This window comes from Chenopodium album, chromosome 5 (assembly GCF_948465745.1).
Source record: "Chenopodium album chromosome 5, dcCheAlbu1.1, whole genome shotgun sequence".
In the NCBI taxonomy this organism is placed as follows: Eukaryota; Viridiplantae; Streptophyta; class Magnoliopsida; order Caryophyllales; family Amaranthaceae; genus Chenopodium; species Chenopodium album.
This window is the reverse complement of record NC_137838.1, coordinates 8,415,203-8,558,173: the sequence shown is the minus strand read 5'-3', so window position 1 is coordinate 8,558,173 and position 142,971 is coordinate 8,415,203. Positions and strand designations below refer to the sequence as shown.

General features: G+C 33.0%; 16 protein-coding genes, 2 non-coding genes and 1 pseudogene across 20 annotated transcripts; 10 read left to right on the top strand and 9 right to left on the bottom strand.

Annotated features, from left to right (window-relative positions):
• Positions 1-1,446: 1,446 nt before the first annotated feature.
• Positions 1,447-1,854, top strand: LOC145632532 (uncharacterized). The gene has a single exon (XM_081684901.1). The coding sequence runs from the start codon at positions 1,447-1,449 to the stop codon at positions 1,852-1,854; it is 408 nt and encodes a 135-aa protein (XP_081541027.1).
• Positions 1,855-2,288: 434 nt separating this feature from the next.
• LOC145631789 (disease resistance protein RGA2-like) lies at positions 2,289-7,296 on the top strand. Its single transcript, XM_081683963.1, has 3 exons — positions 2,289-2,445; positions 3,049-6,499; positions 6,985-7,296. The coding sequence occupies exon 2, from the start codon at positions 3,056-3,058 to the stop codon at positions 6,494-6,496; it is 3,441 nt and encodes a 1,146-aa protein (XP_081540089.1). The 5' UTR covers positions 2,289-2,445; positions 3,049-3,055; the 3' UTR covers positions 6,497-6,499; positions 6,985-7,296.
• Positions 7,297-11,244: 3,948 nt separating this feature from the next.
• LOC145630321 (vesicle-associated protein 1-3-like) lies at positions 11,245-15,740 on the bottom strand. Its single transcript, XM_081682573.1, has 11 exons — positions 15,653-15,740; positions 15,474-15,564; positions 15,275-15,345; positions 15,108-15,189; positions 14,724-14,836; positions 14,433-14,603; positions 14,296-14,334; positions 13,790-13,831; positions 13,491-13,532; positions 12,107-12,184; positions 11,245-11,442 (listed from the first exon to the last, which is right to left on the bottom strand). The coding sequence occupies exons 2-11, from the start codon at positions 15,520-15,522 to the stop codon at positions 11,332-11,334; spliced, it is 798 nt and encodes a 265-aa protein (XP_081538699.1). The 5' UTR covers positions 15,523-15,564; positions 15,653-15,740; the 3' UTR covers positions 11,245-11,331.
• A 3,217-nt stretch (positions 15,741-18,957) lies between these two features.
• Positions 18,958-22,491, top strand: LOC145631788 (BAG family molecular chaperone regulator 7-like). The gene is made up of 3 exons (XM_081683962.1): positions 18,958-19,732; positions 21,308-21,589; positions 22,003-22,491. Exons 1-3 carry the CDS (start codon positions 19,061-19,063, stop codon positions 22,222-22,224), a joined length of 1,176 nt encoding a protein of 391 aa, XP_081540088.1. The 5' UTR covers positions 18,958-19,060; the 3' UTR covers positions 22,225-22,491.
• A 184-nt stretch (positions 22,492-22,675) lies between these two features.
• On the bottom strand, positions 22,676-22,767 carry LOC145633603 (small nucleolar RNA snoR114). Its single transcript, XR_014112912.1, has one exon. It is a non-coding gene; the product is annotated as a small nucleolar RNA snoR114 (small nucleolar RNA).
• Positions 22,768-22,779: 12 nt separating this feature from the next.
• On the bottom strand, positions 22,780-22,850 carry TRNAG-GCC (transfer RNA glycine (anticodon GCC)). Its single transcript has one exon. It is a non-coding gene; the product is annotated as a tRNA-Gly (tRNA).
• An 11,777-nt stretch (positions 22,851-34,627) lies between these two features.
• Positions 34,628-40,057, top strand: LOC145631787 (trehalose-phosphate phosphatase A-like). Its single transcript, XM_081683961.1, has 12 exons — positions 34,628-34,920; positions 36,814-36,887; positions 36,989-37,505; positions 37,604-37,744; positions 37,849-37,920; positions 38,006-38,134; positions 38,234-38,290; positions 38,417-38,518; positions 38,611-38,758; positions 38,877-38,947; positions 39,034-39,126; positions 39,283-40,057. Exons 3-12 carry the CDS (start codon positions 37,218-37,220, stop codon positions 39,331-39,333), a joined length of 1,152 nt encoding a protein of 383 aa, XP_081540087.1. The 5' UTR covers positions 34,628-34,920; positions 36,814-36,887; positions 36,989-37,217; the 3' UTR covers positions 39,334-40,057.
• Positions 40,058-47,341: 7,284 nt separating this feature from the next.
• LOC145631785 (acid beta-fructofuranosidase-like) lies at positions 47,342-54,672 on the top strand. Its single transcript, XM_081683960.1, has 7 exons — positions 47,342-47,888; positions 48,046-48,054; positions 51,584-52,437; positions 53,293-53,454; positions 53,592-53,818; positions 54,001-54,088; positions 54,262-54,672. Exons 1-7 carry the CDS (start codon positions 47,495-47,497, stop codon positions 54,451-54,453), a joined length of 1,926 nt encoding a protein of 641 aa, XP_081540086.1. The 5' UTR covers positions 47,342-47,494; the 3' UTR covers positions 54,454-54,672.
• A 13,223-nt stretch (positions 54,673-67,895) lies between these two features.
• On the top strand, positions 67,896-72,318 carry LOC145630320 (monocopper oxidase-like protein SKS1). Its single transcript, XM_081682571.1, has 9 exons — positions 67,896-68,078; positions 68,656-68,765; positions 69,255-69,525; positions 69,612-69,750; positions 70,053-70,419; positions 70,534-70,902; positions 70,970-71,048; positions 71,672-71,871; positions 71,965-72,318. The coding sequence occupies exons 1-9, from the start codon at positions 67,932-67,934 to the stop codon at positions 72,053-72,055; spliced, it is 1,773 nt and encodes a 590-aa protein (XP_081538697.1). The 5' UTR covers positions 67,896-67,931; the 3' UTR covers positions 72,056-72,318.
• A 5,788-nt stretch (positions 72,319-78,106) lies between these two features.
• On the bottom strand, positions 78,107-82,565 carry LOC145630319 (NAC domain-containing protein 7-like). 2 transcript variants are annotated; one of them, XM_081682570.1, is made up of 5 exons: positions 81,860-82,565; positions 81,697-81,784; positions 80,199-80,391; positions 79,837-80,108; positions 78,107-79,128 (listed from the first exon to the last, which is right to left on the bottom strand). In XM_081682570.1, the coding sequence occupies exons 3-5, from the start codon at positions 80,356-80,358 to the stop codon at positions 78,430-78,432; spliced, it is 1,131 nt and encodes a 376-aa protein (XP_081538696.1). In that variant the 5' UTR covers positions 80,359-80,391; positions 81,697-81,784; positions 81,860-82,565; the 3' UTR covers positions 78,107-78,429. The 2 variants fall into 2 exon arrangements, with proteins under 2 accessions (XP_081538696.1, XP_081538695.1); XM_081682569.1 differs by having other exon boundaries at positions 81,697-82,565.
• A 12,866-nt stretch (positions 82,566-95,431) lies between these two features.
• On the bottom strand, positions 95,432-97,679 carry LOC145630317 (pectinesterase 2-like). The gene is made up of 2 exons (XM_081682568.1): positions 97,028-97,679; positions 95,432-96,123 (listed from the first exon to the last, which is right to left on the bottom strand). The coding sequence occupies exons 1-2, from the start codon at positions 97,677-97,679 to the stop codon at positions 95,432-95,434; spliced, it is 1,344 nt and encodes a 447-aa protein (XP_081538694.1).
• Positions 97,680-102,040: 4,361 nt separating this feature from the next.
• LOC145631783 (pectinesterase inhibitor 7 pseudogene) lies at positions 102,041-102,894 on the top strand (annotated as a pseudogene).
• A 60-nt stretch (positions 102,895-102,954) lies between these two features.
• Positions 102,955-106,191, bottom strand: LOC145631784 (uncharacterized). Its single transcript, XM_081683959.1, has 6 exons — positions 106,044-106,191; positions 105,888-105,943; positions 104,872-104,995; positions 104,655-104,761; positions 103,385-103,460; positions 102,955-103,286 (listed from the first exon to the last, which is right to left on the bottom strand). The coding sequence occupies exons 1-6, from the start codon at positions 106,123-106,125 to the stop codon at positions 103,207-103,209; spliced, it is 525 nt and encodes a 174-aa protein (XP_081540085.1). The 5' UTR covers positions 106,126-106,191; the 3' UTR covers positions 102,955-103,206.
• Positions 106,192-107,158: 967 nt separating this feature from the next.
• On the bottom strand, positions 107,159-109,174 carry LOC145630316 (endoglucanase 8-like). Its single transcript, XM_081682567.1, has 6 exons — positions 108,796-109,174; positions 108,491-108,583; positions 108,222-108,380; positions 107,941-108,052; positions 107,686-107,849; positions 107,159-107,559 (listed from the first exon to the last, which is right to left on the bottom strand). Exons 1-6 carry the CDS (start codon positions 109,144-109,146, stop codon positions 107,239-107,241), a joined length of 1,200 nt encoding a protein of 399 aa, XP_081538693.1. The 5' UTR covers positions 109,147-109,174; the 3' UTR covers positions 107,159-107,238.
• Positions 109,175-112,009: 2,835 nt separating this feature from the next.
• Positions 112,010-116,705, top strand: LOC145630315 (uncharacterized). Its single transcript, XM_081682566.1, has 7 exons — positions 112,010-112,181; positions 112,283-112,378; positions 113,642-113,729; positions 115,331-115,415; positions 115,533-115,596; positions 115,705-115,794; positions 116,232-116,705. Exons 1-7 carry the CDS (start codon positions 112,071-112,073, stop codon positions 116,280-116,282), a joined length of 585 nt encoding a protein of 194 aa, XP_081538692.1. The 5' UTR covers positions 112,010-112,070; the 3' UTR covers positions 116,283-116,705.
• A 4,147-nt stretch (positions 116,706-120,852) lies between these two features.
• Positions 120,853-124,092, top strand: LOC145631781 (putative pectinesterase/pectinesterase inhibitor 59). The gene is made up of 2 exons (XM_081683957.1): positions 120,853-122,053; positions 123,100-124,092. The coding sequence occupies exons 1-2, from the start codon at positions 121,147-121,149 to the stop codon at positions 123,789-123,791; spliced, it is 1,599 nt and encodes a 532-aa protein (XP_081540083.1). The 5' UTR covers positions 120,853-121,146; the 3' UTR covers positions 123,792-124,092.
• Positions 124,093-124,279: 187 nt separating this feature from the next.
• On the bottom strand, positions 124,280-128,560 carry LOC145631782 (transcription initiation factor TFIID subunit 11-like). Its single transcript, XM_081683958.1, has 5 exons — positions 128,262-128,560; positions 126,548-126,884; positions 125,387-125,474; positions 125,121-125,220; positions 124,280-124,591 (listed from the first exon to the last, which is right to left on the bottom strand). Exons 2-5 carry the CDS (start codon positions 126,874-126,876, stop codon positions 124,464-124,466), a joined length of 645 nt encoding a protein of 214 aa, XP_081540084.1. The 5' UTR covers positions 126,877-126,884; positions 128,262-128,560; the 3' UTR covers positions 124,280-124,463.
• A 7,244-nt stretch (positions 128,561-135,804) lies between these two features.
• LOC145632531 (uncharacterized) lies at positions 135,805-136,671 on the top strand. The gene has a single exon (XM_081684900.1). The coding sequence runs from the start codon at positions 135,805-135,807 to the stop codon at positions 136,669-136,671; it is 867 nt and encodes a 288-aa protein (XP_081541026.1).
• An 881-nt stretch (positions 136,672-137,552) lies between these two features.
• On the bottom strand, positions 137,553-142,583 carry LOC145630314 (actin-related protein 2/3 complex subunit 2B-like). 2 transcript variants are annotated; one of them, XM_081682565.1, is made up of 10 exons: positions 142,373-142,583; positions 141,185-141,251; positions 140,668-140,875; positions 140,064-140,230; positions 139,852-139,929; positions 139,633-139,765; positions 139,172-139,263; positions 139,040-139,096; positions 138,848-138,899; positions 137,571-138,597 (listed from the first exon to the last, which is right to left on the bottom strand). In XM_081682565.1, exons 1-10 carry the CDS (start codon positions 142,474-142,476, stop codon positions 138,365-138,367), a joined length of 1,191 nt encoding a protein of 396 aa, XP_081538691.1. In that variant the 5' UTR covers positions 142,477-142,583; the 3' UTR covers positions 137,571-138,364. The 2 variants fall into 2 exon arrangements, with proteins under 2 accessions (XP_081538690.1, XP_081538691.1); XM_081682564.1 differs by having other exon boundaries at positions 137,553-138,597; positions 139,040-139,263.
• Between the last annotated feature and the right edge of the window lie 388 nt (positions 142,584-142,971).

The following is a 142,971-nucleotide window of genomic DNA, read 5'->3' as shown; positions in this document are numbered from 1 at the left end:
CCTTACATCTTCATATTATGTATGGAGGTTCTCTCGAGAAGACTTGATCACCTACAAGTTTCTGGCAGCCTTAAAGGAATTAAAGTTTCACGCTCAAGGCCAACTATATCTCATCTCATCTCTTTTTTTGCTGACGATGTTTTGTTTTTCCTCAAAGCCGATATTGAAAACTTTGGTGTGATGAAGAGTACTATTGACCAATTCTGCAATCTTTCTGGTGAAATGGTAAACTTCAATAAGTCGTATGTAATCTTCTTTAAAAACATGCCTTTAAGGTTCAAGAAAACTCTGAAAAGAATCCTAGGGGGTGAAGGACAATGAGAAGATGGGCACATACTTGGGATGTCCAATAGACGTCGATGGAAGGTCCATCGGGGTGTTTCAAGAAATTGTGGGTAAAATTGCTTCTAAGCTATCGTCATGGAAGTTCCTCAAATTATCTCAAGCTGGAAGATTGATTCTCATAAATGGCATTCTCATCGCAATGGCCAGCCACATTCTTAGCAACTATCTACTACCCTAGAAAATCATCAAAAAGCTATCATCCCTGATCTTGAAATTCTGGTGGTCCTCATCCATGGAGTAAAGGCCTATCTACTGGAGGAAAACATCTCTCCTTGAAAATCACAAGCATGATGGAGGTATTGGTCTATGGAACCTTAAGAGTCTCAACCAGGCTCTTGTTTTCAAGCAAGCATGGAGGATGCACTCAAACCAGCAACTAAACGTTAGCAAGATCTTCAGAGCAAAGTACAAGGATGACTGGTTTGACAAAGGACGAAGAGGTGAGATGAACACCTCAATGTCTTGGGGTGCTAGAAGCATATTCAAGAGTATTTATCATTTGCGGGAGGGTCTTAAAAGAACCATTGCTTATGGTAAAAGCATAAAGGTGGAGCATAACTGGTGGGTGACTGACAAGGTTATCAAATGCAAGAACAACCAGCTTCCTTCCACAGAGCAAAAACCAATTTTTGTCAGTGATCTAATTGATGAGCATGGCAAATGGAAGGCGGGTTTAGTATGCAAATGGTTTAGCCCAGTTATAGCAAAGCATATCCTTGCTATTCACCCCGGTAACCAACTTCAATCTGATGGTTGGGATTAGGGTCCTTCGAGTACATGACATTACTCTCTAATATCAGGATATTGGCAAGCACAAGGTAGCACAAGATATTTATCTGGAAATTGATGCACAATGCTCTGCCCACGCTGAGTAACCTAAAGAAGAGAGGCGTTGACATTGACACAAAATGCAAATTATGCAACGCGGAAGAAGAGACCACTAGTCACTAGTTCAGAGATTGTGAAGTGACTACAAGAATTTGGAAATGCAGCAATCTGGGCATCAACTCGGATATAGGAAGAAATCTTGACATAAGTACATGGGTGTCTAACCTCCTATTTTACTTTCTTTCCACTGATGACGCTCAAAATGATACTACCATGGAATTTGTGAGCACTCTCTGGAGTATCTGGTTGTTAAGAAATAACATCAGCTTCAATAATTCCCTAGTCTCCCCTCGCAGTATTATCAAATTGGCGCATCACTGGAAGCAGAGATGGGACTTAGGGAATAACACCAAAACATGTGAACAATGGGGTCGAATGGAAGACATCGTGGAAGCTGATGACATGCACCAACGTTCTTGTTCGAACCAAGCCAATGACGAGCCAGCTAACCAAAGGTATATTATTATCATTGATGGTGCGTGGAAGAAAGTGGACAGCAAGCATAGCAGCGCATGGAGAGCAGCTGTTGGGTGGGTAATTAAAGACAGAGGTATTGTAATTTGGGCAAAAGTCCAGTTTTTGCTACCTCACCCTGTCAAGCTGAGGCTAAAGCGACATTAATGGCTTTACAAAGCTCGAGTTTAGAAAGGGACAATGTTGTGATGCTTACTGATTCTATGGAGTTGGCCCAAGCAGTCTCGGATAGCACCAGAGCAAGAAGGGAGATCAAGCAAATTTTGGAGGAATTAAAGGAATGTGCTCTTTCTCTCCAAAGTTTTGTAATTAGGAAAGTAAATAGAAGTAGAGTCTTTGAAGCCCATAAACTTGCAGTAGCAGCAAGAAAGGGCATATAAGTCTTTTCTTGTTTTCTTGTTCGTTAAAAAAAAAAAAAAAAAAAAAAAAAAAAAAAAAAAAAAAAAAGAAAATTATACACAACTAATTTTACATACGAAGTAGCAATTTTTTCACCTCTCATTAATACGGAGTAATTTATTACTCTGTTACTGTTCAGTATGAAAATCCACCGTTCTCATGAAATGAAGCCGAAATGCAATTGAAATTCAAAAGCTACACCTCCCTCTTTGGCTCTTTCGGCCTTTCCCATGTTTTCCTCTTATAATTCATTAACTCTTTCTCTCTCCTCCATTGAAGCGTACTCCGAGTTTTCCATTGAAGCATTCTCTGAGTTTTCTCTCCTCCATTGAAGCCGAGGTAAGATGTATATTCTTCACTATCATCATCGAATATCAATTTCAGAATATAGGGTTTAATTAATTGCACACTATATTTGATTTAATTGTTCTTAGGTGGATTATTGAACTGTATCCCTTTTCAATCTCCATTCACACTTTCTTGAATTACCATTCTAACGATTTATCACCGCTAATTTCTTCAGTGTAACTTTAATTTGTTATTTCGATTTATTTTTGAAAAATTCTTGCATTTTTGTGTGGTGTTGTTGTGATGGTAAGCTCAGTTGCTTGTTTCAATTTGTGATGGAGTATAGTTTTTAGTTGACTAGTGAAACAACCAGGAAACAATAAACCAATTTCTGGAACCATTGAAATTGATAAATTAGATGCAAATAAAGCTGAATAGATTGGTCACAAATATAAGAAAATTGATTGATCAATAAAGCTGAATAGATGATTGGATATTGAAATGATGAAAGTAAAGCACAACTTAATTTCCTTTTGCTACAAGATTTCAACGATATGATTCAATGTTTATTTGTATTTATTTTTTCTTTTGAGAGGGATTTAGCAGATCATCTTACAACCATTACCTTATTCTGTCGGTTCTTTTGTTTTTCAGAAAAAAAATGGATATGATTGGAACAGTGTTATCAGCTGCTCAAACACTGCTTGCGTCGCTGCAGTGTTCAGAGCTCCAAGAGATCCTTTCAATCTTTGGCTACAAATCCCAGCTTGATGATCTCCGACGCACCGTCTCTGCTGTCAATGCTGTGCTTCTTGATGCAGAGGCCAAGCAGGAGCTCTCCCATGAAGCACAGTATAAGCTCCAGGAGCTCAAGGACGCCGTCTTTGAAGCAGATGATCTGCTGGACGAGTTTGTTTCTCTTGCTCAGCAGAAGCAACTTTTGGAGGCTGGTGGTAGTCTCGCTAAAAAGGTGTGTCACTTCTTTTCTGATAACCCGCTAGGTGTTGCTTACAGAATGTCTAGAGGGGTTAAGAAAATCAGGAAGAAATTGGATGCTATTGCTTATAACACTCAGTTTAGCTTGAAGCATGATCCCGAGCCTATCCGGAGGAGAAGGCCTGAGACCTGTTCTTATGTGGATTCTGGTGATATCATTGGAAGAAATGATGACTTGGAGAAGATTGTTGGTATGATGCTCGATTCCAATGTGCAACGCGATGTATCTTTTCTCACGATTGTGGGAATTGGAGGGTTGGGCAAAACAACCCTTGCTCAGCTTGTGCATAACGATCCAAGGATTACAAGTGCATTTCCATTGAGGTTGTGGACTTGTGTCTCTGATCAAGATCAGAAGCAACTTGATGTAAAAGATATTCTTTATAAGATTTTGGCTTCAGCAGCTCACAAGCCTCAGAAGGACTCCACCATGGATCAGGTACAAAAGCAGCTACGCAATCAACTAGCAGGCAAAAAATACTTGCTTGTTTTAGACGATGTATGGTCTGAGAAGTGTGATCAGTGGCGTGACCTGGAAAGATTCTTAATCGGAGGTCAAAAAGGATGCTGGATTTTAGTGACAACACGTTCACTAGCGACCGCAAAAATTATAGGAGACGGTCTTACATACAAGCTCCAAGGCTTGTCAGATGTGAATTCTTGGTGTTTGTTTGAAAGAGTGGCTTTTGGATTGCAATCGTCTAACCCTCCTGACGACTTGGTTAAGATAGGGGAAGAGATTGTAAAAGGATGTGCTCGAGTCCCTCTTGCTATAAGAGTGATAGGAAGTCTCTTATATGGTCAAGACAAGAGTAAGTGGCTATCAGTTGTGCAAATTCCATTAGCCAACCTCAGAGAGAGCCACAATGACATCATGCCTATATTGAAGCTAAGTTATCACAATCTCGAGTCTCCACTGAAGAGTTGTTTCAGCTATTGTGCGTTGTTTCCCAAGGATTATCGGATAGAAAAGGAGATGCTAATAAGCCTTTGGATGGCACAAGGCTATATCGTCCCTTTAGATGAAGGACAAAGTATAGAAGATGCTGCTGAGGAATATTTGTCAATTTTGTTGCGAAGATGCTTTTTTCAAGACATAGTAAGACATGTGATTTATGGTGATATTGTGAGTTTTAAGATACACGATCTCATGCACGATGTTGCTCAAACAGTTACCAAACAGGAAATTTATGCAACAGATAACTTAGAGGGCAACTTGGATGATAAAGTTTGCCATCTGTCTGTCAAAAACAAAGTTGCAAGATGTTCATTATACAAGTCCCATATTCGAACATTTCTTTTATTTGGTCGCAGGGAAGTTGTTAGATTGGATCAGTTCTTCGTAGAGGCACAAATAGCTAATTGCATTCGCCTCAGGGTATTGGATTTGTCTTGTGTAAGAATCAAAACATTGCCAGAATCAATAGGTGAACTGTTGCATTTGAGGTATTTAGATCTCTCGTTGAACCGTCTAGAAGTGCTTCCGAAGTCGATTACAAAACTATGTAATTTACAAACGTTAAAGTTAAGTGATTGCATTGAATTGAAAGAGTTGCCAAAAGATTTGAGCAAGCTGGTGAAGCTGAGGACTTTGTTTACAGATTTTTGCCTGAATATGACATGTTTTCCCAAGGGGATGGGTAAGTTGAATTGTCTTCACACACTAAGTGATTTTATTGTGGGTGGTGTAGGGAGTTATTCAACTACAAGGCAATGGTTAGATGGACTGGAAGATCTAAAGGCTATGAACAACCTCAAAGGCCGTCTTGATATTTGCTTTAAGTGGCCTAAAAATGTCGTTAAGGTAGACGACATCAGTACTGAAGGACATTATCTAAGAAGTAAGGAACATCTCAAGGGCCTTATGTTTCATTTCTGTCACCAGGAGATAGATGAAGGTTTGGGTACCGAGGAAGCAAGAAGATTTATGGAAGAGCTGCAACCACATTTGAATCTCAAGGTGTTAAGCGTACGGGGGTACCGTGGTGTGAGAATGCCTGGTTGGACAACCCTTCTCCCAAATCTTGTATCTATTTGTCTTGAGGATTGCACGGAGTTGGAGTACCTGCCATGTTTGGGAACTTTGCAGCATCTCAAATTCCTGAGTATTGTAAGTTTGCCTAAGTTGGAGTACATAGAAATTAGTCAATTAGCTTTTAGTTCCACGTCTGAATCAGAATGTGCTCAAGGAGTAACAATCTTTCCCTCCTTGGAAAACCTTGATTTGTGGTATTTGCCGAAGTTTAAAGGATGGAGAGATAACATAAATTTGCAATTATGTCTCTCTCACTTGTATATAAAATATTGCCCAGAATTGACATGTATTCCGCTATGTCTCAAAGTGGATGATCTATTGTTAAGAAGCTTCAATAAAAGACTGAAAATATTACAAACAAGGGGTGGAAAAATAGGAGAGGTTCCTCCCTCATCATCAGTATTCTCTGGTGATAAGTTGTCGCGGTCGTTGTTTGATACTGAAAATTCGAGTAAAAGTAGTAGTATTCCAACTCCTATGTTAAGGTATGTGAAAATAGACAATGCGGTGTGGTTAAATTCTCTGCCTATGGTGACTTTGCAGAGCCTTGAAAGATTAAATCTTGAGAAAGATGGGGGGGACATGGAGAGCTTAAAAGAAGTAGAGGAGGTGTTTCACAACTGCTCCTCTTCTCTGCAAATCTTGAAATTTAAGAAATCTGTCAAACTGAGGAGTGTTTGTGGAGGATTAGAGCATCTCACTGCCTTAAAGAAGTTAGTGATACGGAACTGTCCAAATGTGAGGCTATCAGAAGAGACAGAGGATGGCAGGCCATGGCGATCCCTTCATCACTCCCTCTGCGACCTGAGATTTTATGATCTCCCACAGCTAGTGAATCTGCCTGATTGGATGCAATCCTTGGCTTCCCTCAAATACCTTTATATTCGTGATTGCAAAAGACTAGAATCATTACCGAATTGGATGCCCAAACTCACCTCACTAAAACAACTTGAGCTCTTGAATTGTTCAGAAAGCCTGAAGAGTAGATGTCAAAAGGATCCTCCCGGGGAGGATTGGCCCTACATTAAACACATCCCCATCATTAATTTTCGAAAGAATTTTTTTTCATGACTTGTAAGTGCTGCTTCTCTATAATCATTGTTATTTTATAAACAGGTAGCTAACAAGTAAATACTACTGTTCCCTGCAATACACTTGATATATATCATACTTCTTCCATTCTATAATTATATTTTCTAGCATTATCCTTTTATTTAACTCATAGCATTGCTGCTCTTTCTAGATGGGTCTTGTGCTGATTTGTTAAAAGTTTTTTCAGTTTGGAGTTATATGATCATTAATCAATTGGAAATTGCTCCGGTTTTAAGTTTGCTTTAGGTTTTTCGCTAACAGTAATTCTACTTTAAATGGTGCTACTTTTGTTGCACATTTCCAGAAAATCAAGGATGAAAATTGAAATTCCATTACTTTTATAAACATGGTTTGCAAATGAGGTTCTGCTCTTGAAATGCCATATACTGATACATTTTCAATTTTCAGTTTCAGTATGCTGTAGTTGACTGTATGTAGGATGTTCACTAGTATTGTACACTGTGCAGGTACTAGAGGGATTTAGAAATAAGCTGGCAACTGTTGAAGTGTTGCTGATAAACAAGAGCTGCTACAATGGCATCAAGGCTAGTTTGATAAAGAATATCAGAATATACACATTGTATTCTCTTTGTAAGTTTAAGATATACTTCATGTTCTGTAAAAGAATTTCTTACAACTTGTTAGTTTCCTAATATACGCCGTAATTAGAACTCTTGTTGTAATATATATTGATTAATGGAAATTACTCAAATCACGAGGTTTTCATTAATAAACTCTTTGAAAATCTCCACCAAGAGAAGCATACAAGCTATGTTCAAACTAAACATTACTAATACTACTTACGAAGTATATTCTATTGCTTTTTTGACCTTGTGCTTTGTAGCACAATTTGCGGCTTGTTTCACATACCCTTGTTACAGTCGAGAAGGCATTGTCTTGTTGATGGTTGAAACTTAAAACCTCATAGAATGTTTAACCATTTAAAGTCAAAATATTAAGTAACTCATTCGGATCCCAATGTGCTTTTGTTAAATGTGAAATCATCAAAAGGATTAACAGCAAATATGCAAATGTATGCAATGGAAAGAGGACTCATGAAACCGGATATCCCAAATTTTACAAGGTGCAAAATGCAAATGATGTACAGTAAAATAAATCTGATCCATATATCCGTACCAACATGTCTATAATTTTAAACAACTAATCTACTGTAGTTGACATCCAACATTAAATAATCGGTAATATCGGTCGAAATCATTAACTTTTCTTGCTTTTCTTAAATCTATATCATTTAAAAAATAATAATAATAATAATAATAATAATAATAATAATAATAATAATAATAATAATAGCTGTCAAATTTTCTAATTTCAAAACTCATCCAAGGGCACAAAGGGGTTGCTCACTCCAATGTACCAAACTTTTTCAAGGCATACTTTTTAACCTTGTCCCTAATTAAACCGGGTTAGAACACAAACACTAAAATAACTTCCAATTTATTTGTCCATATTTTTATGTTGTCAACGTAATCTATTGGGAAGCACATTATATTGAATACTAATATTCATGTTCTTGTTTTAAAATTTACAAGCACAACACAAGTTACACAACGACAACATCCGCACAAAAAGTGCTCTTCTTGTAGTCTTGTTCTTCATTGAAGCCTACAATTTTAGAAGACATAGATTATAAATACATTAATTTAAACGTAATTATTATATAATTATATGTTTGTTGATCTTAGCTAAGCCTACATATATATATATAGATGTACTTTTAATCTCCTTTTAACAATAAAAATATTTTTTTTTTTTAAAAAGTATGATTATATATATAGCTAAATCGTAAGTCCAATTTCTATATTCGTGTTTTCATTTCTTGGTATAATTATATGTATTACTTTTGTTACTCGTTCGAGTTAGCTTAATCTCATCTATCCTTAATCTCGGAGATTATCATGGCGATTAAACTCCTCATTAGCACTTTGATTTTCTTTCTTTTGGTTAATGCATGTAAAGCTCGTCATTTTTGGCTTAATACTGAAGTTTCATCAATTCGCCAATCATTTAAGGTTAGTGTTTTTCACTTTTATCCTTCTCCATTTGAGTAGTTACTAATTTACTTGAGTCAATAATTTTGAAAATAGTTGAACTAATATTTAAAAACTACACGAATAGTTTAAATAAAAAAAATTTGGATTTGATATAAGTTTAGTTGGTATGTTCTCTAAGAAATGGCATCCATATATATGTTTAAAAACATATTTGTAGGTTTTTTTTTTTTTTTTTTTTTTTTTTTTTTTTTTTTTTGTTTAATGTTAATCAGATAAAAATCGAATTCTCAACGCTCACATAAAGATTATGGGTGAACCTACATTGTTGAAATTTAATAAAATTGTCAAACTTAAATGTTAATTTGCATACAATTCTAATGTGTTAGAGAGTACGTACTTTTTGTAAATAAATGTATATGTAACTAAGTAAAATATGTTCATTTAAAAAAATTGCAGGTAATAGAGAGATTTACAGAGAAGTTGGCTACTATTAACAAAGAAGAGGAAATGCTAACTCATGAAGTTGCAAATTTTCATCGAAAACATAGAGGGTTATTAATGATGCATAGAAGAGAAGCAAATTCAGTTGTTATGAAGAAATCAGTTGTGTCTTGGCACGTTTCTAACAAACACCATGCTCGTTATCCTGGGATTTACTCAGATTACCCTAAGCCCAGATCTAGACCGCCTTCTCATAATTAAGATCGTCAATTTCTTCTTCCTAATCTCCCCTTAATTTTGTTTCACATATTCCTGACATGATTATTTTGTAGTTTTGATGTATAAATATGAAGTATAATCAGACTTTGTGTCAAATATAGTTCAAAAGATGTTTTGTATAATGTCACATTGGTGATGTGATGATTAATACTCCTTACAATGTATAAAGTAGTACGTGTTTTTTCTATGTGTTTACATGAGTTTACTTACCTAATGAGAATTCCCAATTTCCAATTATGAAGTAAATATTAGGTTGTGTAAGCATTGTTTTTATTGTATACCCGTTTATACATCTTGTAATGCATGTATGCATCCCTTAGTCTTTTTACATGTTACATATCGCTTCTAAGTATGTGGTGCGTGTAGGACACTCATCACCTTGTGTGTGTCGACAGGTGCAACATTGTACCCGCATTCCAACTCCTTTTATCTGGATTATGAATCAACTAGTTATTGGCTCGGGTTAATGTAAAAACATTTTTGAAAATAATAGAGGATTATTTATTTATTTTTTTTTTTTTTTTAAAAAAAAAAAAAGGAAATAATAGAGGTTTGGACTAGGCAACACTCTAATGGGCTATTTCCTCAAAAAAAAAAAAAAAACTCTAATGGGCTAAGCTTTCTTGCCTTAAACGGCCCACGACTAAATTATGGCCCAAAAAACATCTTGCATGATGATAATGATATTGACAGTTACCAAGTTTGGCGCCACGATTTCTAAATTCTCAACCGTCACTTTAACCGCCCATTGATTCAACTACAACTACCTTTAGAAAACATAAAAACAGAGTTACAGACCAAGTGAGGGATAAAGCAATAAAATAGAGATGGAGAAGAAATACTCGGTGTGGCATAAGAAACTTGATAACTTGGAATCCCAAATCACTCCTTTAGTCTCCGAATTTCGCGAAAGCGACATAACGACTCCCTACGATTTTGTTCCTGGTGAGATTGATTATAATTTATTATTCATCCACAATTATATAACTGCTGAAATTGCCTCGAATCAAAGCTCGGGTATAGGACAGGAAGATGTACATCACTTGCACCAGATTGCTCGTCGGGTTCAGACAATGCAGTCTGTCATTCGCAAATTGACCAATCCCCGTCCAACCTCTTCATTCACGGTCTCTGCTGAGCCCCCTGTATGTTCCAACTCTGATTCCTGTATTGATGAAGAAGATTATCATGAACAAGTGCAAAAACTTGATCATGACTTGGAAGGGTACAAGGTATATCAGAATTCTGAGTTTGTTGCAGACGATGATCAAGACAGATTAATGGAATTTGAAGGGCTTTACGAGAAAGGCGAGGGGGAACAAGATGGTCAGGAATTGGTTAAAATTGATGAGTATACTGAAAACAGGGTAGTAAATACAGAGAAGAGCATTTCTGATGAACAGGATGAAGTTGGAAAGTTCGAAACGACCAGGGATGAGGTGGAAATAATCAGGGTAATTGATCGGAAGGATGACAAGAGAGAAAAGGCAGAAAAGGATTATGACGGCGACGAAGAAGATTATGTTGCCAGTAATACTCACTGCTGTTTCAGGTTTCTTTTCTGGGGTGGTTTGATAGGAATAGGGATCATTTCTCTGATGGCAGGTTTTCCTGAATTTCCAGATTATCATTCACCTGCTGTATTTTTTACTCCTACTTAAAATAAATTATTTATTTAGGGATTGGAAGTATTTTTATAGAGAAAATCTAGTTTTTATGTAATGTTGATGTTATTATTCAAGTTGTTGGTTCTTTGCTGATGTTCTGTCTTTGTAATGTTCAAGTTGTTGGTGCTTAATTATGTTTAGAGAATCACAACTATTTAGTAACAAAATTTTAAAACATGGGCATATTTTTTACAGTTGAGATAAAGCAATAGCAGAAAGTAAAGTAACAAATTAACAACCAGAGATTATCTTTTAGAGAACCTTGATCTTTGATCAATCATTAATCAGAAGTCAAAAAGGTTAACAGTAAAAATGCTAATTAGCTACATCAAGATATATAAGTGACTAGTTATCGCTTACTCGCTTGTATACACAGTGGTGATGGCAAGATTTCCGATGGGACTGCAGAAGGCTACTTAATCACATACCCGACAAGAAAGCCAAGGAAACAGGCTAACAGCACGAGTGGAATTACATTACGACCATTGCTAGTGCTTCTGAAGATTCGCTTCCTAATCATTTCCTGTCCAAAAAACAAAATATGTTGGCTAAAGATATAAATGCTGCAGTATGTTTTCTGTGCAAGAAAATTTTCAGTCTAAAGTTCTCAAGAGGCTATTGACTTTATTTTTCAACATAGGTTAAGTTTAAGAAGAATTAGTTGATACTTATTATGGAATTTAGCATAGGCACTACTACAGAAGAAAGGGACGGAATATGCAAATCTCAGCGCAAACAAGCAACAACAAATGCTTGCTTTTAAACGAGGAAGCCCAAGTTCATCATAGAGATTAACATTTTAGTTTATCTCCTCTCACAACTTTATGCATGTATTTCTGTGCCACTTTAGTATTTTACTTTTATCATTTAAAAAAGAAAAGAAAATGATTAGGTTGTGAGGGAAGATATATTCACAAATTTAACTCAGAGATAAACTTAAATTTACCCCTTTTAAACAGTTAGAAATGACAGAAACTCAGAATGCATTAGAACTTGGTTTATATGGTGAGTAATAGATTTCGCATCTTTAAGAGAAATTGTAAGCCCCAGCTACTAAATTAAATCATACACCAACAAGGCAACAAAGGGGAAACAATTTGCTGATGACACAGATCGAAACAAAAAAGAAAAAAAGAAAAAAAAAAAAAAAAAAAAAAAAAAAAAAAAGGAGTGATTTCAAGACAAACCACTTCATACTGCAGCTTCTGATTTTCTTGTATCAAGAAAGTCCTTTCGCCGATAAGCTGACAAACCCTATCCCAGTCCTGAAACATTTTACCATCAAATAATTTTACATCAACTGTAGACATTATTTAGGTCATTAATTATCATGCATGATATAAGAAGCTTGTGTGAATCATATGCATGACACGGAGTACAGTATTACGTCTATTAGTATACATCAAGGAAAGTTTTTCATATATATTTGTTTACAGCAAGTTCTGAGTTTCTGATAGCTTAACCAAACTTATTTGGTTGCCTTCTATAGCATATTAGCATACCGTAAATTTTTGCCAATTATAAAACAGGGAATGAAAGTCATCAAATTCCTCATAATTGGAAGAACTCAGGAACATGAATGAAAGAGATTGCTAGAAGAGCTCTTACAAAGGAATTATACTTTCTTCCTGTAATTGTGTCACGACTCACAATATTAAGAAGGTATATGCATTTACAAGATGATATCAAGTGCAGCTGGGAATAGACGATTATAGATTAACTTACCAGACATGAGCTATTTTTTTATTAAGTTAAACTTTAACTTCACTTTAACTTAACCTAAAATGTTAGTACAGACCTCATCCTCAGCACTCACTCTAACTGGCCCATGATTATCAACAACACTAGTTTCATCCTTGTGCAATAACACCTCGGAATACACCTAAATACTGCATGTCAATCACATGACTAACACTCTCTCTAACTAACCTGATTGTGGATAGTCCATTACGGCATTAACTGCAGCGAAGGAAATACTTTTGAAATATCTTATAGATTATGAACAAAAGACCCTATACCACTAGCATTAACACGAATCTAAAAGTGTATCTGCAAATATATTAAGAATTTTTTTTAATGCATATATAATGGTTTAAAGTTCAAGTCTTAGCAATCCTTATTGAGTTAGAACTTACATTCAGATATTATCACTTACAATGGATTGATTATATGAAACTTATAAAAATCTAGTCACCCATCAAGATTTAAGGCTTTTAGCGTTTCCATTTGGCTTTGTGGATCCATTAATTTTAAAATCAACCAACTTGAGAGATTACTTGTCCATTAACACTTCTTTTCCATTAAACATCCAGTAATATGCTAAGATTGGTAATCTCCCAAATAATAAAGTAAACTATATGATGCTAAGGTCTCATATATCAACTCTAAATACCATACGCAGCTTACACCCAAAAAAAGTGATGGAACTCTACAGGAATCATGATAAGAAATAAGTTAATGAAGACTTTTATGATCATTTACAATTTAGGTAAGCCATAAAAGAAGTGATAGTAAGAGAAAAGGCTACATCTACATGCAGTGTTTAGATCAAGAATATTCAAATTATTGTACCTGAGAAAGCTGCTCTTCAGGTTCAAATGTAGAATTTGAATCCTGAATTCAAAAACCAGAGAGTTAATTCTGCAATGACATCCATGATGCAATAAAATATTTTAAACACTTGGCTGAAACTATATTCAACCATATGACCCAAGCATTCAAAATGTAAAGACAATAAAGTGGGGAAGCATCAAAAACAACGAACTATAACTCTATAAGTCTGAAATGCATGACCGATTTTGGAGTCATAGTACACCACCAATGGAGTTTTACATCATAACCATTAACCAACAGACAGAGATAGTAATCACCTTGAATTTTTTATCTTCGTCCTCTGTGTCAGTGTTTGATTCCTAGTTAGATACAACAATAAAATTAATCATGCATTGCTTCATTGATTTAAATGACTTGTCAAGGAGAAATGAATCCAGCAAGGACAATAGAGCTAATGAAAATTGAGAAGGGGACCTAAATTATGACTTTTATCACTAGTGCTAACATCAGATTGCGTAAATAACATATGAATTTAGGCGTTTAGCCTTGGTTTCCACCAGCATGCTTTCACAGTTACACCTGTTCTATTGTTCTACACTCAATTTCACAAGATGGAAGTGGAATTAATGGAAATGGCCTCCTAAGTCCTAACGAATCCACAAGGAATGACAAGTGATTAATGACTGATAATTCAAGATAATAAAATACTAAGAAAATCACAAGATGATAATGTGTGACTTTTTAAAGCTTCAAACACGGAATTTCTTACAGCTTCAATCAAGCAACTTTGATGTAACATTAAGAAAGTGACAAGATTTTAAACCTTGGGGGATTGGTCTTGGAGCTCACATCCACTTGTTGCCTGAAACACACAATTAAATTACAGCCTGAGGAATGAGGATCCAAATATTCACAAGTAGCATTTTGAAATGTATCCTAACAGCAGAAAGTAGCACTTACAGCATCAAATAATTCCATAATATGATTTTTGTGATCCGGGTTCTCAAGCTCGTTTGCTTCAGGCGAAAAGTCTTCTTCTGAAACTTCGGGAATAGGGGATGGTGGATTTGCAGTCACAAATACTACCCTCAACTTTAACTCCTCAACATCATTGTCTTTATCTTTTCTGAACTACAATGACAAACAAGACACAATACACAGTAGTGAAAACTCACAACACCCATTCCTTCATTTTTTTCCCCAATAATCCTCAATGAAAAACTCATCAACCTAAGAAAAATTTGATCATACCATATCAGAGGTTATAGCTTCTGCACTCAACCCAACTGGTGCTATCATACTTTGCACTAGAAACTTGTCTTTTGGCAAACCAACAGGAAACTCCTTTTGAGCTTGCATACTAACTAAAAAACACCCAATGTCAACATCAAATAAGTAACCAAAAAACAGACACATTGTTGAATTGCACTTGAACACTTGAGAAATTGTAATGTTTTGCACAATTCATTATACACCCGAGTGTACCTAGAGTCGAGCAAAAGCGTGCTCATAGCCTTGGGTGTACCTAAGAGCTATGTACACTTGGGTGTATAATATACATAACACTCAAATTAATCAACATATTCAACCAACAACCCAAAATTTGCATAAATTAACCCATAACAGAAAATTTACCTTTAACAACACAGGTTGAGCCAGGAGATATCAAACCCACATTGGGGCGAACACAATATTTTTTGGGATGTGTTGTTTTAACCTTGAAATTTCACAAAACCCCAATAAATTTAACAACACAAACACAGAATTTAACAAAAAGTTCTTAAATTTAACGAAAAGGGTACCTTAAAGACAACATCATGATCGATTTTGTTGGTTAATTCAACCCAAACTATACTCAACTTATTCAATTGAACTGGAAAAACCCCAATAAAATTTGCAATGCAGAACAACACAAGAACAATGTAAGTTAATAAGATTGACTACAAAAGGATAAAAAAAGAGAAAGAAAGGTTTAAGAAGAGAGAAAATGGAGGAACTTACATGGGAATTTGAGCTCAGAAGGTTGAACGTTAATGAATTTTTTGAGCATGTTGCAAAATTAACTGGGTTTTCTTTGTATTTTATGACCAACCTATGACATAAGACTATAAGAGAGATTATTACAGCAAGAAAAGAAGAAGGGTAATTCTAAATTTCTAATTGCAGAAAAAAGATGGGACCTCGATGATTTCTTTCAATCGCAACAAAGTTGTTTTGCATCCTCTATTAGATTCACTTTCTTGATTTTGGGGGGTAAAACTTTACGTAATACTGTGGTATTTTTTGTTTTTTTTTTTTTTTGTCTAATTAGCTTCTTTTTTTTTTTTTTTTTTTTTTTTGTCTAATTAGTTTAACAGGTTACAACTTTACAATTCATGTAAGACAATTCTTTTCAAAAAAAAAAAGACAATTGGTATATTTTTTGACAAAATTTGTCAATTATAGCACAACCGTATTTTATAAACTACAGTCATTTAATAAAAAAAAAAATGCAAATTGCCAGCCAAAATTACTAGTAATAAATTGCAGATTGCAATCCGGTAAAAAATTTTCATTTATTTGCGTGTTGAAAAATGTTCGGTTTTAGGGGTCATTTTAGTTTTTAAGGACCCAAATTGTACTCAAAATTTGCAAAATAATAACGTAAGTGCCTCGTTTTGCGTATAAAAAATGTATCGACTTGTGTGCAACTAAATTTTACCATGAAAACGAAACTCTTAAATTAATTTTTTTGCCAATTTTAAGCTCATAAGGGCTAAAATGGCCGATAAAACCTTAACCGAATATTTTCGACACTTAAATCGATGAAATAATTGAATTGTGTGGCAATTTACAATTTATTAGTACTTTTGAGCTGCAACTTGTAATTTTTTTAAAAATGGCAGCAATTTGCAAAATACTAACTTTAAATGATTGTCATTGGAAATTTTTCTTTTTTGAGATTGGATGCATATTTAATCTAATAGGGTATATTTTAGCAAAATTGGAACATAGCTTAAATAAGAGCCTAGACAAGCAATTAGAGGTCGAGGTTGCAACCCTAAACGTGTGCGCTTAGCTTGCTAACTAGTTGAGGATTAATTTGCGTTATTGAAAGTTGGTCTCAATTTTCCTCACCTATGTCTCCAAACCTTATCATTACATAATACAAAATTTAATCTTCGTCATCTATTGTTTACTTATTAATAAGTAAATGAAAATTTTTTATTATATTTGAGGTCAGACAGAAGTTACATTATACAAAAATTGAATCAATTGAGGTTAAGTTAAATTAGAATAGAAATTGGTAAAATCAGTTATAATAATGTGATGGCCTGAATTTTAGATTTGTTAACTTTATAGGAGTATTAATTTAAAATAGTCTTAATGAAATGAAGTATTATAAGTTCAACCAAAATAACTCAAGACATAATGAATAATTTTACATTGAACATAAACAATGACACACTCGCAAAATAAGCTAAAAAATCTCTAGATAAATTCAAACATTTTTAATCAAGCCAAAGCTTAAGTAGGTGCATATAAATAATAAAGCATAATTTATTTTTGGACATTAACCATGAAATGGAGTAGAATTTGTTATATACACCAAGATATATCAAGGCATAGAGTTGTTTGGAGATATATCTAACATGAAGAGTGAAGTAGCTTAGTGTCAATCAAGGTTATGAGTCTTAAGATAGGCAACTCGTATAAATCTAACAGCAAGAGTGGAATTGCAGTATATGTTACAAGTATATTCTAAGGGGTTAATAGCGGGTCGATATAATTAAAATAAATATTGGACAAAGTCATAAATAATACCTCTCTTTCATATCTTTTGCGACTTTTGTCAATTAGCCCTATATCGACTCTATCCAATTAAACCTTATTTGTTGAAAACCTCGTTCATTAAGGGTCCTTTAAATTTGGCCGTGATCTTATTATCATTGCGCTACCCTCCTCAATAACCAGATCTAATAATCTATATAAATTGTAAACCGGGGTAGTCGAGTGAGGATAGATAACAATCAAAACATGAAGACTTTAAGAGTGGAGTGGATTAGTGGAGTGGCGTAGCGAAGTGTCAATTAAATAAACTAAACCAATCAAAGATAACTTCACAAATTAAATCCACAAATAATGAAGTTAGAAATTAAGGATGAGTCAAAGGAATATGAAGACGTAAACCAAGCAAAACATCAGACATCCCCACCTAATGATGAGAGAGAAACATTAACACAACTATACTTATAAAAGAGGTATGAATTGGATATTAAATTCAAATAAAATTAGATTAAAGGGCCCCACTCAGACAACTATTATTTGTCGGATATACCCACGTGGCCCACACTTGGTTCCCATCAACTCCATCACAACCGTCCAAAATTATACATGTGAAAATGTAGCTTTTAAATTTCTTAAAGGGCAAAACAGGAAAGTAGGCAGAAAGAAATTAAGAAAAGGAATCTCCTTTACTAGTGCAAAAAGAAGCCAAATTTTCTAATAGTATACGGTGCAATGATAAAGATTGTACGGAACATGATGTCGTGAGTTTAAGAGAGAAAATTCGCTTATTCTTGACACTAGGGGTTGTTCTCATACGTTGAAGTTTAGTTCAGTTCAATTCAGTTCAGCTCAGTTTAGCTCAACTCAGCTCCTAATTTCCTTCTCTTATAAAATATTCATTTCAGCTAAGTTTAGTCAATGAGAACAGGCCCTAAGGGTCTATTCTTATACGATTATTTTCACTTTAATTTAGTTCAGTTCAATTCGATTAATGGGAAACATACCTTAATTCGTGTTACTATGAAAATTATAATATGATATACTCAAGTATTATTTTACATGTTGCATTAAAAAGACTTTATTTGAAAGAAACAAGATGTTACATGATCGGACACGATACAATATAACAAAAACATATAAATTATGTGAAATGTGACTTAAACATGCAAATATATCACGACAATAAGATGTTGTGGATTGTGGTACATGAGCTTGAGTCTCACATGGGCCGAAATATCTTTAATTTCGTATCTTGTGGCCTGAGCCTAGCTAACCCCAATTCATGGAGGCTCACTCCATCACGACTCATGTCCATTTTTTTCCTTGATAACATTTCTAATCGATTGGGAGGCTTTGCTCGAAAATATCTCTTAATCACGTACATTCAGCTTAGCTAAAGACCGATGGCTAACATCGAAGTACAAAACACTACCATTATTAGGCATTAACCATGTTATCTCACATACAATTGTTACAATCAATCAAATACAACATAAGGTGTACAAGTATACTCTTTGTGCGAGAAGTAATTTACGACGAAGAGAGTACAAATATTTTTTTTTTTTTTTTTTTTTTTTTTTTTTTTTTTTTTTTTTATCTTTAAAAACCCGCAATCAATTGGCCGTGACATCCTCGTTAACAAGTATGAAATTCCCAAATTACCCTTCACTCTTTCTCATTCCTATTCAATTCCCCTCATAATTAATCGCTACATTTCCCTTTCAATCATCATCATCATCAATTCTTCATTTATCTTCATCTTTCGTTTTCTCTCTCCTACTTCTTCATCCTCTGAACAAAAATTCTGGAAAAAACAAAAAATGAGCTACAAAAAATTCGAAATCATCCAACAATCATCCCCATTTTTCATCACTGAAACCACCATTTTCCCCCCAAAATCTCTCTCCTTAAACCCCTTTTTCCCTCCTCCAATTCCCTTCGAAGAAGATGAAGAACTCATTTTCCCAACCCCATTTGACTCAATCTCCGATCTAATCCAGATCGAATCAACCCCATTTTGCTCATCCTTCAAACGAGTCATTCGCCGAGTTGACTCGTCCGAGTCGTACCTGAAGAAGATCTCCGACCGAGTCAGCTCGCTCGAGTCGAAGTTCGACCGACTTCTGCTGTTGAAGGAGAAGGAGGAGAAGGAGAAGAAGAAGAAGCAGGAGTTGAAACAGTTGGATAGGAAGTACTCGTTTACGGCTGAGATTAAAGGGGATGTTGAGAAGAAGTACAAGTGGACGGCGGAGATTGAAGGGGATGATGTCAAGAAAGGGAAGAGAGGAGAGAGAAAGTATCAATGGATGACTGAGATTAAAGGGAAGGAAGATGATAAGAGGGTTTACACGTGGAAGGCTACTATTGGTGGTGATAAGAAGAAGAAAGAGATTGAGAAGAAGAAGAAGAATGGTGGTGAGAAGGGATCCTCTGCTACGCGCATTGTTGAGATCGAAGAATCACCTGATCAAAGAGCTGTAGTTTTGCGTCAGGTATAATTTAATGTTCTTTTGTGTATACATTTTGTGTTTGTTTGGTTTAATTGAAGTTATGATGTAGTAAAATGAGTAAATTATTTGATTTTATTAATTGGTATTTTGAAATGCTGTATAATATATGATTTTGAAGTATTTTGATGGATTGTTGTTGATGATTTGATGAATAATAGTGTTGGGTAAACCTAAGGTGAATTACTAGGCCATGTAATGTAGATATACCTGTTTTTGTTGTGTTGATATGGTGATCACTGAGATTGAAAGTGATGAACTTCGAATCGTAGATAAGATATTGTGGTATGTGAACTGGTTTTTGAGGTGTTAGAAGATCTTAAGAGGTGGTATATGTGACTGCAATGCTGTAAAAATGATTGATCTAATAGGGATGTTGATCTCACAAGAATATGATAGTGTTAGAGGATTGTGTAGGGTTTTGATTGATTCGTTGTGTATGTCGGCTTTTTGAGTAGTTAATACTTATTTTTGGCGAATTAGAGTTTGGACTAGGAAAAGAGACCTACCTCTAATCAATTATGCAGGACATTGGTGATATAATGTGAACTACTATAGTAAACTATGTTATTCAGACTCTTCGTTTTACCTCACGTATCCGTGTCGAACCCTCGACATTCGGACATATGTGGGACACTTAGACACTTATTCAAGATCATGGAAATTTTTCACAAAATAGCCGGGTCGGACACGTATTCGTGCCAGACATAGTACCCGAGTCCAAGTAACATAGATGGTTGGAAATGAGTATAGATGAGAATGTGCTCCTTGTTTAGTTGGTTTCAAGGGAGAAACAAAAGTCATTGTATGGAAATGGAAGAACTTATAAGCAGTGATTTCCATTCCTCCAATTCTCCAATATATTTTATACCTCTGTGTAGCAATGCATTTTCTTGTGATTAGGGCTAATTTATCCCAGTGATTCAAAATGAGATTGCAACTATAGGTCCTCTGGTCAATTTGAGATTTTGGTTTAACTCTTCCTTTCCAATTTTCTAGAAATTGTGTAAGTTTTGCTTAAGTAGCTTCATATAGCATCGAAAGGAAGGTGTCTCTACTGTTTGTATATGCGATACCGGCTAACAAAAAGTTTTCTGATGTTGGTTTAACAAACTATTCAATATAAGTTAATGTCTTCGCAAATTCAATAATAGCTCTTTTTGAGCTTGAGTTGTAATCACCTTGGAGCATTTGGTACATGCATATTACTGCTATGGAGTGTATGGATATCAGTCATTATCACATGGGTCAGTGAATCCACCTCGGAAAAGTAATCTGAATATAAAGGACTGGTAAAGTGGTAAACAATCATATATGCTCTGTAGGTGTCCAGCTCCTGGTGTTCTCATGGTGACAGATCCTACGTTGTTGTAGAATTCTCAAATGAAGTACTAATTTAAAATCCTTTAGTGTTACTATTTACTCATTGCTATTCTCATGTTCTGTTTTGCTGTTTTTATTATTATTTGTTCTTAAATTTTGGACCTCTTTCCTTTAACATGGTGCTAGTTCTTTTGATTGGAATTTGGAAATCGTATACTTTTGTTGTATTGGTGCCAGGCTTTTGCCAAAAGAGCTGCCAATAACAAGGGAAAAAAGAAAGAACTATCACCCATGGATGCTGCAACTTTGATCCAGTATAGCTTCAGGGCTTATCTTATTCGTAGATCTCAGGCCCTTCGTGCCCTTCGTGAGCTGGCAATTGCAAAAACCAAGTTGAAGGAACTCAGGGCTATGTTCCACAACTTCTCCTATCGTAGCCGTGTTTCCCGTGATGCTGAGGAGCGTCAGAAGTTCTCGGAGAAAATTATTGTTCTGCTCCTCACTGTGGACGCTATCGAGGTGAGAACTTGTTTCGCTCGTAGTCGTAGTACCTTGGATGGTTAAATCTTTTACCTTCATGTAAATCTGCCTCCACCTAATATATCTAACCAGACCAATCCAAAAATTTAGGTTTGAAGGTGATTAGGTGATTATATATCCAGAAACTGATTTTCATTTGATATAGATTCTTGTGCCTATGAAAAAAATGGATATCTTTGAACCAACTTGATACTATTCTGGAAATTTAGGTTTCAAAAATGATTCTGTACCCCAAAAAACCAATATGAGACCCTTAACTGAAAGTCAGAAACCATCCTGAGTTCTGATTTAATTGACATGTCTATCGCCACTCTATCCTTTTATCTTATCTACTACGTACATTCAATGTAGGGGATAAATAAGAAATAACCTGTCTTTTTTGCAATGCTCAGGGAGTTGATGTGATGGTGAGAGCTGCAAAGAGGTCAATGGTTGATGAGCTGGAGGCAATGCTTGATGTGGTGGAACCCCAGTCTGATGGGAAATCACTTTCCATGAGGCGAAGGACCTTCGACATGCCTAGTGGTACCATCCAAAAGGAAATTGCAGAAGGTGTTGCCCAGGTCGTCCAAATGCTTGATGAAGAAAACGGAGCCTTTGAGGCATGCGTATAAAGAAGTTGACTGCACGCATAAAAGCATGTTATTCAGCTGTTTGTTGTTGTATGACTTGTATCTTGGTTAATGTAGGAGGTTAGAGTTTGCAGTCTGGAAACATTTTATATTAAGCGGCTGGGTTCTTAGGTGTAGCGTAGTATGTATTCTCAAGAGGATTTCCCTACCCATTAGTCATGTACTATTGAGCATATGAGCTTACTGTTTTGGGATGGTGTTGAACAAGTTTATGTGATCTGGGTTTTATGCAAGTATTGATTTAGTGAACCCCGTCACTGCCGCCTTTACAAATATTTCATACAGTACTATGTATCCTTTTTTGCTTTTGTTCCGGAACTTTGAGTATGAGGTTTAGTACTTTAGTTGAGCAAAAAAGGAAGCTCAGCTGTTCCGGAACTTTGAGTGCCTTCATTTCGTGAACGAAGAACAGGCACAATATGAGCAAAAAAGGTAGCTCAGATGCACACTAAGCTTCATCTGGAATATCAGAAGATGGTGGCAGACCCTAAGTTGCCACATTGTGCACAGAATTCATCACAGCTTTACACATTTATTTGCACCAGCCGGGAATCGAACCCGGGTCTGTACCGTGGCAGGGTACTATTCTACCACTAGACCACTGGTGCTTGTTGTATGCAATTGTTTCCATTAAATTCACATCTTATACAATGACTGAGCACCACCTTTTCTTCTTCATTTGGAGTTTGTACTGACTATTCACTGCGAGTAATATTTTATGATAAAACAAACAAGCTAATTAGTAGGAGGATGGTATACTTAGGGCCTGTTCACATTTATTGAAATGAGCTGAATTGAACTGAATTGAGTTGAAATGAATATTTTATCAGAGAGAAAAATTAAGAGTTGAACTGAACTGATTAGAGCTGAACTGAATTGAACTGATTAGAACTGAACTGAACTGATTAGAGCTGAACTGAACTGAAATTAAGTAAATGTGAACATGCCCTTAGTATAAGAGTAACTTTATACGGAGTAACTTGTAATATAGGGATGAAGAAAAATAAACGAAATTGGTACTGCTAAGAGCTTGTTTGGTTCATCTTATTTTTGCTGATTTGATATGATTTGGTCTAGTCCAGTCTGAACTGAATGTCTGATTTTACTAAACTTTGACCTTAAATATACGATACTCTATACTAAAAAATATATCAAGTGGGGTATAGATTCGTAATAATGAGTATTTTATTAATATATGATTTTCATAATTTTTTTCATTACGAAATTAAAGATATTTAGCGATAAAAGACTGCATATAAAACAATGATATGATTTTATTTTATTTTTTCTAATCAGAATTTATTATTTCTTAAATAAGTAAAAAATAAGGCGAACTAAACCATGGATAAGTCGTGGTAGTAGAATTAAAGATGGGCATGAGCCGTGCCGGCACGATTTCGGCACGGCCCGGCACGGATCGATCGCCGGCACGGCACGGCGGCCCACCTGTGGGCCGTGGGCCGTGCCGTGAACGAAAATCTGGGAATCGGCACGAGGCACGGTGGTCGGCCCGTGGGTCGGCACGACACGTGGCACGGTCTGGCACGACAGTGGTAATTTAATTTTTATTATACGTATTGTTGTTTTTTGCTAAATTAATAAAATTATTTATATAAACTTAAACATAATTAGATAAATAATTTTTATAACCTTAATTAAAATATAGTTTGTTCAAAACAAAATATATTAACATTAACATAAACATAAATTAATAACATTATTTATATAAAATTAAGTTGTACTAAAAAATATTTATATATCGATTGTTTTTTACGTTCATTTTAAAAAAAAAAAAAAAAAAAAAAAAGTGGCACGTTTGGCCCGCGGCCCGGCACGGCACGGCCCGCCAGGCACGTGGACCGTGCCGTGCTGTGGACTGGGGTGTGCCAAATTTAGGCACGGCCCGCAGCGAAGCCGGCACGGCCTGCGGCGGCACGGCACAGCCCGTTGCCATGTTTAAGTAGAATAATATTGTGTATGATTAAAAGCTCTTGTTATGCAACAAAACCTTACACGGTGTTATCCCTTTATAACCCCTCGTGAAAAAGAAGAAGCGAAAGTCATGAAAATTACTCCAATTAATAGCAAGACCTTGAGAAAAACGGGATCTTTCTCCTTTGAAGAAGCTTCCAAAAGTCGTTTTCTTCTGACTAAGCATTATGTTGTTCAAATGTTCAATTCATCCATCCACTGATCCACTTTGTAAAACAAAACTATTTCTTGGTTACAAACGAAGGCATGAATATTGAATATGAATGCATGACGCTCATGCATGTCATCTTCATATGTCATACTATACTTCCGGACGCTGCATTTAATTTATGGATCTCCTAAAGTCATCACCCAATATTTAATCGAGGAAACCTTAGTTTATCTTTATAATAAATAAAAGTCATTTATCTAGTGGTATTTCTGTAAATAACTCAACAAAATATCTTAGTCGGGTTATCATTTTCGTAAATAAATCAACATATATGGTACCCGATTTTAATAAAAGTTGTTGATTTAATTATAAAAATATTACTAGATAAACATTTTTTTTTTTGTTAACCGTGAAGATAAACTTGTTTATTCTCTATTAATCAAATAGTCAAATAGACCATTCATATAATCATATTATTCATGAGTTTATGATCCATTTTTTCAACTTTTCCACTCTTCATTGTCATGTGATCGTGTGATCAACTCTATTTCATTAATTTAATTTTAAATTAGATTATTCATTAATTGTTACCACCTATAATAAATGGTTTATTTGTAGTCAAAATTCTAGATGCTAGTATGTCACGCCTCACGCTAACAATTTCACTAGGTAGTTTATAATCAATTCATGAAAAAATTAGTTGCACAACTAAACTCTTACAATTGATTTTACTACAAATAGTAAGTGTTTGCCAAACAACACTTAAAACTAGTTATTAAACAAACAATTTGTAATGACCAACACCAACTATTTTGATTGTAAAAAAAATAAAATAAAATAAAACACGTATTTACAACTGGGAATTTAGTTCCAACTAAATCATGACTTTAGCTAGCACATACAAGTATTACTATACAAGTTTTGAGTTAATTAGAGTGTTCAAATTAATATTTGGTATAATAATATTTGAACTCAAAACTAATAGTCCGTATATAGTACGGAGTAATAAACAAATATGATAAATCATGCAATTATAGTCGTCAATTTGTCATTGATGACACAAATGGTTAAAACAAATAAACTTTGACAAAACTATATAACTATAATTACATTGATTTGATTTCTCCTACTTCCCAACTACAAAAATGAAAAAAGGGAAATTTCTTTGGAAGTAACATTGATCAATATAGGTAGCGTGTTTCATGCCCGAATAGAATTATTCAAATAAGGAAAGCAATAAAGTCAAAATCATGAATGTCATTTATAAATAAAATTACCATTAATTATTTCGTTTAAAAGGAAAATAAAAAAAATAAAAAATAAAAAAAAAAAAAGAATTTAGGTGGGGTGGTGAAGTTACCAATATGGCAGATTGGCAATACATCCTTAAAAAAAAAATAATAAATAAATAAAAATAAAAATAATTAGGGTTGAACATATCTAATTTCCTGACTATGTTCATTCTTTACTGCTTCCATATAATATACTAGTATATATGTTCATTCTATACTGTTGACCAGTTGTTAAGTCTTCAATTGTTGGCTTTCATGGAACTTTCCTGTGCTAGTTTTCTTTTCTTTTTGTTTTTTATTATTAAGTCAAGAAATTTTTCATTATTGGAAAAGGCAAAAATGACTAATTGTAGCAATTTCACTATAAGTTTATAAAATTTATATTATTTTGATATGAACTTCTTGTTATTACAATTTATATATCTGTTATCTTTTAATAAGTACATGTTTTAAAATATACTTGCTTGCTGTATTTTTATACATGTTGAAATAAATAAGTAAATAACATATTATCTTAGTAAAATAACACAAGGTTTAAGCAAAATAACATAAAGTTTAGATAGAGTAACTCAATCATAATTACTAAGGAGTATCATGATTTAGGAGTATATAATACTAACTCCAAAATTAGATGGTTCGATTAATCTGTATCGAAATTTCGTTATCGGACAAATTTTTTTGTTATCGGTCATAAACTTTGATATTAGGTTTGAGCCTCAAGTGTCTAAACAACACATATTACTCTGTACTTAGACCTGGAAAACGAGTCGTTTGGGTCAGGCACGGGTTGGATTAGGTAAATTTCGGGTAAATCAATATTCGGGTCGGGTTTAGGTCATTTCGGGTTTAAGTCAGTTTCGGGTCAACGGTAATTCGGGGGTCAGGTAGGTTGGGTATTGGATCAACACTTCGGGTCGATTGAGTTTGGTTTGGTTTGGTTCGGTTCGATTTATTTTGGGTCGGATCAGTCTTCAGGTCCAATTATCAGGTCAAGTTCAGATCAGGTCAATCGTCATTTATGTCGATGTAGAAATTTGACCAATAATATATTATAATAATTACCCATAAGTATGTTTAACAATTGAATATTAATAATATATTCATTAGACAATTCCAACAATACTATATATACAAGATTGAATTGTATCATATATATAATTACTATCATTGATTAATTGGTAAAAAATTCAAATTAGATAAAGTGAATAGTGAAAAAAAATCAATGTAAGAAACTATGAGTAATAGTAATAATAACAATGATAAGTGTTACTAATCAAATGACAAATAGAATTCTTTATGAATTACGAGTACTACTTATTTTTTTTTTTTTGACAAAGAGAACTAACAAAAACTTAAAAAGAACTAAAAAGTAACTCCCTACGCTTAGCAGCTGCAGCAAGAGAATGCGCCTCCGCAACTAAATCTCGAGAAACCTTAGAAATCCGGCAGCTGTTCAAAGAGGACACAATACCCTGAATTTCCCGAAGGATCCAAACCACAGCAATATCCGTAGTTCCCAAATTTGCAAGTAAAGAAATAATCCTCATGCAGTCAGTATGAATACAAATACTCGTGAAACCACGCTGGCGAGCATCCTTAAGACCATACAGACAGGCCAACAATTCAGAATGGAGCGCCGAACTAGCCAAACAAGCACGAGCACCACCCCCCAAAACCTGAAAAGAAGAAAGCTCATGAAAGGACCAACCTGTACCAGTAGCAAGAGAGCCACAATCCCAAGCACCGTCAAAGCCCATCACAATCTCACAAGGAGACTGGCAGTCACCCCTAAGGATTCGGGTTAACGGGAGACTAGAAAACCCAGGAGGGAAAATAGGACAAGAGCCTGTAATATCACGAGCTTTCTGACTACGAGAACACCACTCAGAAGCTAAAGTTAAAACAGATTGCGGAGATGAAACCGCCGATCTAAATCTGATATTATTCCTCGTTAGCCACAGAGCCCAACACGTACCCAAGAAAAGATCTAAGCTGTCCCACAGCTTGCCTCTAATCAAAGAAGAAATATTATCCGAAAACCAGTCCTGAAAGGAAAGCCGGGAGTCCGGCCTAGGACCCGTATCCCATGGAAAGGAATCCCAAATGAATCGAGAAAAGGAACAATCTCGAAACAAGTGGTTCACCGACTCAACAGAAGAACGACAAAAGGAGCAAGTAGAATCAATCGGCATACCCTTACGAACAAGCAAAGAAGCCGTTGGAAGGGCGTCATGAAGAATTTTCCAGATTAAAATCTTCCATCTAGGTAGAATAGGTAAACCCCACAAACGAGTCCACCAAACACGAGGAAGAGAAGAAGAAAACGAGGGAGCATGATGAGAAATTAACCAAGTATATGCTGATTTAGTAGAAAAGGAACCATCCCGGGTGAATTTCCAGTAGATATAGTCGTCAATTAACTGTAACGGACGTTCCAACCCAAGAATCGCCGAAGCAATTGGATCTGGAAAAAGCTGGCGAATAAGGGACACATTCCAGGCAGTAGAATCAGGCATCAGCAAATTAGAAACTGAAGAAGGCCTATCCTCCATTGGAACAGAATCCTTAAAATCAACCGTTACATTTGGAACCCAACAATCATTAATAATATTAACTCTAGCACCAAAACCAACCTTCCAGGCAATACCAGCGGAAAGAACCGCATTCCCTTCCAGCAACCCCCGGCTACCCCAAGAAGGCCTAGCACAATTAATAGAAGGATTACTAGAAAGAAGGGAAGGATACTTTTCTCTAAGAACACGAGAAGCCAGAAGCTGGGGATTAAGCCTCAGTCTCCAAGCTTGTTTGGCTAGAAGAGCCAAGTTAAAAGAGTGAATATGACGGATACCTAAGCCTCCCATACCTTTAGGAAGATGTAAAACAGATGACGGAGCTAAAGCCAAACCTCTGGAATCCTTCCCAGAACTCCACCAAAACCGGGAGAGTAAAGAATCAATCCGGTCACAAATAGTGGAAGGAACTTTAAAAACCGAAAGGACGTGATTGAAAGTGGCCACCAAAATAGAGTTAATAACTACCAATTTTGCCGCAGGAGAAAGATGGAGAGAAGCAAACGAAGACAGGCGACAAACCACTTTATCCACCATGAACTGAAAACTTTTGCATTTACTACGACCCAAATCAACTGGAAGACCTAGATAATCACCAATAGATGATCGAGAATTCATTCGGAGGCAAGAGGACAAATAATCTCGATAGTCATCAGGAGTATTAGAACTAAATCTAACAAACGACTTTTGCAGATTAATCATCTGACCTGAAGCTGCACAAAACTCATTTGTAACAGACAAAATGTGATCACATGCCGATGGAGAAACACGAAAAAACAATAATGCATCATCCGCAAAGAAAAGATGAGAAACCGAAGGAGCCCTACGAGAAACACGAAGTCCTTGAAAAAGCCCTTTTTTCTCATCACGGCGAAGCATTAAAGAGAATACTTCCATGCAGAGGACAAAAAGATACGGAGATAAGGGATCACCTTGACGAAGGCCACACTTAGGAAGAAAAGGCTGAGTAGGAACCCCATTTACCAAAATTTGATATGAAACCGTAGAAACACATTGTTGCAGAATATGAATCCAATACGGGGGGAATCCAAAATGACAAAGTGTATCCCATAAAAAGTCCCAATTTACCCTATCATAACGAGTACTACTTACATTTCAACAATACTATACACACAACACTATGCTATTTGCTGAGCTTGGTAACGCAAGCTTGTGACCCAAGTGGGAGCATTAAAGTGGTGGAACATCTTGAAGTTTAAGAGCATCTGTGTTCGGGCAAGGGCACAACCGAAACACTATGCTATTTAATTTAGGTTATTTTTCATAAGTGTTTATTTGGATAAGCCCTAAATCAATTAAGTCATTTTGAGTATTTGTTAATTTTGGGTTGGGTCATTTCAAGGTTTCGGGGCGTTTGGTTCAAAATCAAGTCGGGTCACTTCGGATTTCGGATTAATTTCGGATCGGGTCACTTCGGGTTGAGTTAATTTGGATTGGGTTAATTCGGACATCGGATCAAGTTTGGGTCAACTCTACTTCAGGTTGGATACGGGACTATGGGTCAACTTTGCATTCAGGTCACAAATCGGGTTATTCGGGTTGGGTTAAGAGACTTAGGACTGCCAGGTCTCCTATACTAACTATGAATTTATGATCCTTCACTTTTAAAAAAAAAAATAAAGTGAAAATAAATTAAAGAAATAGTTGTAAAATTGACCGATTAAAGAAAACTTTTAAAGAGTATAAAAAGGAGTAATAAAAAGGCTAATATACATTGTCTTGTCAACCTCCAGTTTTGACCATGTAAAAACAAACGGTCGTGTAGCCAGCTCAGACTCTGGGTCCCACTTTTTCCCGGAAAACCTTTTTATCTTTTGTGGGTCCCACATTTTCCCACGTTTGATTAAGGGGTGTGATTCGGACACGTGGCTAAATCGAAGACGTTGAATAGATTCTACTCAACTGTCACCGACGTTGATCACCATTCAACAGCTGTCAAAGAAAGGGACGTGTATGGCCCCACCATTCCAACGTGGACACGTCAGTTTGACATGGTCACACGTGTCATTACGCGCCTCAGCCACGGTGACACGTGTCTGTCGTTTTCTCCGTTTTTGGTGGGACCATAGTCTGTTTCAACGGTTTCTCTTTCCGTTTTGTTGGTAGTTAGTGTATTTTCTTTATTTTTAGAGGTGGTTAATGGTTGCTACGTGTTCCGTACGAAACATTAATACAATATACAAGTGGTGAAATACTATTTTTATTTTTTTTTTTTTTTTTTTTGACGGGGTGAAATACTATTGTTATGTACTACTCCATAGTAAGTTTAAAATTAATTAACAATTTAATACTCCGTACTACTCACTTCCATTTCTTTCAAAAATAAATAAAAATTCTACTCCTTCCATTCCCTTATTTAGTGATCTATATTTTATTTTTGGGTAGCCAAAATTTATAGTTTGTTTCTATTTAAAATTTTAAATAGGGTTTTTTTTGACAAAATTAGAAAGATTGTTATATACACTTGAGTGCACCGTACACCCTTAAGTATGATATTCCCATTTATATGTTTGTTTTTTGTTTTTTTATTTAATCAAAAACTTATACTAAAGGCGAAACTGGGAATGACACTTGTCATTTCCTGGTTAAAAACTTTCCCGCCTTTTTTTTTTCCTCTCCTTTTTAATTTTTTTGCCATATTTTAATGACATCTATATATTTTATAACCTATAATAATAGTCATTTCTATTTTGACAACATATTTAATCCAATATTACTCAATTAAAAAAATAAGGTATTGGAATATATTGTTTTCCAAGATTATTATAATATTATCAATCAATCAATCATCATCAATAACTTATACTAAAGGCGAAACTAGGAATGACACTTGTCATTTCCTGGTTAAAAATTTTCCTGCCTTTTTTTCCCTTTCCTTTTTAACTTTTTTGCCATATTTTAATGACATTTATATATTTTATAACCTATAATAATAGTCATTTCTATTTTGACAACATATTTAATCCAATATTACTCAATTAAAATTTTTACATATATTCTATATATACTAGGAAACTTTTAATTACAAAAATACTAACATAGCTTTAAAAAAAATAAGTTATTGGAATATATTGTTTTCCAAGATTATTATAATATTATCAATATCAATTTTAAAGAATAATCATTTTGGTAGCATACTTTTTACGGAGTATTAATCTTAAAACTATACATAACATTTATAAGAACAATATAATTTTGTTATAGTATACGTACTTCGTACATAACATATATTGAAAAATTAAATCTAATTGTTCTAATTATCCGCAAACTAAAATATATTTAAAAAGTTGATTACGGAATACAAATTATCCTAAAGTAAAATGAACTCAAATAAATTTTCATATTATGCCGATCAAAGTGTGTCAAAAATTTAAGGACAAATGTATATGAGTTCGTATATGGGTACTAACCTAACTACCTAAGCTAATAAATTAATTTTCTTATACAAACGTTAAATCTTCTAAGTTCTATTACTATATTTTTTTTATACAATCCAATTCAATAATCTTTACATTTAAATTAAGTTATTTTGTTACAAATAATTTTTTTGGATAAATTATTGTTGAATTAACACCATATTTATTTAGTGTAAAATTTAATTATGACCGTGCATGGCACGGGAATTAACCTAGTTATCAAATAAAGAGCAAAAACTAATCTTGGGTTAGCTAGTGTACGGTGCAGCCGATTGTGTATAACAAATTCTTTTATTTTTGTGAGTTGTCATCATTTTTCTTTTATTTTTATGTATTTTTATATTATTTTCCAACACTTTATCTCTTCTTCTTTTCAATAATTACCAACTACATTTTTGGAATCAACAACTCTCTTAATTCATGTGAAAAAAAATCCAAATAGATCACTAAGGGTCTGTTCTCATTGACTGAACTCAGTTGAACTGAACTGAATATTTTATAAGAGAAGGAAATTAGGAGCTGAACTGAATATTTTATAAGAGAAGACAATTAAAAGCTGAACTGAACTGAACTTAACTGAATTTCAACGTAAGAGAAGAGACCCTAACTAAGGGGTAAATAGAGCACGTATAATCAATAACAGAATTATATGTAAGTAGTTAGTCTAAAAACATTGTTACTCTGTAGATCAATACATCATAGCACTTGTCAATTAATTACAAATTGATTTAAAAATATTTTTCTAGTTACATTAAGGGCCGGTTCACTTCAGCTTATTTTCAATTCAATTCAATTAAATTCCTAATTTCTTCCTCTTATAAAATATTTAATTTAGCTCAGTTCAATAAATTAAACCTAAAAGTTAACAAATTATATTATAAAAATTTAGGCTTGTTTCGTATAATTTTATTTTATGTGAACTTATTTTATCACAATTATAGTCCATGTTTAGACTTTATACTCTGTAACCAAATTCCTTAAGTTTTAAGTTTGGAGTCGAGGGAGTTAAGAAAAAGAAAATAGAAATTGTGACATGCGAATACTTTTTTTGCATGAATAATGTCATGCAAATTGCCTCATATTATGCTTGTTTTGGTCGAATATTCCAAACTTGTATTAATACATTTGTTACATCTTGAAGGTCTTGTTTGATTTTTCATACGCAATGTTAGTTGTCAATATATATGTCATATCCAAAGTGAAACGCGACTATAAACACTAATATGAACATGTAATAGCTAGACTTATTAAGCTAGTCAATTAGTCATATACTCTTGTCTAAAAGCATAACTTTATGGTAATGGAAAGCGAGACAATTAGGTAATATAAAAATAATTACTTTATATTAGAAAACTGAGGAACTATATGTGTATAAGTTTGATCTAAACTTCCAATTTTGGAGTAGCATGCATGTAAATATGTTTGTGATAATGAACATAAACCCTCAAATTCTTTACCTTCTCCTTTACTTTCAAGTGTCTTACCCGTAAATATTAGACCCAAAAAAAAAAAAAAAAAAAAATCCAGCCGGGGTCTTCTAATTACCATTAAAATATACAATAAAAAATGAAGAGTGACCCTTGAAGCAAAAACAGAAAATATGACAAGAGATAAATGGTGACAAGGCGACACCAACATAAGATCCTACTGCGCTTCAGAAGTATCCCACGAAGAACAATATTTTTATGATATTTAATGTTAATTCCACCCCCTTATTGGAGCCAATTTACATTTATTTGATGCATGTGTACGTTATTCCCTAAAACAATGCCACCACAAGTTCACAAGGTTGTCTCCAATTACACACTCTTCAACCATACGACAAAAGTTGGAGAAGATGAACACAATAACTTCAATTAATATGAGTATGATCAAGCTTGGTGAGGTTCAATTCGTTCGACCCCTAGCTTCGTTGTGGGAATTTGTAAGTGGTTAACTGCTCGTCTGCTCTAACCTTCTATTTCACACGTTATAACTTAAGGTCTGTTTTGATTTACTGAATTGATGAACCGAGCTAAACTGAACTGAATAGAGCTGAAATGGATTTTATGAGAGAAGGAAATTAGGAGCTGAAGTGAACTGAACTGAAATTAAGCTGAAGAGAACATGCCCTTAGAGTGTGTTTTTGCAACATGAATCTAATTAAGTAGCTCTGATTTCGCCTCATATTTACACTTGATTGATTACATCCAATTAGCACTGATATAACTAGCCTAAATAGGTTTTTTCTTAAAGTGAACAAAACACACCCTTTGTTATGATTTGTAAAAGTATACGTTCAATTCTATTTTTAACAATAATTGAACCATCTAAAATATGAAAAAAATACGTACTATAGTGATTAGCATTAAATTAGACCTATAAAAAAGAGTATACGTACTACGTACAACGTACAACGTACTTGAATTTGTATTGTGCATCTCAACCAAAGCTTAGCCAACTAGCCAAGCATCATGAAATCAACGTCAAGAATTCAAGATCATGACATGCAATCTAAGCTCACCTAATAACTTCCATGGCTCCTAACACACTACCATTAACATAATCGCGATAAAATAGATCTTTCTAACAAACAAACCATAGCCATCAACTAGTCCAAAATGATACACAACACTGCGTATAAAACTAAACCTATACACAAAAGAGTGCGCATGTACAATGTACTTATGATCAAGTAGCGTATTATTTATACAACCTCAAATAAATAAAAACGTGTATATAAAAATACACTTTATATCACATCACATTCGATAATAATACAAACAAACATACGTAAATAATCTCTGTATTTCAGTTGGTGACAATGGTAGGTGGTTACTAATATTAAGGAAATTTATTCATTCATTTATTTATTTATTTGTATATATTTTCCCACGAAAACTATATTATAAAAATTACTCCGTAATTAATTATTAATTAAATTAGAAAATTTCCAAGTAATTGACTTGGTGACCACGACTTCACAACCTTCCAAAAACTCTTATATAAACCCATTCCCAAATTAGGATTTTCCTTCTTTTTTTCTTCTCTATTTCTCTCTCCTATTTTTCTCTCTCCTCTGTACGTCTCCTCTGTATTTTCTCTGCTCCTGCTTTCTTCTCGTTCTCTGTGTTTGTCTCTCTAGGGTTCTTTCTCTATTTCTTTTCCTGCAATTTTTCAAACCCCTTTGACTATAAATTTCTTCCATTTATTGTCTACATTGCTCTCATTTCTCTTCCTACCAAGAATTTTCCAAGGTTTGTCCTTTTATTTATCTGTATTTTGATTTTTCTTGCATTGTTTTATCTGATGAAATTTTTAATGGGTTCTTTGATTTTTGATATGGGTATTTATAATTTCTCCAAATTTTTGATTTTTGTTCAAGAACTTTTGATGGGTATTTTGTTTTTTGTTCTGGGTTGTTGTTGTTTCTCTGTTTTATTGCTTGATTGTGTGAAAAATGGGTTTTTTTTCAGCTTGAATTTCATATTATGGGTGTGAAATTATGTACATTTTTTGAGGTATTTTTTTATTCTTTATTTTTTAACGTTTGCTGAGTTTTAATTTCATAGTTTTTTCAGAAGAGAATGAAATTTAGAAAGGCAAATAGAAAGAAAATGACAACAGATGCACAAATGGGGTTCACCTATGTAAAGATTGGTTCTTTTTTTGTCGAAATATTGAGACTAAAAAACAAGGCAAAACGGCCGTATTAGAACAAGGCCCACTTAATGTCTATTTCTTGGTTTCATTTGATTCCAACTTTTTATGTTTGTTTTTGTTCTTGATTTTTTCCCATTTTAATTTCTCTCATTTTAGACCACTTGTTTAGAATTGCTAAGGAAAAACCCTATGATAGTGACATGGATGAACTATTTCTTCATTCTAAAGACAATTGGTATCTAGTTGTTTTTATAATTTTGGTGCACGCGGGGTCACGAAATTGTCCATGATGTAGCTCAGGTTTTTAGGGTACCTTAGGTGGGTTTGTGGGATTGATGTATGTTAAGGGTTTTTGTATTTATATAATTGGTTTTAGTTTGTAGGACCCCTTTCCCCTGCCCTTAAATGGTAGCTAAAATTGTTCCCAAAGGTCACTGATCTTTCACATGAACGAAAGAATGACCTACACTAATACACTATTATGACACCCTTTCCTTTTCTCCTCCTAAAATTCTTAAGGGGGTGTATATGTGATTATGTGGTGTGAATGAATCTTCCCAAATTTTGCATCTTTGATGTACAGTCATGATTCAATTTGGTAGGTCATATTAATGTATACCTAATGTGGGTGTGTTGATAATTGAAGTCTGCCCCGTTAAACATCGATTTTTTTGGGCCATGTTTGTTTGGAAGCATTAGGCTTGTATAGTTAGTTGTTACTTGTTTCGTTGTTTGAGTTCGAGGAATGATAAATCAATCTCCGAGATTAGACAAACGCTCCTTTTAACTGTGTTTAGCATAGTTTATTCCTGTTTACTGTTAATATTTGATTGAAATCAAGTTGGCATGGTTTGGTTATAAAAGTGATAGACAATAATTAGTATTATTGGGTGACAGATAGATTTAACAAATCCTTGTTAATTGATGAGTATTATTGATTAGTTATCATTAAGGGAAATGTGTGTATTTTTGGGGATATTCATCATGATTTTAACTGTATGTGGGAATGCTAGTTGGACCACGCTAAGGTTGAAGATCGTTATACTTTTAACTGTATGTTTGAATTGACTGCAGTCAAAGCAGCCATTAAATATAAACTATAAAGGTTTTTGGAATTCAGGGCATATTTTCCATTGCAAAGTCCTTAATGGTGTGGTCTTTGATTCTATTTCAATGACTATACTATGTAAGAATTTTGCTTTTCATTGTCTCTTTATTTCATTTAGCTTGTATTAAGTGGTATTTGCTGAGACGACTAGTCTTTTCCTTTGAATCCTGATTCTCGATGCCTCGTGTTCTCACATGTTCTTGTCTCATAGATTGCCTGATTCTGGCCTTTGATGTTGCTATATATATTCATTTGTTGTGAATATTGATAAGTCGTCAATCATGATTGGATGCTTGAGTACAAAGCAGCTCGGTGTTTTGTTCTTGAGCTAATTAGTACTCCATAGTTTTGCTTATTGTTCTGATCTTCTTTGGTGTAGATATTTTGAAAAGCTATATTACAAACAAGGTCACATTTCATTGAGCTTACAAGGATTTTTTTTGAAATGAGAAGGTATGTGACCAAGGACTGACTGCTTACTCTATTTCATCGAGCTTTGTTTGATTTGTCAATTTATTTTTCTTAATTTGCTAACTTGATTACAAAATAACCAGTTCCCAGGATTTCTATGCTTGATGGACTGCTTCCCCCCAAACATTGACAAGAAAACTTTGAAGAAGTGGTTTTTCATTGACAAAACAGTTGGATAAAGTGCTTATTTGTTATCGTACAATTCGATCTTGATTCATAGCCATTTCTGTTCTTGAGATTTGAAGCCTAGCTCATTGAAGTATTGTTTATAGTTTCCCTAACACCGTGACTTCTGCTACGAAACTGGATCCTATGGACCTCAAAACTCCTGTTCTTGCTGACCCTGCACCTATCAAAAAATCTCGATTAAGTTTGCATTCTAGTCTTATGCCTTACTCACCTCATCCGCAACGAGCTCTCTTTGCTAATGGAATGCTCTTGTCAATCCCAAGGAAGAAAACCGGTGTTTTAGATGATGTCCGAGCTGCAGCTTGGCTGGATGCTATGAAATCCTCATCTCCTCCACCTAAGAAATTTCCTTATGATGCTAACCCTGAACAAGATTCATCAGATGATGATGTTGCTTATCGTGCATGGACAGTAAGTAGATCTCTCTCTTGTTTGATCTCTTGGGTTTCGGTATAAAACAAGTCCAAGATTACTTTATATTACATATTGATTTTTCTTTCATTTCGCAGCTTAATTATCCATCAGCAATCACAACATTTGAGCAAATCACACATTTTGCCAAGGGCAAGAGGCTTGCACTGTTTTTGGACTACGATGGAACCCTTTCACCCATTGTAGATAATCCTGCTATGGCCTTCATGTCTGATGATGTAAGTATTAATTGCTTTAACTATCCGTATTTTAACAATTTAGATTTTTGTCTTTTATTTTCTTTTGTTAGCCCTTCAATTGACTGGCTATGATATTTCCATAGATGCGTTCTGCTGTAAAAGATGTTGCTAAACTATTTCCTACAGCAATTATCAGTGGAAGAAGTCGTGATAAGGTATATTTTTTTCACTTGTCCATGTATCTTGCTCAGTTAACTTGGCTGTGAAAATGTTATCAACCTTCTATTGTTGTTCATGCAGGTTTATGACTTTGTTGGATTGACTGAACTATTTTATGCCGGTAGTCACGGGATGGACATTATGAGCCCTGTGAAAGGCTCTGCTGCCTTTAATGGGCACCCTAATTGTGTCAAATTAACTGACAAGCAGGTATTGTATACAACCTTGTCAGATTACTCGGGGGGTGAAAGATCATTGGGTGAAAATATAGCTGACTACTCGTTTTTACTTCGTTTCTTGTTTCTTTAGGGAAAGGAAGCTGTCCTTTTTCAGCCTGCTAGTGAATTTTTGCCTATGATTGAGGAGGTAATGCTACCTTTATTCTTAGTTAATATATAATATTGCTATCTTTAAATCATGTTAAAGTTAAAAGTCATAATTTAACATTTTTAATAATCATGGTTTTTTCTATATGTTCTTTTTCCTGAGCAGGTTTATACATCCCTTATTGAGACTACTAAGGAAATTAAGGGTGCAATGGTTGAGGATAACAAGTTTTGTGTTTCTGTTCACTATCGCAATGTAGAAGAAAAGGTAAAACAGTTTTCTTTTAGTGAAATGCACTTGCGTTCCTTGGCTTATTGTTTGTTTACTAGTGCTGATTGTGTTACACTTAAACGTTACAGAATTGGAAGACTATTGCTCTTCGTGTCCAAGCTATACTAAAAGATTACCCACGTCTTAAACTGAACCATGGGCGGAAGGTTTTAGAGATCCGTCCTGTGATTGATTGGAACAAGGGAAAGGCTGTTGAATTTTTGCTAGAGTCCCTCGGTGAGGATCTTTTGCTCGGAATTATTTTCTGATTTTATAATACAAAGAAAACAGGATCCTATACTTGTATAGGACATTCTCTTCAGTTTTATAACCTGATGTTGAAAACATGTTGCAGGGCTAAGTGACTCTGATGACGTGCTTCCAATATATGTCGGTGATGACAGGACTGATGAGGATGCTTTTAAGGTAAATATGCGCTTAAATATAATGATGTATAAGCTGTTTTATTAAGTGAACATCCTACTGAATCCATAAAACATTTTCGAGTGCAGTTCCTAAGAGAAGAAAATAGAGGATATGGTATTTTGGTGTCTTCTGTTCCCAAAGAAAGTAATGCATTTTACTCCCTGAAGAACCCATCAGAGGTATTTTACCTAATTTTATACGAACTCCTTTAAAATTGAAGCTATGATAAATTACTCGTAGGGATCGGACTTTAGTCTTAACACCTGATATCAGACTGAAGTAATCTCAGGGATGAGTTCAGAACAGTAATCTTATACTCTTGATATTTTGTGCAGGTTATGGAATTTCTCAAGGCACTTGTGATTTGGAAGTCGAGTTCACTCTAGATTAACCACAAACTAGAAAAAGTATATTCTAAGTTCTAACATTACATAAATGTGATCGGCCAAAAAAAAGAAAAAAGAACAAAATTTTTTACCATTACATTAATATATACAGTATGGGAAGGATCAAAGAAGAACTGCAACCAGTTTTGGTGCAAGGTTTGGCGCGTGCAGCGGAAGAAGCTTCATCATCTTTTCAGTAACAATTTTGTTTGTAAAAAACGTCTGCGATTTTGTAAATCCCTCTTCCTTTGTATATTGCCAGCCCTTGTATTAGAAGCAGTTGATTAAGGTGCTTAATTTTCCATTTAGAGTTTAGTACCTTTGCTTCCATGTGTAAGATAGTTCTTTAATATGCCTAAAATAGTAAAATCCCATATATAGGCTATTATTAGGAGGGTAATTAGGTTGCAAATTCTTTTATTTGTGAAATGTGTATTGTTCACTCTCGGAGAAAAAAAAAATATATATATATATATATCTAGGAGATTTGAGAGAAAGGACAGTAATTTTTTTGGAAGGGGAAAGAAAAATATTTGTTGTGTCGTCTCTTGTTTTTTTCGGGAGACTCATTTTGTTGGCAAGTTTTATTTTACGGATCTAAATGTTCATTGTGTGTATGGAACAATACACACAAGGGTAATTTTGTGTGTGTATGGAACAATCGTTTTGTGTAATTCTATGTGATTGTTAATAATAATATACTCGTATTACTTATTGTTGTATATGTTGAAATTGTATCCTGAAATTGCTTAAAAGAGAGCATGCACGTCAGCATGTGGATGTATGTATGTGTTTGGCCTCGATTGTTACTAGTTCTTGTTGCTTATCTTTAAGATTTCAATACATTTATAACTCAAATCATATCTATGTTTATTTTTAAAAATTCGTCGATACTTATTTGAGCTTGAAATGACTAAATAGAAATAACATTTGGAATCCAGTAGCTTTACTTTCTCTTTGCACTTTCCATGCTAGAATAATAAAATGCCCTCATCACTTAAATTGATCATTATTCGTACTTTACATAAGTATGATCTTATTCTTTGGTAACCTAATGCGTTGAATGATTAGTCAAAAACAATCATTAAGGCCCAGCCCATGCGGAAAAGTCCTTAAGGCCCAGCCAAAATCAGTCATGCACCATTTTTTTGGGGGGGCATTCAGGCAATTACCATTAAAAACTATGAAATATGAAATTAATTTCTAAAATTGCAAATAAAAGCATTAAAAAAAAAAATTAAAAATCCCCACCTTATAAAAAGTGTGATTTGTGAATATAGTGCATGAACATTTATATCTCTAAAAATATTCTTTTATGTATTTGATCCCATAGATTTCAAAAGCCATCTTTTACTCTCTCTATTTCCTTTTGTTTTTCCTATTTGGAATTTGATCATTGTTTCATACAAAGTATTAAAGAGATTCTAAATTAATTTTAATATATGTGGAGTACAAGGATTATATAATTGTATGATGTCTTAGCTTGTTTAATTTATTTAATTAATCTGAATAAGTACTCAAAATTTGTTAGACATTTATATTTCTATAACTCAATATTTTTAGCATTCTTTCGCTTAATCAAAGTAACTCTACTGAAATTTCGATCGTTGCACAACTATACAAGTAACACAACATCCAACACATTTATCGTCTATAGACAAATAGTTATAATAAAATATCATGTAAATAAGCGTAAGGCATAAAAGGTCACCAGTATCAATTCTTCTTAAAGAGCTAGACATACCGAGTGCATCACGTGCGTTAAAATCCCTAGTAAAAATAAAAATTGGACTTGTGTAATACTTTCATGTGACATAATTCTCATGATAAGCTTGATTAGTAAATTGGTATATGAAATTAGAACACGTATGGCTTGAAGTTAACATTTCACATGATTTTGAAAAGAAAGTATAGTTGGTCACTTGATCTTCATGATTTCATGTCATGGCTTTCTATCTTCAACATTATGCCTTTTCACTCCATCCATAAATGATTTATAGTATTTGTCTTTCAATCATCTACGACCATTTAAAATGCGACAGTTAATTCACTCCAGGATGATAATGTATTAATTTTAATTAATTCAATTTTGAAAAAACTCATGTCTTTGTGGTATAGGGTATTAATTGTATTATATTAGATAATTTTCTTGATTATAATGATTTACGAAGTACTTCCTCCGTTTTCTTTTATTTGCAACACTTCCTTAAAAAAGAAATGTCACAATACTTGCAACACACTATAAAAGAAAAGTTACTTTAGGGAAAAACTATATTATTTCCCTTATTTAAAGCACATGACCCACTAAATTACACTCCTAACAACCACTCATCCCATTTTAAAGTGTATTATATCATGTGAACCCCACATTTCTTAAATACCGTGAAAAAGTGTGTGTTGCATATAAAAGAAAACGGAGGAAGTATAAATTATGAAATAAGAATATTGTTAAACAAATTGAGTAGAATATAAGGATTGAGGGTTTATTAATAAGTTTAGATAAGTTCATATCAGGTTTAATAAGTTCTAATAAGGGCTATTCAAATATGAATTACAATTAAAGTAAGTTTTAATAAGATCAGATAAGTTGAGATTAGTAAAAATCAAGTGAATAGAATACACCCTAAGTGAAGACACTTGTTGGCTCATCCCCTGTGTTCCAACATGGATTAGCTTTATAAATCATTTTCATTTTTATTTTGTTTTTCTTCCTATGGTAAAGATTTTCCAATTCAGTGTTTGTCGAAATTGTGTCGCTCTTTTATACTTCGGGTCCGTTCCCATCGACTGAAATGAGTTGTACAAAATTGAACTGAACTGAATTGAAATGAATATTTTATAAAAAAAAAGGAAATTAGGAGCTGAACTGAACTAAGCTTATTAGAGCTGAACTGAAAATAATATGATTTTTTCAATGTAATTGCTTCATTATTTCTTTGGTGGAAGTGTCATAGTAATTGCATCATTTACAATTTTACATATGTATTAGGTAGGTCTTTACGTATATTATTATGTATGACAATAGACAAACTATATTGTCCCTTATTTTTTCATTTCATGACCTATTGACCTCATTCCTATGAATTCTATCTCTCTTCTTGTCCTTCAAAGAATAGTATTGTTGCATTGCCTTTTTAACACTCATTCTTCTTTTTTTTTTTTTTTTAATGTTTTTATATACTACCTCCGTACAGGTTATGTGTAACGATTTGACATAAAGCAGAGAGGAAAAATGTGTTGCACATAACCTGTAACGGAGGTAGTAGTAACGAAGAAAGTATTTGCTTTGACATTTTGACAACATAAAATATTGTCATGACAAAGTCTTTTTTGGCTTGATAAATATGCCAACCCGACCAAGGTAAATATAGCAAAATTAAATTTAAATACGAAATCAATACTATATACTAAAAGACACAGCAATGACACGTGTCACTGGTGTGTCCTTAATTATTAATTATTTTTATATAAAAAAACTATTAATTAAGGAAACAAATCAATTTCAAAAATAATATTTTTGTTGTACATATTCCATTTTTTTTAACGGTACATATTCCATATTAATGTAGTATATTTAAAATAAAAAGATTTCACAAATAATTTTTCTAAAACAGAAAATTGGACAACTCTAAACCAAAAATTATATTCTTAAAAATATTTTGTGATCTGTTTTACAACAAAAAAAAAAATATTGCTTGGATTTTTTGCCTACTTTATTTTTAATTGTGTATTAGAAGCTACAATTAAAATTTAACATATCACATACTTTTATTATTGCTCGACTAATTTATGATTATAATATTTATCTATTAATAATCTATAACGATCACCGTACATGACACGGGATCTAACCTAGTAATAACATAATAACACTTAGACTTTTCCTAAATACTTCACGTACACATGATAACATGTAGACCTATAGAAGTAGAAGTAGTAGTTAATAGTCAATTATGATAGTCAAAATCAAACAAGAAATATGATAAAAACAACATACATAATAATCATAAAATTAGGAATAATTAAAATTTTAAAAATTTATTAAACCACCCACATGTGGAAGTAGTATTGGTATTTTATCTTCAAGATTTTAGGATTATTAGTGGACCACATGATATTGATGCATCCACATTATCTAGAAGAAATGAATACAACTTACAACTTTATAAGTATACAACATTACAACTCATTTGTATCGACTGAATCCAAAGAGCTTATCCGTTATACATTCCAAAAAAAAAAATTATGACAATATAGAGTATATTTTTCTTTGTAATTATTCTATGGGCATTAGATTTTATTAAAAGCAAGACAAAATTTGTCGCAATTACATTCGAAGTAGCATTCGGTAACTCATACTCTTGTGTCCTGGTCTAGTCTGTTGGTGTAAATGGGACATAATATGATTCGCTACATTGGCTTTAACAATTAATCAATTCCGAATTGATGTTCAATTTATGAAATTGTAGTTTAATTGCATTAATACTTAATGATATTTCGTGATTGATATGTTTATAATTACTAGGGAGGTTAACGCGCGCGATGTGTGCGTCATAGCAAGCCATGAAAGAAAAGTTCTTTCGATTTAGCGTTGTGTTATAAAGTTAGTTCTTAGTAGAGTTAAACAAATATGTTTAGGGGTAGTATGAAGGTCCACACACTATTTTTAAGACTTAAAAAAATAATTAACATTAATGACGGGAAAAAGTAATAAACATTTTAAGGGACATAATCGTCTCAACACTATTTATAATAGCGTGGTCATGCTTTTTAAAGGAAATAAATATGTAAATAAACATTTTTAGGGACATAATCTTCTGAACACTATTCATAAGAGTTTATTCATACTTTTTATTCATACTTTTTAAAAGGTAGGAATACATAACGCGTATTGATTGATAACATTAAAATATATCTTCATTATTAAATGATAAGTTTACCATACCACAATTATAAAGCATCATTTGAGATTGATCAACAAACTCATTAATGAAATATTGTTAAATGTTGATGTAATTAATTCGATCATTCATTCATTTTTGTAGTATAATAACTGTTTCAATCATATTTAGTGGAACACCAGTGGGACACAAATTATGGGACAGTAGTACATAATCCCTACTCCATATCTTTTGATAATCTATATAACTGAGTACAAATTTCTACAACAGTCCATTTTCATAGCAAATGGAGATGGGTTTCAACCTTCCAACAACTTTCCAAATTAAGTAACGAAATGTCATTCAAACGCAACTCTCTCTATATTGTAATGTTTGAATGACAATTGGGAAGTGTCAAATTTCTTTATGTACGTTAGCTTCAAATTAAAACAACTAATTAGTTGCCAAATTAAATAATGAAATATGTGCCCATATAAATTATCTTAATTTATTAGAAAATCATTTATTGTATAATATACATTTGTAGAATGTGTCATCGCCTGCCTAACCTTGTTTGTACAAGTTACAACGAGTACTTCCATTGAATAATTAGTTGGTTAATCTACCATTGTTATTCTTTTTTATACTTGCTTCCATATCCTAAATGATTGTTTTGACTGATCTTCTATTTCATTTATAAATAATAACATTTGATCAATTAGGATATTACTCGGTACTTCTTATATCAAAAATAAAACTGAATCTTACTCCACTACAGAGTAATGCCTCCGTTTTTAAATACTTGCTCCATTTCTATTTTTTGCACTATTCATTTGTCTTACTTTGTCTAATGTTTGTGATTTATACATAAGAAAAAATATAGTCTTGTGGGTATTTGTTGGAATCATCTCAATGAATAGATTATTAATTTTCAATTTTCAATTGTTAGAATTTATACTTATTGGTAATTAAAGATATTAGTGATCAAAGATTAGCATCGGCATGCGTGTCCAAGAGAAATGGAGCAAGTATTTTAAAAAGGAGAGAGTAGTAACTAGTCTTATTACAAGTCTACCATATTACATCTTGTGTACGTAATAAAAGTACTCCTTCATCCCTTTTTTACATTCTTGTTTGTAAAATTACGCGGGAATTAAGGAATTAAGAATAAAACAAATAACAATAAAACAAAAAACAAATTAATATTAAATGATGTATTTGAGTAAAATAAAAATAAATTAATATTTAATGATGTTATGTCATCAATCCTTTGCAAAAAAAAAAAAAAAAAAAAAAAAAGAAAAAGGAACAATAACATGCTCCTATTAGAAAATTAAGAACCAATCATATTCATCTAAATTTAGGATTGAGAATGAGAAAGTAAGAGTGAGAAAATAAGAGTGATCATTAATTACATAACAGAAAAAGAGGAATAATTTGGGATATTTGGAAAAAAAAAAAACTTACTAAAAAAGGAAATGAGGAATGTAATTTTGGAATACCCAAAAAGGAAAACAGAAATGTAAAAAAGGGACGAAGGGAGTAGTATAGTAGTCCGTTAATTATTAAAGGGTAATGCTGTATGTAGCCCTAAAAGTTATATATAAGTATTAAATATACTTTTAAAAATTGTGTTAAATTAGAAATTTATGATAAAAACACGCGTAAAATAGTGTAATTAGTGTTTATATTTTTTTTGATTTTATAACTTTATAGGATTTTCTAATGTAAAATTTAATGTTTTTATGTAGCCCTTAGGACTATGTACATTATTAAATTAATCAATTATATGAGAGAGTGTGAGACCTTCCATAATTCAATTCACACATGGCCAAATGGATGAATAGATTGAGATATGGCCCCACATCAACCTTGCGACAATTCAATTAAATTTCATTTCATTCATCACATCAACAACAATTCTTCTACATAATTGGAGGTGAAGGGATCTTCTTCTTTTATTCTTTGTCTTGATCTTCCATGTATTATTGTTTTAATATTACATTATTATTAATTCAATAATACTCCTTTAATTTCATTATTTTAATTTACATTCCTTCTCCTTCATTGTCTTTTACTGTATGATTTATCTAATATGTTAATAAAAATATAATCATTTAGATTTTGCTTTGATTCGTCATGACAAAATATAGTTGAGCTTGTATAGTTGTATATTGAAAACATTAAAGTCAAATAAATTATGAGAACCAAATTATGAAAACATTTTTCTTATTAAAAAATCGTTAGATAACACGGAGTAGTAAATTCACATTTTCATCATAATATAGCTAAAAAATTTCTTTACTTAATCTCATGATTACGTGAATCTACTCTATATCTCAATCTCACAACTATTAAAACACTATACATATGTCAATTTTGTGATTATTAAGAACCAAACAAATATCACTAATTACCTCATTTTTTTTTGAAGATTGCTCAAATACAAAAAGAGTTGAACTTTTAGAAATAGCGGTAATATCATTTATGCCGAAAAAAATAATATTTTGGAAGAGATTTGTAGGAAGGAGGTTGTCTACGACGGTTAAGTTGTGCTCAAGTGAAGGAAACGATTGTAGAGTGGTGTGGCGGGCATCGGTGATGGCTATTGCAATTTAGCCTAGGTGTTGTAACAAATTAACAACTTTTTCAAACGGATTTTGGTAACAAACTAACAATTAATTAGGATAGTTAATTCATCACATTACAAATACATTGTTCATCATAAGCGGAGATTAATATAGTTAAAGTTCAGATTCCATATCAAGAGCGAGTGTGAATTAAATCAATTACCATCTCATATTTCACAACCATACAAAAAAACTCGTAAATAAAAATTAATTATTGTAGAGTGTCATCATAAAAATCAACATATCTAAGGGCATGTTCTCTTACGTTGAAATTTAGTTTAGTTTAGTTCAGTTCAGTTTAGTTCAGCTCAGTTCAGTTCCTAATTTCTTTCTCTTATAAAATATTCAGTTCAGCTCAGTTCAGTTCAACTCAATTCAGTTGAGTTCAGTTAATGAGAACAGACCCAAATTGAACCGCTAAACCTCGCCCCGATACTCGAACACAGAATCACAAATTCACAATAGATCTTTTTGATCCCCTTTTGGAACATACTCTGGATCTCCCTAACAAATCCAGTCTTGACAACTCCACCACTAACCCTCTTCTCTTCTCTTCTCCTCCTATTTAAACAACTCTCTCTCCTCTTTTTCTTAATTAATCCCACTTTCTCTCTCCTCCATCTTTCTCTCTCTAAAACCAGACTAATTACAATGGATGCTCTCCACTCTCCTCCAACAGACCTGGAAACCAATCAACCCCTCCTCCAACCCACCCAAACCCGACCCGAACCCGAATCCCCAATCCACAAACCCATCAAAGGCCTCGCAGTAATCACCCTCTCATGTATGCTAATCCTCTCTCTAATGGCGGTCATTTTCAACGGCCAGAACACCCACCTACCATTGTCGTCGGAAAACCGCCGTACTCCGTCGCCGGAGAAGGTGATTCCGGCGGTAACTTCTAGAGGAAAAATGGAAGGTGTATCGGAAAAAGTTTTCCGATTAGAAGAATCTGAAGAAGGAGTTTCGTTTCCATGGACGAATGATATGCTGATGTGGCAAAGGAGTGGCTACCATTTTCAGCCGGAAAAAAATTGGATGAATGGTTAGTCAATCGTTTGTTTCGTCTTTGACTTTTTTTTTTTTTAAAAACGATAATTTTGTAAGTTAAGATAATTATTGAAGAAATGCTAATTAATTTTATTTTTTTGAATTTGTTTTTTTTGGGTGATGTGGAATTATTGACGGCGTACGTAATTCAGATCCTAATGGTGAGTTTTTATTCTCTTTGAACAAGTTATTTGCTTACATTACTAATTATTTTTGGTGACATAAATAATTAAATATTGGGTTTATTTTTATTTTTTTGGGTGTATTGATATCCACATATTTGTCAAAGTACTACAATGTACAGTATATCAATGTGATAAATATGTGAAATGGAATAGGATTACAATGTAGGAAATGATCTACAGAGTAAAAAATTTATTGACCTGTTAATCTCTATATTTGTTTGTTATTTCATATTTATTTTTCTACAAGAATGATTTACGTAACTCATTTAAAGTGTAGTGAAATACGTAATTATGTCCTTATAGTTTATTTAGATTTGGCCAAAGTAGGCATTTAACTAGCTAACGGTTATCTAATTAGGGTTTTGAAGATGCTTGTCGTTTATGGATGTAGTACGTAATTTGTATCTAGTACGCGTTTATGTTATGGTTTTATTCTTCCACGTTTATACAAAGTAAACAATAAATGATATATGTATAATTTTCCTTATTGGTTGAATTAGGCCAAAAAAGCTACATTTTCACTTATAAACAAGGTCATCAACAACGTGGTTAAAAAAATATACTTTGTATATCTTATAAGTCAAGTAATCAAGGATAATTAGGCAAGTGTATAAAGTCATTTAGGATGTTAATAATGGGTAAAACTTTTACATAAGAACTATTTACAATAAAAATATTTAAGAACTGTACTTAGCTAGTAAATCAAGGGGTTATGGTCATACACTCATACTAGTCAGTTCAATTGAAAATAGACTTGAACTGTAAAAAAATCACTTTATGTTTAATCACATGTCCCACGACCTAAGTAGTAGTTTACTAGCCAATTAATAAGCCATAAGATTCACATGATTAAAATTCACCTAATCTTACCCACTATTATTAGTTTTTATTACTGGTATTATTTTTCTATTGTACTGTGTTCTTCCATCAAATCAAAAAAAGAAAAAAAAAAAAAAAAGAAAAAAAAGAAAAAAAGTGTGGTTCCAAACACATCACTATTCTTCCATAACATGATGTGGCCCAATTATTGAAGCTCTTTTCCACAAGTAAGCTTAGATTTATTATGATAATTTACGTGGAAAATTAGACAAAACATCTAATCATGATGTACTAATCCTAGCGATCTTTGTACTATTAGCAAGTGTATCTTTTCGTTTTATAGTAATTAAATTGGAATCTTGTCATTAATATAGCTTTTTTTTTTATTATTTTTTTTTATTTTAAATTTAAGTTCAACTTTGAGTAAAATCTATTGTTAGTTTATAGGTCATTTTAAATATATTTTTGGGGACCATTATATAGCAAACTTATTAGTAATATAGATCCTCTATGTTTTTTTATTGCTAATACAAATTGAGAATAAAAACACTTTAATTATATGTTTGTATTAAATATTTTTCAACCTACAATAGTTTAGTCATCAATGACTATAACAATTGTTGTCGATAAAAAGTTGTGCTTGGTAATAAGATGATACCATTTAAAGACATTTTAAACCAGCAAGCATGATTATAGTCATTGATAACTAGCAGTATTATAGGTTGAGAGTTTCTCGATCAAATGCGCACGTATTAGTGTACAAAATTATACAAGTAGTAAAACCCTATAGAACAACAGATGTGATACTAAACTTAAAAGAAAATTAGAAAATATTAATAGAATACTCTAAACATACAAATTAACCTGAGACATTATTTATAAAGAATACATGATGTAGTGTGGAAACATCATCATAATGGCTTTTTGGCATGATTCATGTTTTATAATGTAGGGCTAAGATCCAATAATAATTTTCTTGACTTAAGTTGTAATGCCAAATAAATAGGCATAAAGTGCAAATCTATCACAAAAGAAATACAATCAAGGGTTAAGTACACTCTGTACTGATTTTTTAATTTTTTTTTAAGTAAAAAGTGAGTGGCTATTAAAGTTAAATAACTTTGTGTCTTTTTTTATTTATATTTTTTTGCTATTAAAGTTGTGGACCAATAAAAAAAAATAAAAATGTGATGGTTAGCTTATTTAATTTTTTCTGCTAAAAGTTAGGAGGTTTGGAACCCAACTTGTTTTCCTTTACCAGTTGGTTGGACTGGCTTTGCTGATCATAGAATGGAGAACACTAGAAGTCTAGAACTCTGCATTATACAATACCACATTACCACATAGGCACATATATATACTAGTATTTTTTTTTTTTCTTTTTATATATATAAACTAGATGAAACGGTTTGTTTGATTTTTTTTTAACTAAATTTTTTTTTGGTATTTATGAGCCTAAAATTTGTTATATATTTAGATAAAATTCCTAATATTAAAAGATAATATTTTTGAAGAAAAATATTAAAAGATAATATATAATATTTAATTAATTTAAACTTAAAAATCTGATTCGCCAATTTTGCTTACATGACATTTGAATTATTTAATTCTAAAAAGAAATTAATAATCTCTTATTTAATTGACTATTATTAAGATTTATAATCCTACATGGCGCGCTGAGAAAATTAGATCCTATGTGGCTTTCTAAAAACTCGGGGAAAAACTCCCCTTTATATATATATATTAGATTATGTACTGCAAAAAAACTAAAATTTAAAGATTAGATTAGAACAAAGGGGATATAATTATAATCCGATATATCCATGCTATTATATTAGTTAGGAATTAGGTTGTGTAGATAACCTAATTTCATCTACTACACAGTACGCATTAATTTCTCTTTGCTATTTCCTTATTTCTTAAATAAGCACTTTGATTGACATGAAGAGAAAAAACAATAAGTATTTAAGGAGTATTTAGATTTTATATTTTTGTAACAATACATATCTCTTGACTATTGTTTGGCATAATCTTATGTTTGTGAAATATTCTTATTACTTCTCTCTCATAATCTTCGTGGTATATATATATGTTAATACATGGATATGTTATGTGGTAATTAGCTAGAGGACATAGCATTGAATTATCAGTAATAGAAACCCACCACTGATCTTACTACAGAAATAAAATGAAAGGGACAGAACTTCACAACTTTGAAATGTTATTCACATGGCTTAATTTCCCTGCCATAGATTCTATAACCATCAATAATTTTGACTTCTATAATTGCCATCTACTCCTAGCATTATTAATTTTATAATTATGTGATTCATGCATAGCATGTTTAATTAAATAAAAGTCTCAAAAGGAGCATAGTGAAAAAAATAAATTACTACTATGTATGCGTTTAGTTAGCAAATTGCGTTTCTTAGGAAAGAAATTGTTTTCCTAGATTCATTACAGAAGTGAAATTTCTTCTATCAATCTAACAACTTTTTTACGACATTCTATCATCCTATATTACTATGTATGCTTTTTGTTACTGTAGCAAATTGCGTATCTTAGGAAAGAAATTGTTTGTGTAGATTCTTTTAAGAAAGTGAAATTTCTTCTGTCAATCAAACAACTTTTTTTACGACATCCTATTATCATATACTAAACGAACAACCTGTATAATGTATTTCAGGTCCATTGTATCACAAAGGATACTACCATCTATTTTACCAATACAATCCAGATTCAGCTGTTTGGGGCAACATTACATGGGGACATGCAGTTTCAACAGACCTGATTCATTGGAAATACCTCCCAATTTCCATGGTACCTGATCAATGGTATGACATCAACGGTGTATGGACAGGTTCAGCTACATTTTTGCCAGATGGCAACATCATGATGCTTTACACTGGTGATACTGATCAATTTGTGCAAGTCCAAAATCTAGCCTACCCTGCCAACTTATCTGATCCCCTTCTCCTTGATTGGGTCAAATATTCTGGGAATCCTGTTTTGACCCCGCCCGAGGGTATTGGGGCTAAGGACTTTAGGGACCCGACTACTGCGTGGTTGGGACCCAATGGGGTATGGAGGTTCATAATTGGGTCCAAAAAGGGTAAAACAGGTATTTCACTAGTTTATAAGACTAAGGATTTTAAGTCTTATGAACTTGAGGGTAACCTACATGGGGTACCGGATACGGGTATGTGGGAATGTGTTGATTTTTTCCCGGTGTCGACCACGGGCCAAAACGGGCTTGATACCTCGGCTTATGGGCCGGGTTTGAAGCATTTTTTGAAGGCTAGTTTGGATGATAATAAGCAGGATTATTATGCATTGGGTACATATGATATGGATACTCAAACTTGGACACCCGATAACCCGGAAATGGATGTGGGTCGTGGATTGAGATTGGATTATGGGAAGTATTATGCATCAAAGTCATTCTTTGACCAGAAGATGCAGAGGAGGATTTTGTGGGGTTGGGTTGGAGAGACTGATACTGAGGCTGATGATTTGTTAAAGGGATGGGCTTCTTTGCAGGTACCACACTTACTACTCCTTTATCTTGCATGTGCTCTTTGCCATATGCATATTTACATGATCATTTTAGATACTCGTGTCCGATTATCTTACCTATCTATGTTTGACTTTTTATATAACTTTATTTATACACCTAAATACTCCGCATTATATATTGACTAATGTATAAAAGGATTATAAAAGGATTGTATATTTCATGAGTAACTAATGAATACGAAGTAATTAATAAGTTTGATTATAGTCTGAATAGACCTAATTAAAACTCAACTAAATGAGTCGTTACCATATTTAAAACCTAACATCACCTCTTGAAAAATACACTTAATAATACGTGGAAAATAATGCATGTTAATATTTGCAGCAAAAGTTGTTGAACCTAACCCTTTCAAATATAACTGCAATCACATTTATTAGGTTTTGATTATGGAGGATCATGCATTTTAGACCTACTTTTGTTTACTCATGATTCATGTGAGTAATAGTAGTATTATGTAAAGCAAATTAAATGTACAGCGGTGATGCTTATCAAGCAAAGAAATGAAACAGTAAAGCCAATGTCACTGTGGGGACATAGGCAACCCCTGTTACTCTTATCACACAAAAATTCCACCCTTCTTTTATTATACGAAGTACAATATATCATTTAAAATTTCATGCTTGACAACTGACAAGGTATAATCGTTAACATTTTGTTAGTCGTGAAAATTTTAAATCATAATATTATACTTAGATTTATGATAAGTTTATTATTATATTGAAAATGATAAATTTTCTTTGAAGTAATTCTTATGAAATATACTTCCTCTATTTCCGAAAGTTTGACTAGAATCCTACACTTATTTGAACATTTTTCAGACAGTTCCAAGGGTTGTAACCTATGATGCAAAGACTGGAACCAACATTATTCAATGGCCAGTAAAGGAAGTAGAATCCTTGAGAACAGACAACACAGTGTATGATAACCTTGTGTTACAACCAGGATCTACCATTAACCTTAACATAACCTCTGCTGCACAGGTACATTTCTTCTTGTACAATGTTACTTACATTATATTTCTTAACTCTAATTATAACATCGAAAACTTGAAATCTTTGATCAAAGATGGAAACTTTAACTAACTTTGAGCTACCCTTGTTTTTGATGATGATGATAGTTGGATGTAAGTGCTGAATTTGTGGTAGATCAAGAGGCTTTGAAATCAACAGTAGGAGATGATGTGATCAACAACTGCAGTGCTGCAGCTGTTAGACAGGCTTTGGGCCCATTTGGGCTTTTGGTTTTGGCTGATGAATCTCTTTCTGAGTTCACTCCTATTTACTTCTACATTGCTAAGGCTTCTGATGGATCTGTTAAGAATTGGTTCTGCACTGATCAATCAAGGTACATATCTTCTTATTAGGCGCGTTTTATTTACCTGAGTTTTTTAGGTGCACTTAAAAGCATGTGCTCGACGTATTTACAGAAATCATGACGAATTTCTCATGTTACACCAAATAGAAGTTATAGAACTGCTCATTTAACAATCAGTTTATTAATTTTCTTACTGTCATTTCGCCGTGTAGGTCATCCAAGGCTTCCGGTGTAGACAAGCAGATCTATGGAGGGTCGGTACCAGTTCTAGAGGGTGAAAAATACAGCATGCGATTACTTGTAAGTTGACCTCTTCCTACTTAAACTTGGTAAACTTATTAGGTGGTTGTACAACATTGAAATCGCGTTGTTAGATGGTTGTACAACATTGAAATCGCGTTTACAATATTGAATAAGGCCATGAATTACATGGTGGTTTTGAACTATCTAATTGTTTTGAATTATATTGTTAGGTTGATCATTCAATAGTAGAAGCCTTTGGGCAAGGAGGGAGGACAGGTATAGCCTCTAGAATATACCCAACAAAGGCAATCAACGGGATGGCACGAGTTTTCGTCTTCAACAATGCTACTGATTCGAGTGTTACGACTTCTATCAAGATTTGGAAATTAAAATCAGCCAATATTGGTCCTTACAAATTTTGATCATTGAATATAATGTATGAATATGATGATCCAGTTTTTTTGTATCAATTTATATCACATTTTGCCAAGGGAGGAAGCTAGAGTAAGGGAAAGTTGTCTTGAGTTGTGGGGAAGTGCTGTATTGATTAAGTTACATCATAATGTATGGTTCTTAATTCATGAGGCAAAATGTAAACTTTATTGGATAAAAGCAATAAAAGCAATTGAAATCATGAGAAATTCCCCACTATGACAATTATTACATCATAGCTTTAAAAAGTGTATGAGCTCTAAATTTTAATCAAATATTTCCGGATGTTTGGTTTGTGTATATTTTGGATTGAAAACGGATTTAATTAAACCGATATCGTTATTGTGTGTTTGGTTTGAAGGAATGGTAACAATTAATATACTACTTTCAAATTTTATAACTCTTGTAATATAATTTGACATTAATTTGAGTCGAGCTATACGTTGTGCCAAATTATGTTGAATGCTATCAAGGCAATGACTATGAGACAGCCGCTCATATCAAACATGTGAGCGTCACATAGCCGGATGGCACTTTATGTCATTTGAAACAAAGCTCGGTGTTTGAAGTGATCTATTTCACCTCTCCAATAATGGGCATATGAAGTTTAAGCAGTTTATTTATTACAATATGATGGAATAAAATTAAACCTTTTGTGTCTCGCAAAACCTTTTGTGTAAAAGCTTCAAGGCTTCACCCCATTGCCCAACAAGGCAACAATTATACAGCCTGTAAACAAATGAAATTTATTATGTGATGCAGTTTAACATAGAGTTGAAAGTTATGTAATAAAAAATTAAATTGGTAAGATTTATAATCTTAATTCACTTTAATAATAGTAAAAAAAAAAAAAAAAAAAAAAAAAAAAAAAAAAAATAATCCAAGCTTTGGGGGTGTCTTAGTCTATTAGGCCAAACTGACCTGCTACTTGTTGTTCAGGTAATTTATTTTAAAAAAAATTTAAATTTTTTTTTAACAAAAAAAAAAGATTTTAAGCAAAAACAGAAAAAAAAAATAATAATAAAAAAATCAGCCACCAACCACCCGGCCACGACCCACCTTCCCCCAGCCACCCCCACTCCTTCCCCTCCCCCTGCCAGCAACCCCCTTTCCGACGACCGACCACGCCGGAACCAACATGGAGTCGGCGAAACCATTCCACCCCATGATCCCACCCAGAATCCTTTTTCCCATCCCGACGAACCCCTCCATGGCCCACGAATTTCAGGATGGAGGGGGTTAGGGTGGTCGAATTTTTGAGAGAGGGGGTTAGGGTGGTCGAATTTTAAAAGGAACCGGCTATGGGTGGTCGGATTTTGGAGGGGAGGGCTATGGGTGGTCGGCTTTATGAGGGGAGGGGTTACGGTGGTCGGATTTTATAGGCAAAGGTTGTTGAATAATTTTGAGAATTGGAGACAAAATGACAAGTTAATAATTAATTTACTTAGGCAAAGGTGATGTAATTTAATTATATAAGAATATTAAAGCAAAAGAAAATAAGAACAATGGTGAAGGAAGGATGGCTTACGAAAGAAGCTTGATTTGCAGCCCTCTATGTGCCGGTCAGCCGCCCGGTATGGGTGGTGGTCGCCCGACCGGGCGCGAGAGGGTGTATCTGAAAACCTTCTCAGCCGCCCGGGCCGATCGGGCAACCACTGAAGAGGAAAAGTTGTTTTCTTTACTTTTCTTTCTTGAGAAAATCAATTGCAATATTTTTATCATCATCATAAATCCAAAAGCTTTTATACATTGAATTGTAATCATCCTACCTGTAATTGCAATTGTTCTTCGTTGTATCTCCTAAGTAAATTTCAGTGAAACCCGGTTGTAGTATAGGGTTGGAATTATACTATTGGGAAAGTGATCCCGTTCACGCCTTGAAGATTTTACCGGTTTATTTCATTTGCTTTATTTGTAACCCTTGTTAAACACAAAATCCCCAACAATCCAAAAGTATAATTTCTACAAAGATGGCAAATGTGAAGGGTATGATGACGAATTTCCAGAAATTGAACAAGTTCGAGGGTGAAGATCTTGGTATGGAGATAGAAACGAAGATGGTGATATTTCTTGTGGAATTACAAGGAAAAAGGTTTGATGGAAGGTTTTCTCTAGTCAGTTATATGATTAAAGTCACTCCATTCAAGTAAGAGGTTTCTTATTTGTGATTAATATATATATTTATATGTTTGATTATTTATCTCTATGGTTAATTCTTGACATGTTTAATTAATCTAAGTTTATAGATTATGTCTTGATTATTATTAGAGATATGTTGTCTTGTAATTATACCCATTAAAAATGATTGTTAAAATCATGATGGTTGGTTAAAACCATGTAATTTGACATTGTTAATGGATGAACTAAGTATTATTATAGTTCATGAAATGGGTGTGAATTACTGTTTATTTTTACATTGATAATAAGATACTTAAGATGTTTTTCTGGGTATTGTTAATATATTTGCTAGAAGGTTAATTCTTGCTATAAATGGACGGTTTAATAGCCATGATTATTTGTTATACAAAGTATGTATTATTTCATCTTGTTACATGGGTGATGGGTTGTCAATTGATGGTTTGTACTTTGTATGGCCTAAATGATGTTGTTTCATTTATGGCAATTATTTATAGCAGTTACTCATGTATGATGAATAATGTATGGTCTAATAATGTGTTACTCATGGTACTTATTCATGAAAGGTTGAATGGCCTTGTTTTCGGTTTTGTGATTGTATGCTTACATGCATGAATTAAATCAAGTAGTCATTTAATTATTGACAAAGGTATATGTCACTTTGTGATGTGATGGTATTGTATATCATGGCAAGTGTAATCTTGTGATTAATATGTTATAATTATTAGGTTTATTAGTGCCTTGTTGTCTTGATATAAAAGTTAATGACATATGTTAAATTGATGATTAATTTGATTCAAGTTATTAATCTATGGTATAATAGAATAATGAAACTGCAATGATAAATTGTGTTGTAGTTATAGTGAATTAATCATGAATATATAATTCCTTGGTTTAGAGGGTTATGAGTTATATGTTAAGAATGGTTGATTAATTAATAATAATGAATTTTCTATGGTGAAATAGAATAAAGGTATGCAATAATTAAGTGTCATGGTCTATGACATGGGGAATTTGTTTTAAAATTATTGTAATTGATTATATCAATGTTTAATTTAATTATTGATGTTATTTTATGCCTCTATGGTGATAGCAGTATAATTAAGTGTTTGTTGATATTGTTTGTGAAATTTATTTAAGTTATATGGATAATGATAATCTCTTTGTGATTATGAGTTTATACTCTTGGTTACAAAAGGGTATATATGCATGTATCAAACAAAAACTATGTAAGTGGGCGAATATCGCTTATGTGATTGGTCAATTGAATAGGCTCACTAGTAATTCTAGAATGCTATGTTATTGCTATGTTGGAAAACGGTTTATTGTTTGTTGTAGTACTTGTTGAAAATCATGGATTATGGCTTGTGGTTTAATGGGTATCCTTCGGTTATTGAAGGATATTCGGATGCAAGTTGGATCTCAAATAGTGATTGTTCATTCACAAGTGGATGGGTATTTCCATATGGGGGAGGTGTCATGTAATGGGCATCAAAGAAGCAAATTAACTTGCATTGTGCTTTGTATAAGACATTGGAGCTCATTGCATTACATTCCGCTGGTAAAGAAGTAGAATGGTTGAGGGTTTTAATGCATGATGAGATTTCTTTGTTGCAAAAGCCAATATCACTAACAGTGATGGATTGTGAAAACAATGTAATTTTTGGCTAAGGCATATAGCCAAGTCTATAATATGGTGAGTTAAGAAATATTGGTGTAAGGTATTATTACATTCAAGGACTTAATAAGGATAGTGTAAAAACTATTGTTTATTTTCGTACGAAGTTTTATCTCGCTAGTTACTTTAAAAAGCATGGGTTAGAGATGTTAATAAAAGGATGACAATCATTTTAGATTGGAGCCCCATTGTAATCACAATTAGAAGAATCTCAACTTAACGCCCAATAAGACGTTGGGTCTTAAGTTCAATGAGATCAATTCTCTTATTTGATGATTGGGAACTTGTTTATTCATCCAAGGTTAAGTTCCGGTTTTACTGTGATGAAAAGAGGTTGTTTTAACTTAATAGAATTCCTGATATATTGCTCGGCACGAGAGCATGTTTGGAAGTCTACCTATATAAGTACGAAGTTTAGCCGCTTCAAGAAGCTATTGGGGCATAGCTTTGATGTACTTATGAATAGATATGGACACATGGCTTATAGTGTCAAGCTAATATGTATTTAAGTAATTAATCTTGTGTGTGTAATATCTTCAAGTTTCCAAATGTGTTGCTTTTGGTTCAAACGTTTTACGATACCAAATGGATACGGATTCTTGAATTGTATATTGCACTAAGTGGGAGTTCAAGTCTATGTACACTTTCATTTATGCATAAGATTGTTTTGTGATGATGATGTTTTTGCAATGAGTCTAGTTTAATTCTCAAAATGGGGGAGGATTGTTGAATAATTTTGAGAATTGGAGACAAAATGACAAGTTAATAATTAATTTACTTAGGCAAAGGTGATGTAATTTAATTATATAAGAATATTAAAGCAAAAGAAAATAAGAACAATGGTGAAGGAAGGATGGCTTACGAAAGAAGCTTGATTTGCAGCCCTCTATGTGCCCGGTCAGCCGCCTGGTATGGGTGGTGGTCGCCCGACCGGGCGCGAGAGGGTGTATCTGAAAACCTTCTCAGCCGCCCGATCGGGCAACCACCGCCCGATAGGGCGCGAGAACGGTGATTCAAATTGATGGGTTTCTCGCCCGATCGGGCCACCACCGCTCGATAGGGCACGAGAGCAACCCATTTCTGTCACTCCAATCCGCCCGATCGAGCGGCAGCAGTCCGATCAGGCGCGTGTGTAGGCTGGTTGTTCAATGACGGTTATTTGTAGTCGTTGATGGCAATTTTTCTTTGTGGCTTTTGGTTTCTTGTGTTTTGATATAAATATGTTCATAGGAACATATGTGTCAGTATCTTTTTGAAGAGGAAAAGTTGTTTTCTTTACTTTTCTTTCTTGAGAAAATCAATTGCAATATTTTTATCATCATCATAAATCCAAAAGCTTTTATAAATTGAATTGTAATCATCCTACTTGTGATTGCAATTGTTCTTCGTTGTATCTCCTAAGTAAATTTCCGTGAAACCCGGTTGTAGTATAGGGTTGGAATTATACTTTTGGGAAAGTGATCCCGTTCATGCCTCGAAGATTTTACCGATTTATTTCATTTGCTTTCTTTGTGACCTGTGTTAAACACAAAATCCCCAACAAAGGGATGGGGTGGTCAGATTTCTGAGGGGAAGGTGTGGTGGTCGGTTTTTGGAGGGGAGGGAGTGGTGGTGGTGGTTGGATTTTGGAGGGGAAGGGGTGGTGGTGCTGCATTCATGGAGGTTGGAACTTGGAAGGGAGGAAGAAGAAAGGAAAAAAACAAAAAAAAAAAAAAAAAAAAAAAAAATTGTAAAAAAAAAATAATTATAAAAAATCAGACAAATAGAAATTCAACATGTGGCAGATGACCTACAATTTTAGGTCAAGTAACCAGTTTGTCCTAATAGACTAAGACATCCCCAAACCTTGGATTATTGAGGAAAATCGAAAAGTCGGATTAATAAAATAAGACCATGCAAAGGTTGGATTATTAGAATAAAATTTTCCAAAAAAATAATGAATATATTTGTACTGAGTATATATTTGTTCTATAAAATAGTAAAAAGTTAAATGATACATGTAATTTGAGGCTTGGGATGTGGTAAAGTATTGAATTAAATTTGTTTTATATAAGTTACAAAATTATAAAAATTGAGAAACATATAAATCAAATAACATTTTTCCCACCAAATATCTACTTAAACAAATTGAGAAATGATGTTTTTGAATATCCTACCTTCCTCCAGTGAATCTACCGCTACGCCTCCCGAATATTGATCAACAATTCTTTGAATTTTCATTCACTTGCTTTTCAACAAAGAATTGCAAAAATTGGAGTTAACACCACCGGTACATTTCTTTTTTTCAACGTCACAATAAATGCCCAAAATTAAAGGCAAATAGTGAACATGATTTTAAATCTATCATCAAAATTTTTATTTTTAGTGATATCATTACATTTCATCTTTATTTTTCATTAATTCTTTGGTGGCATGATATTACTATTGTTTGAGTCTCATTTATTGGGTGATTAACTCATATCATTTAATACACAGTTCACCTTTTACAAGACTAATATAATATAATATTATGAATGAGGTAATAATTTACTCATTATTTAAATGAGCGTTAAAGTAAGAGAGAAATAAAAATAATTTAAATTGGGTTTAAAGTAAGAGGGAAAATGATAAAATAATCTAAATGGGATTTAATAGAATAGTGGAATGATAGAATTTAAAAAAACTCCACTGTTTACCAATTATCACCACCCGTCATTCCGTCAAAATCGAAGTCATCAACTATCAGGGTATTCAATTGCAATTCATTATTTTTTGGTTTCTTATCGATCATGTTGTTTTCGTGTCGTCGTTTATGGTACTGTAATCAGCTTACACTCAGTTTATGTGTAATGATTTCATAAATTTCTTTATAAAGTGTATAACAATGTGTTTGATGGGGACTTACTTATAGATATTATCTAATTTGTAAGAGCTCAAGTCTTTCACCACCTTATAGAACCTTTAATTTCTATCAATAATATAAGGAGTTTTTTTTATTTATAGTACTTGTTCCCTTTGTCTAGATTAATTTACATTTGTTTAATAAGAGTATTACATAATTCTAGATATCTTTATCACACATCTTTGATATTTTAGAAAATCATTATTGATACAACATCTCTTGAGTTTTCTACTACATTCAAGATTTTTCTAGAATGTATATAGTAAATTTTTCATTATACATCTAAGAACTTGTTCTCTTCAGCTTAATTTCTGTTCATTTCAGTTCAACTCAATTTATAAATCAAAACAGGTCTTAATTTTTTTTAGATTAGCCTCTAATATTTATTATTAGTTTTATCATTTTTTAAAATTTTATTTAATGTTTTTTTCTAGTTTTCCGATAGGAAATTATATGGCAGTTTATGCGATACAATTAGAAAGTTTAAAAAATTATGTTGTTAAAATGTGTTTGAGATGTAAGATCAAACAAATTTTAATTTTACAAGTGTATGAACTCTGATCTAAATTCAATAGTACGAAGTATTTTTTATTAACCAATTTAAACGACTCCTAACTAAGATACTCTAATAATTTCTATGAGAAATTATTGATTATATGCTTCCGTTTACGTGCTAAGTATGGTGTGTATTAGGAATAAGAACATGGTTCAAAATTAATAGTACAATACTTATAAATTTTATGACCCCTAATAAAAGTTGGCATTGATAATTCTAATTTTGAGAAATTTTAAAGGGAGAAATGTTATGTATTTGTAAATACATAATAGTGATTAAAATATTCTAAAAACACATGATAGTGAGAGAAAAGAGGAGAGAGATAGGAAGAGAGAGTTATGTAGGTGAACCCCGCCTATTTTTTGGTCAGATTGTCTCACGTGATGGGGGAACATATGTTGATTGTTCCACTGTAAGCTTATATTGAATCTTCAGTGATACTAATTATACATAAATTTAGTAAAATTGAACGCATATACGAAGTATAACACTATATGCATATATAGTATTACCGTATGTTTAGTGGTATTATTTGATCATCCAATGATATCACTCTCATACTTATATGTAATTACATGAATAGTCCTTGTTATGTATTTCTACATGCATAACATCCCTCGTTACCCCTTCCCCTGTCGGGTTGAGCTATACCTTGTGACATGTCATGTTGAATGCCAACGAGGCATTGACTACGAGTCTGTCACCTGTACCGAACAGGCAAGCACCACATGGCCCTTGTGTCATTTGAAACAAGCTCTTGCTAGGACTCGGTGTCCGATTTCGAAAATTAACCCGACCTATTTCACCTCTTCAGATAATGGGCCTATCAAGTTTAAGCAATTTGTTACAATAAAACAATGACTTTCACCCCATTTAATGTCTAGCAAGATCTTTTGCGTTAAAGCTTCAACCCATTGCCCAGCAATTATAGAGCCTGAAAACAAATGAAAAACATTAAAGTATACTGTAGAGGTACATCCTCTGTTTTTAAATACTTGTTTCACTTTTCTTTTTCGGTTATTTTTAAAATACTTGTTTCATTTCCTTATTTGAGATTTTTTTATAATACTTAACTTAATTATCTCGACCCAACATAAATCATATGTTACTAATTTCATATTATCTCTCTTCCAATTCTCTCAACTACTTTTGCTTTTTACATTTTTTTATTCTTTCCCTACCCTACTACCTTCCTATTTTATTATTTTTGTCAATTTCTTCTAAAACTCCGCGCATAGAAAAATGGAGCAAGTATTTAAAAACGGAGGAAGTATAACATCTTGAAGAGCTAAAGATTATGTCCGTTTTTTGTTGTTACACTGTACGACGTATCAAGTAATCACTAATTTTTATTTTATTATTTTTTTTTTTTGAAAAAAGTAATCACTTAAGTTAACGCAATGAATAACAGTATGCATATTTTAAAAAAAAAAGAAAAGAAAAGAAATCAACCATAAATTGTTAATTACAATTTCTAAAGAGGTGATGCATTTTCAAAACTTCTTAAAAAACGTTGTTGGATACTAAAGTAAGAAAAATCAAGAAAGGAGAAGAATAATTAAAAACCCAACTATATTTGTTCACAATTAGAAATAAGTCACTAGGCTTTTCTAAGAAAGTCACTTCCATCATTTTGTTTAAATATAGTAATGATGATTAATGCATACCTACCAATTTGAAGAGCATTACCTATCTTAAAGAATAAATTACTAGTGCAGTAATTTAGTTTCCAATTAGTAAACCACTATGTATAAAGCTTAGGTGCACAACTAAAGATGAATATTATGACTATGTGCATAATGGTTGCTCCATTAAATTAATCAATAATCTAGTAGCTATTTGTCTATTTGACAATTGACATATTCTCATAGAAACACCTTCTATTAATGGGTGACTTGTAATGGCAATATGTTCACATTTATCGTAGTGATCCGCATTTACCACTAAACCACAACACTTTTACTAACATTTAATAGCAACAATTTCTTTAAGAGGTACTAACTTGAGGCCCTAAGTAGTTTTGGATCATGTGTTGTTGCAAGTTGCACCACCTCCTTAGAGCCAGACCTGATTTTGGATACTATAAATATTAGAATCGATTCCAAAATTACCAGAGGGGAGCTCGAACCACTTGAGCTATCCCAACCCTCACTCTCAAATTGGGCATACCTATATATAGTTGGGAAAATAAATTGTTTGGTTTTATGAGTTGGGCAAATTTGATTGATGAGTTACTTGCATTGACTAGGGTAAAATTCGAGTTTGTTGTTGATTCATATCAGTCATTCACTCATACAAGTATATACGAGTATTAATAGATTAGATCATATAGGTCGTGTTGTATAGAGTTATTTAGGCAAGTTTTCTTAATCTTCAAAGAAGTTGTAGTAAAGACTCCAATCTAAACTTTGCTATGTTGCAAGCTTGCAAATTTCAAAGATCCCATTTTCATTAAGCTTATAGCTAGTAAAGTAACAACTCCCTTAACCGGCCTTAACCTACTTCAGAAGGTAGTTAAGGTACATAAAACCTACTTGTATAATATAAACCCACTACTAATGGTAGTGTTAGTAATAAAGTGATACTAATAATTTGATGTAACACGGAATGTTGCAAATAATAGAATCACATAATTAAATATTTGATATAGACATATATTAAAAAAAAAAAAAATGTCACCAAATCCTCAACTACTGCTAAAGTACTAGTGCATTATTAAATGTGTTGGTTTCTGATAGCTACATTTTGTTATAGATGCTTCTAAGATTAAGGTTAATTAATTAGTTGAATAATGAATTATATCTAATTTGACTCATTTGAGACACAATAGTCTTTTGGCAGGACATTAGTGGAGCCAATTGCTGCTAGAATTAAGGGAGTTTTAGAGTTGTACACCATGTTAGCTTCTTAATTTAATAACATGGGAATTAGCATGTAAAATATATAGTATGAGATTTTCTAGGAAGGAAAATCTACTTGAGAAAAACAAAGGATTTGTTAAACTCTTAGAATCGTTGTGTTTAGAACGGATAAATGAAACTATGCTTCGTTGCTCGAGATACTTGTTTTGTTCATGGATAACTATTATTAGGAACAATCAATATATAATGCTTCTTGTCGGCTTGTGTAGTTGTGTGTAGTTCTTGCGTGCGTACTGCTAGTCTACTAAGCACATGTACCTCACAATCTCACATGTTAGTGTAGCACTCCTGTGCTTAAACTCATAATCTTTTTATCACGCTGACTCTTGATAACTTGTTAGATGTTTAACTCAATCAAAAATTTAAAATGATAGTTATTGTATGATAAAATCATGTTTCAACAAATTTAACAATTTAACCTTATTGTTTACATAGAATTAAAACGACTTAACATTATACCAAATCTTGTTCATCCACCTTTAATTAATTTCATGTAACTGTTCTCCTAATTATGCTTAGAGTCTTAAAGACAGAGGGAGTACTAAGATTGTTTAGAGTGGTTTAAATACTTCAGTTTTTTTTTTGGATCACCAATCGGTTGATTTCAGAGGATTACAACTATGCAAATGGTGTCAAATTGTAAAGAAACAATATGTTGTACAAAATACAAATTTAAATTGTGGATTTGTGGGCCATAACTAGCAAATCACAACTCATTTAGCTCTCACAAGTACAATATGGGCCATAGTGTGGGCCACATTCAGCGCATCATGTGGAGAAACTAAAGATAAATCTCTCATGTGACGCTTTTCAGAAAATCTAATCAAACAGAATTTCTCCTGCAGATACCGGTCAATTCTCTTAAATAAATGACAAATTATGAGTAAATAACATTTAATCTCATACTGTATTATTCTGATGATATATTTTTTTTTTTTGATGCAATATTCTGATGATTTATAAATTATTACTCCGTAGTAAAGTAACATACACAATAATAAATACGGAGTATAAATCTCTCATTTACTCGTAAATTATCGATAAAGGCCCTGTTTAGTAGTAAGCTTATTGGGGGTATATTGACCCTGTTTGGTAGTTAGCTTATTGGAGGTATATTAGCTTATTTGACTAACTTTAGCTGATTGACTAGTCAAACAAGCTAATACAAGTGTTTGGTAATAAGCTTATTGAAAGAGCTTATTCCACTAAATAAGCTCTTTTTGAAAAAGCTCATTTTAGGAGCTTTTTCAATTAGCTTATTCATTAATTATTGTGAAATGACACTTATAACCTCATTTTATTTAAAATCCTATCTAAACTACCTACCTCACAATTAGCTTATTGGTCATTTCACATACTCAATCACCTTTAAGCTATCAGCTATTTACCAAACACTTTTATATAATCAGTTAATACAATAAGTTAGTCAAATCAGTTAATAAAATCAGCTAGTCAAAATCAGCTAACTCAATCAGCTTAAGCTTTCAGCTTTCTCCCAAACAGGGCCATTAGCTTATTTGACTAACTTGCTGATTAACTAGTGTCAAACAAGCTAATACAAGTGTTTGGTAGTAAGCTTATTGAAAAAGCTTATTCCACTAAATAAGCTCTTTTTGAAAAAGCTCATTTTAGAAGCCTTTTCAATTAGCTTATTCATTAATTATTGTGAAATGACACTTATAACCTCATTTAATTTAAAATCCTACCTAAACTACCTACCCCACAATTAGCTTATTGGTCATTTCACATACTCAATCACCTTTAAGTTATCAGCTATTTATCAAACACTTTTATATAATCAGTTAATACAATAAGTTAGTCAAATCAGTTAATAAAATTAGCTAGTCAAAATCAGCTAGCTCAATCAGTTTCAGCTTTCTGCTTTCTCCCAAATAGGGCCAAGGTATTATGTATATTACATTTTTGTATAACATTACCCTTTATTAATTTGTGTTATTAATCGATATGCACGATTAAGTGTATTATCATTCCTAATTTCTAGTCATTATTCATTAGACTTTTGACTTAAGAGGATAAGTAATAATCAATGGTTCCTTAAAATGTTACTGTATGAGATAAGATTCATAATCTTTTATATATATCTTAATATTTGGGAGAATAATTGAAGTTCATTGAACTTTATGATGCCAATCATTTAAACGTACAACACTCTAATCTTTGTGAATCACTATTGTATTAGTATATAATCAAATTTGATTGTTCTCCTCATACATAAAATTTGGATATCAATTGATAGGGTGATAATGATTTGACGTCATCAAATGAGAAAATTTGACTTCTCATACTTTCTCACCAAAATAAAATTTGATTTCTCACTTTCTCACGAAAACATAGATGAAAATAAAAACGAAGTAAGACCTAACTCCCTCAATAAAAAAGCCTTTGCATTAATCAAGATTCACACCTCAAAGTAAAGACAACATAAATCAACTTTGATTTCATACAATCCTCACTTTGATTTTATACCAAGGTTTTGAATCGAATCCACTTTGATTCCTTATCAAGGTTGGATCTCAAATCTCTATCTCCCCTTGTTTTTTTTTGCCAAAGTACTCATCCTTCCTATAATTGATAAAAGATTAAAAGTTCCTTTTATTTGTTTAATGACTCCATCAATACCTTTTTCTTTTTTTTTGAGGTGTACTCCAATCAAATAATCAATTACTTAAAATACGAGTTACTTTTCATTATTTTTATGCTTAACATACCTTACCAAAAAATAAAAGCCACGAGAGTTGTGGTCGGTTATATACTTATACGTGTACATTTTTGACATCTCATTTAATCGTATCACTACGTTTACAAGGAATTAACAAAAGAAACACATCAACTGATTAAGCCACTAAAAGACGCGTTATATAATATGGTAATCATCTCATATATGGAAATAGATCATTCTATTTTATTTCCTTAAAGAAGTGATTCAATGAAATCAAATAAACTAGAGGCGATTTGATTTGTTAAGTTGTGTATATCTTTGTAGTTGTCACATTTTATTTTCTTCACTCTTTCAAAGAGGAACAAGAACAACCACACTAACAAACAAAGAGGAGGAGAGAGAAAAAGTAGACGTTGGAAATTTCACACAGAAAAAAGGGGAGCCGTTTTGTTTTTCTTCCTTCTGCCTTTCAATTTTCTTCCTCTCTCTAAAACAGCTTAACTCTCTCTCTCTTAATTCACCATGAAATAAATGCATCGTTGAATTAGAAAGAGAAAGTGTTAGATTCTTAAAACCCCATTTTCAGAAAGTGTGAGAAGTTCAAAAGAGTTCATCAATGGCGGCGATTTTGAAGCTAATTTTACTGGGTTTTGTGTGCTTTACTGGGTTAATCATAAGACCCTGTTTGGCTGGCGATCCTACGGTTACCTATAATTTTGTTTACTCTTTTAAAAACCTTTCTCCATTGGGTGTTTCTCAACAGGTTTTTTCCTTTTTAATCCAATCTCCATTTTTTCCTCTGTTTTGTTGTTTTGGGATTTTGATATGTATGTGGGTTTTTCTGGGTTTTATTTGATTTGCTTATTCATTTTTTATCCCCAAATTAATCGACTTTCATGGTGTTTTTGGTAGTATTTATTTAGGTTTTTATTTTGGGACTTGTTCTGTTTCTGGGGTATTTTTTATTTATTGGGTTTGTTTTTATATATTCTGAATAATTTTTAGGTTATTTTTTGTTTTCCTTGAATTTAGAAGAAGGGTTTATTATTTCTCGGATTAATTTTTTTTTTTTCTGATTTTTTTACTGAATCAGTTAGTGACAGTAGTACAATGTACATGGGTTTGATTGTTAATCTCAGAATATCAGGATGATTGTTAATTTGTTGAGATTTAGTATTGATTAGGATTTCAATTGTTGATGAATCAAACAAATGATTGATTTATGATGACTATGAATATTCAATTGATTTTGTACTTTAATTTAATGTATGTACTTTTGGTGGAATCTCTGATATGAATATTGTTAGGTGAATAATGAATAAATATGCTTGTAAACGCAGGTTATAGTGGTCAATGATCAGTTTCCGGGGCCTATAGTGGAAGCCGTGACCAATAACAATCTTGTTATCGATGTGAAAAATAAATTAGATGAAGATCTTCTGGTTAATTGGTAGGTTTTGTCTTAACAAGTTTTGAGATTTCTATTATTTATTGGTTGGTCCAACTAATGTATTTTCGGAATTTTGAACATTGGAGATAGAGAATCTATATTTATCCTTGCTTCTAACACTTTACATTGCATTTTGAAATGAGATGTTTTATGAGTTATTCCTTCAATGAATTAGCTTAGAAGTGAAAACTATTAGTGTATGAGATTTATGCTTGCCAAAGGAATGGGTTTTAAAATAGGATAATTCTTGGCACGACGGAATGTGTAGAACAAAGTGTGTCATTCCTTCAAATGTGAATTTTACCTGTCTGTTTCAGTTCCAGTGACCATTTGAATTTTATTAATAATCATGCCTAGGATTATCTCAAAAAGTATACAAGTATATATAATACGGTGTATAGTTTAATCAAAAAAGAAGATCATGTTGCCTCTCGATATATTAGTTTGACAGTGAAAGCTAATAGTTTATGAGATTAATGGTTACTACAGGAATGGGATTCAAATGCGGGATAATCCTTGGCAAGATGGTGTGAGTGCAACAAACTGTCCTATTCCTCCCAAAGGGAATTTCACATACCAATTCCAGGTCAAGGACCAGATTGGAAGCTTCTTTTACCACCCATCTACTCACTTTCAAAGGGCTTCTGGAGGGTTTGGCCCCTTTAAGATTGGCAACAGGAGTGTCATTCCTCTACCTTTCCCTAAACCAGATGGCGATATTGTTCTCATGATTGGGGATTGGTATACCAGAGACTATAAGGTAGCTTCTGGATTGTATTGCGGCTATTGCCATACAAAAGTTAATTTTAGTATGTATGCTAATGTATAGTTATTCATCTGCACTAGGAACTGAGGGAAGTCTTAAAAGCCGGGAAGGATTTGGGAATACCTGATGGGGTTCTTATCAATGGAAAAGGACCTTATCAATATAACACCACCCTTGTTCCTGGTGGTATTGAGTATGAGAACATTCCAGTTGAGCCAGGTATGGTCATGTAATGATGTCACTTTCTTGTCTTTCAGTGTAGGATATGTCTACATCCTTGGGGAAAAAAATATCATTTAAGAGTTGCTCTTTAAATTTAATGTTTAGTAAATGTATGTTGGAGATGAACTGTTTTGTAGGCAACACTAGGATTATATGCTATGACTCATCCATGCCCAGGTCGTTTGTTAATATCACTCTCTATATCTGCTGATTCTTAGTCGAAGTATTAAGTATACAATTGTTTAACTTTTGGCACTTTATTTCGAAGTATTAAGTATACAATTGTTGAGTGTATGCAGGCAAAACGTACCGATTACGAGTACATAATATTGGAATCTCAACCAGTTTGAACTTCAGAATTCAAAATCACATTTTGAAGTTGGTTGAAACTGAAGGATATTACACAACGCAAACAAACTACAGCAACTTTGACATCCATGTTGGCCAGTCATATTCATTTCTTGTAACAATGGATCAGAATGCTAGCAGTGATTATTACATTGTAGCAAGTGCTAGGTTTCAGAATGAATCTCAATGGGAGCGAGTCACTGGTGTAGGAATTCTGCACTATTCCAATTCTCAAGGACAAGCTGCTGGCCCTCTCCCTGATCCCCCTAACGATTTTTACGACAAGACTTGGTCTATGAACCAGGCAAGATCTATCAGGTAAGTTCTCATCAATCATGATTCACCACTAGGTTGCAATATTTGCAAATTATAATGAACGAGAGATTTTCTTGTAGTATTGAATGTGCTTTTCTGTCGCATACTTATGAGCAGGCAAAATGGATCTGCGAGTGGAGCTCGTCCTAATCCACAAGGCTCTTTCCATTATGGGACCATCAATGTGACACAGACTTATATTTTTCAGAGTTTGCCACCAACAGTTATCGATGGAAAGAAATATGGTGCAACTCTTAATGGCATTTCTTTTCTGAAACCTGTCACTCCAATATTGCTGGCTGACTTGAAGGATTTGAAGGGCGACTACAAGCTTGATTTCCCCAGCAAGCCGCTGACAGGACATCATCGGTTAGACCACTCAATTATCAACGGCACATTTAAAGGATTTGCTGAAATTATATTTCAGAACAATGATACAGTGATGCAGACCTTTCATGTGGATGGATTTTCGTTCTATGTTGTTGGGTAAGATTTGTCTATTGCTGAGCCCTATTACATGAATGCTTAAAGAGACTTACTAGGTGTATTGCAGGATGGATTATGGTGTATGGACTGAGGACAGGCGTGGTAGCTATAACAATTGGGATGCTATTTATCGCTGCACTGTACAGGTTTGCAGAGATTATTCCTCCAATATCTTTTGTTTTGTTTACAATTTTTTTTTTTCCCCTGTATCTGGAAAACAATTTACTTCTTGATATTGTAAGGTTGTATCTGGTTCAAAGGCTTCAAGAAAACATATTGAACTAAACTTTATATTCAATACAATGTAAAAAACATATTCTGTATAAATCAATAAGTATGTGGTTATTATATTTTGTTAAACAAAATGTTGGAGAGAAATGGGAAAATAGAAGGGGGAAGAGGAGGAGGAGAAAGTGGAGGATAGAGAAGAACACGCCTCATTTTTTTTCCTTTCTGAAAAGGAAAATATTTCCACCCTTGGGATACGTAGTTAAGTACTTTCAATCAAAGAAAATTATTATCACTCTTTTACTAGCTAAATGAAGAAATGCAGTGATATTAGTTATCATGTGGAAAATGTTCGTCCTCCAACCCAACGCAACCCATTGTGACATTGATGATAGCTGTATATTTTGAAGTTGCAGGGATCGATTTTTTTCTTCTTGCTGAGACTTTATCAAAATCTGTTTAATAAATATGATTATGATATCATTTTCTTGATATGTAATTTATAGAGTATTTGATACTAGCTGTATTTTCTTGGTCACAGGTCTATCCCGGGGCTTGGACAGCTGTGCTTATCTATCTCGACAATCCAGGGACGTGGAATATCAGAACAGAAAACCTTGATAGGTGGTATCTGGGCCAAGAAACATACATAAAGCTTGTCAACCATGAAGATAAGGGCACCCTATTTGCTCCCCCTGATAATGTTAGATACTGTGGTGCTCTGGCCAGCTTACAGACGAAGTAAATTCCAAACACTGGCACTTATTTTAGCTTTTGTTTACTACTTTGCATTGTATACTTGTTTACTTATCCTTGCTGATATCTTTTGTACAGGGAAAATCGGGCACCATCGATCAATGGAAACATGAAGTTGGTTGCGATAATGCTGGTGGTCGTCTTGGTTGCTCTTGTGGATTTGCACTAGAACATTTTATTATTTATAGTGTTTTTGTCTTCCATAGATAGGCACATGAAAGTCTCATAAAATAGTAACAGAGTTTTGATGTGTTTAGTGTGTTGATATTTGAGGCCGAAAGCGGCATTGGTGTAGCTTCTCCAACTGTAAAAACAGCCCTTAGCTAGGGCGTTTCCTTCAAGTGTTGATTTGATGTAGTTCGATGGCGATAAGCTAAGCTTAAGCTATTTGATAATACCATTAAAATTCTACTAACACAGTTTAGTTTTATATTGGCAAGAGTTTTTTCATCCTCCTTCCTTCCTTTTTTGTTTGGCTTGATTTTCTATTTTTCTTTTTCACATAGTAAAATAATGAAAAAAAAGGGTATAATTGACCCAAATTGGTCTAATTACAGAATTAGTGGGCTGTTAGGTCCATCCGTCCATGGTCCAGAACACCCTAAAGCCCTCTGTGCTTGCGGATGGCCCAATTTATTAAGAATAGTGAATGCCTCTGTCCAACCCCAATTAGTATTATGTGCATCATGGTTCACCTAGAAATAGGTGCACCACGACTATACTTTTGAACATTTAGTAAAAAAAAAAAATGAACATTTTACAAAAAATGAACATTTAGTAAAAAGAATATTAACACGTCACAAAAATTGAACATAAACATGCAATTTTTATGTTCATATTTTATCAAAAAATGTTAAATTTTGTATACATTAAATGTTCAGTTTATATTACAAAACTATTGAATTATTACGAGTCAATTCAAAATTTGTATGACTCGTAATAATTCAAAATTTGTGATTGTTTACATTTTTTTTACTAAATGTTCAAAAAAATTTATTGTTCATATTTTTTACTAAAAGTTTAAAATTATAGGCGTGGTGCATCGCGATTGTTCAGATTTTTTTTTACTAAATGTTCAAAATTGTGATGTTCAGATTTTTTAACTAAATGTTCAAAATTCTTGATTGTTCAGATTTCTTTTACTAAATATTCAAAAGTATAGGCATGATGCATTGCAATTGTTCAGATTTTTTAACTAAATGTTCAAAATTTGCGATGTTCAAATTTTAACTAAATTTTCAAAATTTGCCATCCAACCCAATACTTTATTTATGCATCAGGTCGCAAATGGAACAACCAGTCTAATTATACCCCATATGTTAGAATTTATTATTTACATCCGGTTGTATATAACAAGCTCTCCCATATACTGTATTCTAGCCACAAATGTGATCTATTGATAGGTTTGTTATGAGTCCAAACCAAGAGTTATGCCCCTAAAAGACACCAACCACATCCACTTCAATTTTTTTTTTTAAATTTTATTTATTTATTTATTTATTATTATTATTATTATTATTATTATTATTATTATTATTATTAGATTGATCTGAAACATAGATTATAACCTTTAATTTTGATAAATTTTCGAATTTTTCAGCTCGGAAAGGAAACAGGGCAAGGTTGTTCCCATGGACCCCACCAGACATCGTGATACTATTTGAGGAATTATCCCTTTCACCTCTTAAATATCAGTTTAGCTTATTATACATACTTCCATTCATTAACCCAAGACTACAATATACCTTTATGTGACTAACTAATTGTCGTGATTCTAATTTTTCTAAACAACATTATATCACCTTAACAGTTAACATACATACCTTATCTTATTATCATTTGTGAGTTTTATAACCTTCAAATTTAGCCTCAGATAACATTTTAGACCCAACAAGGTCCAAGCAGTGGCGGATGCATGTATGTTTGAGTGGGATCCCTATATCCTACTTGAACATGAAAAAAAAAATTTCCTATAAAAATAAATTTTTTTCCTATAAAAATTACTTGTATTTTATTCAAATGACCCCATTAAAATTTATCAAATGTATTTTATCCCCACTTAAATGTGTTTTTTAAATCTGCCACTGTTCATCCCGAGATTTTCCAAAAGATCCTAATAGATTTACTCGGTGCCAGAAACCCCATCTAATATGGGGGTGTTTGTTTAGGGGGATAAAAAGGGTGGGATAAGGATAAAGGACGAGGATAGAATCGAAAAAAAGTAGTGTTTGTTTAGAGGGACACTACAAGAAAAATCTCTTTTCGTAGCGATTATTTTATAACGATTGTACATTCACTACAATGGGCAAGTATGTTTGTGAAATAATTAAGGTTGTCGTATCATTTTTACAATCGCAATGGTTTTCCCTTATAAAATCGATACGGAAAACATAATAATACATATCAACACTATTTTTACACATTTATATAATTTTGAGAAATCGTATCATTTACAATCGCCACTAAATCCTAAAAATCGATACGAAAAGCCTTTTCAATACGAGATATATAAATATTGTTTGACAAAGAATACATAAAATATGTCATATCTTATTGGTGAAACATTTAATATAAGAGTTTAAGGTTGCATGTTCGAATCTTGTAAACATCATACGCATGTTTTTTTTTTTTTTTTTTGAAAAAAATGAGTTAAACATTTATAGCGATTGTAATCGCTACAATAATCACAACGATTGGATGTAGTTTTTCGTATCGATTATTGAGGTCAACCCCAGCGATATTAAAAACCACTACTAAAGGTTAAGGCAACGAGGGATATTGTATCGAATGAGCATTCGTTGGGAAAGCTTTTTGTTGCAATTACAATCGATACTAAAGGTTAAAATAATCGCTACGAAAAGGTTATTTTCTTGTAGTGGGTTAGCCAGATAGGGATTAAAAAGGGGTTGAGGATAGGGATTAAAACACCCCCTTATCCCTCCATTTCTATAGCTAAGGGGGTGGTATAAGAGGAAGGGATAAGAACTAGGCTAAAAATACCATATTACCCTTAATGAAATTGAAAGAATAAGGGAAAGGGTAGAAGTTAGTAAGGGTATTTTTATAATTTTACTACTTATCCCTAATTTATTTCTCACACTTACCAAACATGGGATAAGAATTATTTATCCTTGTCCCACCTATTAATTCTCTATCTTTATCCTCCCTCTTTATCCCTCTTATTCCTATCCCTCCAACCAAACGCCCGTATATGCATTGGCTCAATTTTCTTAGTAAGTTAATCGGTTAGTCAGATCAACACAAAAATGTTTTTTTGCTTTTCTTTTACAGAGGTAAATTTTTTAAAAAGGAAATGAATTAAGCTTTTGATGTGAAAGTAAGAGCTACACCCTCTTAAAGTTGATAAGATCAGTAATTATCTCTAAACAATCGATTCAACCTAAATCAAATTAACAAACATCATAATGGATTATGTCCTAGCTAGTTTATGAATATGCTTCAGGCCGCAAATCAAACAAACAGCCAGGTAAGTAAGCAGTAATTTTATACTTAATTTATGGTGAGCATAAATTGAGGGGTATAAGAAAAACTTTTTAGCAAATTCTCAAACTCTATAACCTACTATATATGATTCTTAGGCTTGTTCACATTTACTGAGCTGAACTGAACTGAATCGATTGGAGCTGAACTGAACTGAGGAAATTAAGAGCTGAACTGAACTGAACTGAAATTATGTAAATGTGAACAAACCCTTAATACACAATAATTTGAGATGGATAGCAATACCATTACTCTATCACCTTGACGTCATTTTGTTATATTGTACACAGTCGGAACACACCATTTCTTAAAATGACACAAACAATACACATAGGTGTAAATAAAGGTGTATGGATTTAATAAGTCCCTTAATTGGTGGCTTTGGTGCATGCTTATAACCCACTGGGGCACTTGCATGCGTGATGCTAGCTGTTTGAACATCCAACACACCCATTCCATTGCAAAGCTAATTAAGCTATTTCGATGTATAATTAACCGTGATTAAGGTTAAAATCAGTAACAGTAAGAAAATTAGAGGGATAAAAAGGTTATAATTAGCATAATAACATTCACATGGAAATGTTTCATAGTATGAAGAATGATGTTATCTTGCTACACAAAACATCTTTATTTTGTCTCTTTATATTAAAAAAAAAAAAAAAAATTCATGCCCTAATTACTCAAAAATAAAACTACCCATGTGCATGTCCCCTTCGTTGAATTGTCATGCGTATAAAACACCCTTTGACATAAAATAATTCCAATATTATTATTATAAATTAAATAATAGTACCTTAATTAAACTAATGCAAAAATAATATTTTTTTTTTTTAAAAAATGAATTAAAAAAGTAATTAGAAGGGTCCATGACAAAAGACTTTATGGAAAATTTAGGAACTACTTTAGGGGCGCAAACTTCTTGGATTCCACGTACTAATCATGTCTTGAAGAAGAGCATGCTGGATTTTAAGAGCATGCATAATAAGTATGTCACTACTCCCTTATTTTTGTTTCTTTTCACTATTATAAGATCATATTTTATGTTATTCTTTATATAGATAACTTGTCTTCTTTTCTCCACCATATCCATCTAAACCTAGCTAGTTCACACTCTTCTTCAATTCCTAGCTTACTCTTTATTAGCTCTTTCTCTCTTTCATTCCTAGATTGCAAATGTATATATGTAGGAGTTTGGATGCACAAGAGAGATGATAATATAAGGTGTCTTCTCAATCGATAATGAATGCTCCTACAATGAGCTTACTTCCTCGGGTTTGTGTCTAAGTGTATGTATAGTCGTGGTGGTGTGGGAATAGTTACATATATATCCGTCATATTCAAATTGCTCCCTATTATTCCTTGATCAATATTATTCAATTTATATACTCCTTCATACATTTCTCAAATACCCTTGTGATATGTTTAGTAAACATATCAATCAAAGTCATTAACTTTATATTATCATTAGCTTAGCCTTGTAATTAATCATACATACTACAGTTGTAGGGTTTTAGTACATACATTTATATAGTGGTACAATTGTGCAGCTTGCTTCATGCACTAGAAATTCCTGGTATTGCTTGCTTTGCTATGAAGCTGCATGCACGTCTTACTTCAATCTATGTTTATTGCATGTTGTAGATTTTCCAGTCTTTTTATTTAATAAAAATAAATTTTTCTAAACATATACTATAGGTTATTAGGTTTAATTAGTTATTTTATTTTATTGTTTTTTTAAAAAGGAATTTAGTTATTTTGATGGCCATTTTTTTTCAATATTTACCCACCTAGGAAGTTAGGGAGAATTTATGTAATGTAATTACTAGTTTATTACTACAACTTGAAATGCAAATCCTTTTCTTCCAACGTTAATTCTCCGTTTCTTTTTTGTTTTTTTTTTTTTTTTTTGAGCAAAAAAGTTAAAATAATTTTATAGGGTTTATAATGATTGTATTATTCTAATTTAATTAAGTTCATTTTCAAAACTATATTCTTACTATTTATATGTTCACAAATCAAAAACTTTCAGCCTATTGCTTTATTTTATTTTTATTATTTTTTTAAAAAAAAAGTGTTGTATGCAAAATACTACGTACAAGGATTTTTGTTGTCAAAAAAAAAAAAAAAAAAAAAAAAAATCCTAATTTTGCTTTTAAATATACTTCACATCTTTGCGATTCTTTTAGCCACATCATTTGAAACGAATTCCTTTATTTAATTAAAAAAGAAAAAGTGGTACGAGTATTGGATATCCGTACTTGATGTGAGGATTTTTATTCAAACATGGCTTAATTACAAAGTATTGTATGCTTCTTAATCGAGACTAATTGATTGCTTTGTTAAAAGCTTTACTCTACTTTAAGCTTTGCTTTCCTAGAAATCATCATAATCGACCAACTGTATGCAAAATCAAGGCTAAAGACACACATTCTTGTTTTCTTTGTTCATCTTTTACTTCTTACATTGTTTACGACGAATCTTCTCTCATCTTCACATAACACTTCATAATGTCTCTTATAAAAGCTCAACAAATAGCATGATTTAATTTTAAGTTTTTTTTTTTCTAGAAGTGGTAATTTCTAAATTAATTAAGAAAATTATTTATGAATCATTGTCATTTTAGATGTATAAGTTTAATTAAAAGCCTAGGTACATCATCAACGTTTATAGTTAGTTTCCGAAAATTGAAGAAAAACGAACCTAAAAGAATATGTCAATATATATAAAAACACACAAGAATGACTTGTGGATATAAAACATTAATTTCATAAAGTTTATACAATATCATTAAAATTCATATTAAAAATAATCTCAAGGTATACACATACATTTTGAGACTTGTTTGATCAGTGTAAACATCGCGCATAGCGGATGCATATAGTATTTCATATAGTCCTCCATATATCATGTGTGAATGGGAAAAGCTAGCCATAGAAGCTCAGCCCAAAACTCGTATTTTGATTAGTTTTGTTATGTACAAACTGAGCCCTAATCTTTCAGTCCCCTTATACTTCACTCTTCTATAACTTGTTCTCATGTTCTTCATGATTTCCAAACGTCGATTTGACTGCTTGAGGTTGGTGTAGAGGTCTTATCCGTTAATGAATCTTCCTTATTGGAGTGATCTGATATCGGAGCAGAAGGGAATATCCCTGATGCAACATTATTCGACGAATAATTGTTGTTGTTGTTATCATTATCATGTCCCTTTGCAACATCTTCGTGGCTAAGTTGTGATGCAACAAACTTGTCTAGAACCCTCCAATCGGTCACTTGATCCAAAACATCTTGACCATTATTGTTGTTGTTGTTGTTGTTGTTGCCTAATAATAATGTTGCATTATGATTGTTGTTGTCAATTTGTTGCATAGTAGCATTATTCGAGTGAAGGCTCATGTCTATACCATAAGGGGCTAGGCCGGTGTTATTGTAGGTACCGGTACCATGAGGTGAGGCTAAGAGCATCTTGGAGTTCTCAAAGAGAGGGAGGTGAATGAGATGCTCTTGAGGAATTTGGAAAGGTAGATGATGATGATGATGTTGATGATTGAGTTCTTTTTTGCAAGTGTGTGAGGCATAGTTGAGCGCGTTGTTTGATTGTGGTGCTTGTTGAGGTGAATCCATGTCTGACATAAACGAGACTTGATCTTCGTACCAACATGGTGATTCATGCCCGCTCATTCTTCTCATTGTTGTGGGTGTTCTCTTTTTGAACACTCTACACACCGCCCAACCTTCTTCCTGTGAACAAAATTAACACAAGCATGATCTATTATTATTAGTGAGTGATTATTACCTTAACAACAATCAACATGTTGTGTTAATTAGTATATATCTCGATCCATGTAGAAACTAGCAACATGAACCACTCATATGTATACTTGATAACTTGTACTAATCTAATGGACCGCGCCTTGTTACTCCTCCCCTTGAAACAAAAGGTAACATAAGTTACCTAGTCTATTTTAATTATTCTATACTATCACAAGAAATTATAAATAGGGCTAATGTCATAAGATTTTAAATCAATCGATCTCAATGGTAGAAACGAACCCTATACTACACTAATTGGAGTTAGCTAGCTGACATCTACATACAATCGATTCTTTTTACAAATGTAACATAAGAACTACCTTTGGAGTTTGGACCATACATGAAACAAGTATGATATTCAAGTGCTAGTCTTCATTTTTAACATACATGACATAATTACTTCCATTTCTGGCTACCCTTACATTACATGGACATACAAATAATAAAAGGACAATATGATTTGTCAAGGTTGTTCATTGATGTAAATCTACTCAAATCAATGATGATACCCCTATAAGACTAGCTATAATTCTGTTGCATGAAAACTATATCAAATTTGTTTATGCACATTCATTAACAAAATAATACCACACATAAAATATCAAAGACCCTAATCTCAACCAAAAAGAAACTAACCTGAGGAGCTCCATTTTCATCAGTTTCAAGTCTATACTCATGCATGATCCAATCCGATTTTTGTCCATTCGGGGCTCGGCCTTTATAGAACACCAAGGTCTTCCTCATGCCTATCAAATCATGCTTACAGTATATAGCCTTATCTCTTCCAGTTGCCTTCCAAAACCCAGCTGCAGTTGCTCGATTTGTTCGAGTTCCAGTGGGATACTTCTTATCCTTGTGACTAAAGAAATACCATTCATTTTGATCATCATCTCCCGTTTTGCATAATTCTGTCCACATTACACAATTAGTTAATTAATAAGATTAATATTTGTGCAAGGAATTTAATCAAAAATATAAATTTCTCTTTTAAAGTATACCTTGTAAATCCCAAGGCTCGATTTTATATAGATCAATCTCTTTGATGATATCTACTTCAATTCTTCTTGAGCAAACCTTTCTTCTAAGATAGTAATCCACAAGCTCTTCTTCAGTTGGATGGAAGCGAAATCCAGGGGGAACTTGTGTTGATGTATTCATATCTTTCTCGTCTTTAACAATTTAAATGTTTAACTGATGATTCAAAGCATAGATAATGTGAGCAAATAAACAACATAGCATACAATGAATTTTTTAAACTAAAAGAACTTAATTCACATAAATTCATCAAAATGCCGAATGCAAACACTAAAAGGACTCAATCCAATGACCAAGTTAATGTAGTACAAACTAATAACGTTTAAGGCTTTTCTAAGCATTGTTGTATTCAAAGATCAAATTAGCCTCGTATTATCCCTATCAGATTTCAATAATTAAAACATGTATAGTATCAAGAGTAGGCTCGGATAATTAATTAACATGACAATCATATAAGCATCAAGCAAATACAAAACCTGAATAGACAAGTAACACAAGGATCCTTACAAGAGGAGCCAAGTAGACAAGCAGGTAAATGTAATAATAATACTCTCATACCTAGCAATGATGAACCTCACTTTGCTCTATAACAAAGGGATGATGGTGTATGAAATTAATTACTCTAATGAGTTGTAGTTAAAATTAACCCCTTTTTTTTATTATTATTTGATGTATCACGGTATGTTATTATGTTACAATGTGAGATTAATAATTTCGAAGGTTTAATTAAGATAATGACACCACTACATAAATAATAAGTTCACCGCCTTTATTATAATACAGAGTAATAATTTTCTGCCCTTTTTAACCCATTTGAAATTAAAACCCTACTTGAGAGTGAAACGTGATATCATATATGTGATAAATTGGTAATCATGAACCTAAAATGTTTAGAATTAGAAATCATAGAAACCTATGTTTGATTTCGATCGATCAAAACTAAGTTAGTCATATGGATATAAAAATTTGCACAGGTTAATATTTTTCAATCAATGACAATAGATATATAGTACATAGAGTACTCTATACATCATCATATATTGTATTAACATTTATCAAAATAAAAAATTTTAAAAAAGACACAATAATAAATCCTATCAACCTTGAACCATAGGTTATTATAAACCTAGACCTCACTTGATCCAAAAACAGTACAAAATAAGAAATCAAGGAAAATTATAAACCAAAGATCATTGAGTAGTAATCATCAAAAGATTCATAGATTACAAATCATATTAGATGAAGCTACTCGAGTTCTCTAGCTTAATACCACTAGACTACTCTAGCTTATTCTCTTTGTTCGAAATTAATTTAGTGAACAGGTTGAAGCTCAATCCCGATAGAATAGTAATAACAAATTTAATATGATGATCAATTTTATGGAGTTTGAAACCCTAGCAACATACAAATCTAAAACCATGCACAAAAAGCTTGAAAAAAAAAAGAGAGAGAGAAAGTTACCTAATAAGTAAGTAGGCTTAGGTTATGAATCCAGAAATCCACAGATCTGAAGTGAAAGAAATGTTGCACTACTTTGCTGAAATCAAAGCTAGAAATAAAGAAAAAATAAAAAAATGACTTTTTAAGTTTTAACAAACAAAAAGGAGGAATGTTTTATCCCAACCAAAGCTTGCAGATGAAGACCCCAAAAAGTAGAGGCAAAAAGAAGAGTACAAGGGACAAAGGAGAAGGAACATTCTCCTCCTTGGTAATTGTGCCCAACAGATGTTTGTCAAAATGCCTCAACCAACAACCCAAAAAAAAACACCCCCTTTTTATTTTATTTTGTTGTTCCTTTTTTTCACTTTTTTTTCATGAAAGTAGTTAATTAACAAAGATGTTGGATGAGAAGATTGTTATCGGGATAATGTCGGTCCAGATCCCGATAACAAGAAGATGGATGGATGGATGGATGGATGGATGAATGAACGAATGAAGGAAGAAGAAACCCAGAAGTGAAATGAAGAAGATATAACAAGAAGGGATAGGTATATCTATCGTTGTCGAACCGAAGCTAGATTGGTGGGGAAGGAGTCTAAAGGATTCTGGGTGAGAAAAACATGGCGGAAACTAATGTAGGAGAGAGAAAGAGAGAAATATAAAAGGTCGAGTTATAGAATAATGAACAAAAGGGGTGTATCGTGTATGTGTATAGGATCGGAATCGTTAGCTCAAAGACTAGATAATGGTGTACCAGCCATTGATGTGGACTTGAAGAATAAGGAATGTTGTTGTTAAGTTTGTTTGGCTTTTCTTTCTTCTCTTCTTTGCTGATCTAAGCTTGTTACTGTCAAACTGATTGAGAGAGGAGAGAGAAAGAATGGAATGGAAAACGGGGGATGAGTTTGGAGGTAACGGAACGGACCAATCACACTACTTAAAACAAAGAAAGCTCTTCCTCACTCTCCTATTTTTAAATTAATTTAAAAAAAAAAAAAAAAATTCTAAAAAGAAAGAAAGATTGGAGATGATGTAAAAAAAGAAGTCAGCTATGGCTTTTTCTGATTTTTCCCCTTTGATGGTAAGTTTTACCTAGAATTACTTTTTAAAAAATATCTTTTTGTGTTTTAATAATTGGATTAGGTCTTCAAATCAGATCATGGATAGCACATACATTAATACTTTAACCAACTAAGATAATTCGTATTTGACATTAGAGAAGTATTCACTTTGCTCTTAAAAGCATGATTTTCTCTTCTAGATGTAAGAGCTTAAGATTAGTACTTCCCCTGTTCTTTTTTACTTGACCTGGTTTGAGTTTTACACTATTAACCACCCATCTTTTGACCGCCGTCTTTTGTGAATAATATATAAGGAAAAACATATTCATGTTGAATTTGTTTGAATTAGTCTAAATAAGTACAATCATAATATATAACTTTTATATATATATATATATATATATATATATATATATATATATATATATATATATATATATATATATATTTATGAAGAGTTAAAATTATTGATCGATAAAGTTTTGTATTGACAATTAAGCGTGATAAATAAAGAAAACAGGTCAAGTAAAAAAGAATAGATCGAGTAAGTAACTATTAAGATGCTTTTTTCTCTGATCTTGTGTGCAGATAGAAGGTTGAGTTTTAGTTAAATACATTAGATGATTTAGATCGGGTTTTAGTTAAAAATATTTATATATATACTAGGGTGCAAGATGCATTTAAGGGTATTTTTATGCTCTTTATTTTCACCATCAACAAGATTTCATTCAAGTGATATTAAAAAGTCTCATAAAAGCTTGGATACATCTTACACTCTGGTAATTAACTAGATAAGCTACCATATTTCCCACCGTTATCACATGATTACAAGAGAATTGATCAAAACACAACCTACCACTAGTATTGAAAACGATCAGATATCATCAGTGAATGAAATCAGTGCAGTAGTTTCATGATTGTTTTAGTAGATCACTCCCACAGCCGTCAAAACTTCCCATTCAAGGCCAAGAATACCTTTGAGAAGCAAGTTTTATGTACTAGCCAACGTAACCTAGCCCATACCTTGCCTTATCTCTACATTTGTGGGTGTAATTCACTCAAACAACCACTATCGAACCAAGAACGTACTTTAATCTAAAAACTAATTGTTACATTTGAAATTAACATGTTTGTCAACGCGCAACTTTAATAATGTACTGATCTCAAGTACTAATATGTTGTTGATGTTACGTTAGCTCCTCCCATTAATTGGAATTTGTGACGTAATAAGATCTTTTTCATGTGTTAAATAGAACATAAAATAGTGTTAATTATGAAAGAATGAACGTGTGAAGGTGGCCCCTAAAAGCTCAAGCAATTGATCTTGATGACCCTACTATTGATATTTCTTCACATCTCCAAGTCTTAACTTGAATAATGTCAAATAAGTGTCAACCTCTAATAAAAATGATGTTCAAAATTTCACATTTCATGCCAAATGGGCCCATACATTCTCATTTTTAGTTTTCATCTTTCTTCATGCCTCTAACAAGACTGTCCCTAGTTATCTACTCGATCGATCTTATTAATTACACCTTTTTAATTTGTCTTTACCTTCATAATTGCTCATTAATTATACTCTTAACACTTTGTTTCCTTTCAAATTATTACTCCCAACAATCGATTAATCATCGGTTTTACCTTTCATTAAATTAGATTTTACTATAACCACGTACGTAGTTACCCTTTTTAGCACTCACAATACGTCATCACATACAAACTAATGGTACTTGATGTAATTAGTAAAATGTCAAGGGTTCTTAATTGTTAATGGCTGTAATTCTTAGAGTGAGAATTTCTTTGTCCTTCTATCCCCTCCATCAACAATTTTGACTTACAATTAGACGGATTTATATACATCTTAATCTAATACTCCGTAGGATTAAATTTCTTTTTGTTTGTAGCTAGAGTACTTAAATATTTTACTTTTAAATATATACCTTTATAAAATACATGCATTTAAATCTTTCTATAATTGTTTTTCTCAACTTTTTTTAATCGAAAACAACGGAGTATTTATTTTAGGCTTTTAATTTTTGTAATATTAATATCTTCATGACATCCGCATCAATAATTTGCTGAGTACCTTTCTTTTACCAAGTGTTAAAATACATGAGTGTTGAGTATAGGTAATTTTATGTTACCAGATAACGCTTGACTCACTTTTTATAGTTAGTTTTCTACCTTAGATCTAAGAGGATCATCTACCTCTCTACTCCAAAATATCTTAACAAACGTAATTTTTACCGATCAAAACATGTTACTAATTATATTTACTAGTACTAATAAAGCCATAGAAGTACTTTATATTCTTGATTCTATATAGTATATACACCTTAAATTAAAATATAAAAAATAGGGTTGTCATGATAATCATAAAAAAAAAAGGAAGGTTTGAGGTTTGGTACCAACCTTAGAAAGGGTTTGGAATTACTATAGTATAGTATAGTATAGAAATAATCAAGAAAATAGGGGAAATAATGATATGATAAAAAATGGAGGTAGCTCGTCACATATACGCCACCTCCCTTAACCACTACCGACCGTCATCATTATACAGGAAACAGGATTGTCATCCCACTACTACTTCTACTTCTTCTCTATTTTTCTTTTTTTTTTAAAAAAAAAAAAAATATTATTAAAACAATTGAATTAGGTCATACATTGACGAATACGGAAGGTCAAATACCGTTTCGTTGTTCCGTTCCGTTTCAAAAAGAATGACGCCGTTCCGTTCCGTTACGACGTCATAGCAGCTGGCAAAAGGTAATTGGACATTGGCGTAGAAGGAAAGGGGACCCGCTTACTGACCCCACAACTACTAACCCCCTCTTCCCATGGCGTGGCCTTTAAATTAGGCCCCATTTCTATCATTACTTCTTTTTTCCACTTGCCCCTTTTTTATTCTAATTTTATTTTTTTTAAAAAAAATTTATATAAAAGGAAAAAAAAAAAAAAAAAACTAAGTGTTAGAGGACCAACTCAACCAAAAGCTTAACCTGATAGTTGAGGTCCAAGAATATGTTTTATACTCTATCGTTCCCCCTCACATAAAAGGCTCTTTGGACTTGAAATGTGAATGCAACACAGACCCTCTCATACCCGGCGCGAACTAATTTCACTTTGAAAGAGGGGTGGATGAGATTCGAACTCGTGACCTTTGTGTCACCCTGGCCCAGGAATATGTTTTATACTCTATCATTAAGTACTTGGTGAATACTTGATCTATTACCATACCTTCCTTTTTTTTGTTTTTTTGTTTTTTTGTTTTTTTTTTTTTTTTTATGTGGGGATGAAAAATCATTCACTGTTTTCTAAATTTATACTTTGATTTTCTACTGGAATGAGATGAGACCATTTGGCTACTCTGGTAATTAGGGTTTGTTCACTTCAGCTTAATTTCAATCTAATTCAACTCCTAATTTCCTTCCTAAATTAAATATTCATTTCAGTTCAGTTCACTTCAATAAATGTGAACATGCCCTTAATCGCCTCAATATCTAACCTTGGCAGGTTCGAAATGTTATTCAAAAGCTATATTTAAAAGAATCCGTGTCAAAAGCTCATGTGATGATATGAAATGCATCTTAGTATCTTATCATATTTTGTTTGGAATGAACTAAGTATGGCCACTATTTGGTTACACAAAGGCTTCTGGTAGCTTTAAGTTAAATGAAGGGAGGTGTATCAGTATCTTACTATATTGATAGTTTAAAGGCAAAGTGAATGATTTCAACTATTCATATACGGGATCTCATGGGTAGAAACATCTCGTTCTCTAACCTATCCAAGTCCAAAAAGGTTGATAATTGTTCAAATATGAAGGTTATAATCCACGTTTTAGATCAATGTGATTTATTTTCCAAATTAGAGTGAGTGTGGAGGATGTCCCCTGACCCTTGAGATCATAAAAAGTTGGAGAGCCGATACACATACAACTAACCATTTAATTGGATTGAGAGGTAAAAAGGCTCATTTAATGTTCTGAAAATAAGCTTAGTCATCTATTTTGAATTAACGCGGAGTAAGATGTCAAATAAAATGGTAAAGGTGAGGTTGAATTGTGGCCCAAATTTTGTGGTGTAATAACTAAGGCCCAAGTCCATATATCATAAGATGAGGAACTTGAATTATGATCAATAATGGACATGAAACTTCTACTCGTAGTATAGAAAATTAGAAAGATGGCGGTGGACTTGATTAGCCAAGAAAATCAAGTATTGTGTAAAAAATTCTAGAATTATGATCAACTTCTAGGATGCAAATCTAGAGAATTCTTGACACAAAATATCATCACATCATCGCCATATACAAGTTTTTTTTTTTTTTTATGCAAACCGCCATATACAAGTATATATATATATATATATGTGTGACTTGGGCACATATTGTCAAGAAAGCAATAGCCACACATACACAGAGCCAAATACCCTTATTGTAAGCCTTCTCATACAATTTACCTTCTTTACAAATCCACTATTTCTACTATGTAATACTCCTTAAATATAGAAAGAGTCATATTGTAATATAAACCTTAAAGGGATACTTGTACTCTCTTATTTTCAAATAGTGGAATAAAAGTACTCGTCGTTACATAAAATCGTGTGTTCATTTATATTAACTATTTTGCCAATTATCAATTCAATTTATACTTTTTAATCAAACACATCTTCACTTTCGCTATGCACTCACCAACCCTAACAGGTGACACACTAATTCGAGATTTAAAATCAAACTTATTTTATATCAATATTCATTCTAAATAAAAAATAAAATAAAATAAAATATTTATTTGGTTGAATAGGATAAGTTTGTTAGACTTTCCGATTTTCTAAGAAAGTTGTTAGATGTTGTAGTATTTAAAGCCTGGAACATTTCTGTAATAATTACGATTATCATTTTATACAAAAATTTCATTTTCTTCTTACAGAATTTTCTCTCTCTTCTTCTCTAATTTCTTCTTTGAGTTTCAAATAACTCTGAAATTTCACATAAAAAATAAAATAAAATAAAAAATTGTTTGTAATGCCTTTATCATTCCAATTATTCAAATGGCTATATTATATATAATTATATATATGATTGCTGATCATTCACATATATCTCTTAATGACCTTAAGTCAATGAATGAAGGTATATTGGTAACTACTAGCTATATAAGTAGATTTTAATTAAAATAGGTTATACACTAATTTAAGAATTAAATCAAATTTCGTTTATATTATTAATTCACCACTCTTTATAACACATAAAGAGTTTTTGTTGAAAAAGCAAGTTAATTTGTAAAACACGTGCTATTTTGTGAAATGTAAGTGTTGGGGTGAATGGTGTAAAAGGGGCTGGATATTATTATTGGGCCATTTGGTTGGTTGGCGGGCACACGTAAACAAAAATATAGTAAAATGAACAGTTTGGCATTTTTCAGAAAATGAAAAATTCCAAATTTCTTATATTTACGATTAAATCATAACATTAGGTGATAAGTATGATCATGTGATGATTTTTATCATCACTTCTAAATCATTGCAGTTGTGAAGCAGGATCATATTAAGAAAGATAGTAGTCAAAGACTACTCGATCTATTACTCTACAATTTTTTTTTTCCAATTTTTTTTTTTTTTTTTTTAGGATCAGTTGTCGTAGTATTAGATCAGAAGGATAGTCATTTCTTTAATATGTTTAAAATCCCATATATAGGCTATTATTAAGAGATAATTAGGTTGCAACTTCTTTAATTCGTGAATAGATTCTTGCGAATTCTTTTATTTGAAGTTTGAGAGAAGGGAGAGTAATAAGAATGAAAAATTGAATAGTGAAGAATGGCGCTTGTGCCAAGGTTTGATGTTCATAATCTTTTATTTTTGGGCAATTATTCTTTTCTTTTACTTTTGGGCATGTACAACACAAACTTGCACTTTATATTAGATCCTGTTTGATTCACCTTAATTTTGCTGAACTGAAATTATTTTTACTGAACTGAACTTATTTTTACTGAACTGAACTTAATTTTACTTAACTGGATTTGAGTGGTGTGGCTAGAGCTAGACTTGTCCCCTCGGATAAGGCCTAGTTTAGTTTTTTATTTTTGTGCTTTCCTTTTTGTTTTCTTCTTTGTTTTTCTTTGTTTTGTCTTGGGTTTTTTCCCTCTTTGTTCAACAAAAAAAAAAAATCTTTCTTCCTCTCCTCATTCCATAAAAATATGAGAGGGACGGGGAGCTTTACTTATGCTAGAAATTGCATATAAATACGGAAATATTTGAGTTATGATCGAACTGAATTTGAGATGATAAGGTCATTAAAACTAACACGATTTACATTTAAATTTTATTTGGTGAAAAAATTATTTGAAATATTCAAAGGAAATTAGATAAGAACTGAATTGAATTGGATAGCCCTTTGATCAAATTTGACTGAGATCGATTTATATTTCAAGCTACTAAATACTAAATGTTAATAGAAGTGTGAGCAAATTATGGTGTGTACGATTGTACGACTTAAGAGTTTAGGGTAATTGACCAAACTCTTGACTTTCAAATGGAAACCCTATGCTATGACCGAATTTTCCTTTATTTAAGTTATTCCTGCACAACTGGTGTGTTATTATCTAACAAACATAGAAATTATTACTAGCCTTGTTAACTTTTATTTGATTTTGGTAATTATTATCCATGGTATGTGTGACCTATGTGTTATTTGCTTACTTGAGTGTTGCATTTCAGTGGCGATTTCAGGAATTCTTTGTTATGGGTTTGGAGTTTTCGAGCGTAAAATAATAATGTACTTCCTTCGTTGTTTCTTATTTCACATAATTTAACTTTTTCACTAATCACATTCACCTTTGATCACTTTTTGTGATTTATACGTAAGTTAAAACATAGCCACGTAGGTTTTTATTTAAATCGTCTTAATAAGTCTCTTTTTTTTTTTTTTGAAAACTTCGTCTTAATAAGTCTTATCACAATATCTATTAGTTTTAATTTTTACTTATTTCGAATTAAATTAAATATACTAATGATTATATTAGATTTATACATTGACAAAAATGAAGCAGGTCAAATAAAAAAGAACAAAACAATTATAAGGTAATAAATAATAATAATAATAATAATAATAATAATAATAATAATAATACAAACTTTAAAAAAAATCGGGTGTGCAATAATTATTGTACATCCACTATAAAGATAGACTAGATTGATCAAAAGTTACCCCTAAAATAAATAAAAAGTTACCCTAATATGCATAAAAGTAATCCAATACAAATAAAAATTATTAGTAAAGAATCACATTTTAAATGACTAAAAATCAATTATTTGTGATTAAATGTAATTAAATTACTATTATAAAACTTTTCTTATTGTCTATTTATATAAAAATTGTATTATGTTAAAAGTTACACAAAAAAAGGCAAAAAGTTACCCTAAAATTAGGTAAAAGTTACCCTTATACTGCTCGATATACAGTAAAATTAGTGTAAACCGGGTGTATACAAAAGTTTTTGTAATAACAATAATAATAATAATAATAAATGACAAGTAAACTCAATTCCCTTGAAATGAATTTTGTTTATAAAAAAAAAAGGTCAGGGATAAGGTTTGATCCTGCGTCAATTGTGTAAGGAGCAAGGTTTTCACGCGTGTCTTCGACCACTGATCCAACACAACCTTTATCAGTAATATCAGCACATTAATTGGTATTATTATAGGTAATTACATTGGTAGATTAAGAAATAAAAATAAAATAAAAAATTAAAAAGGAAAGGGGGAATTTTGGAGGGAAAAAACAAAAGTAACATGTGTCATTGCTTGTATCTGTTTTAGTATTATAATAAAATATACTAGATGAAGCCCGTGCGATGTACGGTTTGTTTGATTTTTTTAATTTTTTTTTAATTTTATTTTTTGTATTTATGTGCTCAAATTATTTAGATAAAATTCCAAACATTAAAAGATAATATTTAATATTTAATTATTTTAAACTTAAAAATCTCATTCGCTAATTTTGCTTACGTGTCATTTGAATTATTTTATTCTAAAAAAATTAATAATCTCTTATTTTATTGGCTACAAAAAAAAGTTTATATTCCTACATGACGAGCTAAGAAAACTAAATCCTACGTAGCTCTTTAAAAACTCGGGGGAAAAACTCCCCTTTATATATATATATATATATATATATATATATATATATATATATATATATCAATTAACCTATACTAAAAACGAATCTAAAATGACATTTGTCACAATGTCATTAAAAATTTTCCCGCCCAATTTTACTTTCTATTTTTATGCAGATTATATATTGAAGGAAATCATTTTATAATAATTTAAAATATCTTTCTTCCAATTAAAATTCTTAACAATAATAATTCTCCATATAAACCTAACTGATATATTTTTACATATACGTAGTTAAGGTGAGTATTATTAAACATGCCTCTTTTTTTCTAAGTGTCACTAGCTAATCTAAGACATTGATATAGTTAGGTATAAAAGTTAAAGTTATATTTATTTTTGAATTAATATTATGAGTATAATTTATTTTATTAAAATATACAATAACCTAGGTGAAATTTCCAAAATACATTAATAGGTAGTAATATGTTATACTCATCAATATAGCCGCCCCTTTTTTCCTTTTCTCTCCTCTCTTTTCTAGGGTTTTAGTTTTCTTGGCCGTTTAGGCCGGAAATAGTCTAATTTCTTCGGAAATTAGACTATTTCCGACCCTTTTTCTTTAATTCAATTTAGTTTTTTATTTTGCTTTACGTTTTGTTGTGTTTTGTTCTCTCCATCTGTGAGAGTCTTTCCCAATTTTCTGGGTTTTTCCCAATTTTTTGGGATTTTGATTCTCATCTATGGATGAGAATTTTATTTTTAGGGTTCTTATAATAATTGGGAAGGTGATTTGGATTCCTATGGGTATGGGATTTGTCATCAACTGGTCGATCAAAACATCAGCGCAGATTGCGGAGGTCTCAACTTGGAAAGATGCAAAGACATCGAAAATCATTGCTCGCGTCAAGCTTGAAGCGGTGGAGTATGAGCTATGCCAAATATGCAAATTAGTTATGATTTTGATTGTAAAAGTTATGATATTTTCTCTAAATCTGTGGTTTACAGATCTTTATTACTGTAGATGCCGTATGACTATTATTTAATGATATTATTACTTCCCGTTCAAAAAAAAAAAAAAAATATACAATAACCTTTTTCTAAAAGTTAATAACAACCGTGCATTGCACGGGACTTAAACTAGTATATATATATATATATATATATATATATATATATATATATATATATATATATATATATATATTTAGATTGATGGAATAAAGATATCCTCCAAAAACAGAAGTAGTAAACGGATAGATAGGGTTCACTGTTCATATATAAGGTCAATAAAACGATGACTCACCAACATTTTACAACAAGAAATGCATGCATATTTATATTTTTTGTGTTGTTGGCACGTACCTATACGTACGTTTGTAAAGTTATCATCAAAATATGCAGAATTTATTAGTACTACAAAAGTACAAAGTACAACAAACATATCAACAATCTAAAATTTGCTTCATTTGACCAATGTGTTTAAGTTGTCGGCGTGGTCTAAGATCATTTTAATATGCTTCGGCTCAATTCAGTTCCAATAAGTCCAGTTCAGTTCTTAATTTCTTTCTCTTATAAAATATTCAGTTCAGCTCCAATAAGTTCAGTTCATTTCAGTTCAGTCAATCAGAACAAGGCCCTAAGTCATATTCTGTTCGATTTTATTTGACTTGTTTACAGTATTTGATATAAAAACAAATAAGTTTTGGGGGATTTTTCTACTGCCTCAGTTTTTTTTTTTATATGCATCACTTTGACAATTGCACTATTCACATACCATGGTTAACTTAATTTTTTCACCTGTAACAAATGAATAAATGTTATTATATTGTATATCATTAGATTCGTCATAATATCTAGTTTCATAATATAATTTTGTTACAATTTTTACTAATACACAATTAAAGATATTTATGGTCAAAGTAGCGTCTCGGCAAATATATCGGTCAAACTGATGCATATAAAAAAAAACAAAGGGAGTATTTGGCTGACCACACCATACAATCGGAGTTACTCGAATTACTCGGTCGGGGGTTACTCGAATTATTCCTAACCGAGTAACCAGGGCCGTCTTGAACAATTTTGATACCCTGTTCTAATCTTAAAATGGGCCCTAATATATTATGTATAAAAAATTTATTAACATTGTATAACCAAAACATATATACAATCTTCAACAAACTCATTAAAATAACAAAATAATAAAATAAATCAAACTCCTTTACTAAACTTACAAATTACATCTTAGGCCCTGTTTGATTCACCTTAATTTTGCTGAACTGAAATTATTTTTACTGAACTGAACTTATTTTTACTGATCAGAACTGAACTTAATTTTACTGAACTGAAATTGTTTTTACTGAACTTAAATTATTTTTACTGAACTGAAATTATTTTTACTGATTTTCTATTATAATTCTTCTTTAAGAAAACTGAATTTTACTGAACTTATTTTTACTGAATTAAAATTAATTTTACTGAACTGAACTTATTTTTACTGAACTGAAATTATTTTTACTTAATATTATTTTTTTAAGGTGAAAAGAACAGGACCTTAGTATTAATATATTTTTATGAAAAGATTGGATTGAAAATTTAACTGTAGAAATGGAAAATAAATGAGGAAAAAATTGATTTAATTGCTCCACCATCAATTCCTATTTGTATGAATTAAAATAAAGAATATGGAAGGTTTGAAATTTTTTGTGAGAATTGCAAGAAAAAGAGAGTAATTAGAGAGGGTATCTTGAAAAAAAAAATGGAGAAATTAAAGGAAGGTAAATATATGTAAAATGAAAAACGGAATGTTTTTGGTAAAAACTAGAAAACTAATTTAGAGCACAATTTTCGGAGTAAACTAGGAGAATTCTTGTTGACTGTCGTAGTGCCATTAAAGGCTGAAAGCTAGCTAAGGAGATAAAAGAGATTTGATTTCAAACTTAAAGGAGAAAAAAAATTAATTGGGCCCTATGTAGTAGGTCTGTTTGCACAGGCGCAAAACCGGCCCTGTGAGTAACCCCTGACCGAGTAATTTCTGACTGAATTCCTCGAGTACGTAATCCCTACTTGAGTAACCCCAAACCGAACCCCTCAAATAACCCCTAATCGAGTAACTACCCTTAACCGAGTAACTCGAGTAACCCCGGCCACACAGTGTAGCCAGCCACATATAAATATGTGTGAATAAGTTTAGTTAAATTAAGCTAAGTTTAAACAAATTAAGTTAAGGTAAAAAGTTTAAACAATATTTTAAAGGCAAAATAATTAAATTTAACACAAAAACTTTTTTTTTTTTTTTTTTTGTCTGTAAAGTTTTTCATAAACAAAATAGAGTTATCACATCGTCAGACTCTACAGAGTATATCAGATCATTGATCGAGGATTAAGATGCACGTTATGCTCCCGAACAAACAAAATATACCTCTCAAACTTGCATGTAGTTTAAATATTATGAACTTATTTTTTGCTTTAAAGTAACGATTAGCACATTGTTCCAGACATATGCTTACAATCCATAAACAAGGCAAAATTGTCTCAATAGCACCAACTATAGCCTATAGGTTGAGTGCAAAGAACAACACAACCTTTACCGGGTGCACTCTACAACAATGCAAACGCAAAATTAGGTGGTAATTAAGGTAGTACAACGTACTATCCAACTATGTTTCTTCTCCTTAATACGTACTCCCTCCTTCACTTTTTGATCTTTACATTATTTGAAGTATCTTCGTGAGATAAAAATGAGCAAAATGTAAAGATTAAAAAGTGATGAAAGAAGAAGTATATAGCGAATTAGCGAGTTTTCACCTTAATATGTATGGATAAGGCTAATAGATAGGTAAAAATTAATAAAAATTCTAGTGTAGTCGTCGACTACGGACGACTATCTTCGACTACGCTAAGAAATTAAATCTGAACCGTTGATATTTATTTATCTAATCCTAGCCATCCAATTCAACACCTATGCTGCACAGTCATCAAGAGCTTGTTTGGTTAATATATAATTCTTTTTACACACATATTTTTATTTTTTAATTAAAAAAAATAGCAGATTTTAATTTAAATATATGATCTTCAACCTTAAATCATCTTTCACATTAAATTTGGACTTGATCTTCAACCTATATCATCATCTTCATCCCTAAACATTATTCCATCTTAAACCAAAAATTTATTTCGATGAATTTGTCAACCTAACTACAAAATATAATCATTTATATTATCCAATTCATCAATTGTAGAAATAATTAATTTATTCATCAATTATAGTAATGTGATTCGAATATTAGTTAGATTAGTAACCCCATAATAAGTAACCCCAATCCCCGGCCACATACAAAAATTTGCCGAGGTCAAATTATCATCCAACAAAACACACCAAAAAATAAAATGATACCATCTTTATTGGAGTATGTACTATGTAGTACTTCGTAATATATATGGTCAATTTCCTGTCAATATATATATATATATATATATATATATATATATATATATATATATATACAAAAATTAAATATGGAGTAAATAATGTTCAAAACTAATTACACAAATAAAAATAAAGAATAAAAGCATAATTTAAATTCCAGAAGTAAAAGGAACACTAGCAGCTGGTATCCAAGATTCACCTCCAATAAAATTTCCCACAAAAAACTGAGAAATTTGATCAACATTTGTAATAATCTTATAACCTTTCCATTTGACTCTTTTACTTGTTAAAGATCCAGGCCCAAAATTGTTGTACTCAGCGTAGAACAACGTATCAAGTGCAAAATTACCATCCCATTGTAGCCAACCAACAGGACTAATAAGGCTATCAATAAAGCTCTCTACGACGACGGTACGTGAATATTGTTCCCATGGTCGTCCTAGGAATGATGGGAATGATGCAATGACCGGTTTAAGGTCAGGTGAAGCCGTGATGCGCGAATTTTGTATGATAATGCCTGTGTTTTGGTTAGGGTCAGTTCTTCCTTGGGCTGTCACGGTATTTTTTTGTGAGGCTAGAGGTTTTCTAACGATTATGTTACATTTTTGGAATATTGAGGCCGCGTTACCAAATATAAAGTCTATTGTACCGTATATGTTACATTCTCTATAGAATTGTCTTTGTGAGTGTGCAAAGAGTGTGTCTTGGTATCCTTCGAAGCTACATTGGTGGAAGACTGAGTGGTCGGAGCCTACTCGGAGTGCCACTGCTTGTTTGTTTTGTGGCCCGGCGGTGTTGCGGAATGTTATTCCACGAGCTATGAATCCGTCTCCCATCACAGCTGAAAATGATTAACATTTGTTAAAAGAAATTCAAGTATTAATAAACTACTTCGTAGTTGTTACATGGTAAAGGACATTGGTACAAAATTCAAGTTATTTATAAAAGTTTGGAGGCAAAGTCAAACTTAATTGTTATGAGTGATAGGCAATCATAATAAGTGGACTAATTGGCTATTGGTGTAGTGGTGATTGAGATTACACTTGGTAGGGAGAATCCGTGTTCGATTCCCCACAATAACAATTGGGAGGGAATTGGAACCTAAACACCCAGAACTGATCTCGAATCCGAATTAGCCTAAAAGGTGAACTGAGTGGAACAAAAAAAAAAGGTGGATTAGTAGCTAGGACTAGACTAATAGAACTAAATACTACCCCTTTATCTCACAAATAATACCCCTTTGTTACACGTAATAATTAACGGATGTAGTAATTTAAATTGTTAGATTTTTTTTTATTAAGGCTCTTGGGCCTTGTGGGGAGGGAAACAAGCTAAGGTATGCTTTGGCCCAAACCTCCCTAGTAATTACGGAGTAGTATTTATGAGGAGAAAGAGTACAATAACATGACTAGTCTAACACCACATGATGGACAAACTTAGCGTATACGAATTTTATGTTGATCTTTGACATATACAAAAATGAAATAAAGTACTACAATCTTGGACATTTTTTTGTTGGTTATAAACTTAACAAATATATACTTTTACTGTTTCAAATAAGTTGACACATTTTGACTTTTGACATTATATACAAACTCTACTTTTGACTAACTTTAGCTTGATGGACAATGAATAAGAAAAGGTATAATTATGTGTGATCTTGTTCGATAAATTTTAAAATATCAGTTTTTTATAATTTTGCTTATTGAAAGTATAGCATAGAAGATCACGGATCAATTTCTTACCAACAGTTGCTGAGTTGAAAATCGTGAAGCCATTTCCATAACTTCTATCACCGGTTATAATCGTACTTTGCATGCCATCACCTACTAGCATAATATTTCTCAAATTGGTACCAATCACAAGGTATTCCGCATACACACCACTCTTAATATGGATCACAAACCTCCCACTCCTAGTCTTCTTTGCCGTGGCATCAAGGGCCTCGCGAATAGTCTTAAAATCTCCCGACCCATCTTGAGCCACCACTAGGTTTGCCGTGGCTAACTTAGAAGCTTGCAATAGTTTCCTATCGCGTCTAGTGACCCACGTAGGGAACCCTAGCTTGTATGATTGAATTCTAGGGACGATGTTATTGTGCATGGCTAAGCTATTGCTAATCAACTTAGTAACATTGTTGGAGATATATGGTTTAAACCCGGCTATACACGTCTCAAGGTTAGTCAAAGCCGTGCTTAGCCAAGTTTGTTTATCAAATTCATTGCAATTTTTTTTGGTAGGGTTTAGGGTTCTATTAAGCTCAAAGATGGTGCTCTCAAAAAGGGTCATGCAATCGGCCCATGCACCCTTCTCACGCCTATCTTTACACTTTGATCCGAGCCCTTTGGTGTGGTTGTGTGCTAAAAGGGTTTGATCCAACGCTATTTGGATCACCATTTTTTGAAACTCGACTTTGTGTTTGGGTTCGAGGTGGTTCATAAAATTTAGGCATGGTTCCGGGTGTAAGGTTTGGTTGCACCACCAACGTATGTCATTTTTGGCAAGGGTTGGTGATGATAACAAGAAAGAAGATGCTATCAAAAGAAAACACACTAAAAAATTTGTGGCCATTTTCCTTAAACTTTGTAATATGAACTAATAATGGTTGATTATTGGTGTTTATTAATTAAGATAATGAAGCTATTAATGAAAATTACATAATGTTGATATTTATAATAAGATGATAATATAAGTTTTGAATTTTATGCATGCTAATTGTGGTGAGTTATTACGTTACGTGAAGATATTAGTATTTTTCATGGACTATATAATTACCCATGCATATCAAAATTATCTAATTAGGAGACTTGTATGAATGTACAAGAAGTACTAAATAATTAATTGGTCCCATTATTTTTCTGCTGCGGTGTTGCCCTACGCTCCATGCGTATGATTATTTACTTTAGGAGAATAATTTTGCCAGTTTTTCGAAAAACTATACTACCTCCGTTTTTTATTAGTTGTCACATTTTGACTTTAGCACTGTTCACACACTTAACCATATTTTGTGATTTATACGTAATGAAAAATATAATCATGTGGGGTTTTGTTAGATTCGTCGCGGTATATATTTTCAAAATATCAACTTTTTATAATTTTTACTTATCGATAATTAGAGATATTAACGGTTGAAGTCATGCATTGGCAAACGTGACTAAAGAAACGTGTCAACTAAAAAGAAACGGAGGAAATATATAACTCATCGATTTAATGATCATAATTTGTTCTATTCGTTATTGGTCCGTAAGTCCAATTATGAAAGTGATATTAGATTATTAGTCTTTTAATTTCTATCTAAATAACAAGCTGATTAGCCACGTTTTGTTAATTTACCATATTTAAAAATTAAGTATAATTATGATATCATTCATATGTAACTATGTAAGTATACTTATGTTGTCCATAAGAGAGAAAAAAAGTGAACACGTAATTTAAAACAATAATCTTAGCTTTATACTCCGTATCTCTCTTCTTCAATAGCTCACGTGTGTGATTAAATTGTGAAAATGTGATTAAAGGACATGCATGATGTATGGAAATTTCTTTGTTTGCTCAACCAATTAACATACTAATTTCAGTAATTTGAAACAATTTTCTTTGTTTAAGTGCTCAACCAATTACCATCATCAATAATTAAACATCTTCATCATCGGATTATCCTATCTTTATCTACTGTTGCACAAGCCCAATCTTATACAGAGTTCATAACCAATCCAAATGATATGTGGCCCAAATAAGTTGGTGATTGATGTCCACAGTCCACACTATATTGTCATTTTGTGAATAGTACTATTGTACTAATAAAGACGTGAAGAGAACATGATGTTTCGGTTCCTTTGTAAGTTCGTGGTCACTTAACGGCCTAAAGAGAGAACACGCATCATATACGAAGTATTGTTCATAAACTATTGGGTGAATCTGTTTCACTGTAAGTCTTCCCACCCAAAAAATAACATATATGTTTAATAATTTATATTACACAACTCACTTGAATTGTCCAAAGACTTATATATACGTATTTAAATTTTAAAAGTCAAAATATTCAAAAACGAAGTATAAAATGTCTAATACGGAGCCACTTATATTTATCTCACCATAGTCCGGATTCATATAATACATTCTCATTAATTATTGTTTTCTAAGCTAATATTTCTTCCTAATTTCTAAGCTAATATTTAGGGAGTAGAATTGAGATAAACATGAAGAAGGTAATAGATAAGATACGTATTACAATATCTTGGAAGTTGATAATGAAAGTGCTAGTCCAAAATAGGAGATTGAACAAAAGTATGCTTTCACAATAAGGGAGTAACGTATGAGGGCTACGACAACAAGCTGTATAGTTGTGCTATCGACCAATAGACGTTGCTGTACAAGTGTAGGACACTAGGACCATTTTCTTAGGTGTTCTTCGTTGGCTCATGCAGGCAAGGCGACAAAGTTGGTTATTATTCATCCAATATATGCATGCACCAAATAAATTTACCAATAGTTAATATAAAAATAATAATGACCATATCTAATCACGCACAATATATTAAGCGAGGAATAATAAAAATATGTTTTTTTTTTAAAAGATTATTTATCTCTTACTGATCGAGTAATTTTAACCAAGTAATCCTTGAGTCTTGACTGAGTAATCCCTGACCAAGTAACCCTTAATCTATCGGATAACCTTTGATCGACCGAGTAACCCTTGAAAAAATAACCCAACACGGTGTGCCTAGCATATGAAGATTTGTGTTTAAAATATAGTTAAAACTTAAAAAGATATAAATATGTAATCATTGCAAAAATCAAAATGAGAACTATAAATCATTGAAAAATTATGCTCTTACTTCAAATTATTTAAAAAAAATACCATCCCTCAAAAAAAAAAAAAAAAAAAAAAAAAAAAAAAAAAAAAAAAAAAAAAAAAAAAAGAAAAAGAAGAAGAAAAGAAAATACCATTTAAGCACGTCCGATCCTTAATTCAAAAAAAAAAAAGAAAAGGTTAAAAACCAATCAAAGAAGTAAGAACGACAATGGACAGCAAGTTTGGCAAGCAACCCCATTTGTCAATTCTAAATTTTGTCATGCAACACTTAACATTATCAACGTACGTAACGTAGACCCAACTTATAAATAAATGCACATGCTTTGGGCCTTTCTTACTTTCTCTATCACACTTAAATATCTCTAATGTTTCATCCATCCCTATATTTGTGATTTTGTCAATGTATAATGAATTAACCTTTTACAGGAGTATTAGTTTAAAGGTGCTCTTTTCAACTTTTTGTTATATCCTTAAGGATAAATTTGGTTTATATAAACTTTGTTCTTATACAACTTATTTATTGTCTCATATTTCATACATGTATATTATAGGATAGACTCTTTTCAAATCATATATACTTCGTATATGATATATGTCCCCTTAATTAAGTTAATCATCATTTCATATAAATCGATGACAAACTGACAATGCCGCCCTAGCTAATGAATAAAAGAGTGAAGGTTTTATTATGCTATTTGAGGCTTAATATCTATTCTCTTCACCTTAATTTCAGTTCAGTTCATTTCATTTCACTTCAGCTCCAATTAGTTCAGTTCATATTTGTTCCTAATTTCATTTTTCTCATATACAGTTCAGCTCCAGTCAGTTCAGTTCGATTCAGTTCAGCTCACTTTAGTAAATCAAAACACGCGTACATACCCTTAATTATTATCAACATTGAGGCTACAAATAACTAAATTCGCTTAGCAAATTAAAATATATGCTTACGTGACTCCATATATCAAACATTCAAACATCATTCTTTAATGATGAAGGGTATGGTCTAACTATATAATAATTGATTTAATTAAAGGGAGTATTTTGTTGACTTCTATGTATTATTGAAATTGCGAGGGTATATATATCAATAATTATGAAACTTATATGCGTGTATTCATAGCATAATAATTTATTTAAATGAATTATTCAAGTGGGAGTGTGGGACAGCAGTAATATGGAATAGATCAGAATTTAAGGATGTAAAATAACAAACTAAACTAATGACAACTAACTAAATGAAGCAATTCAACTTGCAAAGTATGTAGGACACTAATGAATTAGTAACGAATCCTCAAGTTGAAGACGTCGGCCTCCTTAGTACATACAAGTATATAAAAGTATTATGTACACTTTATGTTGGCTATGTATGTACAACCTAATTAATAAATAACGATACACACTCATGCGTCAGTGATTTGTGTTTCTTGGTAGATTTCAAGTAGCTTAGTTAAAGGCCATATAGTCTAAGCTAAAGTTTAATTTTTTTTTTTCATGATATACTGGTACTACGTATATTGTATAAGGGTCCATTATGATCCCTCCTCTATTTTTTCCTAGATAAAAACACTTAAATTCACACTCTAACTTTTTTTTTTTCTTTTTATTGACAAAGTCACACTCTAACTTTATTCATGTGAAATGATACATTTTCATCTCAAGCAATAATTTCAAATAACATTTTTTCTTACTCCTTATAATATATACTTGTATTAATGTTTGAAAATAAATATTACGTATCGTATGAAAAGAGCTTTATACCATTGAATTTAATTATTGTCTTCATAAAATTTAGGGCCCATCCACTTGATTCCAATTCCAAAATATCAAAATTATTTTTCCCGGGTGTGCAAAATATCAAAAATTATTACTATTTTTTTTTTTAAAAAAAAAAAAAAAGTAAGCCAACTTGCTGTATATCTCTCCTATAAATTGATAAAAACTTTCTCCAAATATCATCACAAAATCAAACATAAAATTATCCTAGAAACCAAAATAATAAAAAAATATGATGAAAAGCATATCTTATTCAAAGCATTTTATAGCTTTTCTTACCATAATTAGCCTTACTTCACAAATTAGCTCAATTTTAGCAATCCATCGTCCAATATACACAGATTTTCTTAAAAGATCATGCAAGTCAACACTTTATCCTGAACTTTGCTACAACTCCCTTTCAACCTATGCAAGTGACATCCAAAAAAATCCTCACATGCTTGCAAATGCCGCCCTCTCGGTGACCTTAGCCACCACCAAGACCACAACCGCGATGATATCTAGGATGTCGAATGGCCCGGGAATACGGCCAAGGGAGGCAGGTGCTATGAAGGACTGTTTGGAAGAACTAAATGATGCAGTAAGTGAGCTTCAAAAATCCATCAAGGAGATGAATCATATCAAGGGTAGTAAGAAAGTAGGGCTTATGATGAATGATATACAAACTTGGGTGAGTGCTGCATTGACCGATGCGGACACGTGTACGGCTGGATTTGATGGAAAGGTCATGGATGGAAAGTTGAAGAGTGTTGTGAGAGGGAAAATTGTGACTATATGTCATCTTACTAGTAATTCCTTGGCTTTGATTAATAATTATGCTTCATCCATGCATAGTTAATGAGCTAGGTAAATACTATTTTTCTTGGAGTGGTAATATTTTATGATAAATAGTGAGTGTATTAGAAAATCTGGGTTGATTTTGTTCACCATGTTGAATTGTAATATAGTATATACTGTATGAGTAATTCATGAATTAGATCTTTAATTGAAGCATAACAGTCGTGATCGCGACATTTATCTTAACATACAGAAGACATGGCAACTTTTGGTTAAAAAAATCTTTCAAGATAAGTTTTTGAGAGATTCAGAAAAACAGTTTTACTACAACGGGATCTGTCATTTTACAGCAGTATATCAAAATAATAACGTTACAAAATTAACCTTACAGTTAGTATACAAATGAAAAGTTTTTTGAGCTAAAGATTCACAAAATTTGGTAATGCAGTAATGGAACTTTAGAAATCATGTAGTCTCTGGTATTAATGGAATTTTAAGTTTGAAAAGTTAAACAAAATCTGAGAAACTGCCAGAATGGCTCAGATTGAAGGCGGAAGGTCAAGACGATCTTTTAGGAGGAGACATGTTATAAATCAGAGATCTAGTGGTAGTCGCAGCAACTATCTTCACCAACAAATCTGTAGTAATTGAATTGTAGACATTAATCAATGACCAAACCTAGTTAATTATCTATAATGTATATGAAATAATGAGAGGAGGAAGTAAATAATGTTACCGATGAAAACACGGAGAGCTTCAATGAGCTGCAAACTTTGTTTTTCCCAGCAATTTGCAACTCCACTTTGAATAACCTTCACATCACATAAGCAGATGGATCAGATATTTGGGACTAGGACAATCAAAATTAATACTAGCTAATGCAGAAAAGAAGCAATGGTGAGAAATGAAGACTTGGTACCCTATGCATTAGTTTCTATATGTATATCGTGGAATTTAATTGTATTCTCTGAGTAACTCAAACTCTTTGTTTAAACTTTAGTACCCATGTTGCATTTTTGATGCTCTAACATGTATGTGGAAACTTGGCACTTTGTTTTCGGCCAGAAACAAACAGAACCACCCATGAAGTCCGACTCTTTTCCAAGAAAAAATTAGAAGAAAACAGGCATAGCTTCTTCATGCAGGCACGGGTGAGTACAGCAAGCCATTCAATTCTTTGAGCTATGTAAGAGGACTAAGATTTTTATGAAAGAGTCCATGAAAATTTTCTGCCTACTTATTTATACAACTCCAATAAAGAACTCCATGAGGCCTAGATACTATACATGCCAGCTCACAAAAAAAGCAATGGGCGATGTCTTCCAAATCATCTCTTAAAAAGCTCAAAATCATGAGCCTTAGTACAATGGATGATTGGATGCTAAAGCCACTGCTACCTATCTTTAAGGATGTATAAAATGGTTATCCACTGAATGCTTCGCCTAATACTCCATTTTGCACATCGCCAAACACAAATACACGATCAATACACCAAAAGTCCTAGCCATGATGTAATTATCAGCCATCAAATATTCACCTTACCAGTTGTATTTTATTCAGTCATTTGCTGGCATAACTATAGTCTTAACTCTAAAACTTATCATTTTAACGTATGGTGCGAGAAAGAAAGTTCTTAAAGAATTGAGGTTTATCAGTTTATGAGAGGTGCATGTTAATAATAGAGCCCAGCAATCCACTTCAATTCATCAAGCTTGGACTACATATAATTGGCAGCAGCTAAATCTTTATTCATCCAAGAAATTTTCTCAATCTCATCAACAAACCTCTCTTTCTCCTCTTCTAGGAAGAAGCTTAGAACAAAAAATCATTATCACTATTGAGATATTTACTAGCTAATAGAGGCATTGGGGTAACTATAATGTTGATGTATAACCTGCTTCAAACTTTGAAGAGCTACTATGCAATATACTACTGTCTAGTTTTGGAATTCAGAAAATGTTTGAAATTTATCCAGGTTATGCTCACTATTAACAAAGAGAAATTACCTCAAATGGGAGATTGGTCTTCATTACACAAGCTACTGAGAGGCCCACTGCTACAAAAGACACAATCAAGTAAATATTTAACAATGTTGATCGGCTTCGCCTACGACCTACAATACATGAAGTTATTAATAAGATACACATACCGTCATAATGATGCAAACTGATTTATAGAAACATGTACAGGACACATCCATGCCCGATCTAAAAAAATACTGACCTAATTCACAAACAAGAAGAGAAAGAAAATTGAGAATAACTGATGAAAGACGGAGCACATCAGAATCTTCTCCCTTTATCATTGGTAACAACATTAAAATGGCACCAACAAATAACACGAGACCCTGCATAACCAAATCAAGGATTGCGTCAGAAAATAACCTAAACGAAACCTAAATTGCCCAGTTGACAAAGGTATAATGTCAAATTTGACATCAAACTTAAAAGGCAATGAATTGCTCCTAGCAAATATACAACTGAAAGCTGACACTAAGATCACTCCAGTGACTTCACCAGTTCACCATCCTAATATGCAAGTATGCAACGAAACTAGAAATGCCACTAGCACTTTCTCATAAATTCACATTCATGTCCTTCCCAACAAAGATTGAAACTCAATTAAGAAACTATTTTGGTAAGGTGCTGGACTAGCTGTCTTCTCTTTGTACAAAGGTTCTAATAACAGATGAGGGACAAATCAACGGCAAACATTAATGATAGAGACATCAGAATCTAAAACATCAATAAGTGCAATGTATTAACTTCAGAAATTACTCAAATTAGTATACTTCAGAAGTTCAGAGGATTGCAAGAACCCTAATCAAGAAGCCTGCTATAATTCCAACATCTTAAATGATCTTAAGAAGCAAATAAAGGGCTCCAACTTTGATTTTCCAACCAGCATATATACCTAGATGGGGAACAAGGTTCATATTTATACAAAACGCACTTAATTTCAAATGCTAATGTCCTAAATAATCAACCTTTCAGATTGGTTAGAACCAATTAAACACATCAGCAGAGAATACCCAGAAACCAATTTCACATTAATTCAATACCTACTTACTAAATTCCACAATGTCATTAAATTTTGCATCTTTAACCATTCAATTTTCCTCCAAATAAAAAAATCCCTAATTTGTAGCAATAACTATCATCAAAGTTCTCTCTTTTTTTTTTTTTTTTTTCAATTTACCCAATGAGAAGCTACAATTAGAAAAATAAGAGAATTATTACCTGAATTAAGAGGAGAAAAGAGAGACGAGACTTCCCTTTGGCAACTTTAGTGTACCCTATTGATGAGATTTCAACAAGAACACAAAATTGTAAGAAAAAAAGAAAGGTCAAATTTTTACAAATAAATCAAAATTGCAGGAGAAAAGGGGGGCATACTGGAATCAACCACCATGCGGTAGGAAAAGTCGGAGCCATCAGTTCCTGATGGCCTGCCGGCGGCCGATCTCCTCTGCTGCATTCTCTCTCTCGCACTCTTCCTCTTCCTCTTCCTCTTGGTTGCTGCTCCGGTTGTGGAGATGTCACTTTTTTTCGTTTCTCGGGGAAAACGCGGTGGAGTTATGGGTATTTCTTATGGGGTCATGGGTAAATTCGTAAATGCATATCATACTTTCGAGTGGACTTAGTGTATGTTCTTTTCAGCATAATTTCAGTTAAGTTCTAATCAGTTTAGTATAGTTCAATTCAGTTTCTAATTTTCTTCTCTCATAAATAATTCATTTCAATTTTTTTTTTTGACAAGAATAATTCATTTCAATTTAGTTAAACTCCAATTAGTTTTATAAATCAAAACAGGTCCTTCATAAAGTTGATCTGACTTAGGGCTTGGTTTCTTCAGCTTAGTTTCAGTTCAAATAATCTACAATAAGTTCAGCTCCTAATTTCCTTCTCTCATAAACAATTCAGTTCATCTCAGTTCAATTTAGCTCCAATTAGTTCAATTCAGTTCAGTAAATCAGAATAGGCCCTTAAATGACCTTGATCCGAACTTGAACCACACCAAAATTGAATGACCCATTATAGGCACACACACAACACACTCCATCAAATTCAAATGTACTTCTTAGTTGAAATAGTACAAGTACTTTTAAAGTCAAACAAACAAATCAATTCATGCCTAACCTAAATTTTCTTTACCTATATATTGTCACTCTAGCGACTATACATTTGGGTGTAGAATGTAAATTCTAAATTATGAGCCTACTAAAAGCAAATACCATTGTAATCTACCGATACAAAGAGAGTAATTTGTTAATAATTGATTAAAAAGGAATTTCAATATAATAACTTGATCAAACTCAATAGTATATTAATAACAATCTTCTCTATCTATCTTCGTTCAATTTATAAACTATGTAATCATGTATAGTATGTATATGATCACCTCACTAATAAAAAGGTGATGCAATGTCACATGATTGTTACATTGCTCTTGAAATTAAAATAAGAGTTGAACTAGTTTATAACAATGAAGGAGCTAAAAGATACAAATGTAACTAAATTAAAATCGATGATTAATTAAGAATTAATGTACAAAGAATATGTAATTGAAAAAATTACACACACATATAAATTAGTGAGCTTTATAAAAAGCTAAAAGCCCAACAAGAGGTGCATTAATGTAAGTAGCTGGTTCCGAATGAGGGAAATCAGCTCGAGAATCTGGATATTTGTCATTGATATCGGGTCCTCCAACAACAGCACCTACCAAAACATTCGGGTTAGGGTTACTACTAAAGAAGTAGGAAGTTCCGCCTTGACATTCAAGTTTATTAGGGTGCGCATCAGTGGAAGGCAAAGATGAGCCTCGATGATGTATCCTTTGAGGATATTTTTTACCGTATCCTACCATGTATGACATACTCAACGGGTTGTCTCCAAGTATATAGTCCACCTGCATGCATCACATTTTTTTAAAATTAAATATACACGACATTCATCTAGTCACTTCAAAATAACATAACTTTGCGTGTTATGTAATGATATATGTATGTCAAGAGCACCATTTACGAGTACAAACCTGACGTTTAGCAACTTGGGCGAGTCTAGGGGGCTTGACGACTACATTACCACATTGGATGGTCTTTTTTAAACTACTAGCATATCGACCATAAACCAAAAGTAAAAATGATATAGCTGTTGTATGTTGCATGTTACTTCCACCTGCTTTGAACAAGAGTCCACCTAAACAATTACAGTACAAATTTAAGTTAAATTAATCATTGTGACACTCTATTTATATTAAAACTAACAAACATGAACATTTGTACTTTACCTGGACTATATGAGACTGATTTGGTTGTTGGAGATTCAGGCAACACAGAGCATACAAAGTTTTCAGCATTGGTAATGAATGGATTAGGCTGAAGATGCTTAGCAAATCCCAACTACAAATCATTGTAACCAAACACTAAGTTTAATCGAGTGGCATATGTAGAAATATTCTACGTAATTTGATATGTGTGCACTGCACGCGTGGGAGTGTGTATATATATATATATAGAATGACTAAACATAATAAATGGACGATTAGAATAAGAGTATGTACATATATACCTTGGAAACGAGCACGTAAATGCCAGCATGCTTAGTATCCCATCCAAATTCAGCAAAGTTACCACCATTTAGTTTGTGGATGTTATTTAGCACATAATTTGAGTAATAAGGTAACTTTGTTGCCCTGTATAGCCAAGTTGCTGCCCATATCAATTCATCCTGCCATAAATTATAATCATTTTTATCTTCATAAATATTATAAACTGCTTTAATTTGATTTAAAATCTGAATTTAATTTTATAATTAGTGAAAAGTTATCTTGAAATTACCTGATATCCACTGTAACTGCAGTAAAATGAACATACCCAATGTCCAAGAGAGTCATTATATGAGCCTTGGTATGTATTTGCAAATTCAAAAACCTAATCCATACAAAAATGTGCGTTAAATGGACAATATAAGATTTCTTTTTTTTTTCTTTGTTTTGCAATACTGACATCATTTTGACTTTTACACTTCCAACAAAATAATTTGTTAAATCTCATAAAAAGTCAAAATGACTCGAATATAGTAAACAGAGGAATCATGTTTCTTTAGACCGAGTATTGGCTAGCTAAGATGCACGCAAATATACCGTTTTAGCCCGGCTAAGAAGACGTGCAGCATAAGTCCGGTTAGAAGACCTTAGCACAATGGAAGAAGCGGCCAACGCCGCAGCCATCTCAGCCGAAACTTCAGACCCCGGATACTTTTTGCTAACAGCGAAGGGGTTTCGAGGCGTGTCCATGTCCTCCGGCCTCTCCCAACAGTTATGATCAGCAAAACCTTCTCCGACTTGAGCGAATACTACCCCTGGCATACGAGTGCATTTAAGAAAGTAATCGGTCGCCCATTGGATCGCCTCGAGCGCGTGTGGGAGCTCGGTGCCCATGAAGGGCTTAAAATCGGCCACACTCCAAGCTAGCATGGTTGTGGTGAATGCCATAGGGAAGTTGAACTTGATGTTATCACCAGCATCATAATAGCCTCCTACTAAATCAATGTGTTTTATGCCAATTTGGGATTCTCCGATCTAAAATTTGTTACAAAAATTTGTAAGCAATAATTTGAGAAAATGAAGAAATCAAAATTAAATTAAGTAAGAAAGATGTGACCAACCTATATTATCTTAGGAGGTTTGTCATGATATTGCTAATTTTTTAGCTTGTCAACCTTGTAGAATAATTACAAGTCGATTTTATAAAATTTTAGTATAACAAACTCATTCAAATGAATCTTAATACGAAGTAATATAAATGTTTTGTGATAAGTTATAATAATATACTACTTGTATTATGACCATAAACATGTAATAATACTTTCGAACACCCCTTTTATAAGGTCATCAACTCATGCTTTATTTCTCAAACGCATTAATATATTATGACTAGCTACTCTATTGCATGGTTTCAAAGGACCTTTAATTAGGAATTTAGTTCATTTTCAGTGTATTATATAGAATCCTTGTGAAGTAGAGAACACAAAAATAAATGATCAAATCAAAGGAACTCACGCTCTTTTGGAAGCCATCACGAAGACCAGAATCCTTGCGCCAAGTCATCCGTTGAGAGGGTGGCAACTTCCCCGACCTTTGGCCTTCAAAGAACAATATACTTTTTGACAATGCATCTCCATAATTATGACGTGTTGCACCAGTTGAGTTCCCCACCATCTCAACCAACAAAATTCCCATCAAAACTAACCCAACCTTAACCTTCCCGCCCATTTTCTTCATCATTCTTGTTCTAGTTGCTATCAATCTCTTTGAATAAGAATTATGTACCCCCCCTATAGACTATTGTATATTACAATGCTTAATCATTAAATCGAGTTCATTGCATATATATATATAGGTATAAATTCGGCGTCTAAACAAACATTGTTTTCTTAGGAAGAGTAAAAGAGGGAGAGAGTGAGTGAAGGGAAAGGGATAGATATGAAAACAACAAGTTGAAAGGGTAGAAATTAAAAGAATTAGAGTTTAGCGTAGGAGGTGCGCTAAATGTGCGACTTGCAAAGGTTGTGTGATAAAGGAGTATGTTGCGTTATTGCGTTGATTAGAAAATTATAGGAATTATGCATGTTTGATAACTTATAGGAGAATATTAATGCAAAGAACATTGTAGCTAGTAGTAGCATAAATTTACTTGGTTTTTTGTGAAGGTTAAATTTGTTTGCTGCCTAATACCGTTATCATAAGCGCCCATATTCCATTGCATTGCTTTAGGATCCATTACTTAGTATCTTAGATATACTCTCCTATACGTACAAATTGCAAGTACTACTACTACATTTTTTATGAGTTGGTTTTTTTAAAAATTAAAGGATTAATTATTAATTTTGCTAATAGAACATTGTATTATAAAGAGATATCCAAACTTGAAATTAAAGAAATCTCATTTACAAAATATTGTTTGTGTCTTTTGATGAGTTAAAAATGTTCTATACTATATAACTTCGGTTTGACTTTGATCATATTGTACATGATTTACAATCGTCATATTATAGATTGAGACTGGTTGATTAAAATTATATACTTTCTCATTTCCTGAAAGTTCGATTCACTTTGCATTTGCGCGGTCTTCAATATTGAACTTTATTGTTGTTTGTTTTATGTATAAATGAAAATTATTAAAAGTTGATATTTGAAAAATTTACAATAAGGGAAATCTAACAAGATCTCACATTTAATTTATTTCTATTTTATAAATCATATAATGTGGTCAAATATATTTTATTTTGACTACATGATTAGTAAGTGAGTCAAACTTTCAAAAACGGATGTAGTATATAAGATTTCATTTAATCTAAGTAATTTTATACTACATGTTAGTCTTACTGATATAAAAATCGAATCCTATTGAAATAGTAATGGTTTAGCTTGTGTTTAAATTATTGTAGAAGAAAAGCTAGCAAACATTCATGCACCATATCAATTCATCAATTTGCTTTCCACTGGTCGTGGGTGGAAATATTGAGTTTGAGAAATTCAAGAGATTAAATGCTTAAAAATGGAACCTTAAATCAACCACCTTTACGTGCCTACTTACAAAAGAAAGTACCCTTTTATCATTAAGGCCTCTTTAGTCTTTACCTACTAGCCGGATCAATTGGGATGGAGTTCCGTACGATTTGCTGCCCTGCTTTTCTCCCTACTGCCATTTTTGAAGGCAATCTTAGATCAAACTTGTGTGCTACTCATAGTCTTATTAATTTATCGTTGACTAATTCATTATTCTTTATGTTGTTTGCCAGGTTAGCATTACTTTGTTGTGTACTTGTGGATTTGGTTAGCCATTTAGTTGTATCGGCTCTCTGTTTAGCAGGACGTTTTCATGTAGGCTCATGTGTTGTATCAACGTGTCTCATGCTGAAACAAACACGCCCTAAAATGGACCAAGAAATAGTTATGTCATATCGATTTCGTGCCGATCTTTTCTTTTTTAAATAACACACACGGTCACACGGATAGATTGAGCCACGTTTCATGTCGTGTAGGCGGGCCCCCTTACTTTTTTTTTTTTGTTGTTGTATTGGAAAAATAAGCGATCAACATATCAAGCTTAAAGGAAATTTGTATCAAATTTGAAAATGAAGTCCGTATATGACCTATAATCCACCAACATGTCTCTCATGTCACGTCAGACTTTGACTGGCTCGTGCCAAGTTAGATCATATTCAAGCCATGCCTAACTAGCCATCGTGCCGGTCAAACTCATGTCCATCAGCCCAGCCCAACCCAACCCATGTCCATTCTTCACAAAATCCGTTTCAAAATTTCCAATCAAGTTCGTTCAATTAACCCCCCCTAAAACCCTCATCCACCATTCCTATACTCCAGCGCCCAATTCTGTACTCAATCTCTCAAAAATGTTCATGTTAAGTGAAATTGAGCACAGATTAAGATTACCCCCAAAATTACTTGATCGTCCATTAGAAGAAGCTATCAAGGGTGAACTTGAATCTATCTTCTTGGACAAGGTTTTATCATCTTTCTTCTTTTTGTTTTCTGGGTTTAATTTATTCTGATTAATCAAATTCCCCCCTTTTTTTTTATTCTGAATTTTAAATTGGTGGTTTAGGTGATTGCGAAAACAGGTTTGTGTGTATCAATTTACGATATCAAATCAATTGATGGCGGCTTTGTATTACCTGTTGATGGTGCTCCCACTTATACGGTATCTGATTTTTCTCCTTTAATTTTCTGTTAATTCCTGTAATTTTCCTTTTTTGGTTGAGTAATTTGCAAAAAAAGTTCTGGGTATTGGGATTTAATGACTTGAACTCCTATTAAGTTGAAGATTTGATTATTTTTTTAGCATAAATTTCCCAGAAATGTACCTTTTTCAATAATATTGTTATTTCTTGTTTAATTTTGAAATGGAAGGCATCAGCTTTTTTCTACATTATGTCAATTATGTTTTATTTTCCAAAATTATGATTTTTTTTGTTCTTGTTGTCATAGCAGAAATTGCTTATTGTGGGATAAACTGAGGCCCAATATATCAAATGAGTATAGTGACTAGGAGTGTGGTTGTTGGGTGATGTAAAGTACCGCGATGATTCAATGTTATAGACTTAAGTTATAGTGACTATGGATGGTTGTATTGAATGGTTTGAGAATAGTTCAAAAGTTTTTGGAGAATTGTAGGTTCATCCTTGACAGGTTTGCCAGAAGTGGTGATTTGTAAATTGTACACAAGTTTTTATTGCAATGCATGAGAGATGGTGATGTGGCTTAGAGCTTTTAGGAGATGTGGTGTGGACTGTGAAGTTTAATTACAAGTATATGAAATTGATAGAGGGTGTGTCATTTGGAATTAGTCCCAATAGACAAGCGGAGGCTATTTGATGAATTTTGGTTCTGCATAATTTGTATGGAGATTGTATATTTTCTTTAGGATTTTGGGTACTTAGATTGATTTATTTGTTTATTGAATTCTAAAAGAGGTAATGAGCTTTTATAATAGTAGTAATTGTTAAGGAAGCAAGATAAAAAAATCATACCTTAGTATAGTCATATAGCATATACATTTTTATTGGGTGGATGGTGTGAAGTGCAATAGCATTTAAAACAAATACTGGGAGCTTTGAGTAGAAAAATAAACAGAGAGCGATTGTCGAATAATTGGAGATGCCAAAGGTCTTCCTCATCCTTGTGTAAAATAGTTGAAGTGCAATAGCATTTAAAACTTATGCCTGTTTATTCTTTATCGGCTTCTCTAGGAGTGATCTATTTCTTTCTTGCAGTTTTGATTTTTAAATGCACTAGAAGGTTGTTAAGTTCCCTCTTATGAACAGCAGGGTGATTAGGTTGAACTTGCAAATTGAAAGTATATATGATGAAAAAATCATGGTCTTGTATAGGATAACTCAGGAGTGAATGTAATAGCACTGATATCTTTGTTTCTTCCTTGGATCATGCATATTCTGCTCTGCAGGTGGTTTTTCGTATGGTCATGTTCCGGCCATATGTTGGAGAAATCATTGCTGCAAAACTAAAGAAATCTAACAAAAAGGGATTACAATGTATGTCTTGTTTTCTATATATATCTTCATTACTTATGTTTAGTTGTGAGTATGGCGTTTACATTCTTCATTTGATATTTATACGATCTTGCCTTAGCATATCCTTCTTTCTTTGTACTTGTATGTTGCATCTCCTAATTTGAATGAAGATTAAGGGGACAGTCTCACTTGCATCCCACTTGATATTATTGATGAAGATGCTTCTTAGAATCTTGTTGCACCGATATTAATTGCTCTTAGGCTTGATTTTATCAGTCTTGCTACTTATATTGATTGGGTTATAGGAACATATCAGCCCTGGATGAGGGGTGGGGGAGCTGCACCATTGTTATTGTTTGTTCATTTTTAGTTTTTTGTTGCTTGGAGGACTAAAAACCCTATATTCATGATGTATATGTTTGAGTAAAGGGTTTGAACTGAAAATAGATAAAAACTGTAGTTATATCTTTTTAATATAGGACCATGAGAAGCAGCTCTGGGACCTGTTTGTTCTTCAAAATGGTTCTTGACCTATCTAATGATGCCTTGTGGAGGGGATGCATGAGCTTTCATATTAATCCACATTTCCGTTTCTGACCTATCTAATGATGCCTTGTGGAGGGGATGCATCAGCTTTCATATTAATCCACATTTCTGTTTCAGGGCCGGCCCGGAGGGGTAGGCCTTGAGTGCGACCGCCTAGGGCCCACGCCGGAAAGGGGCCCAAAATTTCAAAAGAAAAAAAAATCAGTTTGCATAGCTGTAAAATTTAAACTGTTTAAACTGTAATTTTTACTTGTTAAAAAATAAGCTATTTTTAAAAATGATAATTAATGCATTTAGTTAGCAATTAACATTAGATTACTTAGATATCATTTAGGTGGAGATAACTATGCAATATAACCTCTTCTTCTTCTAATCTTCCGATTTCTATGAGTATCCGCTTCAAAATATTAATATTTTCAATTACACCGTTTCATATTAATTCAATTACCGAAATATTATGCAAAGTTATTACTCCAGTATTGTGTATGGAGACTTACTATTTAAATAATTTAAGTTATTTTCATTGTCTTATATTTAAATTAAAGCTATTCCGTGTAAAAAAAATTGTTTACGTAAGGGGCCCTTTTCTTACATTATGCTTAGGGCCCATAAATTTCTAGGAACGGGGCTGTTCTGTTTCTGTTTCATGTTCTAATCTTCGTCTTATTGACCGCATTTTGGAGTTTGGGGTGTTGGTCTGGTTTTGAGCTAATAGCACTGGGAGTACTAGCCCCTTAAAATCATGTCACCCAGTAAATATCATGGAGTTGGTGACAAAATTATTTCATTATATCTGGCACTTGACCCTCATCTGATCTCTTCCATTTGACCTGACCTTTCATATGCAATTATGATGTACCATGATTCCGCTTTGGCCATAATATTGCAATCAAAGCTTGCTTACAATTGGACGAATTGGTTGTTAACTTGTTTCTTGTTACTGTTTGTTGATCTTAATGTTTTTACTGCTGCTCTCATACATTTTTAAGCTTATAATTGGATTTTATAGCTTTCAGCGTCATAATCGCTCATTTTTTTCTTGGGTTTAATGTGTGGATTAATTTGATGATAAACAGTGTCTCTTGGGTTTTTTGGCGACATATACATTCCTGCCTTTGCTCTGCCAGACCCGTCACATATCGAGCCCCATGATGATGATCCGTAAGATCAATTATCTACATTTGTCTCTTTTTGCACCTCTAGTTTAAAGATACTTAATTCAATTATATACATTTTTCCTTTAGTTGTGATTTTTTTTTTTTTCTTGGGGAACTGCAGCAAACAAGTGAAATGGGTGTGGACTTACAATGAGCTTGAATTATCCTATGATGACGGAAGTGCGGTAAGGGCCCTCATTGATTTTTATTTATTGTTGATACTATATTTTTTAAAAAAAATTAGTCGCTACCATTATCATTTTTCATAGATTACTATGTTTCCTCATCTGCAGATACGATTTCAAGTTACTAGTGTTGACTACCCTCCAATCCCTTTAGAACAAGAAGAAGGCTCAAAGCCTTTTGCTCCAATGGTTGTCACTGTGAGTTTTCTCATCCGTCTTATAATTGTTCACTTATTGTGAAGATGTTGCCTATAATAAGAGAAGAAAAGAGAAAGGGGAAAAAGAGATTATTATCATTGACACTGATAGTGCGTGCATATAGCATTGTTATAGCTATACAATAGAAAGTGCACATAACAAGACCACTATCAGCAAAAATCAATAAAAGTCGGTGGTTCTAACCATAAAAGTATAAAACTCAATTGATCTTTAATAAACAAACCAGTTGTTCTAACCGAACAGTGGAAGTATTCATTATTAATCAGAAAATTTCAGCTCTGTTCATTATAAATCACTTAAATAAAATGTCTTTTATTTTTTAATAACTTGCTGTATATTGTCTGTTATACTAGTATATCTTCCCTTTTTTCTGGTTGGACAAACGGCTGTATAATACGGGCATTCCTTTGTCATAGGGATTACTTAACTCTGAGGGTGGTTTAGGCCCCATTTCATGGTGGGTATAATTCCCAACTACTGGAACTGATCATCACAGCAAGAATTAGACCTATGAACATAAATCTCGATTGTTGAAGTTGATTGTTACAGAAATAACCAGGCCTGATCATCGAAGTCATTCTAACAATCAAGTCGCAACGAATCTGCTGAACTTGGTTCCTCCTGGTGCAGTGTTCAGCTTGGTTACTCTCTAGCCTTCTTTGACATGAGGAATATACTCCTTGTAACTTCTAGTGCAATGCAAGAGAAATGAAAGACAACTTTGTATAATATTTTTTTCAGGGAAGCCCATTTGTCCAAGGCCATGATTCTTGATCCAATTTTGCCCCAGCCACCAATCATGACTCTTAACCTTTTTTTTTTTTTTTTTTTTAATTTCATCCACCTATACAATATAGATATGGTGTGTATAGTACTCCGAATTTCTTAAAAGTCTTATGCTTTTGATTAATTATGATTTATGAATTATATGTTGTGATCATTTTCCAATTTTGCCCTTACCCCCTTAATTACTTGTCACACCTAGGGATCTCAAATTCTCAATGGGGAGGGGAGGGGCGGGGCGGATGTTGGCCTTCCCATCCCCATCCCCAACCCCACCTAATATTTTCATCCCCATCCCCGCGGCGAGTCCAATTTTCATCTCCATCCCCGTCCCATCGGGTACAACTCCAAAATCATCCCCGCCCCACCCCCCACTTGGATATCCATCCCCACCAAAGACCTGTCTAATCCCCACCCAAGATCCACCTAATATCCGTATCTCAAATACACAATCTTACATAATTAATACGAATTATAAAATAAAACATTCTATACACATTTTTGTGTTATAATATAAGTGTCGTAGAAAGTATTATAATTAATATTGTATTTCATGTAATTATTTTATAAATAGAATAAAAGTATGTAATTTTGCTTTAAAAGATATATAGATGTGGGTATGAGGTGGGGATGGGGCGGGTACGAAGTGAGGCGGGTGGGGGCGGGGCGGGCACAACTTAAAATCCACCCTCGCCCCATCACCCATGGCGGGTATGGTTTTTATCCCCATCCCCGCCCTACCACCCGCCAAACCGAGACCCATCCCCGTCCCATTGGGGCGGGGATGGGGCGGGTCTCCTACTTGACCCGCCCAACTGACATCCCTAGTCACACCCCTCCATTCTCTCATCAACATCCAAACCCAAAAATGCCCGGAAAAAGTTATCACATTTTATTCGAAGCAAAGGTTAATAATTGAATTTTCAAATATGTATGCCATGTATGTATAAAACCATGTATTGAGCTATTGAGATTTAAGAGAACGTGAATTGATCTTGAAACGAGGGACGTATATTATAGAAATTAATACGGTATGTGACATATGAAGTGGAGTACTTGATAACTAGGGGTGGTTTTCAGCTTTTGATATGTATGAATGAATATGAATTATCTATATTATTTCAATAACTTTGCTTAGAATTCATAAAAACAATTCAATAAAAAGAAATATTAGTGCTTGTATTTGACAATGGACATAGAATAGAGGTGGAGGTTGAGTAAAACCCGCTTGGTGAAATGAATGAGCATGGACATGGCACGTGATTCAAGCTGTATGTCTTGGATTCCTTTCTCAAACATTAATTGCATTGTTACTCTTAAAATGTGCTATGTTAATTTTGCTAAATTTTAGCTGAAACACCCCATTTTAATAAATTATTTGAACCTTTTTAATTTTAATTATTTTCAAAAATTATTTATAGTGAATTAGACATGATTAATGAAGAGCAAGAATCTTTTTGGGTAATAGCAATGGCTCATAGGTTGAATTATGAATATCAATTGTGTTTTATATAGTTAGTGACTTGGTGGTGAGATTGATTGATTATACAATGAGTAATATTATCCAAATCTTGAACATGATTTGTGGATCAAAGGCTGACTTATTGTATTAGAAACCAAATTCAAGCAGTAAATCTTGATTAACATTTACTTTGTACTCTAGATAGCATGTTGACATCAAAGTCTTTTGCTATACCTATCTGCGATAAACAACCTAAAAATTCTTCTGAATAACGTATTGACTCTACTTTATTAAAAATTCTATATTCAAATATTAGATGATTATTCCATAATTTCGAAATTAAATGAAAGAAGTACATTAGTTCGTATTGTAATCTTTTAAAATTAAAGGACAGTTAGACCCTAATGTTTATAAAAATGAAATAGAAGAAACTTATCAATTAATGAACTAAATGTAAAGCATTGGTCTTGCACTCCTACAATTGCTAATAGCAAGCCTGGCCCCTTTGTAATATAAGCAATTAACCATATAGTATTGAATTAATTTTGAAAAAAAGGGTGGGAAAAGCAATTCCTATTCACACAACACATCTGTATATCTAAGACATACATTTCGTAGTCAATTGGTTTATTAAAATTTACTCCTAATTATATTGTTGTTGAAGATTAAGCTAATTAAGCAGGTGTATTGATTTTCGTGCAAAATCAAGTAACATCACATGGATGAGCCTCGTTTTAAGGCTCTAGTTTGAGACTTGTGTGTTGCAATGTCATTATGTCGATGTATCTAGCACTAGTTCCTTACAATTCGTACCTACTTTTTTTTTTGCATCTTATCATTGGTGTCATTAGGTTGTACAATGCTATTGCGACGTGACTTAGCTTCTATATTATCTGATCATTTAACTAATTATATTTTTTTTAAAAAAAATAACTTTCAAGAATGAATTAAGTAATCATATGCTAAGAAATCGATCATTATGTTATTTCTATTAAGAGCATGTTCTGATTGAATGAATTGAGCTGAATTAAACTGAATATTTTATGAGAGAAGGAAATTAAAAACTGAACTGAACTTATTGGAGCTTAACTGAATTGAACTGAAAATAATCTGAAGATAATAGACCCTTAAGTGTATGTGAAGATAGGCAAATCGTCTTAGACAAAGTTTATGCTCTTGAACCTTAAACTTTATTAGGCTATAAATGGTACGCTATATATTTAAAACTCTGTCTTAGGTGTACATAATACATGCTTATACTCAGTTGTATTGTATCGTAGCTTGTTTAAATTTTTTATACAAGAACTTTTTACTTCTTTATGTGGAAATTTCAAATACTAGGATTAATTTTAATATGCTTTACTGTGAACCAAAGTTCACACACTCGGTTGATTTACAGATGTAATTTTGATTATCAAATTAACGCATCGATAAATTGTACATAACATTAAACAACTACTAGTATGGTGGCGAGGAGGGAATGATTAGATTGCTTAAAATGGCCAATCCAACTTCTTCTCGAGGTAATACAACCATACAAGTGCCAACAATGTCTCCTAATCCAACAGTTTGTTTGAAAATTTTAGTCATTTGCTTGAATTTGAAGTTTATGACATGAAAAACATTCATCATTAGAAGAAATGTATGTTAAATTCCTAAAGTATAAATTAATGCTTTGAATTTTATGTGGTTGAACTACTCTTCAAGTATAAGACTTGGAGTTGCACCTTAAACATGTCCAAGCAATGTGCATGTGCAGATCTAGAATTACAACCCCATTTAAGCATTTGTTGTCCTTGTTTCCAATTATTATTGGCGCGTTACAGATGTTCAAAAGCAAACAAAACTATTTACCCCTTTTATGTGGGCATTCCTCTAATCATTTCTCCAATTTTATAAAGTAAATTTACTTTGTAATTAATTCAAAGTTCAGAAAATACACCAAGGTTAAAGACTCATTTCAAATTAGTAACATTATTTACACAAAATCACCTACTAAACCAGTACAAGCCCTACTTTGAATTGTATTAAAAGCAAATATCAAAGATTTTTGCATATATTTATACATTACTCTAAAGTCCAAACTCGAATTTCAATTTCTCCATATATATGAACACTTATAATCTCATTTTTCGTAAGAAGAGCATATGAGTTATCCCTTATTTTGTGGTATAGGATCATTATGCTATCTCCAATATTCACCAATTATATAAGAATAATTTGTTTTTTTAATTCCATAGACTTGATAAACTAGGGTGTTATATTTTAATTATAGAAGAAATCTTTAATTAGAGTGTTGTATGTGTTCCAGTGTTCCCCTTCTATTATCATTTTGATTTGAGATTTTTGTATACATAACATATCCTTCATGTAGTCTGATTTAAGCATGTTCCGATTTACTGAAAACTACTGTACTAAATTGATTAAGGCTGGATTGAACTGGATTGTTTATGAGAGAAGGAAATTAAAAACTGAACTGATTGGAGTTGAGCTAAACTGAACTGAATTAAAATAAACTGAACATAACAGATCCTTATATTAATGATTATTATCCTCTCCTCAAATCTATATCACGCAACAATTCCAATTTTTCTTGTAAAAACCTCCGATGGACATGAAAAAAGAAGGAGAAACATTAATGCTAGGAATTAATGCTGCCTTTTTAAACTTAATAATACAGTAATCTACCACTAATTAAGGTTATGACTAGGATTACAAAAGGGAGAGAGGTATGAATATTACTAATGGCAAATGATTATTATAATTATTGACTTGTGCAGAACTCTTTGTGCATGAGCAAAAACTTACGTAAAGAAATACATCATTCATCACATAAAAAATTGCTAAGACATGAGTTGTTTCTGACATTTTATTTTTTCCATAAAAACCACTTTGCTACCCAAATTATAAAAGAGATCCATTGTTTAAATCAAAGCATAATCAATACTTGTATTTATTCAACTATTCATAATTTCTTGCATATATTAGTTATATAACCAAACTTCTCCTAGAGATCTGAGTCCCTCTTATTTCTCCCTACAAAAAACACACCAAAAAAAAAAATATATGCCCTCCAATACAAGAAAATGGTATCTCTAAACTTCATATTCCTCTCCTTAACCATATTTGCCTCTATAGCTTGTACATTCTCCGAGCCCGAGGAAGCTCCCCTTGATGATATAAACAAATGGTGTGACACCGTTCCACACCCCAAGACATGTAAGTACTTCATGGCTCGAACGCCAGGTGCGTTCGAGCCAAAGCAGAAGTCCGATTTTAGGAGAATGATGGTGGAGGCGGCCTTGGACCGTGCCATGGCCGCCCAAGGCCACTTGTGGATGTGGGGGGAAAAGTGTGCAAACCATAGTGAGCGAGCAGCGTGGTCTGATTGCATTAGGCTTTATAGCCACACCATAATTCAACTTAATTACACCCTTTATGGTTTGACTAGTAACTCGAGTTTCACTGACTTTGATGCTCAAACCTGGCTTAGCTCCTCCCTCACCAACCTTGACACTTGTATGAGTGGGTCCCAAGACATGAACGTCACATCGTTCATCTGGCCCCACGTCTCGTACAACGTGTCCGACCTAATTTCCAATGGGTTAGCCATAAGTGAAGGCCTAATTGAAGAATTTGTCAATGCTACTAGTAGTGGTAACACAAGCGAGTACCCTACTTGGATGAGGCATGATGAAAGGAAGTTAGTGCAAGTGTCTAGGAAATTGGCAGTCAAGAAAGCTATGTTCATCGTGTCTAAGGACGGTTCAAGCCCTTATAGGACGGTTCAATCAGCCATTGATGCCGCGGCTAGGAGCCGTATAAGGGGAAGGAAAGTGATACATGTTAAAAGAGGTGTTTATAGGGAGAATATATATGTTGGACCATATAACGATGATATAATGTTGGTTGGTGATGGAATGAGGAATACCATTATTACTAGTAGTAGAAGTGCTCGATCTGGTTATACAACCTATAGTTCTGCTACCGCAGGTATGTTACATCATAAACTCATCATATCCTATTTTATTATATGCTTTGCATTAGCCAAATTATGTAAGAGTTTTGGTAGTATATACTTAGGCAATTAGCAATCTATGTTACATGAACATGCATGCAATATGAATGAATATGTTAATAGTATGATTGTAGGCATTCTCCATAGAGCTTGTCTCGATCCAATAGTAGGGTCGTAGGGTCGTAGGGGTCGGGTTAAACTAAGTTCGACTTCAGGTCTTTAGAGAAAGACCGGTTTCCTTTATTCTTTTCTCCTCATCACTATAAAATTTTAACGGTCTGTGTTTTGACAAACTTAAAAATTACCCTTGATAACAAGTTGGTGAACAGGTTGGACTCGTTTAATTATGGTACGTGATTGAAAAAACACATAACTAGATTAGCCAAGTGTTAATTAAACTTTATACTTTAGTAGTGTTACTCAATGTGTAGTGATTGTGATCAATCTATTAATTTTTAAAGGAGGGGCTAGATTACCATCTAATCCAAAATTAATAAAAAGGGCCATTCATGACCAAATACTTTATGATTACAATATATTCCTATGAAAAGAAGTCAAAATAGAAGATCTAGATCTTAATGTATACATACAATTATTTTTAAAGTTTGTGTATTTAATGGAGCATCAATCATTGACCATACTTTTAGTGACTTGAAGCAACATCCTGCTATGTCTGACTTTTTCATAAGTACTTAATTAAAGTACTTGTTCATCATTTACATTTGATTATTCTAAAGTCAGTACTTCCTCAACCATTTGGTACGGTGGCCCTTGTGCCAAGCAACAATTCATGCTACCATTAACTTGTTCATGTTATTATATATCACTGTTTTTTCTTGTCCCATGATATGTAACAAGTTTATACTTCACAAGTAAAAAAAAAAATATGTGAATATGTTGTGAAACTGTGATTAATAGAGAACATCGTATGATATATAGTCGAATAATGAACAATAAAAAATGCTAAATTAATACGTATGTTATAGTAAAATCTAACGATTTTTTTCTCTTTGAATTGAAGGTATCGATGGACTTCGATTCATTGCTCGTGACCTAACCATTCAAAACTCAGCCGGGGCGCAAATGGGTCAAGCTGTGGCATTGCGCTCAAGCTCGGATCTTTCAGTTTTTTACAAATGTGCATTTCTAGGATACCAAGACACCCTATTTGTACATTCACAAAGACAATTCTACAAAATGTGTTACATCTTTGGTACAATTGACATTATTTTTGGGAACGCGGCTGTTGTATTCCAAAGTTGTATGATCTATGCAAGGGTGCCAGTTTTAGGCCAAGCAAATGTCATCACGGCCCAGGGTCGGGTTGACCCAAATCAAAACACGGGGATCGTGATGCATGGATGTCGGATCATGGCAGATGAAGACCTTGCAGGAAAGATCCGAACCGTTTCCACGTACTTGGGTCGACCATGGCAACAATATTCTCGTACAATCATCATGAGATCATACATGGGTCCGTTGGTTCACAAAGCAGGGTGGATGCCCTGGAAGAGTGCAGGGTATTTGAGCACCTTATACTATGCAGAATTCGGTAATTTTGGGCCTGGTGCAAGGCTTCGCAATCGGGTCAACTGGCCAGGCTACCATATCATCACTAGGCCTAACGCAGTCTCACAGTTTAGCGTTGAACGCTTCATCGCGGGGCGAAAATGGCTGCCTGCAACCGGTGTGCCCTTCAGTCCTGGTGTTTAAACCATACAATAGAGTACTAAATTATTTTGCTTGGCGATTAATTTCTCATTGATCATATTCATATTAGTGCAGAAACTACTACCCAGGGATAATTTTTACTCCCTTTCCTGTTTGAGTTTTATTTGAAGATTGATCAGGTAGTAATATTTAAATTGTTTTCGGAAACTTGTTGATTTATACATATTTAATTCATGTAAAAATAGAGAGATTGGAGGAAATAATTTTAGGGCTACATTTTCCTTTGCTTCTCATTTCTTCAGTATTTTGTATTTTCAATGGTAAGCATATCAGAGTTTGGATCATGGTTTGGATTAAACTTCTTGTACAACTTTGAGGCATCACCTGGCCGAAAATGGACTGAAATATAGATCTCTTTTTATTATGTAAATTGCCTTAAGCCCTTAACACAATTGGTGCACCAATCAACTGAAATGCACCGTGCAGACTGCAGTCTGTACTACTGATACAATAATATACCGTGTACATAGTTATAAAAACTTAATCATAACATTTCAATGAATTGCTTTCAGAGAACAGAAATTTGAGGTTCTTCAACCTTGTCATAAATCTAAAAATCTACAAAATTTCAACTACAGAAAAGATCCTAATGACAAATCGATGAAGGAATATTAACAAGAGGATTTGCAGAGTTGCCCTAGGGTAATAAACACCTTAACGGAAGAGTCTTGGAACTGATCTTTTAGGTACTTTGCCTTCCATCTTCAGCCTTCTATATGATTCTCGTATGTGGCATGGCCTAATGGGGCCAGAATCCTTTCTTTCAGACATCACTATTTTAGCTGCACACAGAAGCCGTACCAATCAATAGGCAGCAACAATGTATAACCCACAAAAGTTAAAATCAATAGGCAGCAACAATGATATATTGCAAATTAAGCCTGGAATCCCAAGCTGTATAAATAGTTTATATTGCTTGTCGTAACATTTAAATATATCTTGGTCAACAAAATTCAGGATGCAAGGATAAGAGAATGCATGAAAATTTTGAGTAGAAGTCGTTAAACTAGTTGGGATTTATCAATACCTTGAAAATTAACACCCAGCCTTAAGCAAACTAATGGAATGGTTAATTACACATTAGCCACACCTTCATGGCCTCATATATGCAGCATATTTAAGCCTAAAAAAAGAGACTTTCTTGTAGTTTCTATTACTATAGAGTATAGAATCTATACACTTAAAAGTTGAAATTAAGATTTGACAATACCAAAAGTGCTCCATAAACTAAATAATATAGTGATAAATTTCTCAAGGACATACCACCATTCCAAATCGCACTATTTTTGCCTAGCAAATTAGAATGCATACCTGTCTCAACAAGCTCCCCAACAAACATTTTTGCAATTCCGGATGCAACAATGGACATATGTACAGAGATCTTCTGACTGCCTGTAATACTTACTAGCAACTGCATTGAAAAAACGAGAAGAAAAATATACATAATTAAAGTTAGCTTGACAACGTTATTCAACAGAGTGAGCTTCTCTGTGCTCCCACACCTTTATCTATTTGTATTAAGCAACAAATTTCCCAAGACTAACATAAGATAGCAGAAACATGTGAAAGAGGTATACCCTTTTCATGTTGGATCTCTGGAAACCAGACCTCCGAAAAGATTCATATCTGCTCATTTGCTCCTCTGTAAATCGAGATAAGATGGTCCTGAAAGTAATTTTAACAGTATAGTCATTCATGAGAAATTACATCCAAAGTGCATCAAATTTACGGAGTATCAACTTGTCTTTGTTTATGTACAATGCAAAGGATTTCAACCATAGAGACACAACATTAGCAATGAAAAGAAATGAAACCAATCATATGAATTGATGTTTATGATGAAGTAATAAATCTTCTAAGAGGTCAAGATACAGCAATATACACAGGGAGGAGAGAAAAAAGTATTTTTACAGATATTATGAAATACAGATTAATATGAAAAAAAATAAAAATCACAAGTATAATTCTTGGTTGAATATATTCTCCCTATAAATTTTTTGGGCAACTATTTACAAGTATTTATACTCCGTAACTACTTATGGATTTAAGGGCATTAAGCCACAAATTCAACCACTGGATTGGTGATCGTATACTCACACTTCTATAGAACTATAGAAGAGGTCAGGGGTTCACGCCTTAGTAGGTAAAACTTACAAGAGCATGTAGCACTTGAGTATATTATTTATCTGAAAAAAAATATACTACGAAGTATAATGCATAAGCAAACAGATGATATGAGCTAAAAAACGGCTTCTCGATTCTCATTACACAATGCACACTATACTTCCTCTTTTAAAAATAGGTAATAATATAAAAACTTGTAACTCACACCCTAAAAAAATTAAGCCCAATGGCCCCAAATTGAACAATATCTGTACAAGACAGGATCCAATCAACATATCAACAACTCAGCAAAGACAAAACCCATTCATAAGTACCAATTTTTATGTTCTCCGCATGAAATTAATACCGATATTGATACAGATGAGGCACCACTCAATTAAGATGATACATATGAGGCACCACTCAATTGAGATGATAAGTTCATTCTAAAAAATGCTAAATCAGAAGTTCATACAGTCATGTTCAATAAAATGATATATTGAAGTGGGTTTTTTGAGCTCTTGTTTCAAACAGCCAAAACTAATGTATACTCGGTATATATAAGGATGGTATAAAAATGCAAATATTAGTGAACAGGCATATAGTATGGTGGCAAAGCATTAAAAATCACATACTGCATTTTGGCCATTTTATCAGGGTCACCACTAGATGAGAGCTTCCCGAGCTCAACATCCATGTTGTCTTCCTCCTCCTCATCGTCTTCATCTTTGTTCTTGTTATTGGGTTGAGTGACCCCAGTAGAAGCTAGTGGAGCAGCTGAAGTTGACGCGACATTAGGATGAGCTACAAGTTCCAATCCCACCTCATCCTCGGGTTGATCAGCATCGTTGACAGTCGCAGCAGCGTCTATTTGGGTTTCAGTATCATTGACTGCAGCAGGAGACTCAGGTGGTGATTCCTGCTCTACAAATGCTGCTTCGAAAGGATCTTGTGACTGCTTCATTCTACGCCCTAAATCAACAAACGAAATCACATAATTAAACATACTTGAAAGGTTCAATTTTCGGGAAGAGGTTGAATTTTATAGTTCAATCCTAACATTAAAAGGTTCTGCAATACATCAGCAACCAAATTTGATTCAATTATCAAATTAGGCTTGAAAAATCACATAGTTTATGGAGAACAGGCACATTTGTTTCAATCATCAAATTAGTGTTGAAAAATCACATAATTTTAGGGAGAAAAAGGCACAATGGATTCAATTATCAAATTAGGCTTGAAATAATCACATAATTTTAGGGAAAATTTGATTCAATTATCAAATTAGGCTCGTAATTTTCTTCTCTAGCAACATAATGCTCGTTATGATCTTTCAGAAACTTAGTAATTAGAACAAGTAGTCCAATAATTCGAACCCTAAATTTACTATACTAACTATTAAATTAAATTAGATCAACGATAAACCCTAGATTGTGAAATTGAAATTCGATGATTACAAAAAGAAACAGCAACTTACCTCAGAAGTTGATTCAATGGAGGATAGAAATGTAAAAAGGCGCTTCAATGGTCCGAAACTGAGAGAGAAGTAAAGACAATTCGGTCTACATTTTATACTCGTACCAGTAAGAGTGTAAGGGCTACTAAGGGGTGTCAATTTATTTTATACTCGTACCTGTAAGAGTGTAAGGGCTACTAAGGGGTGTCAATTTATTTTATACTCGTACCTGTAAGAGTGTAAGGGCTACTAAGGGGTGTCATTGACCATGCACATTTATCCTCCTTGCCATTGCTAGAGAATATGACAAAGGCCTTAGTTTGGTACTGACATATTCATACATATTAGTCTGGACTATAGACAGCCTGTTTTCACAAGAGTTCTGAATGGGTTGAACAAGGTTTTGAAATAATATGCTTACATGAGCATATAATTTTCAGCTAGTTGTTTGAAAATAAATTTGTTTCTAATAGAATGCTCAGAGGTAAAACATGTTCATTACCCTAAATCTTCCTGATACTGAAACATAATTAGTTCTTGTTGTTGTAAATTTGTGGATTTGTGTTTTATAATTTGGGATTTGGCTGCTCATATTCACTACTCGTAGTTATTTTATATTGTTTCATCATAATCTATCTGACATTACTAGCATAAATAACAACTCCAAATAACTTGCAAAATCAACAAATTGTCAAAAAAAATTGACAATTGTAGAGCAATACTAACATGCAGGAACAAATTGACAACAAAAAAAATCGACAAATTGATAAAAAAAAAAAATTGACAAATTTAGAGCAATATTAACATGCAGGAACAAATTGACAAAAAAATCAACAAATTGACAAAAAAAAAAATCAACAAATTAAGAGCAAGGATTTGGAGCGAAATCTGACTTGTAATCTGACCGACTTCGAGCAATGATTTGAAGCGAAATCTGACTTGTAATCTGACCGACTTCAAGCAATGAATCAGAGCAAAGAATCTGAACGTAGCGAAGAATTAGAGCGAAAAATTAGAGCGACGAATTTGGAGCGAAGAATGGGAGCGATTTAGGGTTCATACATTTTTGGGGGTGAATTAGAGGGAAGAATTCGAAATCAATTTGGGTGTTTAGGGTTCATCATTTTTGAGAGGAGAGAGACTGAGTGAGCGTTTTTGTGTTAGAGTTTTTTTTTTTTTTTTTGACGGGATATGAAGGGAAGAGATGACTGAGTGAGGCGTATTACTTTTGTCTTTGGGCGTATTATTTTAGTTCAACGAGGGCAAATTAAAATTTCGCCCACTTTGCTCAATTATATTAGAGGATGAAAACTAAATTCGCCCTCTTTGCTTTGAAATAGAAAGGCGAAATTAAATTTCGTACTCTTTGTTATGTAATAAAAGGGCAATTTATAATTTTGCCCTCCTTGATAGAAACTAACCAGGCAAACTATAACTCGCACTCCTTAACCGATTAAAATCGCCCTCTATGATTTTTTTCTTGTAGTACTGGTTAAAAGTTTAGCTTTATTTATTAGTTATTATTTTTAACTTTTTTTTTTACTTTTAAAATTGCTTTTATTATTTTAGGGCTTGTTTGGCATCATTTTTGGTTTTCAGTTTCCTGTTTTTTTGAAAACCAAAAACCAAAAACAGAAAACAAGAAAAAGGTGTTTCCACTTTTCTGTTATCAGTTTTCAAAATTATTATAATTTTAATATGTTTAAATAGTTTTTGATTTATTATGGGACATATATCCTATACTTTTAAAAAACCAAAAAACAGAAAACCACAGCAATGTCAAACGAACCCTTAATGTCACATTTGAACTTTTGGCACTATTAGCTTGACATTTGGACTTTATTATTTTAATTGTAATACTAATATAAGTTTCTTTCGAAAAAAAAATAAAAAATAGTACTGGTACGATTTACAGTTTATTGCAGCTATTCGTCTTCAAATAAGCTGGAAATAAACAATAATAATATGATTAGGATGAAAATAAGTATCTACTCTAGATTATAGATACCAAAAAACATTGAGGACCTAATAAGGTAGGGTATATAATTTAAGGATTGACAAGATAACTATGATTTTGTTGATGAGATGGCTAATATTATTTTTTTCGTGTATGTCAATCCGTTCTATTGTTTTGGGTATCACATCTATGCTATTAGTATGGAATTATTATGAGAAATTGGATATGAATTGAGAAGTACTTGGACACCTGTAAAAGGAAAGGACATGTACACGAAAATACACTATCTATTTACGTAACGTACAATATATAAACTATAAGTACAATACGAAGCCGCGATTTACTACATTAAGGAGTCAAGGCATAAACAAAATTAATGAAAACGAAAACAAAATCATAAACGTATATATACTTGGCCTTATTTATATTTATAATTATGTGGTGTATTCGCATAGGAGTAAAATTTTATTGTTAATTGGATGTTCATATTAATGTCTTGTTCTGATTTAACTAATGAAATGAGCTGAACTGAACTGAGTTGAATTGAATTATTTATGAGAGAAGAAAATTAAGAACTTAACTGAAACGATTGGAGTTGAAGTGAAATTAAGCTGAAGAAAACATGCCTTTAATGTATGCGTGTATCTTATCTCTCGTCGCATTTTGGCATTCATGGCCTGGATAGATGATCGATGACATGAGCATAGCTACGGATGTCAAATTGAATATTTAATTAACATAGTTTAATTCTTCTTCTTTTAATTTTTTAACAATTTTGAACTCACACTTTGAAATTCTTGGATATAACACTGCTATTACGGAGTATTATTGACGTACTTTTGGTGATATGGTGATGATTTAAATTATGTAGTAAGTATGTAAGGGCTAAAAATGTTCGATTAATCACTGAACCGGCCAATTCCTTTAGTCATAAAATAAGATCCGAATCCAATGTCTTTGTAGTGGCAAAATAAGCTTAGGAATATAATTTCATAAATCTGCAAAATTAATATCAATTTTACAAAAACACTAGAAAACATATATTAGTAATAAAAATAGCTCCATATAGCTAAAATAAGCACAAATATGATCGTGGAACGGAAATAAATAAATTTATATATATAATAAACCGATCATATGTAATAGCTAAAAACAATAATGGTGATAATGTTTAATTAAAAATAGTAAAACAAAAAAAAAAAAGAAAAAGAACAAAGTAATTAAAGTTTTCTCAACTCGTGACCCTAAGCAACCCAACTCAATTGATAGTTCTATCGTCAATGTATACTTAATACTTACATGTATAAGTCACACAACTTGTTAAGGATACTCTGTGATTGGACTATCCCCAAACGATGCGAGAAGTGAAATGTGTTGATATGGCCCAGTATTTTAGTAACAGCTTCCTTAAGCTCTTCTCTTGAATAATCTCCCCTATTAAGGCAAGACATGATAAGATCATCTTCATGTGCTTTGTTGCTAAAATCATCACCATCATCATCATCGCGTTCAATGGCTCCTTTGTCATAATAGTAAAACCAAAGCCATACATCTTTTATGGTGACACCACTAGACTTTAACTCCAATTTATTATACAAATAACAAAACTTGCATCGATATAATTTATCTTTATCTTTATCTTCATCTTTGTCGACTTTATATAAAGTTAGCCTCCCATTACCGTCTTTGCTCACAATTGTTTTCAACCTAGGGTGCTGATAAAATGCCTTTCCGCTAGGATTGATTTTCATGGATGGAAATTGTGTTAGAATTGTGTTAGCATGGAGCTTCAAGCGCCTCCATGTCACGTCCCCTCTTCGAGTAGTCTCGTGGTTCGTGACTGGCCATACAACCGGAGCACTTTGATTATTATTATTATTGACGATGGTAGCATCAACAGAAATAAAATAATAAGTTGAATTATGCGAGATAACATTGATTTGAGAATCCCACCTAAACCAGGAATCAGCTGAGGGTACGGGTTGAGGCGGGAGTTGAACGAACACAGACTCAAGAAGCGAAAGCCTTGTAAAAAAATCACATGATTTCTTTTGACTCACGGACAATATACAACGATCAACTTGATGCTGGATTAATTCTGGAGGGACCGGAAACAAGACGATAGAGAATGATGACGCCCACGGCGGCGACACTTTTGGGTAGTTGATTAACGACCTTGGCATGGTAAAGTAGATGACCCTCATACTTGTAACAATATCATACATTTGACGACAGACAATCGAGCAGCGACAAAGGCTTATAATGTCATCGACTTTGCTTAAGATTAATTCTATCAACTCCCGAGGAATACAATTCAAACTATCTCTTGGCTTATTAACGCCAACACGCAAATCATCACCGTCCTCTAGTGATAATAATAACTTGTTCTTCTTCTTATTATTATTATTATTATTAAACCAACGTGTTACTTTCATGTATGCTGCTATTGATACCGCGCTCAGACATACTGCCCTAATTATAATTGCACTTCCCATCCCTTTTTTAATTTAATTTGCGAGTCAAACAAAAAAATTTGTTAATGTGAACAATTTCTGTTCTTGGACTCAACATATATAGTCGTAGATTATAGATTCGTAGATTATATTTTATGAAAAGATATATTTTATGGCTGTGTCAAAAAAAGATATATTTTATGGAAGTAGTTAAATTAAGTTATGAATCTTTTTTATTTATTTAATTTTTTATATGATGACGCCGATTGTGTGGTGTTCGATGCGCGGCTTGGTGTTAACGTGTATAGACTTGGGCTAAGTGTGATGCAATTAGATATGGTTTCTAACGTTTCTTTCCTTCTCCTTTTTTTTTTTATTGGAGAATTAGAGTCAAATGTCTTTGTCTTTCTCAAACGAGGTATAGAAGTTCTCCCAAGCTCAGTAGGGGACAGACTAGTTCTCGACTACCCACTAATTTTATATGTAAATCTTTTGAGTTATTTGAACTTGTGTAAATTGCCATTGTTTTGCTTGCAAACCACCATCACCTTCTTTGCCCCTATCTTTTTCACCCTCCTTTGCCTTTTCGGCGACTTTACCTTCGAATCAAAGGAAAAAAACCCTAAAAAATTAGAGAATTGTGGTGATGAATCTATTATATATATATATATACCATCTTACGGTCATATTTGTGCTTATTTGAGCTCTGCGGAGCTATTATTATTATTATTATTATTATTATTATTATTATTATTATTATTATTATTATTATTATTATTATTATTATTATTATTATTATTATTATTATACGTTTTCTAGTGTTTTGTAGAGTTGGTATTATTTTGTAGGAATTTGCAGATTTATGATAATTCCCGAACTTATTGAGCCACTACAAAGAGATTGGAGTTTGATCATATTGTATAACCGAATATTTAAAGATGAAGGTCGTATTAAATAAATTAGTTCGGTGATTAAGGGCTCGATTTGTTTGGAGTACTAACTTTATTACAAGTGTAATAAGGCCAAGGATCAAAACGAAACTTCAGTTATAGGCCCAAGTAGAATAGTCCAACTTCACAAAAAAGTCAGCTGGGCGTGAGTTAGCGGGGCCGATATGCTATTTGGCCTGTATAAATACCCATATTCTTGGAGTTGCGGGGGGCTACGAAATATTTCATAATTAATTAGTTAAGAAAAAGTTAAGAAATCATAAATTAATTAGGGCTACATATAAGCATTAAATTTACACTTGAAAATCGTAAAAAGTTAAGAAATCATCAAAATATAAACATTAATAACACTGATTTACGCGTGTTTTTCTTATGAATTCTTAATTTAATACAATTTCCAAAAGTATATTTAATGCTTATATATAACCCTTAGGGCTACATATAGCATTACCCTTCTTTTAATTAGTTTTAGGCAATTGGTCTTATATGAACCCGGTCTACAATAAATTATTGTAGACTCAAAATTTGACACTTTCAAATAATATAAATCACATTCTGGATGATATAATCGTTTTTTTAGATGATATAATTATCTTTTTATGAGTCATATTTTGAATTACATAATCTCATATTAAACCATTTAATAAGATTATATAATTATCTTTAGGATGATAAAAATTTAAAAATCATGTTTTGAATGATGTAATTTACTATTTGATACTTTTTATAATGATAAATTCACTTTTTGAGTTATACATTTACGTAATAGTTTCGAAATGATATAATCACTTTTGTAATAATATAATCACATTCGTATGTATACAACAAGGTTGGGTCTACAATAAGTTATTGTAGACCGGGTCTATTCTAGTCTTTGTAAGTTTTAGGAGCAGCTTTTCATTGGTATTCTTTTCCGCAGTTGTGTTAGGAGTTAGCATCTTTATTGTTTTTCATTAGTTTACTAGCACAATTATTCATATCTATTACCTTTCAATAGTTTTTAGGGCATGTTCTCATATGATTATTTTCAATTCAGTTCAGTTCAGTTAATCTCTAATAAGTTCAGTTCAATTCAACTCTTTGTTGAGAGCTTGAAAATGGAGGAGAGAGAGAGAGGAGAGAGAGAGAGAGAGAGAGAGAGAGAGTGAGGTCTCAGATGATTGAAAAAAATGCGAAAATGATGTGAGCGTAGATTCCGCTGACAGTTATCGGGGGTATTTATATTAATCAGCCACGTGGCAATTCTAGATCATTCTCTCTTGTACTGTACTAATAACAATAAAATAAAAATAGTAATAATAATAATCAGAGTTTTTTTTTCCCTCCTTTGGGTTAATTTTCGTTCACATTTTATTTAATAATTGGTATTCTGGTTTTGACGTTTAGTTGAATTGCTTAAGTTAAATCATTGCAAATATTATCATTTTCTCTCTCCTCTCTCTCTTAAGATTCTCAATCATCAAGCCCGTGCCTGGCAGGGCGGCCGCCCGGGGCCCCAGAATAAGAAGCCCAATGTTAAAATTTGTTTCATAATCGAAAAACATAAGTCAAACCCGTTATATTTCTTCAAATGCTCCATGTAATCTCGTATTCTCGCACTCCGTATCATTGAAAACAAAAGATTTCCGTTTTAAAAAAAAATTACTCCAAAACTTTATTTGACTCCCTTAATTCACTTCAATTCCTTAATAATCACATCAAAATTTCCAATTTCCCGATATACGGAGTAATTACTTTAACCCATATTCAAATCAAATATATCATGAGGAGAGAGAAAGATAACTACGTACTATAATTCTATAAATAATGTACAAAATACAGGAGGGGGTTAGAAATTGAAGATTGAGAAAATGATAAGAAAAATGTTGAGCAGATCAATAAGGAAAACTTTCCATTCAAAAGCTTTTAGGAATTCATCATTTTTTGAAACAAGATAAGTGCTCATATTATTAAATAAGGTCCAATTCCGCCAAAGTTGTTATACTTTGAGGAAAGGAACATAAACGTACAACTTCAACATTGTTTCCGGTGTCACCTCTAGCAACTAGATGAGCCACCGTATTAAATTTACGGTTAACATGAGCAAAAGAACAATCATCAAAGAGCAACCTATCTTGTCTAATATCATCATAAATAGAGTAAATTGGAGACACACCACCACCATCCACATTTACAGCTTGAACCACATTCCAAGCATCAGATTCCACTTGGATCTTAGAGAAGCCGAGCCTACATGCTACCTGTAAAGCAAAGCGGACTGCCAGAGCTTCAGCACACTCTGGAGACGTTGAATGGTTTTTTCTTATAGCCGTAGCAGTAATAGATCCCTGAGCATCCCTGCATACTACCCCCAAGCTTGCCATTCCCATTGTAGGCACATGAGCATCAGTATTGACCTTAATATATCCAATTGGAGGGGAAGACCATCTCGTCACGCTTGTTCCAGACTTCCAGGACCAGGCATCACAGACGACTTGAAGACACGCTGAGCATAGGAGTTATACTCTGAAACCATATGGAGGAAACCCGCAACAACCATGACAGGATGTGAGCACTCTCCTTCGAACACAGCAAGGTTCCTACACCTCCAAGCCGCCCAAGGTTTATGCACACGCAACTAACATTATACTTCCTCCGTTTTTCTTTTATTGCACCATAAGGACTTTTATACTATTCACTTAATCTTCTTTGACTATCTTTTGTGATTTATCCATTAGGAAAAACATAGTCATCTACTCATGTGGGATCTAGTTACATTCGTCTTGAAATCTACTTTTCAAATATTAATTTTTTAAATTTTTTACAAAAGTATAATTAAATATATTAATAGTCAAAGTAATGCATAAAAGAACATAGTTACCTTATTTTTAACATAGTTACCTTTAACAACATTTGGCTGATTAGCAAACCTTTGGTCAAAACACCCCCAATTCGGCAAACTCCTCCATGAACATGATCAATCGTAACAACGATCAACCATGTCAATAACCCTTTTTCTTACAATTCTGCCTTAATTTCTTCAATTGATCCTCAAAAACACAAACATTCTCACACAAACCTTCAATTAAACAGAGTCATGGGATCACTTGCAACCCATTTCTCGACGTTTCTGTTCATCTTTCCAGTTGGATTTCGTCGCTTGTATTCCTCTTTCTCCCTCTTCCTCAAAGATCCTTCTCTTTACCGCTCAAAACCCTGGTTTTTCATCGACCCCAAATGGAAAAATTTTGACCTTTATGCCCTTCTAATTGCCCTACCCATTGCTGCTTTATCTGACCTCTTTCTTTTTCTCTCTTTTTCAGGCCACCCCTCTTACAGATTTTCCTTTCTTCAACATGGGGCTGTCATTTTCTTCTTCTGGGTACTTTTAATTCTCATTTGTTTGAGAGAAATTCATGATTTTGTGGTTATTAATGAGAGTTTTTTGTTTCTTTTATCTGGGGTTTTCTTTTTGGTTGAGTATTTCATCAATGGCAATGGTTTTACTGGTGTTAGCAGCAACGTGTATGATTTGCTTGGTAATTTAACCCTAATTTGTGCCTTTTCTTGTTTGTATTTGTCGATTCGGCCTACCGCCTTTTTAGCTGATTTTTTCCTGTCTAGTGGGATGATTTTTAAAGGGACTTGGATTTTGCAAGCTGGGCTGAATTTGTATACTTCTACATTTGGGTTGAAAGGTTGTAAGGAGGTGTCATTGTTGCCTAATCAAATGAATGTTGATGTTAAATGTGATCTTGATGAGGATAGCTTGAGGGGTATTGCATTGATGAAGTTGTTGTTTGTGTGGCATGCCATTGTGGTTATCATTGCTTGTCTTGGGTTGTTTGGATTGTTGTCATGTAAGGAGAATTTGAGATGTGGTGAGGGCAGTGGACCGTTGTTGGCGAAAATTGAGTCTCACAGTATGTCAATGCAGCAGCTTCCTGAATTTGAGCTGGAGTAGTGGTTCTTGTTCTTATATCTATCTATGTTGAGGGAATTTGAGTTGCTGTGGATAGGAGATCAGTGGAGTGTTTCTTCTGTGGAGGTAGATAATCTAAAAATTTTGTGTAGCTTATAGTTTCTGTTTTGACAGAGTTTACTATCATTAGGATATTTTTGTTTTTGTTAATGTATACTGTAATAGTAATGTATTTAACATCAATAATATTATAATTTATTCATTAACCCTTTATCTTGCTATATTGCTTTGATACAAAGAGGTTGTTCTGCTAATATTGTACAATTTTTATTTTTTTTTTTGTTATGTAGCAATTTATGCAAAATACATTTCGAGTCTAATCTTTCTGTGGCAGAATCAGTAATTGCGGATAAAATTTATCTTCGAGTGAAGTATATATTTATGATGTTACAAATGGGAGGCGCCAATGCACTAATACCAATTCTGTGTGTAACTGGAATGCTTGGGGTTAGTTGTTTTATTAATTTCGTAGAGAATTGTTTTGAACATTCATGGTGTCTGCTAAGATTCTGGAAAAGTGCCTTTGTTGTCCTGGCTATGCTGTGATTGCTGTCCTGTGGAAAAGTAAATGACAAACTATATGCTTTTATGAAGCTTAGCTATTACTTCCTCCTCCCGAAATCAACTGCTGTGTTGACAGACGTGCTATCTTAATATGTAATGACTAAATCTGCAGTAGTGTACAAGAATGGAGCACTGCTTGTGAGTTGTGACTGGTAGTTTTGAATCATGGTACTGATAGGTTGAGATGGTACAGAAGGAAGAGCTGAAGAGTGAAGACTGACGGATCTGAGGTGATAAGTTTAGATGGGTCTGAGTATGATTTGTTAAGATAGCTTGTTACTCAGATGACTTGAAGTCTCTCAGCAAGACGGTGTCAATAGACTCAATAGGGCATGACCAGGAACATGAGACAACATTCATGTAAAGCTTGGGAGTCTAGTGCTCTAGCTTTCCACTCACAAAAGGCATATGTCAAACAGGAGAAGAAGAGTCATAATTTAAGTGGTATGGAGTACTTTCCATAACTTTGGAAGCTAATTGTTGATATCAAGAAAAGGTAACTAATTTTCATACTTCCGAGATGTGATGCTGATAGATTCTCATTATTATTTTCGTTGATCATCTTTCCCAATAATATAGCATAATCTATGCAGGTACGAGTAATGATTAGTAGAATGTATTCAAGATGATACAATTTGGCATCATAGTAAAGTGTGTTCTGTTGAAATTGCAAGTAATTGTGGCTTTTTTTTTTTCCTTAACTCAGTCTTTAGTAATATGATGTTAAATGGGATTGGTGTCTGTAGATCTATAATTCGATCTTAAAGCAACTTATTTGAATAGAGTGAAACAACCATCTCAATTTTAATGTTGATTTTAACTTCTAATTATTTGGATCTAAAAAGATGTAAAGGAGGAACACAAACTGATGTTGCTTTTCTGATTTTTCTGCAGGGCTTCATATTTCTGCTCTTTGTAGTCAGATAAGTATGTTACTCAATGCATCTATGTTTACATGAGCATTTGTGGCTACAGTTAAGAATTATGATGGAGAGTACCAGAAGCTGCTTGGTGTGCCTGCAGCTGTGGTAATCTGTCAGCCTCTGCCCATTAACAAGCGGCTAACTGGTTCTTGTGCACCCATAATTCACTGATGAATACTTGAATAGAATTACTCTAATCTTGTATATCTATTTGCAGAGTGAAATTTAGGGGTACATAACCATTGGGGCCCCTGAATCTTAATCTGATGATGGATTCCCTTGATCTTTCTGTTCAATTCACTGAATCCATGAATTCTAATCCGGTATCTTATTCTCTTTACCTTTCTCTTGAAATCACCATATTGTTTTCTGAGTTTTCTGAATCTTGTAGAGTTGACGGGCTTTATCTTCCAGCCACATCCTGCATTTCCATATTTGCATAAATTGTTATTTCTTGTGAACTTGTAGTATCAACTTTTTACAGCTTTTCATATATAACATAATTATGGACCTACTCTAGAATGTTGTATTTTTACTTGTTAGTACTATGTTTAGACTTTTTTGTTTGAACCCTTGAATGGGTGTCAAGATTGCAGACTATTTTATAACATTAATTTGATTATACTTTAGGCAAATGAAAGTCTTAGATTTTGACTCTATTTAAAACATACCTTGAACCTGTTGGTCATGATCATCTTCTTCTACATCTGGTTTATACAAGATCTGCAACCAACAATGACAAAAGTAATGATCTATTTTCCAGTTTAACTGCTTAAAAGGATTAAAAGTTTGCAAATAACTTGGATAAGCTAGTGAGATGCTGGAAGAAGTAAAATATAGAGCAGTGGTAGTAGAGTTTTTACCTTGACCAAATCTCCCAACCTCTGCCTCATCTTTCTTTGTATGAATCCCTTGGTGCTCTGCAGCAATCCTTTCATTAAACCAAGATGTGAAATTGCTGTTTTTAAAATAGTAGGAGCTACTAAAAGTAGTACCTTTATATAAGATTTGACATAGGTGTAGAAGTTCAGCAGATTCCACACAGTACTATCTAGTCTTTTGTCATCAACATGGCGCGAAAATATGTCTGCACGCGAAAAGTTGGTCATCAACTAATTTTTCTAGTCCAGCCTGTTAGTTTAAGAAAGAGTGATAAGAGAGGCAGCATTACTTTCTGCTAGTTTGTTACTAGTGACCCATATTCATATTAGCTAATTAGGAGCTTGTCAAAAAAAAAAAAAAAAAAAAAAAAAAGCTAATTAGGAGATGTACCTGTTACTTTCTGGTTAGAGTACCTCGATATTTGGCTTTATTCTGCTAATCAACTTTCATCCTATTAAAAATTTGATTCCTAACTGTCTTTTTTTTCATCTATTTAGACAGTTTTTTAAACGTCACTATAACTTAAACCATGTAAAGGGAATAATATATAGGCTTAGTATGAAATGGTTGATACCAAAAGAGACAAATCCTCCATTGGTGCTCAAGTCTTCCATGAGCTCTCCTCTCAACTCTGGAGGAGGAATAGGTGACCATGTGCATGGAGGTGCTTTAGCAAATGCCTCAGAGCTTCCAATGTCCATGAGGTCCTGTTATAGAAATTATCATCATTTGGATGATCGACATGAAGTTATGTTTAGGATATGATGTAAATTATGGTGGTTGAGCCACAAACCTGGAAGAAGGACGTTGCTATAACCACATCTGAAGTTTCTTTGAATCTCATTGGGAATACAACAGTAATCTTCTGCGGCTGTCAAGCACATATATGTCATGCATCAAACACAAAGCCCTACAATGATCATGATGCTGTTAACTAGAGAGGGGCAAGGATGTATTTCCTGTAAGAGTAAACACGGACATTTCATCTAGAATTGCTGTTATTACCTGTCTTATGACAAAAAGGGGCTCTCTTGGGTGATATATACACTTGATTGGTTTGTACGTTCCTTCTGGAGCATCCTCTGAACTGAAATTTCGGAGCATTTCTTTCAGTTGAGAGCTCAATATTACAGATGCTACTGCAGCAATCTCCTTAATTATCTTCAATCCAGCTGTACAAGAAATATAGGAGTGTGCTCTATAAATTAGATCAAATTGTTAATGTTAAGCTTACTCTTGCAATCTTTTCATTGTGCCAAGTGAGAAATGCATGGATAAAGTGATTTTAAATGTATCATGAGATCTTTTGTTGCTGTGTAATCTACTAAATTAAAGAAAAAAAGAGGTGAATCATTTTAAGCACTACAAAACTTTGCTGATTTTAAATTTCACTTTGTATTTTCTGAGCTTATATGTTATTCTGTTTTCCGTTGTAGAAAATTTATCTTATATGTTATTCTGTTTTCCGTTGTAGAAAAAAAGAGGTGAATCATTTTAAGCACTACAAAACTTTGCTGATTTTAAATTTCACTTTGTATTTTCTGAGCTTATATGTTATTCTGTTTTCCGCTATAGAAAATTTATCTGCAGACAGTTCAGAGTTGCAAACCTTTGCCTTGTGGAATGTTGGCAGTATTCAGCTGTAATGTCATTTGGTATCCATCTCTTGCCGTGTTTAGTATTTCGACCACATCAGGACTTATATCTTTCACCCTTTGTATAGTGTAAGGACACAGTCCTTGTGATACAAGTGTTCTGGGGGAGAGTATTGGAGTCGAAATCGACAAATAGATGTTTTGTGGATCTGAAGCAGTGGTCTGTCAAACAGTGAATGAGATATTTGAGGATATTGTACATAAAGTGTAAATTTACTCTTGAAATAAACTCAACCAGGAAAACTTCTGGCATGATGAGAAGTGTTTCAGTGGAACATTTGAGATTATGTCCTAGGCCTTATTGTATCTTCCCTCTCATGTCTTCTGCTCGAAAAAAGTATACTTCGTACTTCTTTAAGGGATGCAGGTCAGAGGGGGTAACGGATTTCTTATTATGATTCGGAATTGCTGATCCGTAGAATGAACTTGTGTATCGGTTTGAAGTACAAGTCACAGGGTTTTGAAGCTTACCTGAACATGGTATTCCACAGACCCAAACTCATATAAATGATGATCAATATCCACTGGCTTTTGATCTCTGTGAAAAAAGTATGATCAGCTACAATTCTACAAAGTATTTTATTTCATTTATTAGGCCCAAAATACTTCTCAACCCAACTCTCATTTCTGAGGTCTAAAACAAGTTTTTTTTTTGGAAAGAACTTGACCCATTTTAAAATCTGTACTTCCTATAATTTTATTTGTTATTCATAATGATGTTACTACTATTGTCTAAACCACTTTATGTAGTGATGTTGCCAAGACATGCATAATAATTATCAACCTTGAGTATTTTGGAGTGTATCTTGCATGTTTTGTGGTATATATTCTGCTGCTGGGCCAACTTCTCTTTTCTTCCTCTCCTTTCTTCTAATATCTAGTCGCATACTCAGATAGTACGCGAGCACACAGTTTGCTTGATACTCCTTCCGTCTTTTAAAGATTTCTCTTCTTCAAGGAACGGAAGGAGTAAAAAAAATATCTTATTTGCTTGTCTTATGCCTATTGCATATTCTATCTATTGACAAATATCTCTTAGAAGTTAGGACTATCTTACTAGTTATTGGTGACGGCAGATGTTATGAATAGCTTTCTTTTCTCAAGTAATCTTGTTTGCTTGTGCTTTAATTTAGGGACTTGGTACTAATTAAAGTGTTTTGTGGTGGTCCAAGTTTATACTAATTAAATAGGTTGCTTTCTTATAGCATACATTTTATATGTTAAAGCATTTAACAATAAATTTGTACACTTTGCAACACAACATAATATATCGACTAACCTACATAATTATTTGCAAGTCTTTGACATATTATGTACCATTAATACTTGTCGTCGTTAAAGATAGAAATGATTCAATTGAACCATGCCAACACAAGTCCCCCTAGTAGGTCATGCCTGGGCCTCTTGCTTGGCATGGCACAGATCACTGGAGAGCTTGCGCCTTGCGGCCCCATAATCAATCTATAATGTATCTAAAACAAGTACTTAATATGCTCCACATGACAAAATCACCGGGCCATGAATCGTGTTACCTAAAGTCTAGTGATTACAGCACGCTGACTTGGCTTGACCCACAACCATTTTAAAAAGCCACGGAAGTGGCATATGAAGCATTTTAAACAAGATTTTATTAAACGAACAACTATACAAAATTCTTACCGGAATAGCTGAAGCAGGATTTGTTGTAATGCAGGGGATGAACGTTCAAAGCAACCATTCTTAAGCTTTTTACTACTACCGCCATTAAACCCGAAACAACCCATCTTTAGCTAAACTCTCTTCCTTCCTTTCCCTTCAATAATAATCCTCATTTGTGTGGTTTTATGTAAGATGATGAAAATGAAGTAAATGTGAGTGGTGAACCAACTGAAGTAGTAAGTGGTTTGGTTTGATGAGTGTCTTTTAAGTTATAATCATAGTAGTTAATCTTTGAAGCAAATTAATCTAAGCTAGCTAGTGTCACTCCATCTTGTCTCAATCATTGACCCATTGAAAGTTAATGTTAGTTAAAATTCTTAAAATAATTTATTAAATACAACTTAAGTCATATGAAGATAAGATATCTAGGAGTAACTTGAGACCAACTATCCAAAAAAAAAAAAAAACTTTAGGATTAGGAGTAGTAGTAGTTAGGACAATAGGACCGAACATCATATTGTATTAAGAGTTAGCAAGTGTGGACATGTATGTGGGTTTGACATAACATTGGTTTAACCTAATATTGTACAAGAGCCATGTATTATGCGTAAATATTATTT

Bases quoted from the DNA above. Each gene is read 5' to 3' on its own strand.
- LOC145632532 (XM_081684901.1), top strand. From the start codon at position 1,447: ATGGAATTTGTGAGCACTCTCTGGAGTATCTGGTTGTTAAGAAATAAC.
- LOC145631789 (XM_081683963.1), top strand. From the start codon at position 3,056: ATGGATATGATTGGAACAGTGTTATCAGCTGCTCAAACACTGCTTGCG.
- LOC145630321 (XM_081682573.1), bottom strand. From the start codon at position 15,522: ATGCTCAAAAAATTCATTAACGTTCAACCTTCTGAGCTCAAATTCCCA. The intron at 14,837-15,107 runs GTAAATTTTCTG...GGTGTTTTTTAG, and splicing joins CTCAACCTGTGTTGTTAAAG to TTAGTATGCAAGCTCAAAAG. The intron at 13,832-14,295 runs GTTTAAAATCTT...GTATCTAACTAG, and splicing joins TCCAAGACCAATCCCCCAAG to GAATCAAACACTGACACAGA.
- LOC145631788 (XM_081683962.1), top strand. From the start codon at position 19,061: ATGAGCTACAAAAAATTCGAAATCATCCAACAATCATCCCCATTTTTC. The intron at 19,733-21,307 runs GTATAATTTAAT...TATTGGTGCCAG, and splicing joins GAGCTGTAGTTTTGCGTCAG to GCTTTTGCCAAAAGAGCTGC. The intron at 21,590-22,002 runs GTGAGAACTTGT...TGCAATGCTCAG, and splicing joins TCACTGTGGACGCTATCGAG to GGAGTTGATGTGATGGTGAG.
- LOC145631787 (XM_081683961.1), top strand. From the start codon at position 37,218: ATGGACCTCAAAACTCCTGTTCTTGCTGACCCTGCACCTATCAAAAAA. The intron at 37,921-38,005 runs GTATATTTTTTT...TTGTTCATGCAG, and splicing joins GTGGAAGAAGTCGTGATAAG to GTTTATGACTTTGTTGGATT. The intron at 38,759-38,876 runs GTGAGGATCTTT...AACATGTTGCAG, and splicing joins ATTTTTGCTAGAGTCCCTCG to GGCTAAGTGACTCTGATGAC.
- LOC145631785 (XM_081683960.1), top strand. From the start codon at position 47,495: ATGGATGCTCTCCACTCTCCTCCAACAGACCTGGAAACCAATCAACCC. The intron at 52,438-53,292 runs GTACCACACTTA...AACATTTTTCAG, and splicing joins AGGGATGGGCTTCTTTGCAG to ACAGTTCCAAGGGTTGTAAC. The intron at 53,455-53,591 runs GTACATTTCTTC...TGATGATGATAG, and splicing joins ACATAACCTCTGCTGCACAG to TTGGATGTAAGTGCTGAATT.
- LOC145630320 (XM_081682571.1), top strand. From the start codon at position 67,932: ATGGCGGCGATTTTGAAGCTAATTTTACTGGGTTTTGTGTGCTTTACT. The intron at 69,751-70,052 runs GTATGGTCATGT...GAGTGTATGCAG, and splicing joins GAACATTCCAGTTGAGCCAG to GCAAAACGTACCGATTACGA. The intron at 70,420-70,533 runs GTAAGTTCTCAT...ACTTATGAGCAG, and splicing joins AACCAGGCAAGATCTATCAG to GCAAAATGGATCTGCGAGTG.
- LOC145630319 (XM_081682569.1), bottom strand. From the start codon at position 80,358: ATGAATACATCAACACAAGTTCCCCCTGGATTTCGCTTCCATCCAACT. The intron at 80,109-80,198 runs GTATACTTTAAA...TAATGTGGACAG, and splicing joins CGAGCCTTGGGATTTACAAG to AATTATGCAAAACGGGAGAT. The intron at 79,129-79,836 runs GTTAGTTTCTTT...TTTTGTTCACAG, and splicing joins ATGAAAATGGAGCTCCTCAG to GAAGAAGGTTGGGCGGTGTG.
- LOC145630317 (XM_081682568.1), bottom strand. From the start codon at position 97,679: ATGGTGATCCAAATAGCGTTGGATCAAACCCTTTTAGCACACAACCAC. The intron at 96,124-97,027 runs GTAAGAAATTGA...AATCATTTTCAG, and splicing joins TTTCAACTCAGCAACTGTTG to CTGTGATGGGAGACGGATTC.
- LOC145631784 (XM_081683959.1), bottom strand. From the start codon at position 106,125: ATGCAGCAGAGGAGATCGGCCGCCGGCAGGCCATCAGGAACTGATGGC. The intron at 105,944-106,043 runs GTATGCCCCCCT...TCTCATCAATAG, and splicing joins CCGCATGGTGGTTGATTCCA to GGTACACTAAAGTTGCCAAA. The intron at 103,287-103,384 runs GTAACATTATTT...CAATTACTACAG, and splicing joins AGCTCTCCGTGTTTTCATCG to ATTTGTTGGTGAAGATAGTT.
- LOC145630316 (XM_081682567.1), bottom strand. From the start codon at position 109,146: ATGGCATTCACCACAACCATGCTAGCTTGGAGTGTGGCCGATTTTAAG. The intron at 108,584-108,795 runs GTATATTTGCGT...TGTATGGATTAG, and splicing joins TTCTTAGCCGGGCTAAAACG to GTTTTTGAATTTGCAAATAC. The intron at 107,560-107,685 runs GTTTGTACTCGT...TGATGCATGCAG, and splicing joins CCCAAGTTGCTAAACGTCAG to GTGGACTATATACTTGGAGA.
- LOC145630315 (XM_081682566.1), top strand. From the start codon at position 112,071: ATGTTCATGTTAAGTGAAATTGAGCACAGATTAAGATTACCCCCAAAA. The intron at 112,182-112,282 runs GTTTTATCATCT...TTGGTGGTTTAG, and splicing joins AATCTATCTTCTTGGACAAG to GTGATTGCGAAAACAGGTTT. The intron at 112,379-113,641 runs GTATCTGATTTT...TCTGCTCTGCAG, and splicing joins ATGGTGCTCCCACTTATACG to GTGGTTTTTCGTATGGTCAT.
- LOC145631781 (XM_081683957.1), top strand. From the start codon at position 121,147: ATGGTATCTCTAAACTTCATATTCCTCTCCTTAACCATATTTGCCTCT. The intron at 122,054-123,099 runs GTATGTTACATC...TTTGAATTGAAG, and splicing joins CTATAGTTCTGCTACCGCAG to GTATCGATGGACTTCGATTC.
- LOC145631782 (XM_081683958.1), bottom strand. From the start codon at position 126,876: ATGAAGCAGTCACAAGATCCTTTCGAAGCAGCATTTGTAGAGCAGGAA. The intron at 125,221-125,386 runs GTATACCTCTTT...TTTTCAATGCAG, and splicing joins AGAGATCCAACATGAAAAGG to TTGCTAGTAAGTATTACAGG. The intron at 124,592-125,120 runs GTATGCATTCTA...TTCTGTGTGCAG, and splicing joins TGGGGAGCTTGTTGAGACAG to CTAAAATAGTGATGTCTGAA.
- LOC145632531 (XM_081684900.1), top strand. From the start codon at position 135,805: ATGGGATCACTTGCAACCCATTTCTCGACGTTTCTGTTCATCTTTCCA.
- LOC145630314 (XM_081682564.1), bottom strand. From the start codon at position 142,476: ATGGGTTGTTTCGGGTTTAATGGCGGTAGTAGTAAAAAGCTTAAGAAT. The intron at 141,252-142,372 runs GTAAGAATTTTG...CTTTTTTCACAG, and splicing joins ATCCTGCTTCAGCTATTCCG to AGATCAAAAGCCAGTGGATA. The intron at 139,264-139,632 runs GTATCAACCATT...TTTCGCGTGCAG, and splicing joins TGGAGGATTTGTCTCTTTTG to ACATATTTTCGCGCCATGTT.